The 115153-nt window shown below is 44.7% G+C and overlaps 2 protein-coding genes across 2 annotated transcripts; one reads left to right on the forward strand and one right to left on the reverse strand.

Annotated features, from left to right (window-relative positions):
* Nucleotides 1-8145: 8145 nt before the first annotated feature.
* LOC146648892 (phospholipid phosphatase-related protein type 4-like) lies at nucleotides 8146-80378 on the reverse strand. Its single transcript, XM_085388498.1, has 11 exons — nucleotides 79870-80378; nucleotides 63378-63563; nucleotides 43897-44026; nucleotides 39704-39899; nucleotides 38911-38968; nucleotides 35227-35400; nucleotides 28305-28440; nucleotides 23971-24199; nucleotides 16205-16820; nucleotides 12893-13046; nucleotides 8146-11608 (listed from the first exon to the last, which is right to left on the reverse strand). Exons 1-11 carry the CDS (start codon nucleotides 79951-79953, stop codon nucleotides 10692-10694), a joined length of 2880 nt encoding a protein of 959 aa, XP_085244624.1. The 5' UTR covers nucleotides 79954-80378; the 3' UTR covers nucleotides 8146-10691.
* Nucleotides 80379-98602: 18224 nt separating this feature from the next.
* Nucleotides 98603-104221, forward strand: tyw3 (tRNA-yW synthesizing protein 3 homolog (S. cerevisiae)). The gene is made up of 6 exons (XM_085389774.1): nucleotides 98603-98913; nucleotides 99439-99519; nucleotides 99604-99702; nucleotides 101300-101371; nucleotides 102850-102983; nucleotides 103085-104221. Exons 1-6 carry the CDS (start codon nucleotides 98746-98748, stop codon nucleotides 103326-103328), a joined length of 798 nt encoding a protein of 265 aa, XP_085245900.1. The 5' UTR covers nucleotides 98603-98745; the 3' UTR covers nucleotides 103329-104221.
* Nucleotides 104222-115153: the final 10932 nt, after the last annotated feature.

Consider the following 115153-nt stretch of genomic DNA (forward strand, 5'->3'; position numbering starts at 1 on the left):
AACACTAGTTTGTTCTTCCAGTATTTAAATGATCAATGCTCATTTTATAGAATGGTATACATTATATTATTACTAAACAACACAATGATGCATGCATATATATATATTTACGTGTTTTCTTTTGCAGTCATAGTAAAGCTGTTCAGTTTTAAAGAGCCTCGCAGCAAAGGACACTAGGTTACTGTGAGGTGCAGAAGATCAAGAGGATGAGGATGGATAACAGACGCGTCCTTTTTTGGAAAACCATGCAGATGAAGGTTTTCCTTGAGATTGGTTTAATGGAGTCGAAGGTAGTACTCCAAGATTCCTCTCAGTGTTACTGGAGCCCAGTTCTCTGCTGTGGTATCTGAACCCCTGGTAAGGTCATCCTGTTGAATATGTTGTTACACATTGTGTTTGTGAAAAGTGTACCTGTATATTGTTCACATGTTGAAATAAATGACCAATCAATCAATCAAAGTGGGCAGAAACAGTTGTGTCCTATAGATGCAGCATCAACAGGCCAGTACAATAAAAGAAAGCCAAGCAGCGTGATATCAAAGCTTTATTTAGTTACAGAGACACCACTGCAGAACATCATTATCAGCAAACTGCCAATGTTCCACTTCTTTACAAATTCAGTTCATATCTGTTCATTCTGATACACTCAGACCCTTAACATTGACCTGCTTTGCACACAGAGACAGTCCTATAGTCCAGATCAGAGCTTGTTTTCATTAGAAGTGTTGTTACAGTCACAGATACGACAAGTCCAGTAATTCTCTTCACATGGAGCTCACATTTAGTCTCAGAGGCAGGTTATGGGAATGATTTGGTAATAAAACACACATGAACTGGCACTTAGCATTAACTAATGTGACACAACAAAGCAAATAACACATGAAAAATAATACTAAAATTATAAATGATGCTGATTATTCTCAGTAGCAGTGTTAATGTTGTGATTCTGCAGCCTGAGCTTTTGTACCTTCTCTACATACTATGACCTCATTATGTTTAATGTGAGCATCCAGAATCAAACAGGACACAACAAAAACACCAGCTTACCAACAACACCTTTACAAAGATTGAACTTCCCAGAAGAACACCGCACATTTATATTCAAGTTGGTCGTCTTTACAGTGACGATGTCGTGTCATCTCAAGAATAGCAACTTATTCCCATAAAAATCTGGATAGTTTAATTATGATATAATAAATGTGTTGCTGTTGTTTTTGTTTGTTTGTTTTGGCAACGCTGTAACAATAAAAGAAACAGAGCATGAAACATACCACCCAGCAAACATGCACACAGTATACATACAGTACAATACCATGTACACGTGAGCATGTCCACTGAATGTAGAACATGACACCGTTTCTCTCTATGATATTAAATTCTATGTCTGCCTTTTCCATCAGTCATCTAGAAATGATGGTGCTAGCTGCAGAAAGATTTGTAGACATGTGGATTATCTGGTTGGTGCAGATGTCAGTGTGCCCTACGTGTGCCCTACAGCTGCAGGAGTCACTCGAGTTTCAGGCTTTAACTTTCTTGCCTCTTATTGACTTTAAGTGGGGTGACATAGCGCACTGCCAAATTGTGAGTTGTGAACTGTGCTGATTCGCATTGCTGATGCTGAAAGGCTGAGCACTGGCCAATCAATTCACAGTTTTTTAGCTGCTAGCCAACCTAACTATATTATAAAAATAACTGAAAAAGAGGAAGTGGGTAGTGATAGTGTGCTCGCTTGGCTCATCCTAGCTGCTCATTGAAGCTTGGTTAGCTTGGCTTCCGAGGATATTAGAATGACACGAGGAGACTGGAATGATGAGCACTACAAAGTTCAGGCAGGCCCGCGTCTCCAGGCCGAGCTCAAAATATTTTGCAGTCTATGCTAAACTTTAGCATTTTCACAGAGCTAAAACCCCAAACCTAACACTGCGGTTTGGCATAGAAGATTTACTGATGAGCAAAAAGATACAAATGTCTATGTACAGCATAGAAACAGGAAATGAATGCTGCTGCCAGTCATTACAAAGAGCTAGTATCTTTTATCTTCCAGTTATTATAAATCTGATAGAAAAAACCCTAAAAGTATAACAAGATTAAGATAACTTTACAGCTTCAGTTTTGTTTTGGTATTGCTTATTTGGATCCTGCTGGGCTCGTGTAATGAACGAACAGTAAAATAGCACTAAGTGGTCTAAACCTCAATAAGAAGGAAACTCTGGAAACAGGACATTATTTCCTCCCTGTCCAAAAGAACTAACTAACAAAGTCCTTCCACATTTCTGTGAACACAGACTTTGATCGTCCACTTTATATAAGTTACAGGATTTATGAGCCCTGGAAAGGCCAGCTATTTTCCTCTACTTTATAAGAAGCTTGGCTAACCACCACTTCACCCCAGCTTGGAGTCTTGTGAAAAACACATATTTTTCCAAATATGGACTGATCCCCGCCTACCGGCTGGCAACTGGGACGCGTATTCACCTTTCTGTTTGGGAAGGAGCCTGAGTGTGTGACACTAGTGGTGACTCTGGAACCAGTCTCTTGGAGAGGGGCTGGACTCTGTCCTAGTCTGGAATTGCCTTCGGTGAGAGGCAGTGGGCTGGGGTGGGGATTTTGGTATTAACTGTGGGTGAGAGGGTTCAGGTTTGGAAACAGATCTTGACTGTCATCTGTGCTGAACGACAGTTCAGAGTACCCCGCCTTCTTGGAGTCTCGGGGTGGGGTCTTCAAAGTGCTCCACCTGTTGTCCCCTTTATTGTATTTTATATTTGTATTTTATTGTACAGCACTTTGGTCAGCCTCGGTTGTTTTTAAATGTGCTTTATAAATAAACTTGACTTGACTTGTCCTACAGGGAGACTTTAATGTTCATGTAGGCAACAACAGTGAGATCTGGAGCGGCGTGATTCGAACCCAAACGGTGTCCTGTTACTGGACTTCTGTGCAAACCACAGCATGTCCACAACAAACACCATGTTCGAATAAGGGTTTCCATAAGTGTACGTGGCACCAGGACGCTCTATTATGCAGGTCGATGATCACTTTTTGTAATCGTATAATCAGACCTGTGGTCATATGTTCTGGACACATGGGTGAAGAGAGGGACTGAGCTGTCAACTGATCATCACCTAGTGGTGACTTGCATCAGATGGTGGGGGAGGAGCTGGGCAGACCTGCTGCACCTAAACATACGGTGAGGGTGTGGGTGGGAACACCCAGCAGAGACCCCGGTCCACAAAATCCTCAGCTCCCATCGCTGGTAGAGCTTCAACAGCATTCCAGGGCACACTGGGGATTTTACTTCCTCCAAACCTTCAACGTGTCTTTTAGACCCCATTCCCACAAAACTGCTCAAAGAAGTCCTGCCATTAATTAATTCTTCGATCTTAAATATGATCAACCTATCTCTAATGATCGGCTATGTACCACAGGCCTTCAAGCTGGCTGTAGTTAAACCTTTACTCAAAAAGCATCTCTAGACCCAGCAGTCTTAGCTAATTATAGGCCAATCTCCAACCTTCCTTTATATCAAACATCCTTGAAAGAGTAGTTGTCAAACAGCTAACAGATCATCTGCAGAGGCTTATTTGAAGAGTTTCAGTCAGGTTTCAGAGCTCATCACAGCACAGAAACAGCTTTAGTGAAGGTTACAAATGATCTTCTTATGGCCTCTGACAGTGGACTCATCTCTGTGCTTGTCCTGCTAGACCTCAGTGCAGCGTTCGATACTGTCGACCATAATATCCTATTAGAGCGATTAGAACATGCTGTAGGTATTACAGGTACTGCACTGCAGTGGTTTGTATCATATCTATCTAATAGACTCCAGTTTGTGCATGTAAATGGAGAGTCCTCTTCACACACTGAGGTTAATTATGGAGTTCCACAGGGTTCAGTGCTAGGACCAATTCTGTTTACATTATACATGCTTCCATTAGGCAGCATCATTAGAAGACATAGCATACATTTACACTGCTATGCAGATGACACCCAGCTCTATCTGTCCATGAAGCCAGATAACACACACCAATGAGTTAAACTGCAGGAATGTCTTAAAGACATAAAGACCTGGATGGCCGCTAACTTTCTGCTTCTTAATTCAGATCAAACTGAGGTTATTGTACTCGGCCCTGAAAAGCCTAGAAATATGGTATCTAACCAGATTCTTACTCTGGATGGCATTACCTTGGCCTCCAGTAACGCTGTGAGGAACCTTGGAGTCATGTTTGACCAGGACATGTCCTTCAATGCACATATTAAACAAATATGTAAGACTGCGTTCTTCCATTTGTGCAACATCTCTAAAGTTAGAAATATCCTGTCTCAGAGTGACGCTGAAAAACTAGTTCATGCATTTATTACTTCCAGGCTGGACGACTGTAATTCATTATTATCAGGATGTCCAAAAAACTCACTGAAAAGCCTTCAGCTGATCCAAAATGCTGCAGCAAGAGTCCTGACAGGGACTAGAAAGAGAGAGCAGATTTCTCCTGTTTTGGCTTCCTGTTAAATCCAGAATTCAAAATCCTGCTCCTCACATACAAGGTCTTAAATAATCAGGCCCCATCTTATCTTAATGACCTTGTAGTACCATATCACCCTATTAGAGCACTTCGCTCTCGCTCTGCAGGCCTACTTGTTGTTCCTAGAGTATTTAAAAGTAGAATGGGAGGCAGAGCCTTCAGTTTTCAGGCCCTCTTCTGTTGAAACCTACAACTAACCCTAAACAAGTTGCCTGGAGCAACCTGTGGTTAAAACTCTGTCTTTATTGACATTTTGCAAGCAAATATTTGTAGCAACCATGAAACAATTTAGTAATAAGTCAGATATGCACAACAAACTGTTACCAGTTGTATCAGGATTTGATAAAACAGGCTCTTCATTCAGCCAGAGACAATTTTGTTATATTTTTCTTAGGCAGGTCATAAGATGGCCTGTTACCACAGTGTCAACATTTTTTTTTAACCGTTAGACGTCAGTGGGGATTGAAGCATCACAAGATGAATTTAACTGCAGCAACTGGTTTTTTGACTGACTTGTAACTCATGTTTTTAGTATCCTGAAAAAAAAATCTGATTTCCAACATGTGATAGTGTGAGACTCCTGTTTGTAGGTCATACTGACTCACAGGAGTGCACATGGTAGCAATCTGCCTCTGAAGTCTGACATCATTAGCTGTTTCCGGGTCCAAACTCAAACACTGCAGCATCACTGAGAGTTACAAACTGTGTGGCTGCTCTACCAGGTGTCACAATAAAGTTTAACATCCAGGAATCCATGAAAAAGGATTTATGAAGTTAGTTAGCAGGCAGTTAGCAGGCAGTTAGCAGGCAGTTAGCTCACTAGCGTCCAAGTAAAGATGATACACCACGTTTTGGCTGAGGGATTTCTGAAATCCCTAACCCCTAACCCTATTACTTACAACATAAATGAAGACAGAAGACTAAACAACAGTTTGTAGGGTTACTGAAGTTGGGCTAGCTGCTATATAATGCTGGTGGCTATGGTTATGATAACATAAGTGCATTAGCACAGTGAAGCTGGAGGATGAACACTAACTTTTTTCTCCTCAGTAAAAGTTACGGCGAGAGCCTCTGATGGGCAGAGACAAATGTAATCACATGACAGGAAAAAGATGCTGAAAACAGACCAAACTTCAGCCAGGAGACCATCTGAGATGATCCATCCCAGCACTACTGCTGCATGGTTTGTATTACTTGTAGTGAAAACATCCTGGTCCCCAGCTTCATGCACACATTCTAATCTTTCTCAGCCTACGAGTGATTCTTTTCTGTCCTGTTCAAATATGTGGCGTCTGGTAAACCGTGAGCCGACGAGCTGTAGTTGAGCTAATAAAAACCCAGCGAGGCCGGCAGTGATCACTGACTGTTTTTAGGGGCTTGTTCAGATTAAACAGAACAAGATCCAAAGCATTACAACACGTTAAAACGACAAAAGCCTTAATGAACACAGTGTAGTTTGCACCTGGAAGCAGGGTTTACACGTCATCACTTAACAACCGGATGATAATTAGCCACAAATTTTACAAGCAGATATAAAAAATTCACACACAACAATATAAAATATCTATACATTGTATCTATCAAGAGAGATTGAACAAAAAAAAGACAAAAATAACCCTACAATTATAAATAAGACAATTATTAAATAGTTTCAGTTATGGGTAATTTACATTGTATCAAACATTTTTAGGACATAATTTCACCAGATGGTTAAATGAACACAGTGGATGTGTTGTAAACAGCAGGCCATACATCGTGTAACAACAGGCAGGATAGCGTAAGAAGGTTACCCGTGTAGCTGTTAGCTGAAAAAACCTGCAACCCTGGTGTCCTTAGCTAATAACTGTTACTACTCCCAAACCAAAGATCGCTGTGCACTGAAGACTCTAGTCTGATAACACACTCCACACCATGGTGACACACAGAGGTAAGCTCAAATTAACACTGTAAGGTTGCAACTTTGACATAAGTTGTGAGAAGCGCTTCAAATATTACTTTCAGTGAACACGATTAGTAACAGGTCATGTGAAACCATGCCTACTGATTCATAGTACTGAGCCATGTACCAACACTGTAGTGTATGCTGTAATTTGCACTGTGCACCTACCCACAACATAACTACACACTAAAGCAACACAGACCTGAAAAACTGGCTTTGGTCTGCTTGGCTGTAATATTCAGTGCAAACACAGCATATTTGAACAGCACATACCATGGCCCACTATGGCTCTACAGAGATTTTATACTGTACTATAAATTAAGGCTGATGGTGCAAAAAAAGAAAAAACCCTTGTTGTTATATGAAGTTATTATTAGAACCAGAAATCCGCGCAGAGCATAAAGAGGAGCCTGGCAGCTGCTTCGGTGACAGTAATGATCAGGTGCAGGGACACTTGGCTTGTACAGTTCTAGTTCTTGGGCTCACCATGACACCATGTGCACGATTGGCAGGGGGATTATCCACATCATTACTGTATTATTCCATGTTATTTGAAACAATTCCACGTTGTTCCAAATTACACTCCAACTACATCTGAGCATAGGTGCAGGTCGTTGTGTGCTTCAGACTTTAAATCGAATCCCCAGACTCTCAAAGTCCTTCACCTTCATCAACTGACAACATGTGCTTTTCAGTATCATCATCCAAACTCCTCCAGTATCAAACTGTACATCGTAACAATGATAAAATGAAGTAGAAGTGTTTAGAAATATTCATATTAGAAATATACAAATGCTTAAAAAACCAGATGAGAATCATTTATGACCTCCAGTCACAAGTTATGAATGTTAAGATGCAGAATGACGTCCCTGCCAGAGCTTAATAAAACTCCAAATTGTCCTTCAAGCACAAATCATAAACCAATTTTTCTGTTCCACAACTATCACAGCCTGTTTCACTCCATCCAAGCGACACACAAGTATAAAATGTTTAGAATGCAAACGTTCACTTTGAAATATTTGGGCTTTTGGGTTTTTGGCGAGTCAAAGTGACTCTTCACCTGCTCTCACTTTAAACTGTTCTCTTTCCAGGCCTGTACACAGAGATCAACATTGTCTCATGCCGCTCACAGCATTCGTGTCAAACGCAGCTGAACTGGAATCACATGCAGAGCACGAACCACAAACATGTCGGAACAATTCTACACGTGTTCTGGCTGCAGTTTCATACGTGTACGTCCACTCTGCATTCTCCCATTAACAGGACAAAGTTACCTGTAAACTTGTAAAGCAGTAGAAAAAAATGAATTTTTTTAAGCCTTACAAACTTCACCAAACCTTCTGAGCTAAAAACACATGCATACACTGCTCACCAACTGCTGCTTACCTAGAAACTTAGTTAACTTCCACTGCTGAAATGAACTGCAGGGCTCAGTTAGTGGGAAATACCTACCAGATTAAATCTTTCATAGCAAAGAGACAAAACGATTACCAGAAGATCAAAGAACTGATAGTAACTGCAGTCGAAGGCATTCTCAGGGACAACTCTAACCCTACCTCCAGGGAATCAGAATATATTTGTGTTTTTATTGGCGATCCAGAGACGAGGACAGTGATGCGTCCGTCAGTCAGCACGCTGTCTTTTATAGCTGCATCATTCACTGTGTTCAGAAATATCTTTCACTTCTGATATTTCAATTGGCCCAAATAAACATGCATTTGTTAACCAGTGTCTCTTTAATGTGATGATGCTAGAACCCTCCACAACTTACACACCATTTCAAATTTACACAACATCTTTAGCTGGTCTCGAAAAAACAAAAACAACAAAAAACCAGCTGAAAAGAATTCGAACAAACAACCGAAACACAAAAATGACTTCAGCGGCCGGGAAATCATCAAACTGGTGCTTCTTGATCAGGGTACATTCAAGTTGTCTGTTGGTTGGGTAACAACTAAAAGTATCTTTCATATTAGTCCTCTGCCATAATCTTCTGAGGTTCCCTCGTGATTCCTATCAAGCTCCTCTACTTCCTCCTTAGTTCGCCTTGCACTGATTTCCATTGTGCTTATGTGGTTAGCATGTCACAGATCTTTGACTGAAAGCGATTTATGTCAACTTTTGTTTTGAAATTTACTATATTACTAAAGCTCGCTTGACCATTTAAAAACAGCTCGACAGGCCCAGTCTTTCCAGTAGCATCAAACGTTATCATTCACTGCACTGACAGCTGCAATAAGCAAAGAAATACTGGAGCACAAGCAAACACGTACAGAAAGTATATAGATATCTACACAGCACAGCAGCTGGAAATCACCCACCGCACATGTTGGTGCTTTCTGAATGTTTTCACAATCCCAACGTCACTTTGCTGTTTCTAGGCAGATTCTCATCAAGATAAACAAAGTAGAGTCCTGCACAAACACGTGGTATCTATGTGACTCGCCTACAGCTACAGGACTTTTCTTTGATGGCACTTGGGCACAAAGTTTATTGAACAATGTAAACACTGGGTTAAGAAAATGTCTATTAAATATTCTTCTAACTGGCAATCTATACATTTAAAAAGAAAACAACAACAACAAAAACACTTTTTTTCCACTGACATCAATGACTGAGTGAAAAAAGTAATAATAATAATAATAATACTGTCTATACTCTATGAATTCACCCACACATGCAAGTATTAAAGTATTTGAGTGTATGAGATAAAAACAAAGTTTTCATTTCATATTTCCACAACTGCGAAACATTATAAAAAATAAATAATAAATATGTGAACAGAGAGCAGGGAAGTGTTAAAAAAAGAATTTTTAAAACCTTTCTCTGGTTTATTCCCAACGTTTTTTTAAAATCTTCGATAATGGGTGATTTATTTGTAAAATAATAAAGTATTATTAATGGAAATATTTTATCTTTTATCATTTATATGTTTTGAAAATAACATATATAATAAAATTACATTTGATTATTTTAAGAGTTTGACCTTTTCCTGAAAATGTTATTTAAATTATGATAATTACATTTTAATTATACTGTACACTTTTTACTTTTTAGTCTTTTTCTCTTAAAATATTCTGATTTCCTTTGAAAACGGAACAAAGTGGCATTTCACTTATATTTACTCGTTCTTCACTTTAAAGTACAAATCCTCACTGTTACTTCAGCGTGCTCGTATAATTATTATCTTTTTAATCATAAAACATTTTCGTATAAAACTTTATCTCATAACCGTTCCAACTTTATTCTGTAATGACTCCATGTTTCGTCCTTAGAGTGGCTGTAATACCAAGTCATAAAGCTGGGAAATCAAACTAAAGAACAGGAAACGAATGAACTTCCTTTGTGCAGGCGATGCTGCGTGTGTCAGTACAACTACCACACAGTAAGAATCATTTATACACTGCGCACCAATAAAACACAGCATGAGAAAAAGTGCTTGTTTTAGTATCTAAACACCATATATGCCCCTTGATATTGTTCTTATTCAACACAAACACAATACCACCATCAAATAAGATATATTGTTATTACCCAGAAGGGACTCTTTGCAGTCCAGACATAATTAAGACCGTGGATTTAATTTCCCCTGTGGCTGCCCACACTCTTATGTACAAACACAATCACAGTTATAGGCTTTGAATACAAATTTCCATCTAAGGGCATGTGGTTACGATGTTCGATGTTACCTGTGTGTGACAAAAACGTGGATGTGTAGAAATGTCACCCCTATTTTAGCTGAGCTTTGTAGCCAGAGAAAAGCGAGTCATTAGTGTGAATCTGTCCTCACTGGCAGGGTAATAATACCAGCGTAGACCAGCAGTTTATTTAAGCCTCTTATCTTTGTGCCTACGAAGCAAGTGTAGCGATACGTGATAAAAATATGTAAATATGTAGTAAAATAAGAAGAAATGTTGACTCAAACTCAGTCCAACCGACTCCTTGTATGTTGACCAGGAGCAAACTGGGAGCAGTCATGACTCGACGTCTATGGCCTGTGAACCCAAGTCGATCTCTAACCTACTGCTAACAGAATTTAATAAGCTGGACAAAAGTGGCCATCTACTGTAGCCTGATTGGTCATTTGAGAACGTGTGAATGTCTTTTACCATGTCCTATTGGCTGCAGGTGGTAAGCAGATTGTTCACATCATCTCCAGAAACGTCCCATTGGTCTAGAATGGTTTACTTGTTTTTATAATTGTAGTTATAGATGGATAACTCACACTGAACATGCTATTCTTTATAGGCCAGCCCAAAAGTAGGCGGGGGAGTGTGAGTCAGGATTGGGCGGGGTAAAGTAGGGGGAGGGGTGGGGCTTGGACGCCCAAACACTCCCTGCAGCTGCCTGTTGGGGTGGTTGGGGTGAATGGGGTTCTCTTGAAAGCTTCGCAGGTTTTCGTGAAAGCGGTTGCTGCTTTCGTTGTCAAGGCGGTTGCCGTCATCACAAAGGCGGTGGTTGTTGTGGAATTCAGGGGTAGGCCCTCGATCCTGGACGTGGACCATGTTGCTGCTGCTCTTCCTTCTCAAGGTGGATTCACGGCTGGATGAGGCAACCGACTGGCAGTCCGAGCCGCCGTCACTGCTGGCAGCTGTCGCCTCCACTGGTGTAACCCTGATAGTGGTGACTGCTTGAGGGTGGGGGTGGAAGGGAGGAGCAAAGGTGGCAGTGGGTGTGAACGGCATGTTCGAGTTGTTAGAAGGAGGATTAAAGTTAGCGTGAGCGTTGTTAAAACTGGGATTATTGGAATTGTTAGGATTAAAACTGAGGTGCTGGTAGTTGTTGGGATTATTTGGATGTAAGGGATGTAACGGGTGCACAACATGTGGATGGCTGGTGTAGACACCTCCTCCTCCTCCCATTCCACTGCCCCCTGCGTCCCCACCCCCATCGCTCTCTGTTTCTGTCCCCATGACACTCCTCCTCCCATCCACCGATCCACCGTCCTTCAGCGAATCGCAGCTGTCCGTGTGTCTGTTCAGGTCATTGAGGTTGAAAGCCGACTGCCGAAGGGAAGCTCTTTGTTCTGGTGGTCTCCATCGCCAGGAGCCGCTTCCATCAGTGCTCGGAGGTTTCACTATTGGTTTGTTTGATCTGGACTCTGGGTGGGCTTCAACACGAACGATACTCCCAGTTCTCTCCAAACCTCCCCCTAGAAGAGCAAGCAAGTATTCAGCGAACTGAATCATCAACAAGCATGTAAGTACGAGCCAGAAAAGTATGAACAGCAAAATGTGTTACTGTAGGTGCTCACAGGGATGCACCAGCCCAATGATGGGATGTGTCAAAGTTTCCTTTTGTTAGACGGAGAAATAAGAAACAATTCTGAGAACTACACATTTGTTCCAGCTCCAGTTACTAACAACAGGGCTGGCTATGGTCACTGATTTCCAGGAGTGGGTTTAAAAACAAAACAATTTCCCGATTCAAATTGATTTGAGTTTGAATAATGCAATATCGATTTTTAAATCATGTAAAAATCCAATATAAATATATGCTACAATATAAATGTATTTTGCCAGAAACAGCAGAATTTCAGTGTAAAGCTCACAAAACTATGTGAACAACCACCAAAGAGCTCAAACACCAAACGATTAACGAGCAGGTAAACGGAGTCTGCAGAAAGACGTGAACACAAAGAGCGACGGCACGAACACGGACACGCCGTCGGGGCTGGAAGCCGACAGCTCACAGACTCTGATGCTGCAGGTTTCGTCACTCTGACCAAAATTCACTGAATCAGCAACAAAAGAAGATCCAAACTATGCTTCACGTTTGATTAAATTAATTTTTAAACCCACCCCAACTAACAAAGTGTGTCTCAAACCAGCCAACCGAAGAAGTCTTGTCGTATTCATGGATTCAGATCCTAAAGTCACGCCATTACACAGTTAGGGTCAGAGCCAGCACTACACACAGTTTTAGTCTGCTTATCATTATTATACTGTACTTAATTCTGTGTTATTCTTTTTGTAGCTTGTTTATTTTATTTTTTATAAATATCACCTTCTCTTCCTTTGCTCTTTAACCCATCTAGCTTGAGGATTTGGTTCATCAGCACTCTAAACATGTCCTGTTTCTTTTAAATTTGGTTGGACCCAAATGGAAACTCTTTTAGCAAAAAAACTCAAATCCCAAAATGCATTGTGGGATTTCATTTAGAGGCTTTTAAGAGCACAAACACTTTAAATATCAAATCAAAAACGGTCCAAACTGCACACAGCGTCTCCAAACTAGGACCTGGGGAGGTTAAAGGAAGCAGGGAAAGGTTTTTTAAAGCTGCTGCTGGGATCAAAATCCAAATGAGTTTACATTTAAAATGTTTCAGTGTCACATGTTGTCTTGTACTGTTTTCAATTAAAAGTAGAATTTGGATGATTTCATTGTGTTTCACTGATGAGCAGTCGGCTGAATCTGCGCTATTAGAAGTACAGACCTCCTCCCACGGCTCCAGTGGTGGAAGCGGGTGGAGATGGATCCTGGTCTGTCAGGGCTCGGTACCGAATGGATCCGGTGCAACTGACAGTGCTGCCACCGTCCTCTGACCGAGGAGAGTGAAGCAGACCCTGTTGTTTAGATAAGGCTATGACCTGGAAAATAAGAGACAGGCAGTGTAACGTGAACTTCTCCACACTTGGAAAACAGGTCTAAGAAGCACGACCGTGTCAGCTTCTCAGCAGCCGCGGCTCTCATGATGCAACGCACCAGCACTGTAATAAAGCACTGTTACTTTTTTATTTTTAAACCAACGAGGAATCCATGTGACAGCTTTACAAACTGAAGCTTTTTGTTTCCCTTATGAGACAACTCAGGATTGTGTCAAACTGAAGGTTTAAAGATTATTGGAAAACAAGAAACTACATTAACTGTGTGTTTGGTCAAAGATGACGACCAGTGTTTTTGATGGAACTCTCTTTATATCTTCTCATGTTGTCGTAGTTATCATTCATTCGAATGTAGCACAAATGTTATTCAAACACACAAGCACAAAGAAACCAATAAATGCAGAGTACTGCATGCTGACTGTGAACATGTGGAGTGTGATACTTTTTGTTTAATTTTGTATTTGTTGTTTGAGTGTGTAAGACAGATAAACAGGGTTATAGTGGAAAAAGAAGCCAGTTTGTCTTTGTTTCCCTCATTATTGGGTTTTTTATTTCAATCAAATGATTTTGTTTTTTCTGAACGCAGGCTGCTGCCGTTCTTTCAATCACTGCATTTAGACGCAGTCTGAGGAGGGCGCCGTTAAAACAGCGCTATTATATTTTCTGTTGACTGCTTCTCTTGGCTTCAACCAACATTATTAGCAAACTTACTCATGGACAAATAAATAAATAAATCGCTCGTGTAAAACCAATGAAAGGCTCAGCCTGTTGTCGATATATTCGCCCAACCTTGGTGAAGACCTTACAGTGTACAGAAAGTTCCCCTTGGAGCAAGCACACGGTGAAAAGGTGACAGACTCTCTGTGCTCTCCACAGAGAAGCTCTGTGTGCCTCCAGACAATAAGTGTGCCATTAATACAGGATGGGGGCTGGTTCAGGGCACCCCAGGCATCATCTGCAGAAGATTCAATCTCACAACACAAGTCGCCTCAAGGCGCTTTATAGTGTACAGTAGATACAGAGAAAAGCCAACAATCATATGACCCCCTATGAGCAGCACTTTGGCGACAGTGGGAAGGAAAAACTCCCTTTTAACAGGAAGAAACCTCCAACAGAACCAGGCTCAGGGAGGGGCGGGGCCATCTGCTGTGACCGGTTGGGGTGAGAGAAGGGAGACAGGATAAAGACATGCTGTGGAAGAGAGACAGAGGTTAATAACAGATATGATTCAATGCAGAGAGGTCTGTTAATACATAGTGAGTGAAGAAGAAACACCCAGTGCATCATGGGAATCCCCAGCAGCCTACGTCTAATGCAGCATAACTAAGGGAGGATTCAGGGTCACCTGGTCCAGCCCTAACTATATGCTTTAGCAAAAAGGAAAGTTTGAAGCCTAATCTTGAAAGTAGAGATAGTGTCTGTCTCCTGAATCCAAACTGGAAGCTGGTTCCACAGAAGAGGGGCCTGAAAACTGAAGGCTCTGCCTCCCATTCTACTTTTAAATACTCTAGGAACAACAAGTAGGCCTGCAGAGCGAGAGCGAAGTGCTCTAATAGGGTGATATGGTACTATAAGGTCATTAAGATAAGATGGGGCCTGATTATTTAAGACCTTGTATGTGAGGAGCAGGATTTTGAATTCTGGATTTAACAGGAAGTCAAAACAGGAGAAATCTGCTCTCTCTTTCTAGTCCCTGTCAGGACTCTTGCTGCAGCATTTTGGATTAGCTGAAGGCTTTTCAGGGAGTTTTTAGGACATCCTGATAATAATGAATTACAGTCGTCCAGCCTGGAAGTAATAAATGCATGAACTAGTTTTTCAGCGTCACACTGAGACAGGATATTTCTAACTTTAGAGATGTTGCACAAATGGAAGAAAGCAGTCTTACATATTTGTTTAATATGTGCGTTGAAGGACATGTCCTGGTCAAACATGACTCCAAGGTTCCTCACAGCATTACTGGAGGCCAAGGTAATGCCATCCAGAGGAAGAATCTGGTTAGATACCATATTTCTAAGATTTTCAGGGCCGAGTACAATAACCTCAGTTTGATCTGAATTAAGAAGCAGAAAGTTAGCGGCCATCCAGGTCTTTATGTCTTTAAGACATTCCTGCAGTTTAACTCGTTGGTGTGTGTTATCTGGCTTCATGGACAGATAGAGCTGGGTGTCATCTGCATAGCAGTGTAAATGTATGCTATGTCTTCTAATGATGCTGCCTAAGGGAAGCATGTATAATGTAAACAGAATTGGTCCTAGCACTGAACCCTGTGGAACTCCATAATTAACCTCAGTGTGTGAAGAGGACTCTCCATTTACATGCACAAACTGGAGTCTATTAGATAGATATGATACAAACCACTGCAGCGCAGTACCTGTAATACCTACAGCATGTTCTAATCGCTCTAATAGGATATTATGGTCGACAGTATCGAACGCTGCACTGAGGTCTAGCAGGACAAGCACAGAGATGAGTCCACTGTCAGAGGCCATAAGAAGATCATTTGTAACCTTCACTAAAGCTGTTTCTGTGCTGTGATGAGCTCTGAAACCTGACTGAAACTCTTCAAATAAACCTCTGCAGATGATCTGTTAGCTGTTTGACAACTACTCTTTCAAGGATGTTTGATATAAAGGAAGGTTGGAGATTGGCCTATAATTAGCTAAGACTGCTGGGTCTAGAGATGCTTTTTGAGTAAAGGTTTAACTACAGCCAGCTTGAAGGCCTGTGGTACATAGCCGATCATTAGAGATAGGTTGATCATATTTAAGATCGAAGCATTAATTAATGGCAGGACTTCTTTGAGCAGTTTTGTGGGAATGGGGTCTAAAAGACACGTTGATGGTTTGGAAGACTGTAACAGACAAACGTTCCCCTTGTGGTCTGAGGAGGAAGCACACACTGTATCCTGCCAGGTAACATCAACTGAAGCCTGGACAAACGTATATTACAAGTAAAGGATGGCATTAAGAGCTGTCAGTCAACAGCAACCATACTGCTGTTCAAATGAGTCCCTGTAGATTCCTGTAGGAAGGCGTCTGTGGTGCTTGTGATCTCCTGCCTGGACTAATGCAGCTCTACCCTGCTACACGTCACTGTCCTGGTTCTGACGTTTAAAGAAAGAAGTCAAAGAAGTTACAAACCTGCATGAGACGTGGCTGTCCTCCAGCACTGAGAGGCCTGCAAGGGATGGTGGTCTTCTCCGTCACTCTCAGCCACTTTTCTCTCACTGACCCACCCCCGTCCATGATGCTGTCCTCGGATTCACTCTCCTGATCCTTGCTGGTGGGATTTTCCTCCTCTGGGATATGAACTAGTTGAGAGGATCCAGGTCGGGACTGGATAGATACTCTGGCCCCACCAGTCACTGCAGTGCTCCCATTATGGGACAGATGATTATGATTGGCCAGAGGAACAGAGCTAGCTGCTAGTTTCATGTACTGAACTGGGATGTGCGCCCCAGCACGCAGCTCAGCTTCCTGGCCTGTGGCTATAGGCAGGTGGGTCCCACCGCGGAGCTCCACCTCCAGACCCATGGCAGACGGCTCAGAGGAGCAGCGCAGCTCCATGTTCCTCTGAGGAGATGAAGAGGAGGCGGGCCTGATACCGTCTATCACCTGCAGAGACAGCTTCCTGTTGTCGTTCTTGTTCTTCCATTGGCTGAGCAGCTGTTTGGACCGGGTTGAGTCCATCGAGGCGTGGATGGAAGCGTGACGCCGTGGAATACGACCTTCCTCCAGCGAGGAACCTCCGTGGGATCTGAAAAGAAAGATAAAGGCACTATGAGAAGAAAGAAAAGAGTGACAGCACTGAGCTCATGATCTTCTTTGCTTGATCTTCACAAATGACTAATTGATTTTGGTAAATATAATTGTTCTGTCAAATTCATAAACTGAAAGCACAAATGCCCAGTTAGCGTTCTGGTAGAGCAGCCTTCTGTTATCTTTGTGCCCATGAACATTTCCAAACATGTTATGGTGTTGTTTAAAGTCTGGACATTTCTAATATAACACAGCATCACAATTTAATTTGAAACAACCCCCACCAAAAAAATAATAATTCAGCACTGTATGGATACTCAGAGGACAGAAACCTGGGCACTGGCATTCATGTCGCTGTCCAGCGGCAGCCCCAGTCTCCCCAGTAGGATGATGTACTGGATGCTGAGGTTACTGGTTCCACTGTATCTGACAGAACATCCAGAGAGGAGAACAGCAGCGTGAGCCACATAACAGGGAGCATGCAGAGGTCCATGGCCTGCATGCAGCTGTTCTTCATGTTGCACATGTGGCTCTTGTGTTTCTGTGGCGCTCTGTGACTCTTACCAGCTCTGTTTCTAGGGCTCAGTGCTTCTGCTGCGTTTTGACTGCCTTTTTGCTGTTCTGAGGTCAGTAGGAAAAAATGGCAGTCATAAAGAATCAAATGATTTTTTGTTGTGCAGCAAGCAAGTGTTGCCGTCAAAAAAGGAGCAGGGCATCAAATTGTTCTGTGACTGCTTTCAGCGAAGGCATTTTAAATGAAGTTAGCTCAGGAAGTAGATAACACACTCGTCTGAAGTGCGAGGCCACAGCTTCTCCTTCTGCACCACCTTAACCCCGAAGATCAACCCTGCAAGCGATACTGTCGTGGTATTCTTAGTCTTCGTGTGTTTTGTATTTTGTTCTTTATTCATGCCTTGGTTCCTAGGTTCTGTTAAGATGTTCCTTATTTGGTTCCCCTCTGTGTGCCCCTCTGTGTATCTGTGAACCCTTGTTTCCCCTCGTGTTTTATTCCCCAGCCCGTTATGTCCGTGCTCTCTCCTCCTGTCTGAACCTCTGTGCACTTCCTGTTTTACTTTGACAGTCTCTCGTCAGTGTGCGTCATGTTGTGTTCACTCCTGCCCTGTCTCGTTACGATTATCTGTGTCAGCTGTGTTCCAGATGTGCTCCCACTTCCCTCGTTTACTCTCTGTGCATTTATGTCCACGTCTCCCTCGGTTCAGTGTCGCGTTCTCCCTCATGCTGTGTGTGACTCTCCCTGTGTTTCCTGGTGAGCTTTATATTTAGTTTTTCCCAGTTTAGTTTTGTATTACTCGTGATCCGTCTTTCCAGCAGTAAAGCTGTGCTTTCTGAGTTTATTCCCCGCGTCCCCGTGAGTTTTGCGTTTGGGTCCTCTCCTGCCTGCCACACAGCCTAATCATGACAGACTGCACAACAAGCCTGTGTAGAAATGTAAGGAAAGTACAGATTTTTGCCTAAATATAGGGAGTAAAAGTAACGTTTGCAGAAAAATATATACTCCAGTACATGTACCTGACAATTCTACTTAAGTACAGCAACAAAGTATTTGTACTTTGTTATCTCCCACCTCTACTCAGGCGCTGCTTTGGACTGTTCTGCTAACACTGTTGGCTTTGAGTCTGTCTCCCTGTCCATCTACACCGTCTCTGTCCAATAAAGGCTAAAAATGGCCTTTTTGTGTTTTTTCCTGTAAGATGCTTCACATTGAGCCATCTGTCTTTAAACATCCTGTGCCTCAGGGGATCTTTGTTTTTACAGACACAAACATTAGATCCAGGTTTTGTTTGTTCTTGTTACCTTGGGGACGTCATCTATTAGTACGTTACTCAAATACTTGTTTGTACATGTATAAACCTATAAAGTGAAACAGCTACACCGCCCCATCAGAGAGCCGTTTTGCATCATCGTCCCTGCTCCACAGTGGTTCTGTCCAAGTCGTTTCCAAACCAGTTGTTCTCAGTGTCACCACACAAACTGTGAGGCTCCTTCCTCACATCAACAGACAATTTTGTCACCTCTGAAATCCCTTTGCTGTCTCTGTCATTGCACACTGCCCGTGGGAACAAAGGCACTCAAGGCCGACTGTGGAAATTAAAGAAAAAATAATATACAAATGTATTTCCAAACTTCCAATAATATTCCAACTACATGCATTCACACAATAACAAACAAAAAGTGTACACACACACACACACGTATGTATGTACTGGTATTTCACGTCTCAATGTGTACTCAGTGGCGGCGGACTCTGTGAGCTAAGACTGCTTAATAAAGACGACGGCTGAACGAACTGTTCACTCATCTGCACATAAAACACACTTTGTCTTCTCTTATAAACACAACAAGAACTTACTGTTTTACTCCTACAGCATAATCTAGTCTGTTCATATGCTCAGCGAATGCCAATGACTGCACGCTGCAGTTCTGTTATTCTACGGCCAACGGCATCCCTGCAGAGGTCCCGCTCCATCACAGTTAACCTGTTAACAGCCACCGCCAACGCTACATCCAGAAAAGGCAAAGAGTAATGGCAGCATTAAACTGGCATTCAGTTTTTTACTTACATTTTCCATTCTGTTCACCTACTTCTAGATTCAGTGTTACCCGGATGAACGACTTGATATTTGGGTTTCTCACATCTACAGATCAGACAGATCTCTCTGAACACATCTCTCTAGCTGCAGTGTGTGAATGGAAAAACAGGCTATTATTACTGATGTACGAGGGCTGAATACAAAGAACTGGTGTTGCAGTGCTTCCATGTTTGTTCTTCCCCAAACCTCCCACTGTTTGCTTGGGAAAAACGATGATCTTCCAGGTAGCCTACCGAGACCATTAAACAGTATATGATACTCTATCTTCAAATTGTAAAGCAGCATTAAACATGTGTTCAGAATACTTGTTTATTAGTTTATTAGAAAGTTAATATAAATCCTGTTGCCAGAATAAATGACCTACATTAAGTCAAATTCAAATTCAAATTTTATTCAAATTTTATTTGTCACGTACACAGTCATACACAGTACGATATGTCGTGAAATGCTTGGACAACTGCTCGTGACCTAAAGAAAACAAAAAAGGAAAAGGCTATGAATAAGATAGGAAATAAATATGAAAAATTAAAAAGTGTAAATTTAACTAGGAAGGAATAGAATATAAATTAAGGTTAAAATGAAATAACTGTACAACACAAATTAGAATGAAGGGTAAATTTAACTGGGAAGAATAAGATAAAGATAAATATATAAATTAAAGTTGAAAATAAAATAACTGTACAACAAAATACACAATACACAATATAGAACTATATAAGAATGTATGAAGAAATCTAAATATAAATAAATATATACACAATAACAGCAGCTGTACAAGTATTAACCGGAAATGAAGAATATAGTGACCAGTGTTGTGCAATCCACATTATGACTTGTGCAGTGCAAATATGCTTAAAGTGATTTAAGTGATGAAGTGAAAACAATGTCCAGAATGTCCAGTGTGTGTGTAAGAACCATATGTGTGGGTCAGTACTGTGTGGTGTGTGATTGAGAGACCGTATCGCCTGCGGGAAGAAGCTCCTCCTCAGTCTCTCTGTGTTGGTCTTCAGGGAGCGGAATCGCTTTCCTGACCTCAACAGAGAGAACAGTCTGTTGTTGGGATGGCTGAGGTCCTTCACCATCTTCCTGGCCTTGGTCCAGCACCGCCTGCTGTAGATTGAGTGCAGGTCAGGGAGCTCGGAGCGGATGGTGCGCTCAGCTGACCGCACAACCCTCTGTAGAGCTCGTCTGTCCTGCATGGTGCTGTTCCCGAACCAGGTTAAGATGTTTCCCGTCAGGATGCTCTCTATGGTGCACGAGTAAAAGTTCCTGAGCACCTTGGAGGGCAGTTGGAAGTCTCTCAAGCGTCTGAGGTGGTAGAGACGCTGACGGGCCTTTTTCACCACGGTGTTGATGTGACAGGACCATGACAGGTCCTGCGTGATGTGAACTCCGAGGTATTTGAAGCTGTCCACTCTCTCCACTGGGCACTCGTTGATGACGGGGGTCTGGTAGTTCCTCTCCTGCTTAGTGCTGAAGTCCACTATCAGCTCCTTTGTCTTACTGACGTTTAGAAGGAGGTTGTTCCTCTGGCACCAGTTCTCCAGATTCCTAATCTCCTTCAGGTAGGCCGTCTCGTTGTTATCAGAGATCAGGCCCACCACGACGGTGTCGTCAGCAAACTTGATGATGGTGGTGGAGCTGGTAGTGGCCACACAGTCATATGTGTACAAAGAGTACAGCAGGGGGCTCAGAACACACCCCTGGGGGGCTCCAGTGCTGAGAGTGGTGGAGGCTGAGACATGTCCGCCCATCCTTACTGCCTGTGGTCTGCCAGTTAGGAAGTTGGAGATCCACTGACACATAGATGAGCTGAGTCCCAGATGCTCCAGCTTGGTGGTGAGTGTGGAGGGAATTATGGTATTAAATGCAGAGCTGTAGTCTATGAAGAGCATTTTAACATAATTCCCCCTTCTAGTGTCCAAGTGAGTGAGTGATGTGTGGAGGAGATGAGAGATGGCATCGTCTGTGGAACGATTTGGACGGTAAGCGAACTGTAGTGGGTCCAGTGTGTCTGGTAGTGAAGAAATGATGAAGTCTCTGACCAGGCGCTCAAAGCACTTCATCACTACTGAGGTGAGGGCTACAGGGCGATAGTCATTGAGAGAAGCAGGGTGGGGTTTCTTCGGGACAGGAACAATGATGGACTCTTTGAAGCATGTGGGGATCACCGACTGAGATAAAGAGATGTTGAATATCTCAGTGAACACAGGAGCTAGCTGGTATGCGCAGTCTCTGAGGATACGACCTGGGATGCCGTCTGGTCCTGCTGCTTTCCTGGTGTTCACTCTCTTGAAGGCTCTCCTTACTTCATGCTCGGAGATGACGAGCACGTTTCCGGTGCTGGCAGTATCTTCCTGTCTGCAGCCGTTAGCGCCGCTAGCACTAGCATTGTTGGAGACCTTAGCTGCAGCCTCGAAGCGAGCATAGAAAGTGTTCAGCTCGTCTGCCAGAGTCACGGCCGCGTTCGTCATACCGGTTGTTGGTGCTTTATAGTCCGTTATTGTCCTTAGTCCCCGCCACAGGCTCCTAGAGTCACTCTGTTGGAGTTGTGACTCTAGTTTCCTCCCGTAGCGCTGCTTCGCCTCTTTCACCGCCCTCCGCACGTTATATGACGCGGCTTTGTACGGGTCCATGTCCCCCGTCGTGAGTCCCGTGTTGTAGGCAGCGGTGCGGGATCTCAGAGCGTCGCGGATGGTTTTATCCACCCACGGCTTCTGGTTGGGAAACGTTGTGATAGTCTTTGTCTCCACGGTATCATCCGCTAGTTTCCCGATGAATCCCACAACCGCTTCCGTAAACACGTTGACGTCATCGTCGGAGCTGTTTCTGAACATGCCCCAGTCTGCGTCATCGAGTGCGTCCTGTAACGCGGCCACCGATTGATCCGTCCAGCGCACGACCTTCCTCTGAACCGGAACTTCCTGTTTCAGCCTTTGTTTGTATTTTGGCATGAGGAAGATGGCGGCGTGATCAGATTTGCCAAACGGAGGGCGGGGTTGTGCCTTGTAACCGTCCTTGACCGTAGTGTAGCAGTGGTCCAGTGTCCTTTCACCCCTGGTGGGGCAGGTGATGTGTTGATAAAAGTTCGGCGCTGCGCGTTTGAGGTTGGCGCTATTAAAGTCCCCCGTCACAATAAGCGCAGCGTCCCGGTGTTGTGTCTGGTGCTGTGTGAGTGCCTCATGCAGCTCGCATAAGGCGGTGACCGTGTCCGCTTGTGGTGGAATATAAACGGCACTTACAATGACCGATGTAAATTCCCGAGGTAGATAAAAAGGACGACACATGATGGACAGTAGTTCCAGATTTGGTGTGCAGGAGCGTGTGAGAGGAACAACGTTCGCACTGTTGCACCAGTTGTTGTTCACCATTAAACACACGCCGCCTCCCCTTGACTTCCCCGAGTCCCGTGTCCTGTCCATGCGGTGAACCGAGAAGAACTCGGCCGGCTGGATGGCGTGGTCCGGCACCGCTGGGTTCAGCCATGTCTCGGTGAAGCAGAGGAGATTGCAGTCCCGAATGTCTCTCTGGAACTTTGCATGAGAGCTTTCCACTCTGCATTTTTCCTCTGAACATTCAGGACCTGGAAACGATACTCAGCCGTTTTCTGAGTATCAGAGTCGTTGAACTTCAAATGGACCCAAACACAAATATTTTTGTAGCTCCAACGTACATCAGTGATCTTCTTGGTTCTTATCACCCCAGCAGGTCCCTGAGGTCTTGTGACCAGGGGTTGCTGGTTGTCCAGCATACAAGGTTAAAAACAAAAGGTGACAGAGCGTCAGCGGCTCCCAGACTCTGGAACTCGCTCCCTTTGAGTTTGAGATCTGTGGACTCAGTCGTGTCTTTTAAAAAGCAGTTAAAAACGTATCTGTTTAAACTCGCTTTTGGTTGATTTTGTTTTGTTTTAGATTTTGATGTCTGTTTTCTGCCTCTGTAAAGCACTTTGTGATTTTATCTTGAAAGGTGCTATATAAATAACATTTTACTTTACTTATTAAAAACCTCCACCTGGCACATGATTGTATAAAGTGGAATTCAAAAATACTGGCGACCACCAGTGCTTCCCTCAGCCTTCTAGACAACATGGTATCAATTTGCTACGTGTTCTTGTTTTCAAGTTATCACATTGACAAGAATTCGTGACCTGTGACGTTGAAGTCATGGACACCTACGCTCACAAACGTAGGTGTCCATGACACCCACCCCCCCGAACGTTGTCGAGGTGGTGACAATGACCCATCAGCCTCATATTGCCCATCAACACTCCCTCAACATGAAACTACATCAGGTTTCCTAATCATTGCCATTATTCCACGGTTTATAACGATCCAAAGATCATGGACCCTGCAGACAGCTCGTCTTGGTCTGCAACTCCTTACTTTCCAGAATCTCTAAAACAGACAATTTTACTTGCTGGAAAAAATTACTGAAAAAAATGGATAAAATAAACATGATATCTTTTCAACTAAAACAATAAAAAACTAGATATTCCAAAGTGCAACTATGACTATGGACTCATTAAAAAACAGCTACCTTGGCAGTGTGCTGCTGCTGAAGGTCATCATGTTGTCACGGTTGCCTAACGGACTGGACGGACTTATCACCTCCACTTCAGCACTGGCTCTCTTCATATTGGTCATAGACGGCTCTCGACAGGAGGCGCTACGCGTTAGCATGGGTCCTGTTTGCTCTGGGACTAAGGGGTGGGAAGAAGTCCTTGTAATAATAGGTTCTGGTTGGCTGGGACCCAGTGTGTGGTGGCCTATCAGAAGACAACAAAGCCAAGGCAAACATTAATAACAGGTTAGAAAGGGTGAAGCCACAGAAGTGTCAGTGTGTCATAGCCAGCAGCTCCTCTGTTTCAGCTCTATGGGAAACAAACACCGGCTCTCAGGGTTTGTGACCACACTAAACACTTTCATGTCGAGGTTATGGTCTCATTCGCCAGTTTCAGGTCATGCTGAAAACGAAGTGATGTTCAGTGTGTAAGTTATGATTCCCTTTAGAGCAGGTGAAACCAGTCTATGCTTATTGGTTCTTGACTTTTCATTCACAAATCACGAGCCGATGATTTTCAAAGTTTGATACGACATCTGGTTTAAAAATAGCTAAGATCATGAAAATGTTCATAGCTTCATAAGCGCACATAACCAACCAACAGGTGACATCACGGTGTTCAGGTAAGTATTTCATAGACATCTTGATGCACGCTCAGTCATCCAGGTAAGAAAATCTCCAAAAGCTGATTCTGTTCATCTGGACGTTTTCAGTGGGAAACGTTTCGTCATCATCAGGTGACGTCTTCAGTCTCAGCTGACTGCAGGTTTCAATCTTATAATCAGCACATTTACATAATGACTGAAACCAGCCCACTGAAGGAACAATGGGCTGGGAGGTCAGTTCATTGATCTTAATTATGCAAATTCTCATGACCATTGATCAACAACCACTGATCAATAACCATGAGTCCCATTCACAGAGAGTTGGGGAATGGCTGCAATCACAGCATTGGAAGATGGTGACAGATGTACCCTTAGGCCCCTCCTCCATTCAGAGATGGTCTTTCCCTTTTCACGTAAACGGCCTCCTTGACTCCGCCTTCAAACCAGCGTTCCTCCCTGTCCAGGATGTTACATCCTCATCATTGAAAGAGTGTCCACTGGCCTGTAGGTGTAGATAGACTGCAGAGTCCTGGCCTGACGAGGTGGCTCTGCTGTGTTGTAGCCAGAGGTTGTTTGGTTTCCCCGATGTATAAATCCTGGCATAAGTCCCTCATCTGGGACTCTCCTCAGCTCTTTCTGGGACAGTGGCGCGGCTGCCCCTCTGTTGGTCTTCCTTGGTCTCTTGTGTTCTGGGGGCCTCTGGATGTCTGGAGTTTTGATCTCCTCCACACCTGCTTCATGCCCTGGAGGACGGGGCTGTGGCCCCCCCACACCCTCTAACAGATCATTACATGAACCTTTTAAAAACAAGCGCGTCCATGCTCACAGGTGTACACACGGGTGATCACACCCACAAACTACACCCTTTTTGGCTCCTACCTCAAAGCACACTGTGTTCTGTTGATCTTATGTGCTGCACAATAATGTTTAATGTTTAGTATTTACTGTCATATTCCCATATATCATTGTGATGTTGTTTATTCTATTACTCTTGTTTTCTTCTGCTTGTTTTCTTTTTTCTTTCTCAACAGGTGATCCAGGTGATTGATAGATGCATTTTTTGTCTGCTTATTTTGTTGGTTTTTGTTTTTTTGCCATTTATCCCCGTCCCTCTTCTCCACTGTTTTTCCCCTCTTCCTTTCTCCCTTTTCTTTTCCTCATTCAAGTCTGTCCCGTATCTAGCAAGTGAAAATAAAAAAATAAATAAAATAAACAATAAAAGGTGAATCAAATAGACCATTACGGCAAGGCTGGGATGGTCCATTTGGTAAAGTAAATCCGTTGAGCATCTTTCTTTGCCTTTAGACAACAATTCTGATGCAAAAGAACCAAACGGGACAGGCGAAAGAAAAGAAAAAAATCCTGGCACTCCTCCTACACTTAACAGCGTACACTATGTTACTCTGTTTGTGTCCGGGGACCCGATCCTTGGGGTGGACCCGTTTTTGGCACAGAGTGTTTTGGGGTTTAAAAGCCACAGAGACGCGGTGTTTAGAGAAAATGCGTCTCTGCTGTTCCAATATTCCTAACATGTACGGGATCACTACAGGTTTTCTCTTAGGCAGCGGTTGTCCTTCTCTCCTGGATCAGCTGAAGCTTTCTTTTGGAGCCTTCCCAGCTTTGACAAAAGTCCAGCTGGGGTAACCACATTTACTCAGGGCCTTCTTGATGTTCTTCTGCCTCCCTGGCTGCTGTGTCAGTGGGGATGGTGTTTGCTCTGTGTTGTAGCGTCCTGATGACACCCAGTTTGTGCTCCAGTGGATGATGAGAGTCAAATGTTGAATACTGATCTGTTTGTGTAAGTTTACGGTACACTTTTAGATGTCCCCCATTACTGATGGAAATCTCACAGTCTAAGAGTGGCAGGTTAGCCTTCTTAGACTGTGGCTTTTAAACCCCAAAACACGCTGCGCCAAAAACTGGTCCACCCCAAGGATCGGGTCCCTCGACACAAACAGAGTAACAGAGTGTACGCTGTTAAGTGCAGGAGGATTGGCAGGATTTATACATCGGGGAAACCAAACAACCTCTGGCGAAGAGGATGGCACAACACAGAAGAGCCACCTCGTCAGGCCAGGACTCTGTTTACACCTACAGGCCAGTGGACACTCTTTCAACGATAAGGATGTAACATCCTGGACAGGGAAGGTTAAGGAACTGACCTCCCAGCCTATTGTTCCTTCACTGAGCTGGTTTCAGTCATTATGCAGATGTCCTGTTTATAAGATTGAAACCTGCAGTCAGCTGAGACTGAAGACGTCACTTGGACGAGTGACAAAACGTTTCTCCCACTGAAAACACTGCGTCCAGATGAACAGAATCAACTTTTGGAGATATTTCATAGACAGTTTATGACGTTGAGCTCAAGTGCAAACAGATCAGCTGATCTCAGTGCCAGCCCACATCAGCTGATAATGGGCTGGGCGCCACAGTTGCTGCACATCTTCCAATCCACCGTGCTTTATTTCATATTTGTAATAGCCCATATGGAAAAGAAATAGTAAAAACTTATAAAAGACTTGCATCAGATGTGACCTACTTCATATAGTGAATCATATCAGGCTTATATGATTTACTCATGAAAGTGGCCACTTTCTCATTACTTTCATATATTGTTTTAGGAAGTATCCAAAACATACAAGTTTCATTTATATAGATCTGTTTTCACTCTTGTATGCTTTTCATACAAGTTTCACACAAGACAGATACAAACTTTATAAGATTTATATAAATCTTTTCCATATGGGAGACCAAGGCTGCAGGGGGCTTCCCATGAAGTATTTCTTCTTCACTATCTGCTTTTACATAACTCTGCATGTAATCCTTACTTATTATTCATCTCTGGCTTTCTTCCAAAGTGTGTATTTAATGCTGTCTTCCTCCCATCACCCCAACCAGGCCGCCCCCCCCTGAGCCTGCTTCTGCTGGAGGTTTCTTCCTGTTAAAAGGGAGTTTTTCCTGCCCACTGTCTCCAAGTGCTTGCTCAAAAGTGGTAATTTAAATGTCTTGTTGTCGGGCCTGCCTTACAATATAAAGCATCCTGAGGCGACTGTTGTTGTGACTTGAACTGAACTGAATTGAAATCATACCACTAAATATGAATTAGTGCAGTCGGTAACCACAGCAGTCCTTTCTGATTAGGAGCTCACTTACATTAGCCAGTCTTCATTATAAATGGCAGCACTCGAGATTCACATTTCAACACATGAATTATTAAAAAAAGATGAATATTTAAATTCAGAGGAGTCGACTGACTACAGTGGTCTTGAGAATACTACTTGACAACAACAGCTGTATCAAGAGACCTTTCAGCTGATCAACTTTAGGAATCGTGTGACATTTAAACATCACATTACCCACTTAATAAAATCTGACATTTAGTATTTTCATGCTCACTGGATATACACAACTCTTTTGCCTATAGTTATCAATCACAGCAAAATAATGAAGAAAATTAATCTCAATCAAGCAAAAATGCCAAAGATTTTCAAGTTCTAGCTTCTTGAAAGTCATACTGTGAGCTTTTCCATGAGTTATAAGTATTTTCACACTGGCCCAGGATCACACTTGTTAGGACTGGGCTGAACCCCGAGAGCCCCTCAGATCAAAAACAGTTGTTAAGAACATTCTTTCTGGAAACAATGTTACTAATCGACATGTCAGGATGATGTAACCTGTAATCTAAAGTAGCAGGCGTAGCTTTACCTTGGTGGCTGTTGCCAATTGCTGACTGGCTGACATTGGGCAAGGAGGAGAGGGGTGGCTCTCTCAGTATGGGGGCAGGTTGTGTACTCCCGGAGCAATCTTCACTAGGCTGGAAATTCCCCACGGCATACACACCCTGCATCCAAACACACTGACAGTAATGAGAAGCATGTAGCTAACACAGAACCTTTTGAATATTGAACCAACGAGATTTTCAGTCTGTATGTTTTAAATTAAAAAAATAGCAACATCAAAAAAAACAAAGATTAAGGTAAAAGTGATGTTTCTGTAACTAAATCGCTGGAAGATAATGTGTATTTTTACTATTTTGGGGACTGCACTGACATATGATTATCACCTGTTACTGACATGTATTTATCTTTTGTGTCACATCAATTTTGTAGCAAAACTCTTTAGACTGAGTTAGACTGAGGAAAAGATTGTTCTACCTGATGCCATAGGTTTAAATACCAAGAGCTCTGTGATCATCTCAAGTTCAAAGACACCTCAAGGCCATTACACACTTGTGAAAAATATTCTTCTGCTTCACTTAATCTTAATGCAGCTGTTCAGACCAACAAATCTGTGGGACGGATTTGCAGCATTTGATTTTTCAAACACTGGTTGTGATAAAGGCTGACCAGAGTTTGTTTTTGACTTTCCTCAGTCTCTTTAGTAATACGTGGATGGACAGGCATCCAAGGTTTCTCTGGCTCATCTGGTGATTGTTTGGCATGTTTATGGGGCAGCTGTTTTTTTTCCAGAGGCAACAAGTCTATTCCAAGACTCTCTCTCTCCTGCAGAGAAACCTCTGTCAAGGTTGCATGGCTGTTTCTGCCAAGAGCTGCCAGAAGAACCGCGCTGGATTCCTGCCACTTTCACCGCTCCAACGTGCCAGCGTTCCCCTTACCTGGATGTCTCAGTGTCACCAGCCTGCCTCAGTTTGCCTACTTACCAGCCTACTAACCTGTTCACCTGCTCAGCCAGCTGTCTGCTGTAAAAAGTGTGACAGGTAGGATTTATTGATTCACTCGATAACTCCACTTGTTAACTTGGCAATTTAAAATGTCAAGTTTTCCCTCTCCCCTCCGATCCCTCATGTGCTACCAGCCTATAAGTACTTTCCTGTGTCGTCAAATTGCACGGTAAATAACCTTCATCACTGCATTGTGAGTTTGGGTTGTTTTGAGTTTGTCTGCCCTTTTGGGTCTGCTTGACATAATCGCATATGTGCAGATGAGATTTCCCTGATTGGATTAAACAGATCGAGCTAATTAGACCACTCCGTTTGGCAACAACTGCACTAGTAGCTCAAAACACCAATACTGAATATACAAATAGTAAAATAACACCATTTTACATCAGACACACTGGACTCTGGTCAGGATCAATTGGCTCTCTGAAAGGATTTCTCTTGCTCTTCAGATGTGGTCACAACTCTGCTAACAACAGCTCAAAATTCCCCAAATGCTCACAGAGAAGGTCAAAGCGTATGACTCTTACTCTAGCAAAACACCAAATGTATCAGATCAGTGTGTACATTTTAGACAGCTGACAGCAGAACTATACATAGGTCAAAGCCAAAAAATCCCTGCTGGTGATGTGAACTGCACCACCAGGCTGACTGGTGCCAGTTAAAAGTCTTGTGTAAAATGGGCTTGGTGTAGCCAAACACTTTTAAACTGTGTAGGCACTTCAGTGCACTTATAGGCACCTCCAGACTTTCCCCTTGAAACCATTTATGAATGCTCACCCACTCCTGATAGGCTGATATGTCCCGACAACAGCTATCGGACTACCATCTCAGCCAACCTGGGGGGCCAGCAGCACTGAAAACCATGCTAGACATTGCGAGTCAAGTCATGTTAACAGTGCAGCCACAAACAGCAGTGACCACCATCTCCTCAGCAGCAGTACTTTGGTAATTAAACTGGCCATGGATCAAGATGTCATTAACCTGCTGGAGGCAAACAGCTAGAGTGGAAGTAGCATCAGTATGCAGATTTGCCACTCAACTACTACATGCAAGTAACACGCCCACTCTCATTTCAGCGCCTGAAGCAGTCCTTCCCAGCTTGTGCGGTATAGAGCCTCAGCGGAGATCTAGTTAGATCTAGCCCTGCCCCCCAGTTACAATGAGGGGCGGGGCTTTTAGTTGCTCTGCCCCTCGACTGTGGCGTTCCTTACCCCCTGACCTCAGAAATATTACTTCATTCCCTCATTTTAAGTCCACCCTCAAAACTCACCTGTTTAAAATTGCTTATGTTTAAACCTCTGCATGCTCTTAACTTTTATCTGTTACTCTTATTATTGTGTATATTCCCAGCTTTTCTGTTTTTATATATATATCTGTTTTATTTGCTGTACAGTGTCTTTGGGTGTTCTGAAAGGCACTATTTTTAAATAAAATGTATTATTATTATTATTATTATCCATCCATCCATCCATCCATTCGCTTCCGCTTATCCTTTTCAGGGTCGCGGGGGGCGCTGGAGCCTATCCCAGCTGTCATAGGGCGAGAGGCGGGGTACACCCTGGACAGGTCGCCAGTCTGTCACAGGGCCAACACACAGGGACAGACAACCATTCACACTCACATTCACACCTAGTGGCAATTTGGATTATCCAATTAACCTATCCCCACAAGCTGCATGTCTTTGGACGGTGGGAGGAAGCCGGATTAATTATTATAATTATTATTATTATTATCTAGAAAAGACTGAGGCTTACCAAGCTGAGACTGAGAAGCTAGAGAAGGCAGGTGATTACAGTGAGGGAAGGTTAGACCCTCCAGTCTTGATTCATTCTTCATCATATGGTGATTCATAATGAGACAAATCAAGATGTGTTCAGCTGTTCATTGACATACAAAGGCCAAAACCTGGATGAACTGCTACTGCCAGACCCAACCTCAGTGCATCTCTCCTGGGTTCCTCCTGACGTTCAGGCGGGATTTTGTTGCTATGAGGAATATTGGGAATATCCCACCAGGTGAGATTGCTACCTGAAGACCAGCCACTATTATACTTTCTCTGGTGTGATATGAGAAGAATTCCTAACCTAAGGTGTAGGAGTGGGTGTTTGTCATTAAGTGTTCCCCATGTTATGCCCAGATGCTCTTTGGAGGAATGGGCTAGGAATGAGCCATCAGGGAGATGGTGATTGTGAGTCCTTCAAGAAGTACTGTGAATGTGTATATAGAGGCCAATGACGTCATCAACAAAATGAGGGAACTATTAATGGAGGAAGACTCGGAGCTATGTCAGCAGGACCTCAACGATTGGTTGACATAATCAAAGACGTCAACTAGAAAAATTGGCAAATGTGGAATTTTGATGTGTCATATTCTAAAACCACATAGTTATGTTTTGCATTTTCATGTGTTTGCATTTCCTTTTGTGCAATACTTTTGTAAATAGTCAACAGTGCAATAGACCTCAATACTTGAAATGTGCAATTCACTTGTATTTTTATTTTTTATTCCTATTTATTCTATTTATCCCCTTCGTATATTTTATTTATATTGTCTCTGTATTTATATATATATGTGTGTGTGTGTGTATATATATATATATAATATTCTGTAACTCTGTAACTTCTGTCGGTGCTGTGCTTTTTTGGAAGTCGAATTTCCCAGAGGAACCCACCCGAGGGATTAATAAAGTTCTATCTTATCTTATCTTATTTCTGCAATACACTACTGGAAAATATGGGCGTTTTATGTTCTCAGTCATCCAGGTGATGATGGTCTTAAGAGCTTTAAAAAGGGGCAAATGGACTTCTTTACATTTGTGAAGATGTTTCACCTCTCATCCAAAAGACTTCTTCAGTTCACAAAGGAGCCCTCTCAAGTCAGGCTTTTTGGAGGCTCCTTTTATCAAGCTGGTAAAACTGCTGACAGTCTTTGGTTCCATACCCAATCTGTAGCTGCCACCGAGCCATTGGACGGTTTACTCTATTATAAATACTGTTATACACATTATACAATGAAGGCATCACGGACGAGCAAAGAAGGTCCACGTCCTGGCTAGTTGCAGCAGTAAATACCCCTTGATATACTCTACCTGATGCTCAGCAGATTAGCACCTTCAATGAACTAGTGAAGGCAACCACGTGGCACCTTCACGGGGTGGCTTTAAACACTGAAGAGACCTCGATAGTGGACGAATTCTGGGAATCAGAGGCCAGCATCTTGCAGTCTGCTTAATGAGACAGCTTTCCTGAAGAAATTGAGTGCAGGTGGGAGAACAGGTGGGAATCGGGTCCCTTAATCAAACTGCTTGATGACCTTGGACCAACAATATGATGAATCACTTCAGCTGATACGGGTGGGTGGTTGTCTATGGCACTGTCAAAGTCTGGAGGATGATTTCCCCTGTAGTCCTTGACTTGAGATGTGGTGGCAAAGCTGTTAATCAGACACGTGGAGTTTAATGTGAAACACCCTGGTGCAGAGGGCCTCTTTGCTGAACTGAGGACAAAGCTTTGGATCCTTTGTGGCTGTGAGGCTGCTAGAAGAGAACAGCACTCTTGTTCTGTTTGCCAAAGATGGAGAGCCCAACCAATCAGCCCAAAGACCCTGTATCCTGCTTGGCTCTGACTTCATATCTCAACAGAAATGTACTGTTTTGGACCACTGCAGGTTAAAGTTGGCCGTTGGCGTGAAAAACATTGAGGTCTGCTTTTCACATTTAGAAGGTGGTGACAGGAAGTTACAAGAAACTTTCAAAGCCCTCAATCCTTCCCCACAGACTTAGCTGTCGGAGCACCAAATACAATTGCACTGCAACCCACCAGAGCTCCTGAATTTGGAGGCCCCTTGGAGAGCAAAATCAGTACTTTGAGCACTGCCCTGACTGCAACCCTGGGCTCAGAAGTCATCAGCCACGAAGTGTTAATATTCCTGGTTGAGATTGAGGGCATTCCTAACATTAAGCTTGACAGACCCAGATCCAGCCAGTTTGTGGCTGATGGGGCAGTCCGCGCCTTCAGCACCGTAGGCAGTACATCATGATTCAGGGCGGTTTAGACGTAAACACTGAAGGGCCTGTCAAGTGCTGTCTGACTGCTTCTGGACAGGGTTTCTGCACCACTATCTGGCGGCCCTGCAAACTTGGTTTAAGTGGCAGTGAGATACAGCCTCTCTTCAGCTGGATAATGTCATAATTGTCGATCCCCAATTAACCAGAGCTTCATGGCCTGATGGAAAGATTAGCGAGGTGTTTCCTGAAGCCTTTTTCACACTGCAGTGGTTGAAGTGGGGGACTGTACCTATGTTGGACAAGTGTCACCCAGACTTGGTACTGTAGCAGGTTTTTTGGCAGCTGCTCTGAAGATGTAGCAGGACATGCTATTTGCAGGCCAGGCCACAATAGACAGCGGCAGACTGCACCCAATGCAATTAAATCAGTTATAAGCAATAAAGCAACATGCTGCCAGTCTATTCTGTCTTGTGTTTGATCAGATTCCCAGTTGATTTACTCACTGTGTCCATGTATTATATCATTAATCCTGGTTTTTCCATAAAGACAATACTCGCTCTTGCTCCACACTGGCCAACTGACCGCCAGTGGTCACAGACCTGGTTCTTGTCGTTGAAGCAACCATTTCAAAGGCAATGATATCGCAGGTTCACTGTGCATGGTTGTAATCATTTTGGCCATGCCACAGTCCCCACCCACTGTTTTCCCTAGTGAGAGAATAGCAGATTAACAAAAGCTAAAGATGCTAGTTGTGGACATGTGAACAGTAGAAGTTCACAACTGTTTCAGAAGCTGTCCTTTGCACATATATGGTACAGGAAGAACTTGTATGGGAGGGGGTTTCACAATAAAAGCTACCAGGTTGTGATTTTGGCACTTTGGTCATGTGTCTACTTGATCAGTTATTTCTACTCATCCCATTAACTGTTGAAGTATGTAGCTATGCAATGCATTCTGGAAACTTCTCCGTCCCTGTGCTTCTGTTACTGTTTTATAATTTGGTGGTGTGAATGATTTATACCTGTAACTGCCACAGGAGTCTGCTGACAAGAGAAAAAAATAAATAAAAACTGCCAGTCAGGTCTACTTTTATTTAAGAGCAGAATATGAATTTGCGTTATAATTTCCTTTCTCAGTACATCTATCATCTCTCCACACCGATCTCTTATCACAGCAACGAAAGAGCGCAGCCAACACTGTGACAGACAGCTTCACATGTTGTTGAAAACATTCTGCTAGAGTGGAACACCTGGAATACAAAAAGTATTTATTTGTGTGCTATCAACTCATCCTCACCCTGTCCTGCTAACCAGAACCAGTGCAGCAGCCAAACAACAGGATGCTTCAGCCTCAATGAGTTTTTTCTTTTTATTCTGATCTAAATATTTCTAAAACAGCCCAGAGGAGTCCGGACTGCAGCGAGCCTACAAGGAGAAGATCCAAGTGACAAGTAAAAAATAAAAACTTAATCGCAGAGATGCTATTCCAGTGAAACACTTTAAATGGAGAATCATCTGATGGTGGACAGTTGTTCTGCAGCAAAACCTCAAAGATTCTTCTTGCACAAAAGTGTAGGCAGTGTGTGTGTTTGTGTGTGTGTGTCTGGGTGTTTGTGGGCTGCAGGGTGATGGTGTGTGGGTGCAAGTATCCAACAGTTTCTGCACTACAGTTTAGCAGAAAGATTTCTTTCCAGTCCCTGAAGCTGTTTGGAGCCACATGTCCTAAAGCAGCTATATTACCTCGAAACGATCTTCATCAAACACAAAACTAAAAATCTAGAAAGAAGAACAATCTGACTCTGTGTGCTTTTATCGCTGTAACTGCTGGCCCTCTGAAGCTGGTGTGAGATGACTACAGTAGCATATAGTGTAATGTGCTATGTTATTCTTTCAAATATTGCTTTCGTGTTTCATCGTGATGTATGTAACTGTAACTTTTACCAGGTAAACAGCAATGGCAGCTCCCAGCACCCACCCACAGTATACATCAACAGGGTGGTTTCTAAACTGGATGATCCTGGTTAACCCAGACAGGATGGCCAGCATGACGAAGGAGAACACTAGGAGAGGCTTCAGCAGCTTGGCTGAGTCAGTCAACACCGTGTTGAAGTACATCTGAAACACACAAACTCACGTTAACAAATGTTTGTTTAACAGGCCTCATTCAAACCTGCTATTAATGTGTATTAAGTAACATGTGTGACTGCAAGAAATTCAAGATGGCGCCGAGTATGGCAGCCTCGTCGCGAGCTCCCCCAAGCAACGGCTTTCTTCTGTGTTTAATTTTACTTTTCCTTTATTTTTTCACGAGCAGCACTTGTCTCCTTGTGTACGACCGACAAACCTTACTGGACATAAAAGACGGTCTTTCTTATAACTTTCCGGAGTTCAAGTTTTGCAACACGGACGCTCCGTTTGCAGACCCCCCATTCATCTCACCTGAGACGCCTTTGTTCTCTGGCCCTGGAGGCCGCAAACGCCGACGCAGAGGGAGAAGATCTGGCGTTCTGGTTCGACTGAGACGGCGCACTAACAGACCACCGTTACCCAGTTTATTACTGGCTAATGTGCAGTCTCTGGAGAACAAGCTGTGCGAGCTTCGGGCACGGATCTCATTCCAGCGAGAGATGCGGGACTGCTGCGTGATCTGCCTCACAGAAACCTGGCTATCGGACAAAGTACCGGACTCCGCAATACAACTGCCGGGGTTCTCCGTGCACCGCGCGGACAGGTCACAGGATCTTACTGGGAAAAGCAGAGGCGGTGGTGTGTGTTTCATGATCAACAACAGCTGGTGTGATTATGCGAACGTGCACCCGGTCAAATCCTTCTGCTCACCGGACCTGGAGTACCTGATGATTAAGTGCCGGCCATTCTGGCTACCGAGGGAATTTACAGCAGTGATTATTACGGCTGTTTACATTCCCCCACAAGCCGACACTGACCGTGCACTCAGGGAACTGTACAGCGCGATCAGCAGCGAGGAAACCGCACACCCAGAGGCAGCGTTTATCACAGCCGGAGACTTTAATAAGGGAAACCTGAAGAAAGTCTCACCAAAACTCCATCAACACATCCTTTTCAACACACGTGGAAACCGGCTACTCGACCACTGCTACACCTCTTTCCGGGATGCGTACAAAGCCCTCCCCCGCGCCCCATTCGGCCAATCAGATCACTGCTCCATCCTGCTCCTGCCCGCCTACAGGCAGAAGCTGAAACAGGAAGCTCCAACCCGGAGGGCGGTGCACTGTTGGACGGACCAATCGGAGTCTGCGCTGCGGGACTGTTTTGATCACGCGGACTGGGAAATGTTTCACGTGGCCGCCAGAGACATCGATGAATACACAGACTCAGTCTGTGGATTTATCAGGAAATGCGTGGAAGATGTCGTCCCATCCAGAACAGTCAAATCCTTCCCAAATCAAAAACCCTGGATTAACGGAGATGTTCGCGCGGCACTGGCGGCACGGAACACCGCCTTTGCCTCCGCGAACACATCGGACTACAAACACGCACATTACCAACTCCAGAAGACGATCAAAGCAGCCAAACGTGAGTACAGGGACAGGGTGGAACAACAGTTTGACAACCCTCGGAGTATGTGGCAGGGACTAAACACGATCGCAGACTTTAGAGGGAAAACCAGCACACCGCAGACCACGGCCTCTCTGTGTGAGGATCTAAACGTATTCTACGCTAGATTCGACACAGCGAACACCATGAGACCGGACAGTGTGCGCACCGCGGATGACGTCAGTGCGCACACTGTGTCTGAGGAGGATGTGCGGAAGTGCTTCAGGAAGGTGAACGCACGCAAAGCTACTGGTCCGGACGGGATTCCCGGCCGCGTCCTCAGGTCATGCGCGGCTCAGCTGGCTGGAGTGTTCACGCACATCTTCAACCTTTCCCTCTCTCTGTCTGTAGTCCCAGCCTGCTTCAAAATGGCCACCATCGTCCCTGTACCCAAATCCTCCACCATCTCCTCATTGAACGACTGGCGACCTGTAGCCCTGACCCCCATCGTAAGCAAATGCTTCGAGAAGCTGGTCAGGGACTTCATCTGCTCTGCACTACCCGACTCACTGGACCCTCTACAGTCCGCATACCGCCACAACAGGTCCACTGATGATGCCATAGCCCTGACACTACACACTGCCCTGTCACACCTGGAGAAGAGAGACACGTATGTGAGGATGCTGTTTGTAGATTACAGCTCAGCATTCAATACCATCGTTCCCTCGAAGCTGGACAGGAAACTGCAGGATCTAGGACTGAGCAGCTCCCTCTGCAGCTGGATCCTTAGCTTCCTGTCTGACAGACGCCAGGTGGTCAGACTGGGCAGCATCACCTCATCCCCCATCACACTGAACACTGGTGCTCCACAGGGGTGTGTACTGAGCCCTCTCCTGTACTCACTCTACACCTACGACTGCACAGCCACTAACAACTCCAACATCATTGTGAAGTTTGTGGACGACACTACAGTGGTGGGTCTTATCACCAACGGTGATGAGACGGCTTACAGGGAGGAGGTCAGCGCCCTGACCCACTGGTGTCAAGACAACCATCTCACCCTCAACGTCGCAAAGACAAAGGAGTTGATAGTGGACTTCCGGAGGTGCAGAGAAGTACACACCCCCATCACCATCAACGGCGCTGCTGTGGAGAGAGTGAGCAGCTTCCGGTTCCTTGGTGTACATCTGGCTGAGGATCTTACGTGGTCAGTACACACAAACAAAACAGTGAAGAAGGCGCAGCAGCGCCTCTTCTTTCTCAGGAGACTGAAAAGATTCGGCATGAGCCCCCGCATCCTCAGGACCTTCTATCACTGTGCCATTGAGAGCATCCTCACTGGATGCATCACCACCTGGTATGGCAACAGCACCGCTTACAACCACAAAGCTCTCCAGAGAGTAGTGCGGTGCTCTGAACGGATAATTGGAGGTGAGCTTCCCTCCCTCCAAGACATCTACAGGAAGCGGTGCCTGAGGAAAGCGGGGAGGATCATCAAGGACTCCAGTCACCCCAGCCATAAACTGTTCAGACTGCTTCCATCAGGAAGGAGGTTCTGCAGCATCCGGTCCCGAACCAGCAGACTGAGAGACAGCTTTTTCCACCAGGCCATCAGACTGCTGAACACGTCATAGACACCTCAGCTTCACTACTGGAACTTTAACATTATGCACTCCATACTGTACAGTAACGCCACTGTTTTGCACATGTCTCACTCTGTATATTTTATTTATTGTTTACTCTATTTAATTTGTAAAATATGTGTACACACACACACACACACACACACGTAGAAAAATATTTAGTATACACATCCAGAAATGCATATACTATTATATATTGTACATATATTTATTAGTTTCAGATGTAGCCATTCTTGTATTTTGCTTGTTTACATTATTGTATTTTGCACAACTCTGTTGCTTGTGAAGCTCGCACACAAGAATTTCACTCACATGTGCTGTACCAATGTACCTGCACATGTGATGTGACAATAAAAGTGATTTGATTTGATTTGATTTGATTTGCAACAAGCCATAACGGTTAGAACAGGACTGTGGTCACACTGAAGTGTTGTTCTTCATATGTGTAAATGCAGTAACCACTTACTGAGATGTAGACAGCAGCAAAGGCAGCCAGCGTAGCATGCTGGGAGGGGAAAGATTTCCTATAAAGCAGAGCGGCAGAGTGTTCTTGATGTTAATTATCATGTTCAGACAGCTGAGAACAACGCTGAATATTCATGTGCAACAGAAAAATGACTTTCAAAGAAACTTGGACGCGTGACGTGTGCGTGCTGACAAATCTGCCCGAGCAGGTGTTCAATAAGGAGGAAGGATAACCAGAAGGGCAACGGCTCAACCTGGTTTTTAATATCTGCTCTAGGTAAATGCAGCTTCTTAGCTAAAGCTTGATCTGTTGTCCTTAATATACCAAGTATGACGCAGTATAGTTCAGTAAAATGATTAAATGGGTCACTGAGTAGGTCTGTTTAATCTGTTTACAGATTTGCATAAAGGTTGCCTTTAATAATTATATTTTCATAACAGAAAGAACATTTTAATAATCTGAAGGAAATGGTGTTTGGAAAAAGATGCTCGAGATGACTGACAATGCCTTCTACATATAAATTTCAGTGACGTTGGTCAGCAGTTTGGCGTGTGCAGGCACAGTCTGTTACGCTCAACGTAAAACATACAGCTGAAACGCCCACAGTTTGGATTGTGGCTCTTGTTCAGTGCTTTATTATTAATGAAATGACAACATTTCTTTCATTCTATAGCTTCTGCTGTCCAATGTGTGTGCACTTTACAACTTGAGGCAGTACTAGTGTTTTGTGCAAAAACACACCCACATGCATCCACTCTCACACTCTCCCACACACAGTAAATCAAAGCCTCACCTGCCAGCATTGATGAGCCCTATGTCCTGTCCAGAGCAGATATCCTCTAGGATAAACGCTTCATCGCAGGTGGACATGTTAAGGTGGGTCAGGTTAGGTTTGCATACATCCAGCCAATAGGGAGTATGCTGGCCAGTGGATAGCTGAAGAATGTCTGTTATCAGTGCTGTCACACACAGGCCAAAGATATGGACACCTGTAAAAAAAGAAAGCTTTTACAATAGAGAACACTATACGCATTCATATAATACACCAACATATAATAGTCATATTACATAACATCGTTATTCAGTGGCTCCTATTAAGTGCTTGTTTATCTGCTCCAGACATGACAAGAGAAATTCTGTCCTCGTTCACAAACTTTATTTACGTGTTGGAGAATCAAAAATGTGCACGTACATGGATCAGAAAACCGCAGTCTGCAAGCACTTATCTGTAGGGATGGGTTCCGGTATCCGGGGCACCGGTTCTGACATAAACGGTAGTAACCAGACCGAAAAGCAGCGCACATTTCGGTGCTTTATTTCGGTGCCTTTTGTTTTTTCTTGAGATGTCATACACTTTGGATTCTAGCCAATCATTTTACCTTTCCAAGGATAGTAGGCGGGCCCAGGTACGTTCGTTCTTTTGAGCAGAGCTACAGATTAAAGGCAAAGGCGAAGTGGTCAAAGTCTGGCTGTACTTCACAGTAAAAGATGCAAACTCAGCAGCCTGCAACAAGTGCTTTAAGCTGATACTGTGCAAAGGAGGTACAGTGGTTTTCAAAAGTATTCGGCCACTTGAACTTTCCCACATTTTGTCATATTACAGCCACAAACATGAATCAATGTTATTGGAATTCCAGGTGAAAGACCAACACAAAGTGGTGCACACGTGAGAAGTGGAACCAAAATCATACATGATTCCAAACATTTTTTACAAATAAATAACTGCAAAGTGGGGTGTGCGTAATTATTCAGCCCCCTGAGTCAATACTTTGTAGAACCAGCTTTTGCTGCAGTTCCAGCTGCCAGTCTTTTAGGGTCTGTCTCTACCAGCTTTGCACATCTACAGACTGAAATCTTTGCCCATTCTTCTTTGAAACAGCTCCAGCTCAGTCAGCTTAGATGGACAGCGTTTGTGAACAGCAGTTTTCAGATCTTGCCACAGACTCTTGATTGGATTTAGATCTGGACTTTGACTGGGCCATTCTAACACATGGATATGTTTTGTTTTAAACCATCCCATTGTTGCCCTGGCTTTATGTTTAGGGTCGTTGTCCTGCTGAAAGGTGAACCTCCACCCCAGTCTCAAGTCTTTTGCAGACTCCAAGAGGTTTCCTTCCAAGATTGCCCTGTATTTGGCTCCATCCATCTTCCCATCAACTCTGACCAGCTTCCCTGTCCCTGCTGAAGAGAAGCCCCCCAAGAGCATGATGCTGCCGCCACCATATCTGACAGTGGGGATGGTGTGTTCAGAGTGATGTGCAGTGTTAGTTTTCCACACATAGCGTTTTGCATTTTGGTCTCATCTGACCAGAGCAGCTTCTTCCACATGTTTGCTGTGTCCCCCACATGGCTTGTGGCAAACTGCAAACGGGACTTCTTATGGTTTCCTGTTAACAATGGCTTTCTTCTTGCCACTCTTCCATAAAGGCCAACTTTGTTCAGTACACGACTAATAGTTGTCCTATGGACAGATTCCCCCACCTGAGCTGTAGATGGGCCTCTTGGCTGCATTTCTGATCAGCGCTCTCCTTGTTCGGCCTGCGCGTTTAGGTGGACGGCCTTGTCTTGGTAGGTTTACAGTTGTGCCATACTCCTTCCATTTCTGAATGATGGCTTGAACAGTGCTCCGTGGGATGTTCAAGGCTTGGGAAATCTTTGTGTAGCCTAAGCCTGCTTTAAATGTCTCAATAACTTTATGCCTGACCTGTCTGGTGTGTTCTTTGGACTTCATGGTGTTGTTGCTCCCAATATTCTCTTAGACAACCTCTGAGGCCGTCACAGAGCAGCTGTATTTGTACTGACATTAGATTACACACGTGCACTTTATTTAGTCATTAGCACTCATCAGGCAACGTCTATGTGCAACTGACTGCACTCAGACCAAAGGGGCTGAATAATTACGCACACCCCACTTTGCAGTTATTTATTTGTAAAAATGTTTGGAATCATGTCTGATTTTCCTTCCACTTCTCACGTGTGCACCACTTTGTGTTGGTCTTTCATGTGGAATTCCAATAACATTGATTCATGTTTGTGGCTGTAATGTGACAAAATGTGGGAAAGTTCAAGGGGCCAAATACTTTTGCAAGTCACTGTAAAACCTCGAATCTGATGAAACACCTGGTGACGCATAGCGTTTTTTAAAAGCCGAGAAATGCACCGTATTTGATAGCTTGCTGCGAGACCTCACACCGAGCACATCTACATCGGGTGTGGTGCCTGTTATCGGACCCGGAGATAGCAACCTCTCCCAAAAACCCGAAGAGGAGAGTTCTGGCCCCTAGCCCTGCCAGTGTAGCAGAAATGATGAGGATGATGATGCAGCAGCAGCCGTTCTTCTCTGCGTGAGTAGTTTAATGTTGTTCGTGTGTAATTTACGTTGAGTAGGCTAACCACGTTATTACATTAATGCATGTAAGGTGAACTAGCAAACATCATCATAGCTACATGCTGCTGTCTTCTTGTTTGATAGAGTGATACCATATACAGTGGAACCCTGACTTACGAAATTAATTTGTTCCAGAGGGTCTTTCGTAAGTCAAAATTTTCATAAGTCGAAGCACCCAGCTCCTTACCATGCATGGAGGGTTTCACCCCGAGTCCAGCATCCTGAGGCTGTACGCTAAGCAGAAGGAAGGGGGCCGGGGATGTCCAGGATGAGATAACGAACATCCACGAATACATCAGGAAGATGGCCCCAACTGACAGTGAATACCTCAGGCACCAGAAACCCAAGAAAGAGGAGGAACCATCATGGAAGGACAGGCCCCTGCACAGTATGTACCACCGGCAGATAGAGGAGGTGGCTGATATCCATAAATCCTACCAGTGGCTGGACAAAGCTGGACTGAAAGACAGCACAGAGGCACTAATCATGGCAGCACAAGAACAAGCTCTGAGCACAAGATCCATAGAGGCTGGGGTCTATCACACCAGGCAAGACCCCAGGTGCAGGCTGTGTAAAGATGCCCCAGAGACAATCCAGCACATAACAGCAGGGTGCAAGATGCTAGCAGGCAGGGCATACATGGAACGCCATAACCAAGTGGCCGGCATAGTGTACAGGAACATCTGTGCCGAGTATAACCTGGAAGTCCCGAGGTCAAAATGGGAGATGCCCCCAAGGGTGGTGGAGAATGACCGAGCTAAGATCCTGTGGGACTTCCAGATACAGACGGACAAAATGGTGGTGGCTAACCAACCGGACATAGTGGTGGTAGACAAACAGAAGCAGACGGCCGTAGTGATCGATGTAGCGGTTCCCAATGACAGCAATATCAGGAAGAAGGAACACAAGAAGCTGGAGAAATACCAAGGGCTCAGAGAAGAGCTCGAGAGGATGTGGAGGGTGAAGGTAACGGTGGTCCCCGTGGTAATCGGAGCACTAGGTGCGGTGACTCCCAAGCTAGGCGAGTGGCTCCAGCAGATCCCGGGAATAACATCGGAGATCTCTGTCCAGAAGAGCGCAGTCCTGGGAACAGCTAAGATACTGCGCAGGACCCTCAAGCTCCCAGGCCTCTGGTAGAGGACCCGAGCCTGAAGGATTAACCGGGGGCAAGCGGGGAATTTTTTGTGTATATTACACACAGGTGTATATAGATTAGAGAAGCGTCCTTGGCCTTGGCTGTGATAACATAATGTTCTATATATATGCCCCTGAAGTTAATACATCTTTTGGCAACAACACACTGTGGAATGCATACCAACGTCAAATATCTCAATGGCTGATTTCAAGTAACCATGCAGTATAAAAATATAAACTTTTTGGTTAAGGAAGTGTATCTTGCATAAAATTAAGCTAAACAAAAAACTGTGGAGTGCTCCGCTGTGATGACTCATTATTAAGGAGCAGCTGAGAGAACCTCCTTTCTGTTCCACATAGCAAAGTTAGTGGTTCTTTTTGCAGTTGCTTTTCAATCTATTAGTGTTTCTGTTCTTGTTGGAGCAAGTAAATGATACATATAATCAGTGAATATGTCCTCCTACCTATGAAGCGTACAGCCCTGCGAATGTAGGAGTTGAAATTGCAGCCTGCAGCATTGATGTTGGCCTCAGTCTGACTGGCTGATGACTTCCTGGACAGATAGCAGTACAGGATCGCTTCTCCTATCAGAATCTATACACAAAGAAATCAAAGAGTGTTGGCAAAGCAGATTTTTTTGTGATCTGAAAGTTTCTCTGATGTGCTGAGGGCATTTATATATTATTTACTTACAAGTGAAAAATCTGGAGAATAAATGAAGAAGAACATAAAATTTGGTTAAACCTTAGCCAAACTTGAAAGTGGACTTAGACTTTAAGTGAAACTAAGTTGCACACGCAATAACACATTGCTTCTTTGATAAATGAGAACTACATATTAGTAATAACGACTCAGTAGTTTTGCTGACGCCGTCACGTTGGCTGTGTTGGTCCACAAATGCAGGACTCCAAAGGCAAAAAGTAAAACTCAAAACAGCTTTATTGCTGAGCAATCCAAAACAAACAAACACATAATCGAAAATAATCCTGACAAGACATGTTGCATCTTCAAAAACAAAAATAAAATAACTGAGCCTTACACCGGAGTATCGTTGCAACTTGTTTACTGAACCTTCTTTTCAGTACATGTACAGAACATCAGTGTCCATTTTAGTGCCTCCTACAGAACACTCTCTTCTTCCTCTTTCTTACAACATAAATGTAACACAGAACCAATACTGCCTCTCCTGGCATTACCATTGTAACGACACACTCATTCTGTTTCTTTCAGATGAATAACAGGAACATAGGATGTAGGTATCTATGAATAATAACTATTATGCATACTCATATATAACCAACTAATTTCCTGCGATACCACATCTCCTCCCCCCTTAAGTCAACAACTCCCTGGACTTACAAAATAACTGCTTATGTAAAGAATGCTTAACAAGCAATCAACACGTAATTAAGGTAACCATACAACTGTACATATGTTTCAATGTTTCTTTTTCCTTTTTCTTTTTTTTTAATAACTAGGAAGGTACGTCCTTCCTGTGAGATCAGAGCGCATTGTTGCTCTATTCCTGGAAGATCTCACTCTACTTAACAAAGTCCTTTAAAGTCTCTCTCTCTCTGGGAACGTCACAACACTGGTGTCATTAAGGAGTCTCCGGGAGCCGGAGTCTCCGGAGCATAAGGCAACTCCGTTGCCGGAGGTTGTGGCGATGTGTCCAACTCTGATGGCAAGCAGCACTCAGGCACTGCTTCTTTGTCATGCAATGGCTCCACCTCCCTGTCTGGTGTACTGGGAACAGTGTCAGCCACTCTTGCTCTCACCTAATTGATGTGCCGCTTCACAGTTTGACCTGATCCAATGGTAACAATGTAAGACACTGGACCCGATGCTCTCACAATGACTGCGGGAATCCACTTCGGGCCATAGGAGTAGTTTCTGATGAAGACCTTGTCTCCTGGTGTGAAACTTCTCAGTCTTTTCTTGGTGTCATGATTTTCTTTCTGTTTCAATTGTTTGTGCTGCACTTTTGTTTTCACATCAGACATGAGAAAGTCCAAAACTGATCTGAGTCTCCGTGACATCATCAGAAATCGGGACAGTCTGGTTTGCAAGGTATCACCTTTGACTTTCTTCATCCCCTCCTTAAAGGTCTGGACCGCCCTCTCAGCCAGCCCATTTGAAGAAGGGTGGAAAGGTGCTGATCTCACATGGTCAATTCCATTCTGCTTCATGAATGACTCAAATTCAGCACTTGTGAAACATGTTCCATTGTCTGAAACTAACATTTTAGGTAGTCCAAACACACTGAAACTCTGGCGCAGTTTCTCTATAGTTACCTGTGATGTAGAGGATTTCACAGGGTAAATGTCCATCCACTTGGAATGAGCATCCACAATGATTAGAAACATCTCCCCGAGGAAAGGCCCTGCATAGTCCACATGGATTCTGGACCATGGGGACTCCAGCCACATCATGCGGGGAACCAGAGATTTTGAGATGATCAATTGTATCTTTTAAAGCAGAATAAGACACTGGCTCAAACTGTTGGAAGACAGTCAAGCATTCAGAGGCTGGAACTGGGTCTAAAACTGATGATGAATGAGATGGATGAGAAGCCGTTAGAGCTGAGATTTTATCAGAGAAATACTTTAAAAATTTATCACAAAGAGCAGGGGAGGTGTCCCTATAAGTGATAGTGCAAGGGTTTATCACAGAGTTAAAAGTATTAAAAAGGGCTCGGGGTTGTGGCTATTAGTCATAATAATGCTAGACAAAAAGGCAGATTTTAACAGACTTTTGATACTTAGATAAACAATTATGGAGGATGTCCAAAGAGACGTGGAGTTTGCCTTTCCTCCATTTTCTTTCAGCACGACAACCTTCACGCCTGAGGGCGCGAGTAGTATAATTTAGCCAGGGTTGTTTAATCCTCAGAGGTGCCACAGAGTTAAGAATGTCAGTGCATGTAGTATAAAAGAGGTTAGCAAGCTCATCCGCTGATAAAACCCCATTACAGTTAGCAGCAGAGAGGGGAGAGTCAAGGAAAGCATTAATGAAGTAGGCGATTGACTGGGAGTTAATCGTGCGCGTTTGCCGCACAGGACCATCACTGTTCAAATCCACATCGCTCGCTACAGTATTAAACAAAACCGGAAAGTGATCTGAAAGCCCAAAGTCCTCTATGTCCGTGATGCAAATATCCAGACCATAAGACCAAATCAAGTATATGACCTTTAGTGTGAGTTGGTTCACTTACCCACTGGGTGAGATTGAGGGTGCTAATAAGAGCGAGGAAATCCTTAGCTAGCGAACTGTCCTCACAGCAAACATGAATGTTGAAGTCACCGACAATTAGTATACAGTCATAACGTAGCACAAGGCTCCCCAGCAGATCAGCAAATTCTGGAAGAAAATCCTTGATAAGTTTCGGGGGGCGATACACCACAGCGCAGAGGATGGAGGGGACGCAGTTCACTTCCAATAACTGCACCTCAAAACTGGGGTACAGAACAGGTGGCAGCTGCCGACATCGAAGTTTGTTTTTAAAAACTGAAGCTAGCCCTCCACCTCTTCCAGTGGTCCGGGGTGAGCTAATAAAAGCATAGTCAGGTAGGAGCAGCTCCGAGAAGGGAAAAAGTTCGCCGGGGCGAAGCCAAGTTTCCGTCAGGAATAAGAAATCCAGTCCCGACGATAGAATATCATTTAAAATAAAAAACAATAAAAAAAATAAAAAAATATTCGTCAATGACCTTGTATTTAGTAAGACCATACGGAGAGTGGTCACACTGTTACTGGTAGGAAAACGCCGCAGCAGGCGAAGGTTGCCAAGATTCGCACCTCCTCTGGAGGACTGCACCCAGCACCAAGCGGGCGGAGGATCAGCTGGGAGATCCAGGTAACCATAAGGGCCAACAGGGCGAATCCAGCGATGACAGAACAGTCTGAAGTTAGCATGGTCCCGGAGGGCAGGAATAATAATAATAATAATAATGGATTGGATTTATATAGCGCTTTTCAATGCACCCAAAGCGCTTTACAATACCACTATTCATTTAGATGAATAGATGACAAGATGTTTATAGAATAGCAATCATTTGTTGCAACATAGGACTTTAAAAAGGCCTTGATACGAACACGGATGCCGCCACGTTTACCCCATCTCCGTGAACGTTTCCTTTGAGAGAAGGTAGATGGTAAGTGGCGGAGGTAATCAGGAAAGTCCTTCGAAAGCGGAGGAGGATTCTCAGGTCTCCATTTAAAATCTTGTGTCTGGTAGTCCAAAGGCCAGAGATTCAAAAGAGTTTGGCGATCATAGGTAACTCACGTGGAGCGTGAGATATGTGAAGACTTATCAAAGTGTCTGAAATGTAACATTCCAGCCTCCCCTTTAGTATGCTTGCTGGGCAACTTGGATGAGGTCACTGCAGAAATAAACACAGCCCACGTTGTCTTTACGGCCCTATGCATTACCAAGAAAATGGTCCTCATTAACTGGAAAAATAAAAATAATCTTAATTCTAACCAATATAGAAACCATCTAATAGATCACATTAGTCTTGATACAACATCTGCCATCACATTTGATCAATCCCTTTGGGCTCCTTTGATCGGCTTCATCACCTAGTGGGGGTGGGGGATCATGGTTTGGTACTGCCTTCGCTATTGTGGTTGATATGGGGGTAGGGATAAGATAAGATAAGATAAGATAAGATAGAACTTTATTAATCCCTCGGGTGGGTTCCTCTGGGAAATTCGACTTCCAAAAAGCACAGCAACGACCGAAGTTACAGTTACAGAATTGTTATATATATATATATATATATATATATATATATATATATATATATATATATATATATATACACATACACACACACACACACACATATATAAATACAGAGACAAATATAACGGATGGCCTTAGGGCATCTGGGGAGTCCCTAGGGATGTTTCCCTAGAGGGCCTAACCTGGGGGATGTGGCCATGGCCTGGTTAGGAGCTCTGGGGGCTCTTAGATGGTGCTTTCCTTGTGGCTGCCTACAGCTGAGATGGGGGAGGGTCTGTGCTGGAGGACGTTGGTTACTGGCCTGGTAGCCTGGCTGCCCCTGGGAGGGTCCGGGACGGGCGTGGAGGCTTGGGGGTCTGGGAGTGCTCCGCCCCCCGGTCTGGGGTGCTGGCCGGGCCTTGGGAGCTTGGGTCCTGGCTGTTGTGTCGCCAGAGCAGTGGGCGGGTGGGTGCAGGGGGGCTCAGCCCCAGTGCAGGGGACTTCTGGTGCATCGGCCCTACTAGGGGGCTCTCTAACTGGTGGGGAGGTTGTTATATCTTTGCAGGTGGTCTCCTCACTACAAGAGCTCATTCTGCAGGTGGGGGGAGAGATATAGAAGAGGTGGAGAATGAACTCAACCTGTGTGTCTATTGTCTTGTGTAGTTTGGGAGATGATTGGATGATAGGGTGGGTGCAGTTTTCTCTGGGGTGGAGTCGAGTGGCCTGCCCCGGACTCTGTGGGGCTGGGCGGTGCTGCTGCTGCGGGCCCCGGTCCGGATGGGCCTGGGCCCCCTTGCCCTGGTGGGTTCCAGAGTGTGGGGGTGCCTACTGGGGTCAGCGGGGGAGCTGGCCCCAGGGAGGGGCCGCTTGCCCCTCCCTTTCTTCCCTCCCCATCCTCAGCTGCCTCCCTATTCCCGCTCTACCACACCCACTCACACACGCAGGGCTTGGGGTGCAGGTATGTCACCAGGGTGCAGGGGAGGCACTCCCCCTCTGTCCCCTTCTGGCCGCCTGTGCCTCAATTTTATTCTGCAACCTAGACATCTACATCACTCTCACATAACACATACATATAGGGCCTTGGGGATGGGCACGTTTTACAGCATCCAGAGGATGGTCGGTGTACTCCAACCCTACCCTCAATTTTAATTGCATTTAGACACTGAGGGTTTTCGGGAGGAGCCGGGCTGCTCTCTGAGAGGAAGCTAGTACCATGCTCTCCTGAGTTTTAAATGCACTTTAGAACAGCACACAGCAACACTACATATGAGCGGGCGTAGGGAGGTTTGAGGTCTTCACTCACACTGGTTCTGTTAGCCGTCAGGGCTGGGGGGCTGGGAGGAGGTGCTGGCCGTCAGACTGGGGTCTGGGATGCGGGGCCTCCCTGCTACTGCAGATAAGGAGGTGGTCCGCTTGCCTCCACCCCAGAGAGAAGGGTTACATCTCCTGGGTCTAGGTGCGGCTTGCCCCTCTGAGGGCGGGGTTACCTGGACCTGGGATATAGAGTATGTTTGGGGAGTGTGACTGTCTGTGCAGTGTCTATTTGTGTCTGTCTACACATTGGGTGAGTGCCGAGTACTTGGTTGTGCATATGGGGTGGGAATGCACATTTGTGTCTGCGTGCGCCTGTTCGTCTGTGTCTATATGTCAGGTTGGGTCTTAGACTCAACCTCTCTGGGTACATCTCAGGCCCTCTAAAGTACGGAGGCCTATCTCCCCTCACCACACTCCCTGCCGGTGGCTAATGCCCTCAGACGTTGGTGCATTGGTGGTCCTTGTCGCCTGGGGCTGGGCGCTCTTGTATGTACCGGCTCACTCCTGGTGGCCGATTGGCGGGGCCGGGCGCCTGTGGCCTGGCTGGGCTCCTTCCGGGGGGTGGGATGCCCTCTGGCCTCTGGGCCTGAAGCTCGGTCCTCTCTGGCACAGCTGGCTACCGGCCGAGCCTGCGGGCACGCCACTGCAACCCCCTCTGGCCTCTGCTCCGTAGCTGCGGGGTGACCTCTCATTTGGGGCTCTACTCAGCTCTTCCCAGGAGGGTGGCATGGTTCCCCCCCCCTTTGGTGGTCCTCCTCAGGTCCTTGTACTCTGGGGCCTGGATCTCCTCCATACCTGCTTCATACCCTGGTGGACGGGGCTATGGCTCCCCACACTCCCTAGCAGATCGTTACATGGAGAAACCTTTGGAATACAAGCATGCTGATCCACACAGGTATGCACACAGGTGTACACACGGGTGTTCACAGACGCGGACTACACCTTTCTTGGCTGCTGCCTCAAAGCACATTGTGCGCTGTCTATCTTGCGTGCTGCACAATATTGTTTAATATTTAGTATCTACTGTTATCTACTGCTAGCTAGTTTATTGTGATGGTGCTGTTTTTATTATGTTGCTCTTTGCTGTTTGCTTTCTCTTCTGTTTTTTTTTCTCCATACAGGTGATCCAGGTGTTTTGTTTGTTTTTCTTTCTTTCTTCCCCCCTTCTCACCGTCTCTTCTCCCCTTTGGTTTTCTCTCTCTCCCTCTCTTTCTTTCATTCTCTCTCCCTGTCCTATCCCCCAGTCATGTCTGTCCCGTTTGTAGCAACCGAAAATAAAATAAATTCATAATTATAATAAAGGTCAATCAAATGGACCAATATGGCAAGGCCATGATGATCCACTTGGTAAAATAAATCCGCTTGGCATCTTTCTGGGCCTTAAGACAACAATTCTGATGCAAAAGATCCAAACGGGAAACAAAAAAAAAAGTAACGTGCAGACATCAGGGCAGCACATAGAGAGAAGACGATAAACAACAAATAACAGCGCAGGAGACGGCTTGCCGTGAACACTGGCGCCATCTTGCCACACTGACTGACTTAACACTTGCTGAAGTGTTTTTTCTGTTGTTTTGACTCGGTGCAGCTTTCTGTTGTTACGACTGTTTTTCACTTCACTTCAGTCCAATTTCATTTCCTCAAGCCAAACTCGACCTAGCAAGCTGGGGCCGTCGCCTTCGACCACCACCGGGGGCAGATATTTTTTCTGCTGCTTGTATTTGACGCTGACTCGTGTTGCACCAATCACCTTAACAGGATCCCCTGTATAAGTTTCCAGCTTGATTTTGATGGGCTGCAGGCTGGGGGACTTGCTGTCTTTCCCTGTTTCTCTGAATGTTGCTTCGTTCATGACTGTTAGGCAACATCCAGTGTCAATTTCAAAGTTCACCTTTGTTCCATCAATTTGCATATCCACAGTGTAGGGGTCTACTCTTCTCAAGTGTACCACACTGCCACGCCCTAACTTGAACAGTTTTCTTTTGTGCCCTTGACTGCACTTGACACAGTTCAACATGAAAGAGTCATCTTCAGAGCTATCAGTTTTGTTGTTATCTGCTTTCTCACCCACATTGTGAGTACTGTAGTGTGAACTCTGCTTTTTTTCTTTCTTTACATATGTCGATCCATACTTTTTCTGGTTCAGTTTAGTCTTGCTTCTACAAGCTCTAGCTATGTGTCCCACTTTACCACAAGCATGACATTTTTCTTGTTTGTACTTACAGTCTGCTGCTGTGTGCTTGGTTTCTTTGCAACGATAACACTCTTTACTTTCTCCTTTAAAGGTACGACTCTCCTGTTGTCCTCTGGTGAGACTGAAACATTTTGCTGACGCCCCTGAGGTCTGCAGATCCTGTGCATTTTTATTTGCAGTCTCCATGGCTACTGCAATTGACAGAGCCTTGTCAAAAGTGAGATCTATTTCTGACAAGAGACATCTCTGAATTCGGTCATCCTTAATTCCGCAGATGATCCTATCTCTCAACATCTGTTGTAACGTGTTGCCATAGTTACAATCCTGCGCCAGGCGACGCAGCTCCGCTACATATTCCATGACGGTTTCATTCGGCTTGCGGGAGCAAGAGTCGAACTTATACCTTTGCACAATTTCACTGGGCTTCGGATCGAAGTGATTTTTCATCAGAAGCACCAGCTCTTGGAAGGTTTTGTCTTTGGGCTTGGCCAGGCTGAGAAGCTGTACGTCGCTGCTCCGACGACACTTGTTAATATCGCTCTTTGTTTCTCTGCATCGTCGATCTCGTTAGCTGCGAAAAACTGATCGAGTATTTCCGCATACTCATCCCACGTCTGATTCTTTGGATCGAACTCTACTAGCGTGCCAATTGTAGCCATTTCCGCTTCGAGGTTACTGCCTTCTATTTCCAGCCGAAAACTTTTGCATTCTTTGAAAAGCTAGCCAAACCTGTAGCCGACTCCATCACTTTTTTTCTTCTTCTCTTTTCTTTCAGTCCGGTTGCCCCAAACTCCTTCCCCCTAAACGTCCTCGTCGCCAAAAGGATGTTGCAAAACAAAAATAAAATAACTGAGCCTTACACCGGAGAATCGTTGCAACTTGTTTACTGAACCTTCTTTTCAGTACATGTACAGAACATCAGTGTCCATTTTACTGCGTCCCACAGGGCACTCTCTTCTTCCACTTTCTTACAACATAAATGTAACACAGAACCAATACTGCCTCTCCTGGCATTACCATTGTAACGACACACTCATTCTGTTTCTTTCAGATGAATAACAGGAACTTAGGATGCAGGTATCTATGAATAATAACTATTATGCATACTCATATATTTATATAACCAACTAATTTCCCGCGATACCACAAAACAGAAACTAGGAAGCCTGACCTCAAATGAGGCAACATGGATCCCGCGTGGATCACAGCGGGGATCGCAACAGGGATCCCGCGTGGATCGCAACGGGGATCGCAACAGGGATCCCGCGTGGATCGCAGCGGGGATCGCAACAGGGATCCCGCGGGGATCGCAACAGGGATCCCGCGTGGATCGCAGCGGGGATCGCAACAGGGATCCCGCGTGGATCGCAACGGGGATCGCAACATGGATCCCGTGTCGATCGCAACGGGGATCCCGCGTGGATCGCAACGGGGATCGCAACTGGGATCCCGCGGGGATCGCAACTGGGATCCCGCGTGGATCGCAACAGGGATCCCGCGTGGATCGCAACGGGGATCGCAACATGGATCCCGTGTCGATTGCAACGGGGATCCCGCGTGGATCGCAACGGGGATCGCAACGGGGATCCCGCGTGGATCGCAACAGGGATCGCAACGGGGATCCCACGTGGATCGCAACAGGGATCGCAACGTGGATCCCGTGTCGATCGCAACGGGGATCACGCAGGAATCACATGCACATGGGAAGAGGGACACAGCGTGGAGTGAGAACCCAACAAAGGGAACCCTGAGACAACATAAACACACAGAGGATAACAAGAGAACAGCTCACAGTTGACACTAACAATGGACTAATGAGAAAAAGGAAGCAAAAAAAAAAAAAAAGAACACAATGCAAACAGGATAAGAGACTATCAAAGTAAAACAGGAAATGACAAAAACTGAGACCTCGACTGAGAAGTGAACTTAACACGGAGAAACGAAAACAGGAAGACTGGATTACAACTGGAGACGCTGATGACAAGACACAGAGACAAGACTAGGAACAAATTGGAAAGGGAACTGCACAAAAGGGAACTAATGTAACAAAACAAGAACCAAAGATTTAGAAATTACAAACTCCGATTCACTAGAGAAATACAAAACACAAGATTAACAAATACAAAAAAAAGAAAAAAGAATGGAAAGCTCTTCAATCCAAAAGAACAAATCACAAATCCATAACAGCCTTTAACTTCTTTTACTTGACATTTTGAACTTTTATTTTCAAGCTTTTAAAGCTTGAAGCTTTTAAAGAACCGAGAACGAATTCTCTATAAAAACTGGTTCGAAGTAGGGCTGCCATGATTAGCCGACTAGTCACGATTACGTCGACTATCAAAATCAATAGCGTCGACTAATTTAATAGTCGACGCGTCATTTGAAGCTTTGTAAGATCTGAAAGACGCAGGAATAAGTAGTAGAATTTAAGAGTGTAGTAACGGACTGAAACGGCTGCATCCTCCTGAGGCCGCATTTGTAGGCCGATTACATTACAGCGACGCGACGAAGCCTGTCCAAATTCGAAGAATCCTCGAAATGCGGTTGACAAATGCGTCCTCCTTCTCCCCAGATTTGAAGGATGGGTGTATCCTTCGTGGCCCACCATATCCCAGAATTCTTAGCACGACCCAGCCATTTCCAGTTTCCAACAATGGCGGAAGCTACTTAGTTTTAATATTACTCTTATTACTCTTTCCGGGTCACAAAATAAACTTTTAACATATTTTCAGGCGAGAATGTAGCTGTGTAAACCTCAAATATCTGTTCGGTTTTTCAAGACATCACATATTTGTAAAAGTGCTCAGACGTTTTCAGAGAGGTCTGTTACCCACCAACTCGATAGCTGACCGGGAGCTCGAGGGGCACTAGAGCCGGGGAGAACAGCGAACTCCTGGCACATCGTTTTCAAACCCTCGCTACTCAGGTTAAACATGATATAGAAGTCATTTAGATAACTTATTGTTTGGCTTTTTTGCTGCATTTCGTTGACTTGTACTTGTGACATGTGCAATGACAATAAAGTTGAATTCTATTCTATTCTATTTTTTCAGTGTTTTATTTGCTATAGTTTTCACAAACGTCAGAAAACTGATTAAACAGATGGTCGAGAATTTACTCCAGTGTCCTGTTATTTTGCTTAGGCTGCTGCCCCCGCGACCCAGCCTCGGATAAAGCGGATGAAGATGGATGGATGGATGGATGGTCCTGTTATATTTTAGATAGCAAGGAGCAGACGGCTGAGTTTATTAAACTCCACCGAGACAATCTGCAAATTTCATTAAATTGCCATAACGGCAATGCTCAGTGGCTAGTGGATCTGAGGGCAGACCACAGCGACCTCCCTGAACAGGGTCCAGTAACCATCACAGTGGCAGATATCCAAGAAAGGGTCTCCAGTATGAAGAGTTGGACAGCACCAGGGCCCGACATGGTTCACGCCTACTGGCTAAAGAAGCTGACTGCACTCCACGAGCGTCTGGCAGCACAAATGAACCAGCTGCTAGTTAACGAGAGACACCCGGAATGGCTAACCGAAGGTCGGACGGTCCTGATCCCCAAGGACCCCAAGAAGGGACCGGTCCCCTCCAACTACCGACCAATAACCTGCCTCAGTACTACATGGAAGCTCCTGTCAGGCATCATATCGGCTAAGATGAACAGGCACATGGGTCAATACATGAGCGGGACACAGAAAGGGATTGGCAAGAATACCAGAGGCGCAAAACACCAGCTACTGGTAGACAGAACAGTCAGCCGAGACTGCAAGACCAGACTGACCAACCTGTGCACTGCCTGGATTGATTACAAGAAGGCCTATGACTCAATGCCCCACAGCTGGATACTGGAATGCCTAGAATTGTACAAGATCAATGGGACCCTAAGAGCCTTCATCAGGAACTCAATGGGGATGTGGCGTACAACACTAGAGGCCAACTCCAAGCCCATAGCACAAGTCACCATCAAGTGCGGGATCTACCAAGGAGATGCTCTGTCCCCACTGCTGTTCTGCATAGGCCTGAACCCCCTCAGTGAGATCATGAACAAGACTGGCTACGGATACCGACTACGGAACGGAGCAGTTGTCAGCCACCTCCTGTACATGGATGACATCAAGCTGTATGCCAAGAGTGAACGAGACATCGATTCACTGATCCACACTACCAGGCTATACAGCAATGACATTGGAATGTCATTCGGACTGGAGAAGTGTAGTCGGATGGTAACAAAGAGAGGGAAGGTAGTCAGAACTGAGGGGATTGAACTACCAGAAGGCAACATTGCAGACATAGAGGACAGTTACAAGTACCTGGGGATCCCGCAGGCGAATGGGAACCATGAAGAGGCCGCTAGAAAAGCTGCAACCACCAAGTACCTGCAGAGGGTCAGGCAAGTCCTGAGGAGTCAGCTGAATGGTAAGAACAAGATCCGGGCCATCAACACGTACGCCCTGCCCGTGATCAGGTACCCTGCTGGGGTAATAGGCTGGCCAAAGGAGGAGATAGAAGCCACTGACATAAAGACAAGAAAGCTCCTTACCATGCATGGAGGGTTTCACCCCAAGTCCAGCACCCTGAGGCTGTACGCTAAGCGGAAGGAAGGGGGCCGGGGACTGGTGAGTGTCAGCACCACAGTCCAGGATGAGACAACGAACATCCAAGAATACATTGGGAAGATGGCCCCAACTGACCGAGTGCTCAGTGAATACCTCAGGCAGCAGAAACCCAAGAAAGAGGAGGGAGACGAGGAACCATCATGGAAGGACAGGCCCCTGCACGGTATGTACCACCGGCAGATAGAGGAGGTGGCTGATATCCAGAAATCCTACCAGTGGCTGGACAAAGCTGGACTGAAAGACAGCACAGAGGCACTAATCATGGCAGCACAAGAACAAGCTCTGAGTACAAGATCCATAGAGGCTGGGGTCTATCACACCAGGCAAGACCCCAGGTGCAGGCTGTGTAAAGATGCCCCAGAGACAATCCAGCACATAACAGCAGGGTGCAAGATGCTAGCAGGCAAGGCATACATGGAACGCCATAACCAAGTGGCCGGCATAGTGTACAGGAACATCTGTGCCGAGTATAACCTGGAAGTCCCGAGGTCAAAATGGGAGACGCCCCCAAGGGTGGTGGAGAATGACCGAGCTAAGATCCTGTGGGACTTCCAGATACAGACGGACAAAATGGTGGTGGCTAACCAACCGGACATAGTGGTAGACAAACAGAAGAAGACGGCCGTAGTGATCGATGTAGCGGTTCCGAATGACAGCAATATCAGGAAGAAGGAACACGAGAAGCTGGAGAAATACCAAGGGCTCAGAGAAGAGCTCGAGAGGATGTGGAGGGTGAAGGTAACGGTGGTCCCCGTGGTAATCGGAGCACTAGGTGCGGTGACTCCCAAGCTAGGCGAGTGGCTCCAGCAGATCCCGGGAATAACATCGGAGATCTCTGTCCAGAAGAGCGCAGTCCTGGGAACAGCTAAGATACTGCGCAGGACCCTCAAGCTCCCAGGCCTCTGGTAGAGGACCCGAGCTTGAAGGATAAACCGCCCGCAGGGGCGTGCTGGGTGTTTTTTTTTTTTTTAATATATAAACGCGATTTCAATATGTCACATATTGACAGTGGCTCACCGATGCCAATAACATAATTGCCCAGCTGCATTTCAGAAAGAATGCAAAAGCATTGACATATATTTTTCCTTCCTACGATAGGCTGACGGGCAGGGCAGAGATAGATTTTGGTAGCCCGACTGGAAAAATCGCTAGCCCCGGGACGTCGGGCTAGCGATTTTGCAAGCCCTGTATCTGATTGAGGAATCACTCATCTTTGGAAAAGAGAGTTTATTACAGAGAAATGTCTCTTTCCAAAATAAAAGCTATACTATACGCTTCTTCTGGGCTATATTCTCAGCAGCATATTAAACATATCAGGTCCCCATAAGGAGACTCATGTGCTAACGGCTGTCTAAATGACTCGGGTAAAGTTTGTAGCATGCTGCTTGTTGTTTTTGTCTGCTTCCACTTGTCTTTGCACTAGGATGATGCCGGAGTAAATGTGCAGTCATATTCGTTGTGTTCCCACTAGTGCTGTCAGCGTTAATTTGAAATGACGTTAACGCCACAACACAGGAAATCTCCGTTAACAAGCTACTGCGGATCGCCCCGTGCGTGGGGCTGGACGGCCAACAAGCTAACAAGCTAACTGCGCTAACACACTAGTTCCCACCCATGTAATTGAGCATTGCGTGGCACATCCAACATACTGTTTTACTTTAGTCCATGACGCGCTTACCTTCAGGGTCATACGTCACATGAAAACCAAAATAGTTCCAAAGGCCAGATCTGAATGAGGGTGGGGGAGGTTCAATTTGTCATATTGCAACGAGCTTAGCTTCTGTCTCAGTAGCTTACGCTGCGCTCAGTGGATCTGCGCTCGACAGTGCAGCCTAGGCGGAGTAGTCGAACGCAGATCCACTGAGCGCTCAACACAGACAGCATCGTCAGAAGAAAAGTTGATAAAATAAATTACAAATTTTGTATTGTTCGATACATATGCGTACCGAACCGAAAGCACTGTATCGAACGGTTCAATATCGATACGAGTATCGTTGCACCCCTAATATATATATATATAAAACTAAACACCCAGCACGCCCCTGCGGGCGGTTTATCCTTCAAGCTCGGGTCCTCTACCAGAGGCCTGGGAGCTTGAGGGTCCTGCGCAGTATCTTAGCTGTTCCCAGGACTGCGCTCTTCTGGACAGAGATCTCCGATGTTGTTCCCGGGATCTGCTGGAGCCACTCGCCTAGCTTGGGAGTCACCGCACCTAGTGCTCCGATTACCACGGGGACCACCGTTACCTTCACCCTCCACATCCTCTCGAGCTCTTCTCTGAGCCCTTGGTATTTCTCCAGCTTCTCGTGTTCCTTCTTCCTGATATTGCTGTCATTCGGAACCGCTACATCGATCACTACGGCCGTCTTCTTCTGTTTGTCTACCACTATGTCCGGTTGGTTAGCCACCACCATTTTGTCCGTCTGTATCTGGAAGTCCCACAGGATCTTAGCTCGGTCATTCTCCACCACCCTTGGGGGCATCTCCCATTTTGACCTCGGGACTTCCAGGTTATACTCGGCACAGATGTTCCTGTACACTATGCCGGCCACTTGGTTATGGCGTTCCATGTATGCCTTGCCTGCTAGCATCTTGCACCCTGCTGTTATGTGCTGGATTGTCTCTGGGGCATCTTTACACAGCCTGCACCTGGGGTCTTGCCTGGTGTGATAGACCCCAGCCTCTATAGATCTTGTGCTCAGAGCTTGTTCTTGTGCTGCCATGATTAGTGCCTCTGTGCTGTCTTTCAGTCCAGCTTTGTCCAGCCACTGGTAGGATTTCTGGATATCAGCCACCTCCTCTATCTGCCGGTGGTACATACCGTGCAGGGCCTGTCCTTTCATGATGGTTCCTCGTCTCCCTCCTCTTTCTTGGGTTTCTGCTGCCTGAGGTATTCACTGAGCACTCGGTCAGTTGGGGCCATCTTCCCAATGTATTCTTGGATGTTCGTTGTCTCATCCTGGACTGTGGTGCTGACACTCACCAGTCCCCGGCCCCCTTCCTTCCGCTTAGCGTACAGCCTCAGGGTGCTGGACTTGGGGTGAAACCCTCCATGCATGGTAAGGAGCTTTCTTGTCTTTATGTCAGTGGCTTCTATCTCCTCCTTTGGCCAGCCTATTACCCCAGCAGGGTACCTGATCACGGGCAGGGCGTACGTGTTGATGGCCCGGATCTTGTTCTTACCATTCAGCTGACTCCTCAGGACTTGCCTGACCCTCTGCAGGTACTTGGTGGTTGCAGCCTTTCTAGCAGCCTCTTCATGGTTCCCATTCGCCTGCGGGATCCCCAAGTACTTGTAACTGTCCTCTATGTCTGCAATGTTGCCTTCTGGTAGTTCAATCCCCTCAGTTCTGACTACCTTCCCTCTCTTTGTTACCATCCGACTACACTTCTCCAGTCCGAACGACATTCCAGTGTCATTGCTGTATAGCCTGGTAGTGTGGATCAGTGAATCGATGTCTCGTTCACTCTTGGCATACAGCTTGATGTCATCCATGTACAGGAGGTGGCTGACAACTGCTCCGTTCCGTAGTTGGTATCCGTAGCCAGTCTTGTTAATGATCTCACTGAGGGGGTTCAGGCCTATGCAGAACAGCAGTGGGGACAGAGCATCTCCTTGGTAGATCCCGCACTTGATGGTGACTTGTGCTATGGGCTTGGAGTTGGCCTCTAGTGTTGTACGCCACATCCCCATTGAGTTCCTGATGAAGGCTCTTAGGGTCCCATTGATCTTGTACAATTCTAGGCATTCCAGTATCCAGCTGTGGGGCATTGAGTCATAGGCCTTCTTGTAATCAATCCAGGCAGTGCACAGGTTGGTCAGTCTGGTCTTGCAGTCTCGGCTGACTGTTCTGTCTACCAGTAGCTGGTGTTTTGCGCCTCTGGTATTCTTGCCAATCCCTTTCTGTGTCCCGCTCATGTATTGACCCATGTGCCTGTTCATCTTAGCTGATATGATGCCTGACAGGAGCTTCCATGTAGTACTGAGGCAGGTTATTGGTCGGTAGTTGGAAAGGACCGGTCCCTTCTTGGGGTCCTTGGGGATCAGGACCGTCCGGCCTTCAGTTAGCCATTCCGGGTGTCTCTCGTTAACTAGCAGCTGGTTCATTTGTGCTGCCAGACGCTCGTGGAGTGCAGTCAGCTTCTTCAGCCAGTAGGTGTGAACCATGTCGGGCCCTGGTGCTGTCCAACTCTTCATACTGGAGACCCTTTCTTGGATATCTGCCACTGTGATGGTTACTGGACCCTGTTCAGGGAGGTCGCTGTGGTCTGCCCTCAGATCCTCTAGCCACTGAGCATTGCCGTTATGGGTTGCATCCTTCTCCCATATGCTCTTCCAGTATTGCTCCGTCTCCAGCCTTGGTGGTGCTGTTCTCTTATTGTTCGCTTGCGACTGAGAGTACACCTTTGCTGGTTCTGTGGAGAACAGCTGGTTTATTCTCCTGCCTTCTATCTCTCTGGTGTACCTCCTCAAGCGGCTGGCCAAGGCTGTGAGTCTTTGCTTGGCAGTTTCCAAGGCCTCAGGTATGGACAGCTTGCTGTATTTCTTAGGCACCTTATTTGTTGCACCTTTCTGCAACTCCGTTAGTTGGCTAACCTCCCTCCGTGCTACTTTGATCTTGCCCTCTAGCCTCCTTCTCCATGGAGGGTACTGCCCCTTGTCGCTGTTCAACTTGTAGCCAAGCATCTCAATGTACGGCTATCATTTGTTAACATGACGCTTGTTCTTATACATGTAATACATTTATTACCAACCTGAAAGCTTATCCGCTGGTCATTCGACATGACGAATGACTTCTGAAATCTTAATCTAGCTCATGATGCTGTAGATTTCCGTTTCGGTCCACTAGTAAAACCTAGTTCTATTAATCTGCACTCATTACTCTTGAACCGGAAGTAAGTCCCCAAAAACTGAATTTTGGAACCGAAACTGAATGGTGAGAAGTGAATCTGAAATTATTTGAGAGCTAAATTTTTAAAGGATAATATACAGTTTCAAAGCAAATGAATTCATTACCAAAATATAAAATTCAATTTCAATTTAGTGATGATCATTTTCAAACCAATAAACTGAACTTCAAATTAGGCTAATTCATATTCAGTTTCTAAAAGCATTTATTCAAGTTACAATTCAGATTCAATCCGAGCAATTCAAATGTAACTTATTCAAATTCAGTTTCTTTATTTTAAAGTGGATGGTAAAGCGGATGCTGCATCCAGGAGCGAAACAACCGCATTATACTGCTAACTTAACTTCTGCTCCTTGCAAGCATATGTGTGGACAGCATGCTAACACTAAGCTAGCAAGAAGTCAGCATGACTATAAAGACTGTAGCCTATAGGTTTATAATGATACCATATATAATGATAAATGGTAAGTATGAGACAATGGATTTCATGTCATTTTATGGAGAAATGTAAGAGTAATGTAATGAGTAGTATAACAAATTACTTTCTCCTGGGAGTAGTTTAGCAATGCACTGCATTGATTTTAATAAAAGTGTTCTGTGTGTGTGTAATACATTACTTTTTATGAGTGATGACCCCAACAGTGGTTACAACAAAGAGGGGAAAAACTTCCAACACGCACAAACATTTAACCACACGGCATGATATTAATTTGTACAAATGTATTAATGTTATTATGACACAAATGACATGCTGCTTAGCCTGTGAGAGCCATATAAGAACTCATAAGACATATAGATAATTTTCATGTTACCTATAAAAAAGACCAACATTAAGTTCAATGAGGAGAGATGATTAGAAAGAATGAACGTGATTTATTGATGAAAAGAATATAGATAGCGGATAGACTCTGGTGGCCCGTCTCAGCGGAGTGGGTGAAAGGGATTAGAGCAGGACGGAGATGCTGGTGGTGGAGATGAAGGTGGCTTGAATGGAGCCTGAGTGATGAGAGGTAGAGATGGGGAGGAGGTGGGTTGCACAAAGCCGTCTGCAAGGAGAATGATAGATGCCAATGAGATTTAAAGTATACAGCATGAATGCTGATTGGCCTGGAGAAGGTCAGGAGAATGTGATTGGACTAGACCAGTGATGATGAGTGATGATGGGAGTGCTTAGATTTAGCTGGCAGCACCTGGATGTGGACAGATGTGAGGCCATACATCTTCTTTATTGAACTTGTGCATAAGCTTCATTTGTATTAAAAAAGTCAGTTCAAAATAATTCATGTCAACAGAGAAATGGCTGGATTATTTCTGTTAGTACAACATAGAAACAGTGTAGAGCTTTCACTGCTCTCAGGTTGGTCAGACTCCCACAGCATTGGGAACAGATCTACAAAATGAGTAGGAGTGCAGATCTGCTGTGGGAAGATTGCTTTCCCAGTCAAACACAATTTACTACATTTGTCTCCATAAAGAAAAGAAGGAGACTTAACAGCTCTATTAGTCAGACAAGGAATACATTTACCTAGTTTAGTTATGTTTTATTTGTGGAAACTACAACCCTCTTTTCAAAGATGTGTAGACACTATATTAAACGTAAATAAAAAGACAACATAATAACCTACAATTTGCTGAAAGCGTATACTGGGGACGATCCACCCAAAGTGGCCAGGGAATGATATAGATGAAAACAAAAGAGGGAGCATAAGGAACAAAAAGAGATGAAGAGAGGGTAAACAGCAGGCCTAACGCTTGCCACTGGTACAACTGTTGATGGTGCAGAAGCAGCAGCCCCGACAGCAAACGTGGGGAAATTTGAAAAACATTTCACCCCTAAACTTTGTTCTACGAGTTGCGTGAGCCCACAGCGACGGTAGAGGAAGTGCCCGGCTTCATTAAGGGATTTGACTGGGCGGAGTCGGTAATGAAAATGAATGAACAGGCTGCGGTCAGTGCGTGAAAGTCCAGTGCACAGTGATCAGCCAAAAAGTGTGTCGGCCCACCGGGCAAATGCCTGATATGCCCATTCCAGCCCTGCAGTATTAGTGTCAAGTTTGAAAGTCTAGTATTATGACTAGCCTAATTCCCACCTACACCTGTAATCACAGTCCCTGAAAGCAAGTGGTGTTTTAGACACTATGTTACTGTGCTAGCCAATGTGAAAGCTGCACATGTGGAGATGTACTTACAGTGACAGTAGGTGCAGCGAAGGCCAGGCTGAAGAGCAAAGGCAATGGACAGACTTCCTGTCTTGGGAGGATGTATGGCAGAGATAGACTGCGATCATTACAACTGTACCCAGAATGCACCGGCTGGAAAATATCCGTCAGCTCCAGGAAGTAAAGACTGACAATAGAGGAGGCCAGAATAGGGAGCTGCAGAACAGAACACAGACCGATGCAAAACAAATGAACACAGTGTGTGGAGATGAAGTTAGGAGAAATACATCAATACAAAAAAATCACACACTTGTTTAAAAACAATAAACTGCATGGATATAAGAAATTGACCTGTCTCATTGTGTCTGTTGAAGACTTGTCCTCATTTTTATAGATTCAGGCCAGAGTAACTCAACTAACTTAAAGTACTCATTCAGGTATTTGTCACAGATAAATGGTAAATGGCCTGTATTTGTATAGTGCTTTTACTAGTCCCTAAGGACCCCAAAGCACTTCATACATCCAGTCATCCACCCATTCACACACACATTCACACACTGATACTCCATATGAAGCAATGCCCAAACATTACTCCGTTTACTGCCCTCCCCCCGGCTCAGAGATTTAGTGGGGTGTTGTATATGAGTGTGGACTTGTATACAGTTAAACATGTGTGGGTTATAAAATGGCAAATTCTGAATATTGATTTGAAAATAATGGAATTTGAACAAAGGGGGTTGAAACAGAAAACGTGTAAATGTCATGCTACTCCTTTTTGAGCATAAACACTGTGTAGATATTAGATATTCATGGAAACTTGATGTTTTTACGTTTTTCTCTTGTTATTTTAGTTATATTTACATGTTCAAAATAAACTGTTCTGCCTATCCACATTTTATATGTACATTCACAGGTTAGGTGCTCCTGTTTAAGTGCTTGTTGATGCAAATATCTAGTCAGCCAGTCACAATGTCACAACACAATGCATTTAAGGCATGTAGCCATGATCAAGGCTACCTGATGAAGTCCAAACCAAGTGTCACAGTGGGGAAGAAAGGTGATTTAAATGAAGATGAAAGTAGCGTGGTCGTTGGTGCTGCTCTGAGTATTTCAGAAACTGCTGAACTACCAGGATAACACAACCTGCTTCCAGCAGGATAACACACCTTGTCACAAAGGTGAAATAATCTTAAACTGGTTTCTTTGAACACGGCAATTAGCTCACTGCACTCAAATATACTCTATAGCAGGGGTCCCCAACCCCTGGACTCCGGTCCAAATGTGGAGATCAAGGGGGTTTCCCATTTTCTATGTCGTTAGATATTTTATTCCTGCTGGCTGCAGTGGCTGACTTTTGAACAGGCGCGATGGGCAGCTATGTGGGTCAGCGACGTTCTAGTCCACACTCTAAGCCAGCTGGTGGCGGTATTGCACCAAAAAAACGACAAAGAAGAACAATGCAGGCCATTCAATGCGGGTTGCTAAGTGACTATCTTGGAAGCTCGCACTTGCTGACAGCACAATGACGACTTGGTGGTGCACAGAAGACTGGGTAAAAGAAGATGGCTCTGTCAAAAATATGTAAAGTGGACTATGAAAGATGAATGGCCATTCCCCATCTGTGAATGCTACTCATGACCACTGATCAGTGGTTGTTGATCAATGGTCATGACAATTTGCATATTATTGATCAAGGAGCTGATCTCACAGCCCATTGTTCCTTCAGTGGGCTGGTTTCAGTCATTGTGCAAATGTCCTGTTTATAAGACTGAAACCTGCAGTCAGCTGAGACTGAAGACGTCACCTGATGATGACGAAACGTTTCTCCCACTGAAAACATCCTGACGAACAGAATCAAACTTTTGGGATTTACTTACCTGGTTGATTGAGCATCGAGACACATTAATGTTGGTTTGTGTGCAATAGATTATTGCATAATTTCTTTGTTAAATAGTTTTAATATCAGTACTTGAACTGGATTGCACTTTTCTGTTCAGCAGATGATGTAATGAGCACATGAATAATTGATCAGTAGTTACAAGACAAAAATCTATATTGTTAATTAAATGTTTAATAAACATGAAAGAAAATATTTTTGTTGGTTCATTTAAAATGTTCTGACCCCAGATTGACTGGATGATGGAGTGGACCTCCTGCTATTGTAGCTGGATACCGCTGCTCTGTAGTCACCAGATCTCAGTCCCACAGAGCATCTTTGGGATGTGTTGGAATGACCGAACAGGAAGGTTTCTATGGAGCACGTCTGATTTTGGTTGGCACTGAATGATTTAAAGAAGCCGAAAAAGAAAATATAATTGAAAAATATTTTTGGATTTACATATAATTTGCATCCTACTTGTCTTTCTAAACCAGCCAGAACAACTGAAAGTCCATTTTAAGTTGGATTAACTCCTTCCTATGTTTGTGGTGTATTACATTCAACTGTTTCATAAAATGTAAATAGAACCTAAGTACATGTAAAATTTATTGTATTATCCTTTTCTAACACTTTTATGTTTTAACTGATTTAAAGAAGAAACACAAAAGACAAAGTGCTACATTTTAGATCTCTCTTTAACCTGTCAGTCAAATGTTCAACAGAAAGAAGCATCATATTGCATATTTTTGGCTTATTTAATGATACAATTATCTGCACTGCACATATGTGAAACCCAGGGGTTAAAGTGGGCCAGAGTGATCTGCGTAATTTCAAATGGCTGAATCAAAATCCCCAAACACACAAACTGTTCCCACGCAGTTTGTCAGAAAACATATCTGTGAGCTAAATGTGCAGAAAACATGTGCAGCACTGATAGCTGCAGGAAAATGTAAGAGGAAGAGGAGAGATTATTTTCAAAGGTGAGGACTGCTCAGCAAGCTCACATGTAACGTCCTAAATCGCTGTAGGTATTTAAAATCAGATCATTTATCAAGTTTTTGGCTTGTTTTTCTGAAACATCTTGCAAAACGAGCTGACGTATGCAAATGTTGGGTTATTCACAGGTTGCATGAAAATACCAGGCAGCTTAGCGCAGCATAAAGTGGTGTGTTAGCAGGACTGTGATAATGTTTACAGTGATGCATTATGTTGGACTGGCTAAATCTCGATTACATCAAAGGTAACAGACATTAGTTTATAACACTGGTCAGATTCACTCACTGAATTCCACCTGTTATACCAGCTATCAGCCGTAGAACTCACATAACATTTGTTTATATCTTTTTGAAATTTGGCTGGCTAAATCCACACAGAGAAGCTATTACTGAAGCAGCACAGCTGATCACAGCCTGCACACAAAGAATGTACTGCTCCTACGGGGTAAGAGCATCACAGGAGCACAAGCTAGCTAATGTGGCTTAGCTGCTCAAAAGTGTATGCAACTAAAAAGTTGTGTTGGTTCTCAGTCACCTAGGTCATGGCAGTCTAAGGAGAAAGGAACGTTTCTTGAAGACATTTCACCTCTCATCTGAGAAGCTTCTTCAGTTCTAAAAGCCAAAGGTGGAGACTCCCAGGTATTTAACCTGGGTTGGAGCTGACCCACTCACCATCACATAGCAAGGTCTCACACCCATGACCTCTGCTTATCTCAGAGGCGTCCTCCTTCGTTGTTTACTGCTGAGAAACCAAATAATGTTCATTTGTCTATTTAGGGTCCTGAGCTCCAGCATCATGACAGGTATGGCTTAACAGCTTGGACATATCAAACATATGACTCCAGCAGACAATCTATACTGCATTTAAAACATGTTTCTCTCCATGTTTGCTCTGATGACTGTCAGGCAGTATTGGGAATACATGTTGTGTTTCAGTGTCAGCAACAAACAAAGTTTCTTGTTTCTAAGCTGGCAAACCCTAATGTCTCTGCTCCTGAGCATCTGTGACTGTTTCTGTGTTCACCAGCCCAAGAAATTAGATAATGAATGTTGTTTTTCTCAGCCTGTGAAGACACAGCCTGAATTTTGTGTTGCCAAGCTGCCATGGCAGAGTCTTTCTGTGGTGCTTCACTTGAGACTATGCTAGTAGCACAGCTAAAGCCTTCAAGGACTGTCGCTCCATCTGGAGCCCAGGTAAGCACTGTTTCTGTTGTTGCTACTCCTAAAGACTGTTGTGCTCTCTTGTCTGTGCCAATAATGATTATAGCTCCACCAGTGATTGCCCCTGAGCCTTCACCTCCACCTGTGTCTGCTCCTAGGCCGGCACGGACCCAGCACTCTCCTGCACCCGTTCCAGTTCTTAGTCTGCTGATTAAATTGTGTCCACAATGAAGATTCAAATTTTAAGGATCAACTCCTGGATTTGTGAGTGAACAACCTGTGAGTAGCAAACTTATCAGGGAGGGAAAACAGACCAAACTCATGTCATACACGAACAAACAAATTAGGTTCCTTTGCTGGCTGCAGGACGTCCTGCAAACAGCAGCAGGGTTTGCTTGAGGTGTTAAGGAAGACTGTAAAAACATCTGGTAGCTCAGCAGACTAATTAAAAATTTAACAGCTTGAACTTTCAGGTGGAACCACATAATTTCATGGAAAAGATCAAGAACGAACAAGGAGACACAGAAACCCATCATGGTGTTAAACTGACACAAGCTCACAGCAGGGTTCACATAGATTGAACTAAGTGGTGATATTTTATCTATTTTAAGAAATTGTTTTAATAATGACAGCAATTATAAGAAAGAATAAAGATTTCTAAAACTGTTGTTTTTTTACTATTATTATTATTTTTCTGTATCGTTCCAATCAGCCTTTATCTGTCTGTCTTTCCACATAAACAGGTAGCGATTTTAGCATTAGCATCTTGGCTAATCCAATCAGATGGCGACAGACAACATGTCATGCCACACCTGCAGAAGAAAATACTGCTAATGATGACTTGTGACAATATGTCTCTTGTGTAAATAAACACATACATCCAAATGTATTGTTGTTTTTAATAATGGTAAATGGCCTGTATTTGTATAGCACTTTACTTAGTCCCTAAGGACCCCAAAGCGCTTTACACTACAATAATGGTAAGCAACAATGCGTGCTCCACGGCTAGTCTGCCAGAAAATATAACAAGATATCAAATTTAAAATAATCCAAAGAACATGTGTAGCTGCTACTGTACAAAGAGATGAAACATGCCAAAGATGATTGGTTCAGGTAAAACAAGCAAGTCAAAGGTCAAGCAGAACTGGGTACAAGAGGCTGATTAATAGTACTTTTGCTTGAAGAGCCCACCCCAGTTGAAAGTAGGAGTGTGCCACATATGTTATATACTGATTTCATTGCTATAGCAATGCCATTTTCTTGTTCCTTAGTGTAATGAACGAGCCCAGGCATGTCTGAGAGCAAGAGCTGCTTGATCATAAGTATCTGCATCAGCAACCTACAAAGCACAGTACCTTGAAGATATGCAAGAAAACTGATATGCAAGAAACAAACTTGTTTCACTACTTGGGGCAAAAGCACAGCACTGAGTACAACCAGGCTACAGACGAGGGAACACCAGCAGCTGGTCATGTTTAACCCAGATGACTACACTAAACATCAATGGAGCGCTCGTAACTGTACCAGGAGCAGCAAACAATGGATGGAAATTATAAAATATTTTATTATGTCAAAATATTGTGTAGGGTTCTGATGAGTTACACGGTTACTTTAATGACTGATAAACTAAAGCGTAAAGCAGTTATTTTGCAGTTATTTACAGTAAAGACCCTACATATTAATCAGTAATTTTCATTTTATTATTTCATTGGAAAAAGTCATTGGTTACACTGGATCCAACAACTGAAAGCAGTTAAGTAGCTGACACACTGTAACAGGTAGGGCTGCCACGATTAGCGGACTAGTTACGATTACGTCGACTATCAAAATCGTCGACAACTAATTTAATAGTCGACTTGTCGTGTGAAGCTTTGTAAGATCCTGAAAGACGCCGGAATAAGTTGTAGGATTCATCCATCCAACCATTATCTTCCGCTTATCCAGGGCGGGATCGCGGGGGCAGCAGCCCAAGCGGAGAAGCCCAGACCTACCTCTCCTCCAGCTTATCCGGAGGAACACCAAGGCGTTCCCAGGCCAGCTGAGAGATATAATCTCTCCAGCGTGTCCTGGGTCTGCCCCGGGGCCTCCTCCTGGTGGGACATGCCCGGAAAACCTCGCCCAGGAGGCGCCCAGGGGGCATCCTTGTCAGATGCCCGAACCACCTCAGCTGGCTCCTTTCGATGTGGAGCAGCGGCTCTACTCTGAGCCCCTCCCGGATGGCCAAACTTCTCACCCCATCTCTAAGGGAGAGGCCAGCCACCCTTCGGAGGAAGCTCATTTCCGCTGCTTGTACTCGCGATCTTGTTCTTTCAGCCACTACCCACAGCTAGTGACCATAGGTGAGGGTAGGGGCGTAGATCGACCGGTAGTTGTAGGATTTAAAAGTGTAATAACGGACTGAAACAGAAGATGGCAGCACTGCATCTACAAGGATGCCAGCTGCCCTTAAACGCCAAAGAAGAAGAAGCAGTCTCCGTCAGGGGCTGCATCCTCCTGAGGCCCCATTTCTAGGCCGATTACGTCACAGCGATGCGACGAAAGCTGTCTAAATTCAAAGAGTCCTCCAAATGCATCCGCCTTTTCCCCAGATTTGAAGGATGGGTCGCGTGTATCCTTTGTGGCCCAGCCTATCCCAGAATTCATAGCGCGATCCAGCTAATTCCAGTTTCCAACAATGGCGGCCGCTACTTTTTACTACTACTCTTATTACTCTTTCTGGGTCACAAAATAAACTTTTAACATTTTCAGGTGAGAATGTAGCTGTGTACACTTCATATATCTGCTCGGTTTATCAAGACCACATATTTGTAAAGCGCTCCGACGTTTTCGGAGACGTCTGCTACCCACCAGCTCGATAACTGACCGGGAGGTCACTAGAGCCGGCAATAACACCAAACTCCCGGCACATCGTTTTCAGACCCCCACGGTCTTTCGCTACTCAGGTTAAACATGATATATAAGTTGATCGTGGCTCAAGAGTTGGGAGTTCGTCTTGTAATCGGAAGGTTGCCGGTTCGAGCCCCGGCTCCGACAGTCTCGGTCGTTGTGTCCTTGGGCGAGACACTTCACCCGTTGCCTACTGGTGGTGGTCAGAGGGCCCAGTGGCGCCAGTGTTCGGCAGCCTCGCCTCTGTCAGTGCGCCCCAGGGCGGCTGTGGCTACGCTGTAGCTTGCCATCACCAGTGTGTGAATGTGTGTGTGAATGGGTGGATGATTGTGTATAGTGTAAAGTGCTTTGGGGTCCTTAGGACCAAGTAAAGCGCTATACAAATACAGACCATTTACCACTTAGATAACTTAAAAATGTGATTGTTTAGCTTTTTTCAGTGTTTTATTTGTTCCTCAGTAAATCGGTTTGGCTGAGATTAAAGTTATAGTTTTCACACAGCTGAATAAACGTCAAACAGAAAACTGGTTAAACAGAAATGTGAGATGCTTGAAAATTTACTCCAGCGTCCTGTTATATTTGAGATATGAAGGATCAGATGGCTGAGTTTATTAAACTCCACTGAGACAATCTGCAAATCTCATTAAAAGTTTAATAAACTATCGAGGACTTTCGGTGAGGCATGTAGAGACATGGTCACGCCACATTGAGCTCCGTCTGTACTCTCCCTTTCTAGCAGCCGAAGCCAAAAGAGAAACATTGCAGAGCGTGATGAAAAACATGCGGGCAGAGGCCTTGGACCAAGCTCTATCGCCTGTCGGTGCAAGTATTTCTCAAAATGTAACCTTGCTGCGGTCGGTCCAAGACAACTTAAACATGCAGGTAGCTAAAGTGGATATGCCACTGGTCAAGGTCGATAACCTACAGGGCTCAGTCCGCCAAGTCAAAAAAGATGCTAACAACTGTATAACTGAAATGGGCAAGCTCACACTCAAGATTAATCAGTTGGAAGATCGAGAACGGAGAAACAACATCAGAATCACTAACCTACCAGTGGGAATCGAAAGGGATCCTTGCGAGATGGCATAACTCAGCTCATAACCTCAGGACGTCGGAGCAGTATGCATCACGTGATAGAGCGGCTGTGGCGTGCGAGACCTGTCGGCAGTCTGGTTGAGCATTTGGAGCCTCACTACCAAACCAGCATTTAATCTCAGAGAAAGGTATCCCAGAGAAGTAAAGCAAGTGTGTAAGTTCATCTCTGAATGTTTGTAAAACATTCCCACATTAAGCTTAACAACTGATATAAGGAGCTACAGCCTCTTCTCTCTCCCTCCCTCTCTTGGTGCTGCTTCAATCATGAAACTGATCAATGATCAGCTGATCGGCTTTTCTCTCTTGTTTGTTTATCGCCCACTTTGCGCCAGAAAGAGGAAACCAGCGGCTGAACAACAGCAGCACGTTTAAGCTTGATAAGCTGCTGTTAGAATTTATTTAATATTACTTTCTACACCAGGATCTTTTTCTACAGCTGACGGCTGTAACTGTGCAGGGGCGGATCTAGCAAAGTTTAGCCAGGGGGGCCGATAGGGCATGAACAGGGAAAAGGGGGCACAAAGACATACTTTTCTTTCTTACTCTCATGTCGAGCTTTTAATAAATAATTATCTGAATCTTACAACCAAAGTTTTAATCTGATATAAAATGTATAGTCCATTATTATATATCAGAACTATTAAGTCAAATTTTTAACTTAGTAAGCTATAGTACTTTTTCCTTTGGGTACCATCTGTGCAGTCTGCAATCCTGTTGAACGAAGATATTGAATCTATTTAATTACTGTAGAAGAATAATTGATTTCTGTGCATTTTTTTGCACATACATTAAATTAAAGTTGATTACGTCGATTAAACATCATGAGGTGGAGGGTGGGGCGTGGTTCCCTATTTTTCTTTTTGCTGGGAGTTTGCAACCCTATTAGTTAGGTTGCTTAATATTTCCTTCTTTTTTTTTTGCCTGTCCCATTTGGTTCTTTAGCCATCAGAATTGTTGAAGACCAACAAGGATACCCAATGGATTTATTTTGCCAAATGGATCATCATGGCCTTGCCGTATTGGTCCATTTGATCGACCTTTGTTTTTATTATTTATTTTATTTTATTTTCAGTTGTTACAGACGGGACAGATATGAGTGAGGGACAGGAAAGGGAGAAAGAAAGAGGAAGGAAAAGAAAAACAGAAGGGGAGAGGGACAGTGAGAAAGGGAAAAAAAAATCTCCTGGATCACCTGTTGAGAGAAAAAGAATAGAAAACAAGCAAAAAAAAAACCAAAGCAACATACTAAACACAACACCATCGCATTAATCTAGCTAAGTGTAAACAGCAGTAAACACTAAATATTCAATGTTGTTGTGCAGCAAGCAGGACCAACAGCACACAATGTGCTTTGAAGTAGCAGCCAAGAAAGGTGTAGTTTATGTCTATGGACAGTGAACACCTGTGTGGATCAGCACGCTTGTATTCAAATGGTTTCCACATGTAACGGTCTGCAAGAGGATGGAGAGAGCCATAGCCCCGCCCCCCAGGGCATGAAGCAGGCATGGAGGAGATCCAGGCCCCAGACATCCAGAGGCCCCAGAGTGCGAGAGCCCAAGGAGGACCACCGGCGGGGCATCCGTGCCACCCTCATGGGAAGGGCTGAGGATCCCCAGACGAGGCGTCACCCAGTAGCCACCGAGCAGAAGCTAGAGGGGGCTGCACCGGCGTGCCCGCCGGCTCTGCCGGCAGCCAGCTGTGCCAGAGTGAACCAAGCCGCAGGCCCGAAGGCTGGAGGCCCGAGGGCCCCCCGCACCCCGGAGGAGGCCTGACCGAGCAACAGGCACCAGGCCCCACTTAGGTTGCTTAATATTTCCACTAAGTACTCTTTAAAATGCCAGAATATGAAGGATGGAGCAGGTTTAAATTTATTAGATTGATCAGTTTTGTTGAACTATGAAATATTTTGGGTGCAGTGTATTTTTTGCATACAGGTCTAACAGAATAGCTTTTGTGTTGTTGTTTATTTAAACTTGAGTATGAACTTATACAAAATGCAGCAAGATATTTAAAAAACTATTTTATTGATCAAAAAATACACTATATCGGATTTATATCGGTATCGGACATAAAAAAGTGGTATCGTGCCATCTGTAGTATAAAGTGGGATATATTACAAAAATCTAGACCAGAAGGAGGATGGGCAGTCCCAAATTTCAAACTATACCATTTGGCATTCACATTGAAATATATCAGGCAATGGTTGGATCCAGATGCAATGGCCCCATGGTTGGACATTGGAAAACACCTTGTAACCTCGATTACACTACAAGACTTTCTTTTCTCTGGGATTTCACTTAAACAGTGCTCATTGCGACAGGGGCCTATAATTTCGTATTTATTGAAATCATTTAGACTTTCAGAAAAAGGTCTTAGGTGGACTAACAAAGTGGCACAAGCACACCCCTGTATGGCAAAATATCACTTGCTAACTGGGTCCAAAACCTTCACTAAAAGCCCATGGGCTCAAAGCCCTATCCAGGTGTTAGAGGAGTTACAGTAAATGGTACAAATTCAAATGCTTAGTTTCCAGGAGCTGGTTACTCGCTATACAGTCCCAGAGCAGTCATTATTTCACTATTTTAGATTACGCTCAGCCCTCAAATCGCATAATATCCAGTGGGGAGACAATTTAAAGTTACACTTAATTGTAGAGGTGGTGCAAAACTCACCTAAAAGAATAGCTTCATCTATCTATTTGAATCAATTAAAGTGGTTAAAATCCCAAGATTTTCTATTAAAGAATGGCAAAAAGACCTGGCAGGCCAACAGGAGAAGATGGCCTGGACCACAACCTGGGCCAATGTTGCCAGTTGATCAAAGAATCCCAGCCACCAATTTATCTATTATAAGATTAACCCTTGAGCCCACTGGTGCCATATAAATACAACTGAATTGAATGCAGCATTCTCAGGACTAGTGTAATATTTAGTAATAATATTAACTTACTGTGTTTCATAGTTATTAGCTTATTGAGTTGATTTAGTTGCCTACAGACACCTGCTTCAGTGACAGAAAAGGATATTTTACACAGAGACAACGATCTATCATTTACTCAGCTGTCGTGAATGACTTCCCTTTAATCCTCATGGATGTTTTATTAAGTACATACAGGAAGAGAAATTTGAAGATGTGCCAAACAAAGCAAAGCCTTTGTGGATACTGTGCACAGAGGGAAGCAGGCTACAGTAAGGATGTTTTCCTCCTCTTAATGTCTGTAGCTCTGAATGCAGAGATATAAAAATACACCCCATTCAGTGGGCCATGTTGCCTAGCAGCCAGTTAGTGGGTAGGATGGTGTGACAGTGTGTGAGATAGGCAATGTACCAGACACAGAGCAACTCTGTCACGGAAAGAAAGAGAAACTGTGATTGACAGAGAATGTTTTCCACCTAAACTCTGTGCCAGGGGCAAACAATGAGCTGAAACGTAATCGTGCACGCTCCTCACAGTTAGCATCGCACGGCAATATTTTATGTATAGCACAGAATCAGCAAACCCTACATGCAAGCAGGCTTCCTCTTCATTACACATTCATATGAAATTCACACATTTTAGCTGAAAATACAACATTTTGGAAAGACTGGCTCGGGAATCTGCCGCGGGTCGGTAGATGGCATGGATCACCTGTGTTACTGTGCATCATAGAGCAGAAAAATATCAACAGGCCTAAAAGCTGGGTGTGTGAGTGAATATAGAGAATTGTGTAGAGGTTGTTTTGTGCGATGCACTGTCAGAATTGTCCTGGCATGCCTTCTCACTAATGCCTTTATTAGAGCTGGGCGATATAAGATTTTTTCATATCACGATATGTTTTTTTCATTTCAGGCGATAACGATATCTATCACGATATAAGCCAAATAACTATATTTGTACAATTTAAATGTGCCGTTGCTCACAAGTAAAATGTGAAATAATCAGCAGCTTGTTTTTATTTAAATATTTATTTCCCATAATAAGTTCAACAGGGTAGATGTACTTATGGAACATGAGACTTTTTCAGATAAATAAAGGCAAATATTGCAAACTACACAAAAGGCAGCCGCTAAAGCGTTTAAGTTTCAAAATAGAACAAACGAAACAGACTAAATTGTCAATTCCACTTAGAAACAAAATATTAATTCTAAAAATAAATCTTAGTTTGTTTTACAGAAGAACAGACAAAACTGACTAACTTTTGTCAATATCAAATAAACTGAGAACTAAAAGGAAATTCTCAATCTCTCCTTGTTGTATAGCTGAGCTTTTCAAACAGTTTTAACAGTTACTTTAGTCTGACAAAAGCCGAATGACGAATTAGCGCTTCCAGTCAGAGACTGAGGCTACGTCCACACGTACACGGGTATTTTTGAAAACGGAGATTTTCCGTTTTCGTTTTAAAAAATAATCCCGTCCACACATAAAGGCAGAAATGAAGGAAAACGCTGCTATGAACATGCCAAAGCAGCAGGTGGAGCTAGATTCCTAACCGTGCCGAAATGTTGGCCAATCAGAAGTCTAGAAGCCTCGGTGGGAAAAAGTAAACAAAGCTGGGGCATAGAAGCAGAACCGAGTCGTATGTGTGGACGGACAGTAACTGTGTGTATATGTAAGCATTTAAACACTGCAGAGAGTACAATTAACAGTATTGTAGAAATTCATTTCACCGAAACAATAACGTGGCGCACAGTGTGACGTCAAAAAATGCGCACACCTTTGACGCTGCGTTTTCTCCGTTTTTCTAGTCCACACGTAAATGCAAAAACGGAGTTTTCAAAAATATCCACCCTGGTCGGAGTTTTTAAAAATCTTCGTTTTCAGTGACCAAAAACACGTTTATGTGTGGACGAAAGGTGCAAACGCATAGAAAAATCTGTGTTTTCAAAAATACCCGGGTACGTGTGGACGTAGCCTGAGCATGCACCAGTTTATTGTATTTCCAGACTTGCTTTCGGCACATTTACAGTGCACGCTACTCTGTTTTTTGTCAGACTTGAAATAGCCGAAATACCTTCACACTACGGAACTTCTTTGGCTCTTCCGTTCGACAATCTCTCCGGCATTGGAACCATCATCTGTTTTCTCTTCGGTCACGCTCGGTTGATTTTTCTAGTCGGCACACTCATTTCCTCCATTACCCGGGCGGTACGGTGGCTGGCTGCTTCCCAAACATGTACGGCTTGACACTTGTGCTGTACGTAACAAGTCACGTGACGTGACGCTGCAGCTGTGATTGGTTCGGCTCTGTGCTACTTAATTTGGATTGGCTGTTCTTTTTTTTTTTTTTTTTTAAAGAGGACAAGAGCGGCGAGGTCTATCGCGATAGCTTAATTTTTCTATCGAGAAAAAGTTACATACATATCGTTATCGTTCTATCGCCCAGCTCTACTTTAGATTTAGCTGGGCCTGACCACTGGAACGATTATGTCTCAGGGCCAGAAATATCCACGTATCCAACGTCCAACTTCAAACATGACAGTAAGTGAAGGGACCATGAAGAGAAAATTAGAGCGTTCAAAGACTCGCTGTGCTGTCAGGCACTTGACCAAGCAGCCAGGCGTGGTTTTACCTCCCATCCTTTCTCTGGACTCCTGTTTCTGCCACACACTCTAAGGAACATGCCCCACTGGTTTGGACGACACATTGGTGCCTGCCATGTGGTTGTTTTGGTGTGTTCGGAGCCAGACGTTAACATTTAAGGAGGAAATAGGGTTGTCTGCTAATGCTTGCACACATACGTGCACATGCATATACTCCACATGCTGCTGGTACTGCCAAAAGGTCTTACTCTGTGCCACGTCATGTTACAACCTGTGGTACAAGAACAAGTGGCCTACAGGAGGTGATGGCAGAGTCAGAGGTTTTCTGAACAGCATCATTAATCAAACTCACAGAAATGCTTTTACAGACTCACACATGTTCTTTTCTTGGCTCTTTGTCTACTTGTCATTAATTAATCAGTCAGTAATTAGAAAAAACAAACTGAGATTTTACTTCCAGTGGCAAACGCCTGTGCACAGTACACAACAGGACAGCGTGTACACTCCTGGGTTGTCCTGAAGACTGATTTTTTGACCTTTGGGGGTTTCGGAGTAATCAGCAACAAATAATCAAAGCTTCCCCCAGCAAGTGGAGGGTTGGGGTGGCGAACAATGACACGTCTAATTTGATAAACACAGCAAAATCACCATTAACGTGAGTTCAAGACAACGTTGACATTTCAGCTAGTTAAAAGTAGATCACTCAGATAGAAATTCACAAGCAGCAGAAAAGCTCTTACTGTCTCCTTTCACACTGCTGCTCTCTGTCACTGTCTGAAACCTTGTTTTTCACATTCATCATCGTTGTGAAGCAGTAGGATCCTGTCACCAGATTTCTGCTAAAGGGAACTTGAAAAATGTCTAAATCTAGCAACAAATTGGCGAAATTAGCAGCAGTGAGAAGAAATGTGAAAACAGGAAATCAGCTGACACGATGAAGTATGTTTGGCCTTTTCTGTGCTTTTATTTATTTCAGGTTCTTTATGTTTGGCTACTGCAGATTTTAAGAAATAATTCTACTCATATATGACGCTGTGTGGTCAAATACATCAGCGATCTTCAGCAGCAGTTTGCAGAAGGTTTGTCAAAAATTCTCTTGGGACATTTGTCACTTTGTCGTTCATTTTCAGTCCAGTCCTTGTACCTGAACATTTTCAGAGCAATGATTTTTGTTTGTTAAGTCATGTAACTGACATAACTATTATTCATGCATAAACACCATGCACCAAATTCACAGGATGAACCAGTGTTGTGCCTGCAAATAACAAAGATCATTTATATTTGGTTGTCTGTTATTTGCAGGCATGTCTCAAAAACACACGAGAAAACACAATTTGACCGACATTGCTGGTGGAATATTTCTGCACCAACAGCATGCTGGTTCTGCTCGGTGTTTAACCTTCCCTGATGTCTGAAAACTTGACATATGGTGTGCACAGTGTCCTTAAAAAGGTGAAGGAAAAAAGCACAAGTGGCAATCTGTCGACAGGAGATGAACGGTATCCAAAATTCACAACATTAAGAAATGAGGGAAAAATCCAGCAAAGACCTACATCTTGACCTGAGAGATGCACCTGGAACAAGCCAGCCTTTACAAAGAGAAACGGAGAGAAAAGACACGAGAACTGGCCTGACAATCAGCAGGGAGGGATCTTACAGAGAGAGGAATGCTAAACGTTGGGTCAAACCATCAGTATGTGCAGAGGACGTCAGGAGCAAGGCACAACAGTCAGTGTCAACAGCATCCTTAGAACACAGTACAGGCTCTGTCAGGGTTTGGACTGCACCTCAGCCCATCAGATGCTGATTCATCATGGAAAGCATCTTATTGTGTACAGTCAGATGGTTTCTTAGGTGTTTACAGTCTCAGTAGGTTGCATGTCTAAGTAAAGTAAAATCTTTACTTCCTACTAAACTCCATTGCTGGTGTGTACGTAGAGTCTGAGCAGCAACACAGCCCAGTCTACGCCCAACATGTTCACATTGTCGTCCAAATCTTGAGGAAAATGTCATTTTCCTGGTGCAGCACAATTGTGACTGGGGAACAAAAGCACTGCTGGCGCAGATTTAAGACGTAAACACCTTAGATATGGTGACAAGCAGGCAGAAGTTAGGCTGATGTTTAATTCAGTGTAAAGTTAGACTAACAAATCATCTTTGCACGCACTAACCTGACAGTATAAAGCAACAGATGAAATATTATTATCATGTTCTGCAGTCAGTACTAGAAATACAGATCAAAACAAAGGCAGCCTTAATGGGCTAAAACCAATATTACTGCTATTATTATTAAAAACAGAGATGTCTTCTTTTTAATGCTGCTAGAAGAACGCTGCAGATTGTGGAGCCTACGGGAAGAAGGCTGCTTCACAGTCTGTGGGCGTATAAACGAAATGCAGCATGATGGCAGTAGGATTTAGCCCAGAAGAGGAGAGAAATGACTGTGCAAGTCCAAGCCTCGCACTGATCTGTCGGGAACAGACTAAAGCCCGAACCTGTGGCTGCTAATGTGCTAATCCTGATTATTCAAAACACAATGAAAGTAAGCTGCAGTAGTGCAGCGTTAAATCTGGACTCTCCTCACTCCTTTCTGTCTGCTGGCTCTGATCGACTGTGAGCCATGAACGATATCTGCACACTGACGATGTTTGATCTCAAATCTTTGTCCCCAACAAATCTGCTGTATGCAAAGGGAATCGTAACAGGATGCAGAGTCACTGGCCTCTGAAACATCAGGTAAACATCACTGCTATACCATTACAGCCTGCCTGGCCAACCTAGAGCAAAAAGCATCCTCAGTGTGTATCCACAACAATTTAACAGGTGATTTCTCTGTGAGTGTGTTTGGCTCCCAGGACAGTGACGAGCATCGGCGAGGAGCACCTGCACCAGCTGCCCCCTCCCTCCCTCCCTCCACCGTCCCCACCAGAGCAGCACAGACCCATCACTGAGAGCGTTTACATCGTAATAGACGGACAGATGTTCACCTCTACGAAATAGAAGCAGGGCAGCAGGGTGACGCTGTCCTTGGTCTCCTTCCCGCCTTTCAGTCGCTCCTTGGCACGAGACATCACGAGCGCCCGCTGGTCTCTCCCGTTGCCGGGAGACAGGGAGCTGTACCTGATTCCCGTCGTAATTTTGCCGAAACTGCGGCCGACCCCCCCCTCCCCCTCGACCCTCCCTAGCTCCCAAGCCTCTAACGGCGGACCTCCATCGCCGGGCAAGGTGAGCTGGAAGTGTCGGTGCTTCCTGATGGGGTCCGTCGCCCCTGAAAATATGGTGGCTGGTAGGCTTTAAAAAGCCGTGCTAGCGCACGACTCCAGACACCGTCTCCTCCAGAAGTGTTGGACCGCTGTGGCGACACTCAGACCATTCATCGTGGAAACGTGTGTGATACTGAGAGATGAGCCCTTCGGTCACGCTGGTCCTCCGCAGGTACCTCAGAGACGCTCACCCACTCGCTGTCCTCCAGCTCTGCTGCAGCAGGTGAGCCTGGTTGTATTCGCCGGAATAAGCGTCGATGGTTCCTGTCGGGCTTTTCAAAATAATCTCAAAGTACTGCTTTTTGTTTGTTTCGGCTTTTTTTTATTCAGTAAATGCAGCACAGTTGCTATATATATATATATATATATATATATATATATATATATATATATATATATATATATATAGAGAGAGAGCACAGGAAAATGAAGAAGAAAAAGATGTCCCACTATGCACCCATTTAGCCAGGAAAATGTACTGTACTTTCCATGTTATGTGACTGTTTTAGAGTCACAGACCCACTTGTGAATAGTTTTTCGTGGAGTACATGTCGATTATTGACCTATGAAACATAACAGCAAACTTGAGCTGCCACTTTGTTTCTGTTTTTGCCTGACAGAACTGACGACATTCCATAAATTTCTAAGTTATCAGCTAAACAGCAAAAATGTTTCCAAAGACTATGTATGTATCACAAATACACACTTATCTTCTAATTACTATACTTTCACTCACCAACACTGAAGCACAAACATCTTGCAGTTAAACAGTTCGATGCTCTAAAACGGGGGTGTCAAACTCCAGTCCTCGAGGGCCAGCATCCTCCTTGTTTTTGAGTTATCCCTGCCATACCTTCTGCTGATTACCTGGATCAGGTGTGCTTTGCCAAAAAGCTACAAAGGCAGGTTAGTTAGAAAACAAGCGAGACAGCGGCCCCTGAGGCCTGGATTTCGATACCTGTGCTCTAAAGGGTGACAACAGTGCAAAAACGGTCATGCCATACTGTAAACATGCTTTTTTAAATGTACTGCTTGTGTTACATGGACGTTTTGGGGGGGACAGACTCACTTTTTGAGCCAGTCACGAGTGTTAGAGGAGGGATGTGAAATTTATTTTACATCGTAGGCCACATACAGCTGACTTTGATCCTATGTGGGACAATTCATTGGCCAGACTATCCTGTAATCATAAATATAATGTTTTCATTAATTCACAGAAAATGTCATTTTTAAAATGTTTTTCTTATAACTGGGGACTCGCTGTACAAGAAAAATAAAAAAAGTAGTAGCTAAAAACAGAAAAACAGGAATTTTTCTGTCATTTATCTCTTAGTTAATTATTTTTGTGTGATATAAACTGGAATGGGAGAGGTGTTTATCAATGGGAAAAGCTGTAAAACAGTTAAAAGCTCACATTTTCTGAAGCTGTCCAGTGGGCCAGACTGGGGTCTTTGACGGGCTGATTCTGGCCACCAGGCCTGCAGTGTTTCTGACTTCAGCTCTACAGGTTAATTGACACTTCTTCTGTAATAACTACACATATTTTGACATATTAAGAAAAAATACTATAACAAAATCAGGTAGTGCCACTTTGCTCAGCAACTGATCTTTTTTTTACTTCCAAAATATGTTTTTTGTTGTTGTTTTTGTTTGTTTGTTTTTTTAAATATAGCGGTGTGCATCTTCTCCTCCGGTATGTGCACTGCAGACAGGCAGGTTGGAAAGAGTCTGATTTCGGGACATTTTTATTTCCCAGAAAGTCTGACAAACTGTTTATATTCCAAATGTAGAAGTTGTTGATATAATGGCTGAAATTAGCCTAAAAAATGTTACATTTCCTTCAAATTTTCCGCTTTAGATCTCAGTTAAGATGAATACAGTAGCCTATTATTAAAAATAAAATAGCTGAAAACACAGATGTGTTGCATTTTGAAACTGCAGAATGTTTAAAACATGTGGAGGAAACTCGCTAAGCACATGCCTAACATGATCTACGCCTTTGCTTCTGCTGTATCAACACTAACCTTTGAATCACACGTGAAAATCCATCTTCTCAACACACGATCTTCGGAAAAAAATCAAACCTGATCGACGCACATGACGTCACATGTTCTAAAAACCTATTTTCTGCAGCGCGCTTGAATGAATATGAAGGATCCTTTCTCTCAGCACTGGGCCGTAATGTTGTGTAATATGTGGGACACGCAGCCCTCGGGCCATGCTATGGCCGTGGGACACAGCCTGCTGTCAGTGCTGTAACAGGTGATCAATCCCATCACCCACGCTTAGCTTTTCATGAGGAGAGAGAGCTGGAGTGCAGAGAAGTCACTGATCAGGAAAATAAATCATTTACAAATATGATAAATAAACTAATCTAAATACATTTCTGCACTGCATTTTAAGCACATGGTGAAATCGAAAGTGGAAACGGACTGGCATTTTATAGCACCTTTTATCCAAGTATTCATACAGTGCGTTACAACCCGGCATCCACAGGCAGCTCAGAATCACCACTTAACCTACAGGCGAGTCTTTGGACAATTGGACAATGATGCTTATGTATGAGTGTTAATCCTCTAAGGCAGGAATGGCCCAGCGGTCAGTTCTGCAAAGTGTGGAAATTACTGAGACGTCATAAATACAGGGAGTGCAGAATTATTAGGCAAATGAGTATTTTGTCCACATCATCCTCTTCATGCATGTTGTCTTACTCCAAGCTGTGTAGGCTCTAAAGCCTACTACCAATTAAGCATATTAGGTGATGTGCATCTCTGTAATGAGAAGGGGTGTGGTCTAATGACATCAACACCCTATATCAGGTGTGCATAATTATTAGGCAACGTCCTTTCCTTTGGCAAAATGGGTCAAAAGAAGGACTTGACAGGCTCAGAAAAGTCAAAAATAGTGAGATATCTTGCAGAGGGATGCAGCAGTCTCAAAATTGCAAAGCTTCTGAAGCGTGATCATCGAACAATCAAGCGTTTCATTCAAAATAGTCAACAGGGTCGCAAGAAGCGTGTGGAAAAACCAAGGCGCAAAATAACTGCCCATGAACTGAGAAAAGTCAAGCGTGCAGCTGCCAAGATGCCACTTGCCACCAGTTTGGCCATATTTCAGAGCTGCAACATCACTGGAGTGCCCAAAAGCACAAGGTGTGCAATACTCAGAGACATGGCCAAGGTAAGAAAGGCTGAAAGACGACCACCACTGAACAAGACACACAAGCTGAAACGTCAAGACTGGGCCAAGAAATATCTCAAGACTGGTTTTTCTAAGGTTTTATGGACTGATGAAATGAGAGTGAGTCTTGATGGGCCAGATGGATGGGCCCGTGGCTGGATTGGTAAAGGGCAGAGAGCTCCAGTCCGACTCAGACGCCAGCAAGGTGGAGGTGGAGTACTGGTTTGGGCTGGTATCATCAAAGATGAGCTTGTGGGGCCTTTTCGGGTTAAGGATGGAGTCAAGCTCAACTCCCAGTCCTACTGCCAGTTTCTGGAAGACACCTTCTTCAAGCAGTGGTACAGGAAGAAGTCTGCATCCTTCAAGAAAAACATGATTTTCATGCAGGACAATGCTCCATCACACGCGTCCAAGTACTCCACAGCGTGGCTGCAAGAAAGGGTATAAAAGAAGGAAAACTAATGACATGGCCTCCTTGTTCACCTGATCTGAACCCCATTGAGAACCTGTGGTCCATCATCAAATGTGAGATTTACAAGGAGGGAAAACAGTACACCTCTCTGAACAGTGTCTGGGAGGCTGTGGTTGCTGCTGCACGCAATGTTGATGGTGAACAGATCAAAACACTGACAGAATCCATGGATGGCAGGCTTTTGAGTGTCCTTGCAAAGAAAGGTGCTATATTGGTCACTGATTTGTTTTTGTTTTGTTTTTGAATGTCAGAAATGTATATTTGTGAATGTGGAGATGTTATATTGGTGTCACTGGTAAAAATAAATAATTGAAATGGGTATATATTTGTTTTTTGTTAAGTTGCCTAATAATTATGCACAGTAATAGTCACCTGCACACACAGATATCCCCCTAAAATAGCTAAAACTAAAGACAAACTAAAAACTACTTCCAAAAACATTCAGCTTTGATATTAATGAGTTTTTTGGGTTCATTGAGAACATGGTTGTTGTTCAATAATAAAACTATTCCTCAAAAATACAACTTGCCTAATAATTCTGCACTCCCTGTAATTCCTGTTCCTTTTCCTGGCATGAGAAACAGCTGGAGCAAAGATGATTACCAGTAACTTCTATAGACGGTATTGCTGGCTCCATAGTTATTGATTAAAAAAAGTGTGGGGGTCAGGTAAGGGTAGCAGGAGGCACATTTCCAATTATGTTTAATTACTCATTAAAGATGGATAAGTACACCAGCTGGAAGATATGAACCAGGGCAAGTCTCCCACCCCAACCTGCAGAAATAACAGTTCACCACATTTGCTGTAAACCTTGATTTGGATTATATATTTTCTTTTTTCTTTATTGTGATAGTTTCATAATAAGCAGATTAAACACACTGAGACAGAAACTCAGAATACAGATTCATCTGCTGGTTCCCAAACTTCACAGTTTTAACTTCTTAAAAATAAGTTAACTGTAAATATTGGTTTAATTTTAAGCAATGATTGAAAAGTTATCAGCCATTAAAACATCTTATTTATATTTTCATTCACCTGAACAAGGATAAGCACTAAAATCAAAATGTACAAGTTATGTAATGACTACAGTGTTAAAGTTATGCATATACAATGACTGTGCAGTGACAGTACACCAGAATATGTTATGTATCAGCCATATTTATAGTGCTGGGGGTTACATGTGGGTGGCTTTGTAATAACTACAGCAGTATCTCTCCTGGTGGCTGAACAGTATAGGAAGAACAACTCTTTGCAGTCTTTTCCTGCTGCCCTATAGTAATTAGCATCCCAAGGCTCTGATACTTTTGCAACATCCCGTGATAGAGCATATCTGCTATATGTCATGCCTGAGCATTACTAGTGCTAAAGCTCACTAAAACATGTAAAAGAGGCTTAAAGAAAGAAAGAAACTGACCTGTGGTCTGATCCTCATCATGTCCTCATGGCAAGCATGCTTGGTTGTATACTACACTCTGATGGGCTCGCACTGTTTTCCTCATTCTGCTATTCTCAGCTCTGTTGGCACCTAAAGATTCTAGGCCAGCTAAACCATGCCAGTCCAATGGGGGATAACTCCCCCCTCCCTCTCTCTCTCTCTCTCTCTCAGTGCAGTGCAATCCGGTTGTTCAGTCTGACGTCACCAGCCGTGTCTGGGTCTAAACTCCGCTGCAGGTCCATATATCAAACGATCACTATGGCATTACTGAGAGTTGAAAAACTGTCTAAAGTCTTTCATCTTTAATAAAATGATCAGCGTTCTGCTCTACCAGGTGTAACAATTGAGTTTAACATCCAGGCATCCATGAAAACGGAATTTATGACATTTAACGGAGTTAGAAGTTAGCAGGGAGTTAGCTCGCTAGCTTCTACCTAAATACAATATAGCATGTCCTGACTGCGGGGTTTTGGAAACAAATTAAAACATTCAGCTTTCTTATCACTTCCAGCATAAATGAAGACAGAAAACTAAACAGCAGTGACGTTTGTAGGGTTACTGAAGTTTGGCTAGCTGGTATATAATGATGTGCTACGTGACTGCTAGCGACACAGCTATGTTAGCATAATATAAACAAGCTAACTTTTTTTCCACTCGATAAAAGTTAACGTGAGTGTTCTCGGTGGTCAGGAACAAATGTAATCGCATGGCAGGATGCTGTAAACGGACCAAACTTCAGCCAGGAGAACAACTGAGATAATCCATCCACAATACGAGGTTAGTCATTCATATACTGCTGCATGGGCTGGGCTGTAGTTACATCCTAAGGTTTTAAAAACTGAGCTTAAATAAATGATTAGTGGTAATAAAAGCCGAGGGAGGTCAACAGGGATCACTGACTGTTTTAGGAGCTTTTTGAGATCAAATAGAAGAAAATACAAAACATTAAACATGTTAACAACACAAAAGCCATATTAAACGCAGACTACTTTAGGCCCGGAAGTAGGATTCGTCGCGTCATCACTGAACAACCGGATTCAGTGGGGATTTTTTTTTTTATGTTTTGCCCTCCTCCCAAATCCTTCCATCCCCATCACACATGCAGGGGCTTAAGGTACAGGTGTGTCACTGAGGTGCGAGGTCAAGGTCAAATTTATTTCTACAGCACATTTCAAACAGCCGATGCTGCACAAAGTGCTTAACAATATAAAAATGGTATTAAAAAGCAACAATGTAATACAATAATAACAGTAAAAAACAATAATAGGACAGTAAAAGAATTAAAACAATAACTAAACTAATTCAAATAAGACCAGAATGCCTGGGTCATAGTGTGTTAAAAGCCAGGGCATAGAAATGTGTCTTTAGTAAAGATTTAAATTGCTCAAGTGTTTGTGCAGATCTAATATTTAAGGGGAGACTATTCCAAAGTCTGGGACCTGCCACAGAGAAGGATCTATCACCACAGGATTTGAGATTAGTCCGTGGGATGGACAGCATTAGTTTTGAGGTAGACCTCGTGGTTTTTCCTGGAGCACAAACAGAGAGGAGCTCAGACAGGTAAGGAGGGGCTCGGGCATTAAGTGACTTAAAAACAAAAAGTAAAAGTTTAAATTGGATCCTGTAGGAGACAGGAAGCCAGTGTAATGAAGCTAAAACTGGGGTTATATGCTCTCTCCGTTTGGTACCATGGCTGTGGCCCCCCCACACTCCCTAGCAGATCGTTACATGGAGAAACCTTTGGAATACAAGCAGGCTGATCCACACAGGTATGCACACAGGTGTACACACGGGTGTTCACAGACGCGGACTACAGCTTTCTTGGCTGCTGCCTCAAAGCACATTCTGCGCTGTCTATCTTGTGTGCTGCACAATATCGTTTATTATTTAGTATCTACTGATATCTACTGCTAGCTAGTTTATTGTGATGGTGCCGTTTTTTTTATTATGTTGCTCTTTGTTGTTTGCTTTCTCTTCTGTTTTTGTTCTCCATACGGGTGACCCAGGTGTTTGTTTTTTTTTCTTTTCTTTTTTTTTTTCTTTCTTCCCCCCCTTCTCACCGTCTCTTCTCCCCTCTGGTTTTCTTTCTCTCCCTCTCTTTCTTTCATTCTTTCTCCCTGTCCTATCCCCCAGTCATGTCTGTCCCGTTTGTAGCAACTGAAAATAAAATAAATTCATAATTATAATAAAGGTCAATCAATCAATCAGTCTTTATTTATAAAGCACTTTTCATACAAAAAATGTAGCACAAAGTGCTTTACATAGTTAAAAGCAGCCCACCCCACCCTCCAACTCACTCCCCACACTCTCATTAACATAAATGACACATATCCCCCCCCCCCCCCCACACACACACACACACACATGCGCACACTTAAAGAGTAAAATTGGGCTGGGTTCGCATGAGCCAAGTGAGGAAACACTACAGGGAGCCGTCTGCACCGGGAGCCGGTCACAGACCGCAGCCTCCAGGCTGGGCACACAGCAGGAGGGAGGCAAAGGAGCCCCCCAGCCAGGCTGAGAGGACCCCCAGAGACCCAGCAGCCACGGTCAATCACAGCCCCGGTGCAGAGAGCCCCCTCCGAGGAAACACTGGAGATATGACACAATAGGATATATACAGGGTAAAACGATAAAATAAATAAGAACAGGATACAATATAAATATAAATATAAATAGAGTAAGAAGATTAAAAAATGAATAAGAATAAAATCAATAAATATTAGGTAAAACCTAAATTAATAATATAAATAGAATAACAGGATAGAATAAATAAGCATAAAATAAATAAACGCTAAGTAAAAGCTAAATTAAAAAGGTGGTCTTGAGCCTGTTCTTAAAAACATGTACGTTCTCTGCGGCCCTGAGCTCCTCCGGCAGGCTGTTCCACAGACGAGGACCATACCACTGAAAAGCTGCCTCTCCGTGAGTATGTGTCCTGACTTTAGGGACAATCAAAAGGCCAGTACCAGAGGACCTCAGGGTCCGCGAGGGTTCGTATGGTAAAAGCAGATCTGAGAGATAAGAAGGCCCAAGACCATTAAGACATTTAAAAACCAATAAAAGAACTTTAAAATCGATCCTGAAACACACGGGGAGCCAGTGCAGCGATTCTAAAACCGGTGTAATGTGGGCCCGCCCTCTGGTCTCCGTCAGCACACGAGCTGCCGAGTTTTGCAAGAGTTGTAAAGGTGAAATATTCTTCTTAGGAAGACCAGAGAGCAGGGCATTACAGTAATCAATGCGACTGGTAATAAAAGCATGCATCAGCATCTCCGTGTTGGCCCGAGAGAGAATAGGGCGACTCTGGCTATATTTTTTAGATGATAAAATCCAATTTTGGTTACATGTTTAATATGTGGGATAAAACCAAGCTCAGAGTCAAAAATAACACCCAGGTTTTTCACTTGTAGCGAAGGACATAGTGAAAATGCCTGTAATTTAGACAAGAGTTTCTCTCTCTGAGCCTCAGGACCAACAATTAAAACTTCAGTTTTGTCCTGGTTAAGCTGTAAAAAGTTTTCTGCCATCCAAGATCTTATATCCAAGACACAGTTAAAAAGGGCATCCTTTGGTCTGGTGTCATCAGGAGACACGGAGATGTACAGCTGCGTGTCATCAGCGTAACTGTGGACGTTCACTCCATGCCTCCTGATGACACTGCCGAGAGGGAGCATATACAAATTAAAAAGTACAGGGCCTAGAACCGACCCTTGAGGCACACCACATGTCATTCTATGGATCTTAGAGGAGCATGTATCCATACTCACCATAAAAGTTCTGTCAGAGAGATAGGAAGTGAACCAGTTGTGTACAGCACCAGAGAGGCCCACCATGTGTTTCAGTCTGTTTAAAAGAATAGCGTGGTCTACTGTATCAAAGGCTGCGCTTAGATCCAGCAGCACCAGGACTGAGAGCTTTTGGGCGTCCCAGTTACATCTAAGATCATTTAAAACCTTTAGGAGAGCCGTCTCTGTGCTGTGGTTCACCCTAAATCCAGACTGGAATATCTCCAGGATCTGTCTATCATTGAGAAAATCAGTAATCTGAGTAAAAACAAGTTTTTCTAAGACTTTACTTAAAAATGGTAAGTTGGATACAGGTCTGTAGTTATTAAAATCATTACAATCCAAATTGCTCTTCTTCAGAAGGGGCCTCACCACCGCCGTTTTAAAGGCAGCAGGGAAGACACCCAACTGAAGAGAGCAATTCATCATGTATAAAAGCTCAGCCTCAAAAATCCATAAAGTGTTTTAAAGAGTGAAGAAGGGATTGGATCTAAAAGACATGTGGTGGGTCTCACTGTGGAGAAAACCTTCTGAAAGTTCTCAGCATTAACCAGGACAAAGCTGTCCAGTGTCTCCTCAGGTACAATCGAGCCCTCAGATGTGTTTACAATCATATTGCGATTAGATAAAATATCAGATGTGATGGCGCTGATCTTTCCCCTGAAGTGGTCTGCAAACTGCCCACAGAGCGAGTCTGTGGGTTTCTTTGGGAGCTGTTAAAATCAGGGTTAAATAAATGATCTATGGTGGAAAAGAGGACCTTGGGATTATTTTTGTTATTACTGATTATTTTGGTGAAGTATGAATTTCTTGAGTTCCTTAATGTATTATTGTACATTTTAAGTTGCTCGCAAAGTATTTGATGGTTGATAGTATTTTTATTTTTCCTCCATCTCCTTTCTGCTGCCCTGCAATTTCTTTTGAGTGTTTTGACTTCTTCGTTTCTCCAGGGTGATGCATGTTTTACGTTAATCTTTTTGGTGGTGAGTGGAGCAACGGAGTCAAGGCTTTTCTTCAGTTTGCTGTTGAAATGATTAAAAATCAGATCGCAGGGTGCAGGTAGAATCACAGGGGGGCATTCGTCTAAAACCCTGGTAAGATTTGCAGCCACTTCAGAGGTTAGAGAGCGCCTCCTCACAGTTCGCACCGAGGTCTCCCGCTGAATAAAACCGGTGATGTTAAAAAACACACAGTAGTGGTCAAAGACAGCCAAGTCAACAACAGAGGACACGCTGGTGGACAGCCCATGGGTGATGAATCAAATGGACCAATATGGCAAGGCCATGATGATCCACTTGGTAAAATAAATCCGCTTGGCATCTTTCTTGGCCTTAAGACAACAATTCTGATGGCTAAAGATCCAAACAGGACAAAAAAAAAAGAGAAAAAAAGTAGATAAATCTGCAAATCATCAGCAAAACAGTGAAATGAAATGCTGTACCGCGAGAAGATGGAGCCCAATGGCAACAAATAAAGTGCGAACAGAGCAGGACCCAAAATAGAGCCTTGAGGTAACCCGTATTTAAGAGGGGCTATTTTGGAGTTGTGGGGGCCCATACTGACATAAAAAAACCTTTCTGACAAATAGGACCGAAACCACTGTAGGGCAGATCCTTTTAGGCCAGCATGAAATTCTAGCCATGATAACAGGATGTCACGGTCGACCGTGTCAAAAGCTGCTGACAAGTCCAACAATAAAAGGGCAGCAGGGCTGCCAGAGTCCAGAGTTAAAAGAATATCGTTAAAAACCCTTAAAAGTGCCGTCTCAGTGCTATGTAGTGATTTAAAACCAGATTGAAGTTTTTCAGAGATCATATTAAAATCAAGGTGGGCCTGCAACTGTAGGTAGACCACTTTCTCCAAGACCTTAGATAGAAAAGGAAGCTTTGAGATAGGCCTGTAGTTGGACAGAACAGTTGGGTCCAGGTTTTGTTTTTTAAGAAGAGGCTGAACTACAGCTTGTAGCATGATGGGACACAGCCTGTAGCAAGGGACGTATTAATTAATCTCAGGATAAAAGGCCCAACAGTATTAAAAGTGCTTTTAAGCAAGCTCGGGGGGAGACAATCAGAGGGGCAGTGTGATGATCTTAGGTTACTAACTACCGCGGTCAAGTCCTTAAGGGTGACGGGATCAAACTGCTCTAAGACAGCTGAGCACACAGGAGAAGGACTCTGATCTGAGGCAGCAGACGACGAGACGAGGGCCCTAATCGATAGGATCTTGACATTAAAAAATGCTAAAACATCATCGCACATACTTGGTGAAGAAATGACTCCAGCATTATCACATGAACTAAGAAAGCGGTTAAGGACATTAAAAAGTACCTGAGGCCTGTGACTGTTTACTGACACTAAGTTTGAGACAAACGTTGTCTTTGCAGTTTTTACAGCTTCTTGGTGAGCAGAAAGACGAGTCCTTAAAGTCTGTAGGTAAACGTGCAATCTGTCCTTTTCCCATCTCCTTTTGGCGCGTCTGCAGTCACGTCTCAGGGAGCGCGTAGGTGCAGGAGGCAGTCCTCCTCTGTCTCCTTCTGGCCACCTGTGCCTCAGTTTTGTCCACAACTTAGACGCTCACATTACTCACACTCTCATAACACATACATATAGGGCCTTGGGGGTGGGCACATTAAACGGCATTCAGAGGACAGTCTGTTCATTCACCGTCACCTCTGGCGCCGGTGCCCGACTCTCGATTTTAAACACATGTAGACATTGAGGGTTCTTGGGAGGGGCCGTGCTGACACCAGCTGCTGTCTGGCAGAGGTAGCTGGCACTGTGCCCCTGCCATGTTTTAAATGCACTTTAGAGCAGCACGCAGCAACACCACATATGAGCGGGCGGCGTGAGGTATGGGGTCTTCACACCCTCGTCACCATTGCGGATGGGGGCCGGGAGGAGGAGCTGGCCATCTGGTCTGGGTCCGAGCTGGTGGGCTTCCCCTCTGGGGGTGCTGGTGCCTGGACCCATTTGGGGAGTGTGAGTGCGTGTACTGCGTTCAGTTCTGTGTGTCTCCGTGTTGTGCGAGTGCTGAGTATTTGTATATGTGTGCACGAGGGTGGGAATGCATGTTTGTGTCTGTGTGTGCCTGTTTGTCCATGTGCCAGGTCGGGTCATAGACCCCACCTCTCTGGGAACATCTGAAGCCCCTCCAGGTGTGGGGGCCTGGAGGGGCTAGGTGCCCAGGTATGTAGTGGCTCACTCCTGGCGGCTCCTTGGCAGGGCCTGGAGCCCGTGGCTTGGTCGGGCCCCTTCTGGGGTGTGGAGGGCCCCTGGCTCTCAGATCTCTGGGCCCGGTGATCGTTCCACCCTGACTTTGCCAGTTCTCAGCAAAGCCTGCGGGGTTGTCACCATGGCCCCCTGTGGCTTCTGCACTGTGGCTGCTGCTGGTGACCCTCCCCCCCCTCTGGGGCTCTCCTCAGCTCTTTTCTAGGTGGGTGGTGCGACTGCCCCTCTGGTGGTCCTCCATGGGCTCTCGTGCTCTGGGGGGCCTCTAGATTTCTGGGGCCTGGATTTCCTCGATGCCTGCTTCATGTCCTGGGAGGCAGAGCTACGTCACGGGCGGCACAGGAATGAACCTAAAAGCAGACACTGAACTCGGAGTGGTTCGATGCAAAAGTGAATTTATTTACAAGTGAAAAGTGAAAGTGCACAGGAAAAGTCTCGCAGAGAGGTGGGTCTGAAATCAGAGAGAGAGGAGTTAGCGATATGCGCCGCCAGGGACGGGACATGACTGTACTGTGGAATGTGTGGGTGGCTTACTTGAGACAAGGGTGAGCGGCACTGCGGGGGAAGCCAGAGAAGGTCCGGGGTGTCGATGAGCCGAGAGGGAAGCGTCCTTCCAAGCGGAGCAGGCGAGGATAGTGAACAGGTGGGCAGGCAGGTGAGAGTGATCTTCTGATTACGCAGATTGACAGCAGCTGATGTCCTTACTGGCAGAGATGCAACTGACGTGACTAATGTTGCTGTGAGCATCCCTAATGCTCTTAGAATTTGTTTTACTACAATGAAAACATTTAGAAAAACTGAACCATACTACTGTCATAGTCCCTCTATGTATTGGCACTGTAACGTTGGGTTGTGTTGTGTGGTTGAGAAGAGGCGGCAAAACACCTAGCAGGCTAGGCGGAAGAATACACACCCACACTGGTGTTGGGAATTCCACAGTGTGTTCTTTAATATACCTTCTCTTCATCAACCATATAAGCCCGGTTGAACGGCTGCAGCTTAACAAACATAGCGCACAGTGTTCGTACAACCCATAACGTTGCAAACAAAGGTGTCTGGAGGGGTAAAACATAAAATCCGTCCCTCCTCATGCACTAGCGTGCAAGCACATGTCCACACAATCACAGAGAGAGAGAGCAGAGCAGTGGCACAAACTGATGACACCATCAACCCTCGACTTGGGTGTCTTAGAGGGACACCACACCATAGTGGCTGTTACAGCACCTTGTCATGGTGGAGGGGTTTGTGTGTCCCAGTGATCCAAGGGACTATGTTGTCCAGGGACTTTTACTGCCCCCTGGTAGTCTCCAAAAGCAAACAGGTCCTGTGTGAGGGGACCAGACGAAGAGCTCTTTATCGTGTTTTTTGTTGTTTTATTTTTGCTGCTTGCTGTCTTGTTTTCTGTGCTCTTTGCCAAAACTTGGATGTGGTGCCTTGCTTAGGATTACCATAATGACCCTAATATCAGTAAAAAGCACAGAATTGCTGCTTTCAGGAACTGCTGGAATTTTGCAATTGCACCAGTGGTTCAAGAGTCACGGTAGTTTGACACCGTATTCACACATAAGGATGTTCATAAGTGCACAACGCACCAGGACATCCTAAGTAGCACTCAGGTGAAGAGAAGGGCAGAGCTGTTAACTGATCAACACCTGGTGGCGAGTTGGATCAGGTGGTGGGAAAAGACGTCGGACAGACCTGGCACACCCAAATTTGCCAGGTGCACTGGGAATGCCTGGCAGAGGCCCCAGTCTAAGAGATCTTCAACTCCCACCCCCAGCAGAGCTACAAAAGATTTGATGGGAAGCTGGGGACACTGAGTCTGAATGGAACGTTCTACACCTCCATCGCTGAGGCTCCTGCAAGGAGCTGCAACTGCAAGGTGTTGCTTTTCAGGCTTGTTTAGCCTGTAGGATTTCTGACACAGCTGATGGGTACTGGCAGTCCAAATGGTTTGTGGCTCGGATCGTAGCTGAAGCAAAAACGCTGGTGTGGGAGATGTTTGGTGAGGCCATGGATCGAGACTTTCAGTCTGCCTTGAAGCAATTCTGGCAAATTTTCATGCAACTGAGGAGGGAAGCAGTGCTCTGCTCACACAGTGTATAGTGGGGGTGGGGTGCTGATGTGCTCAGGTAGTTGGGAGTTGGAAGGAATACTCCGAGGGCCTCCTTAATCCCACTGACACACATTCTGTAGAAGAAGCTGAGTTTGGGGACAAGGGGGACGACGAGCCCTCTCCTGAGGCCAGGTCACTGAGGTAGTTAGACAACTTCTTTGTGGCCCCTGGGGTGCACAGAGTTCTTGAATGCTCTGGATGTTGTAGGGCTGTTTTGGTTGACACACCTCTATACCATATCACATGGACATCTGGATGGTATCTCTGAAATGACAGACTGGGGTGGTGGATCCCATCTTTGATAAGGTGGTGGGTGTTCTCAAACTTCAGGGGGATGACACTACTCAGCTCCACTGGAAAGGTCTATACCAGGGTACTGGAAATGTGAGTCTGTCCATCAGTTCAACCTCGGATAGAGGAGGAACAATGCAATTTTTAACCTGGTCGCGGAACACTAGACCAGTTATTTATCCTTTCAAAAATATTTGAGGGTCCATGGGAGTTTTCCAAACCAGTCTACATGTGTTTTGTGGACCGAGAGAAGGCATTTCCTGGGTACACTGTGACGATAAAGGGATTGACATGGTCAGCAACAATGAGCAGTTCGCCTGTAACATTTAAACAATCCTCAGTGGGGGCCAAGGAGAGCAAAGTGTGCCAAGCAAATAAAGTCACTGTCATATTATCATCTGTCTTTGTTGGTTTTAATTTATTTGAAAACAAAAAACAACAACAACAAGAAAATATTCCCCACGCCATTATACCCCCGGCAGCCTGAACTGTTGATACAAGGCTGGATGGATCCTGCATGGATACTTTCAAGTTGTTTATGGCAAATTCTGACCCTACCATCTTAATGTCGCAACAGGAAACAAGACTTATCATACCTGGCAATCAATGTTCCCTCTAATGTTTCACGTGTCTGAGCGAACACACAAACTCCCTGAGCGTCCCTTGGACCACTGTGAGCGACAGCAGACGTGAGCACTGTGGTCACGCTGGCATCGAATCCATCCAAGTTACATGTTTTATTAAAGTAATCAAATTACAGCATTTATGTTAGACTACTTTTAATTAACTGTCCATGACCTGTGCAGCATGTTAACACTATTAGAAGTAAAAAATAATTTGAACTTCAATTTTGAAAACACAACTTTCTTTAAATAAAGCTCTGACTTGTATTCTGAGTCTGTGGTCTGGGAGAGAGTCTGTAACTCTGTCTGCAAAATACAGGATATAATGACCAATGTTGGGCAATTAATTATATAGTTACTTCTTCAAAAAAGTAACTGAGTTATGCAAACAACAAAGTTTTTTGCAGCTGTTTACCTAAAAATGCAGCCAAGGCGTTTTTAAACAAACATTTCAAACTATTTACAGAACAATCAGCTGTTCTGCATCAAATCTGATGCCACACAAATTATTTGTGCCGCTCCAAAAATAATTTCTGTCCACTATGAGATGAAGGAGAACAGCAGCCTGATACCTGCAGGCCTGACAGCAGCAGATGTATCACTATCGTCTTTACCGTTTCTTCCCGCAGTAAACATAAACAACGACAGTATTCAGGAAGAAAACCAAACATTGCAGATATTTTATCATAACTCTGGTTTTACGTGGCCGATCAACACAATTTAAAAACTGGTATAAAGTCCACACTTTGTCCGTCAGTTGTTCCGTCTGTCCTGCTCACGTCTCCAATGGTTGTACACGTTGTCATTAATAGGGATGGGTATCGAAACCCGGTTCTTGTTGAGAACCGGTTCCCACTGTTTCAATTCCTTGGAATTGTTTGCCATTTTTGCAAATGATTCCCTTATCGATTCCAGTCGCCCCGAATGACGTCACCACGTTGCGGTGCGTCATTTACCTGGCAGGAAACACGGCGCCTAAACGGCTCAAACGCTCAAAAGTTTGGTTATACTTTACAGAACGAATGACAACAGGGCAACTTGCAATACTTGCAAAGTAGATATTTCATTTAAGGGAGGAAACACTGCGAATATGCAAAAAACACGTGATGACCTTAAATGAATGTCGTGTTTTTAATTCCGCTCCGGACTCGTGAATCTCAACCCAGCAGCAGCGGTAACGTTTGCACGTCCTCTCCCGTTAATGCAGCAGGTAAATAATCAACTAACAGTGCATATTATGTTAGCGCGATCTGCCTTATTACAAACCTGCCATTACTGTGCATTTAGTGACCATGATGAGACAGACAGAGTCTGGCTCAGATGCTGGCAGTTCTCGCTGCAGTCTACTGGTAGCGTCTCCTTTCAGGCCAGGATAGACGAATGTCACCGAGCAGTGACTCAGTTTGTGGTCAAAGGCTTGCACCCGTTTGCCACAGCAGATGATTTTCAGTAAGTGAATGTGTTTAATTGTAGGCAGGGACATTACTGGATATTCTTGTGTAATTGCTACAGAATAATTTATGTTATACTTTGTTGTTGCTACAGAAGAATATTTATTTTATTATTTTACATTTACATTTTTTTCCTGGGGACCCTGTGACACCCCATTGAAGAGCCACAGGCTGGATCTCTTAAGATCTCACTGTTGGGTTTGTAAGGCCATGTTACTCCTAAATTTCTATCTTGTTCAAAGAGAAGATATAAAGTTCTAAGCTAATCGACCTTAGTGTTCTCCTTTTTTAAAAGAATCGATAAAGAATCAAATCGTTAAACAGAATCAAAAATGGAATCGGAATCGTGGAAATCTTATCAGTACCCATCCCTAGTCATTAATTGTATTGTATTGTATTGTATCTTTATTTGTTTCAGACATATAAAACAAAAAACAATATATACACACTACATATATTTTCATTTACAGATACGAATATATATGTAGATATACACACACACACGTATGTGTTCAGATAAACAAAAAATATATAATGAAATAAAACAAAATCGTCTGACATAATGTAACAATGTTTGGTCTGAAAAGGAGTAGGAAGAAGTATGAACATACTTATTAATTCCTACCCCTGCTCAACATCTTATTGATCCCACATAATTCACCTAATTCCCATCATCACATACTCCACACGATACACGAGGAGAACCTATATAAACTTGGCTACCGTGACTGATATAATTTGGATATAATTTGATATTTTTATACATACAATGGGTGATCATCTTTATCGGTATCATATTCTTCCAAAATCAGTTTTCGAAGTTTTTTCATGAACTTACTAATTCCTGAGCATTGCTGTAGATCTATAGTAAAACTATTCCACAGTTTTACCCCATAAATAGTGACATAAATAGCGGCTGATGTGGCTTCACTCCACATCAGCCGCTTTGCCAGCTAAAACACCGGCACATAAGGACGCTGTCATAGCCTGTCGACCACGTGGATTAGCTGCGTATGTATGTAAATCGCATTATTGGCTGGACTATGGGATAAGGTGGCATCGTTCTAATCCCATACGGGAGCAGCCAGTCACTGACTGACACTGCAGAACAGAATTGTTAAAGTTTTAATTTTAATTTCAATTCAGGTTAGATTTTTTTCTTGTGCGCAACGCAGATTTTCTGTGCAGAGACCGTGCCAGCAGTGCGCAATTGCGCACGCGCGCAGCTTAGAGGGAACATTGCTGGCAATGTTTTTTCCAGTCCTCTATTGTCCAGTTTCAGTGAGTCTTTGTGACCTGTAGCCTCAGTATACTGGTCTTAGTTGACAGGAGTGGCAATTTCTGTGGCAACTTTAGTCCATCTGTTTCATTTCAGCGTTGAACCTGCTGCACTGAGAGATGCTTTTCTGCATACCTTGGTTTTAACAAGTGCCCTTTTTAAGTTACTATTGCCCTCCTACAGGCTTGGGGCAGTCTAGCCTTTCTCCTCTGCCCTTTGGCATTTTCACCCAGAGAACTGCAGCTCGATGGATATTTCCTCTTTTTCATCCTATTCTCTGTAAACTGTAGAAATGACTGTGAAAATCCCAGTAAATCAGCAGTTTCTGACATACTCAAACCAGCCCGTTGGTCACCAAGAACCATACCTTAGTAGCGTATGCTTCAACTTCAGCAGTAACACTAATGACCCCAAGGACACTGTTATTATAAAAGAGACACACAAAGAACTTCATATTGTTGCATGGAGGCCTTTTTGGCTACCGAGACGAGAGACTTGCTTCTAAAAGGGCCATCACCCAAAAAACGGTCTTCCCAGCTACACTTCCACTTAACTACAGCAGATGGCAGTGTCGCTGCTGACTGCCCTTCATCGGTTCCAGTCCCACCGAAGAAGAAGAACCAGCCCTCCGTGAAGCTAACAGCTGACATCCGTGAAGTAAAAAGGGATGAAAGCTTATGAAGGCCGGCTCATGCGACAGGCAAACCAGGTTAAAGTAGCGGCTCGGCGTGCGGAGCTATGGAGAAAAGCTTCGCTCAGTGGAAAAAGCAGTGCCTGAACAAAGCGGACCTGAGTAAGAAGGGCGCCGTGGACGAGGCCATCGAGCACGTCGTGTCTCTGCTCAACAGCCGGGAGGAGTACTTCACCACCAGCTCCTGCTCTGGGAGAGTCATCCTCATCGACGGGGTGAGTCTCACACACTTTTATTATAGAGGGATGTTTATGACAAGTAGCTGGGAGAAAACGATTGCCTTCACATTTTATTTCTGTAATACCTCTGAACTGAAATCAGCTGAAACATGAAGCTGCAGAGGAGAGCATTGTGCTGTCAGCGATCGGAGAAGAGGAGCAGTTCTTGGAATCATTTGAAGGCTCCGGTTGATCTGACCTGGTTGCCGTAGTTTGCAGACTGTGTGACTTGAGACTGATTGTCAGCACATCGTCAGCTGTAGAGGTGAAAGTGTCTGACCTGATCGCTGTTGCAGTGCTGCAGACTGGTTCAAGATGCAACACTCTGGGAGGCGTTCGTCATTATCGTTGTTGGACGTATTCAACATCCCTTTTGTTTTGCTGTCTTGGTTTCATGTTCTCTGGTGTTTTCTTAAGTTGCAGTTTGTTTGACAGCAAACCACATCCTGACTGCTGTCGGAGCAAACAAACAAAAACCATGGAAATCTGTACTGAAACATGACAGTTGTCCCCCCTCTCTAGGCTCCAGAGAGCAGTGCTGTCCAGAAACAGAACTGTGCCTGGCTGTTTGTCTCACATCACAAGTGTACCTCAGAGGACCTGGTGAGACTCGTGGTGTCCTGATGATTAATACCCGTCGTGGCTGAATGTGCTGTTTTATCACATGCCTGTGTGTGTGTTTTCTAGCTGTCTGCTCTGGCCGGGTGCTCCGGTGATGCTGTGTTGAAGTTTGAGCCCTTTGTACTCCATGTTCAGTGCCGACGGCTGGAAGACGCACAGCTGATGGTGAGTCTTTCTTAGGAGAAACAAATAATTTGTCACATTTTCTGGTTAGTTATCTCTCAAAGGCAGCTCTACTAATCTTTTAGGCTTGAACGTGACCCTTGCTTATGCTTAGTGACTTGTTTCTGCCGTTCATATATGTCAGTGACTCTGCAAACATTTAAGAAGCACAACACCGACAGGAGTCAAGATCTTTACTGACATGAAGAACACACGTTTCATCCCCTAAATCTTTCCTCACTGTGGTGAGTCCTCCAGTGTTTCTGTGTAATCTGTGTATATGCTGATGCCTGCACGTGTGTAAATGGGGCTTTTGCCAGCGTAACTACACGCTGTGCAGTCTTGGACCACATGCTGTAGCTCCTTCAGCTCTGCAGCGGTTGGGCTTTGGGCTTTGACCAGGCTTCAGGTGCTGAAGGTCCATCTCAGGTTGTTGGACATGGTGAGACCAAGGACGTTTTAGTTGTTCATAGTAAGAAATATGAGAATACAGGAGAGTGAAACAATAAGACCAAACTGTGTGTGGGTAACACTGTGACTCAAGTTTCATATATGAACCATCCAGTTGCCTTTGGTCATGTAGTTGACAACATCCAGCTTCAGGTGCTCTCGCACTGCTCTGTTTACGTGAGGAGCTGTGAAAGGTACAGGGTGAAGCCTAACATGCTAGCACACAAGTGAAGGTTTTTTAAACCCACGATGCTGCAGTACATCTCTGTAGTTCGTGAGCAGGTCAGTGCTGCTATGGCCATAGCTCCTACTGAAGGAGAAACACTAACTGTGGGTCAGAAACTCACTCAGCCTCGCTTCAAAGGAGCTAAAATACATTTCGCTCAGTGAAACCAATTTATGTGGTGATGAGCTGATTAAGATGAAACCTTACTGAGATGACCTCAGACATTTGTAATGTTTTATAGTTTTCTTTCTTTGGCTACGACGTGACGATTGTTCCCACTTATGGCCATTCGACACACATGTAGCGCAGATCACTGCCCACTGTAGAGGCCCTGCTCACAGAGATGCTCTCACACTGTGTTCAGTTAGCTTTGCAGGGAAAACTGTGACTCCTATAAATTCCTTTTTACACCTTTACAAAGAAAGACCCTTTTTGACACACTTTAATTTGAATGCTTAAAGCTTTTATGCAGTGCTGCTGTCACTGCTGAACGTGGCACATGCTGCTGACAAATCCTCTGTCAGCTGTTATGTAAAGCAGCTAGCTCATGCCTTAGTGCAGGGGTGTCGAACTCCAGGCTTCGGTGTCCTGCAGGTTTAGATCCCACCCTGGGTCAACACACCTGAATCACATGATTGGTTCATTAACAGGCTTCTGGAGAACTTCAAGACATGTTGAGGAGCTAATTTATCCATTTAAATCTGCTGTGTTGGATCAAGGACACATCTAAAACCTGCAGGACACCGGCCCTCCAGGCCTGGAGTCCGACACCTGTGCCTTAGTGTCACTATTCTCTAACATTGTCAACACACTACAAAGTATTAGGATCACCTCTAACACCAAAGAGAGGATTGTTTAGGATCGAGTCTCAATAATTTATCCAGGTAAACTGTGTGTGTGTCTAACATGTCGTCTCACCTGCAGCATTCAGTGGCCATCGACTCCGGCTTCAGGAACTCAGGCCTCACTGTCGGCAAGAAGGGAAAAATCATCACGGTATGCTTAAAAATGAATCTGAATCCTTTTGGCCGGGCTCGTTACACTGATGCATTTATCAGTGTGTGTGTGTGTGTGTGGGGGGGGGGGGGTCGTATTTTCAACGATTGCCATGTTTATATTTGTATGTATGTTAGGGCTGCTCGATTATGGCAAAAATGATAATCACGATTATTTTCACTGAAATTGAGATCTCGATTATTTGTTTTTTACCTCTCTTTTCAACCAACAGCAGTCACTCTCCAAATAACTTCTGCTTAGCTTTCCGAGCTTCCCTCGGGTCCTCTTAATTGCTGTGACGCGTGTTCGAAATGCAGAGAGGTGCGCTCGATTTTCCACACGGAGCAGCGCGAGAGTAAAGCATGAGGGAGGGGCTAATAATCGGCTCAGTCATTTTTAATGATCGTTGAAAGCCCAGATCGTAATCGTGATTAAAGTTCGATTAATTGAGCAGCCCTGATGTATGTAACCTGCTGTGCATGTCTGTTGTAAGAGGGCTTGCACAGGAGGATGAGTGGGAGTGAGGTCGCTGTGATGTTTGGGGGAGGTTGAAGGCCATCAAAGTGAATTCCAGTGTCAGTGATTATCAGACTAACAGTTTACAGTGTTCTTATTGATCAAAGCTAGATGCTGAGTAACAAGTAGAAATGTAACTATAAGAGTTTGACAGTAGTGATGAAAGCACAGAAACAGTGAACATTAAAGTCAGCTGACTCCTGCACGATGACACGCCGTCGTGATGCAGCTGTTGAGCCGAATGGATCAGAAGTAGACTTCATGCAAGTGGCAGCCTGCCCTGTGCTCGCTGCTAACACGGCGTGGTCTATAGAGCAGCAGCCCCACTGCCATTAGGTGTTGGATGAAATCATGTATAAGAGCAGTACTGAGACGTTATGATTGATGCCACCAGGCTACATCTCCGTGAGAGGTTCCCAGGACATGTTGTCTCATTAGAACAATGCTGTGATGACAGCAGGGCTCCAGCCGCTGCAACGCTCCGTTGGATAAGTGACGGAGAACTGACGGTTCTTTTGGGGGGCTTTTCTACACTAACTGACACTCAGAGGTTACCACAAATTTTCACTCAGTCCCACACATGTTCATGCAGTTGCTTTGTTCAGGTTTCATTTTAGTTCAATTCAGTTTCTTCTATATAAGGCCAACTCACAGCAGCATTCAGCTGAACGCATTTTCCATCCCCAGCTGCTCTTTGCTGAAGTACCTTGTCTGGCACACACACACACACACACAGGGTTCAGTATCTGTGGCCTAGGATACTTGAATACATGAAGGCTGGAGTAGCTAACGATTGAACCTCTGGTAGTCGACACTCTGCATCCACAGCTGCCCACATGTATATGCCCTCTTTGTATAATACAGTTACAATGATTCAGTAAAATTAGACCTTCGTTGTCGGCATTTCTTCCATAAACTGTAGCATAGTAATAAAAATGTCTTTACTGCATTTGTCCCTGTAGGCAGTCCGTAGCACCCATGGCCTGGAGGTTCCTCTGAGCCATGATGGAACGCTCCTACTTCCACAGGAATACATCACCTATCTAACACAGGTAGCCAATCAGAAGATGGAGGAGAACCATAGAAGGATATCCAGGTCAGTGTGTTGGTTGGCTGTAAAGTCAGAGGCATACTGGAGTCTCACTGGATTTCCTGTCAAACATGTGATTTTTCTCTCTCTCTCTCTGCTGCCAGCAGGTTCTACCAGAACCTCCACTCAGCCCTGCTAACAGAGAAACTCCAAAGAGTCCAGATCCAAGATCCTCATGATGCTCCGGAGACAGAAAAGGGGACAGACGAAGAGGAGGAAAAGGAGGAGAGGAAAAAAACTAGTGTATATAAACGGAGGCAAAAGAGGGAGCAGCATGAGACAGACGGTTGCCATGGTGATGGGGACTGTAGTGTGCCAGGGCTAGAAGACTGTCTGGATCTGTTCACGTGAACTAATGGCTCAGTTTCACAGACTGGTTTCACTGGATTCTAGAGTTTTCAGTTTTAGAGATTGCTAGTGTTGCAGTGATGATGGGCTTTCATCACTGTGATCACCATGGTAACAACGACATTAAAGCAAATACCAAAACAGAAAAGACTGAAGGGATCAGTTATTTGAGTTCTTATTTGTGTATAGAACGAAAAAATAATTCAAAGCATAATATGTGAACTTAGAGTTTATTTACATGCTGTGACCACTAGAGTGCAGCAGTGCTCAGAAAAATGATTGACTTGAGTTACATTAGAATGGAGGGCGAACACCGTGACCTGAAATACAGAACCTGACAGTATGAAGCAATCCTGGCACATAAAACTAAGACATTGTATTTACTGAAACATATTTTGATGCTAGCAACACACATTCAGAAACATCTTTCCTTTGATTATCTCTGAGTCTTAGGCTGTATCCCAATTCAGGGTCTGCAGCCTTAAAGGCTGCATTTTAAGGCCGATTACGTCACAGCGACGCGACGAAGGCTGTCCCAATTGAAAGGCCGTTCAATAGTTGACCTTAGAAAATGTGATCATTTTATGGATAATTAAAGTCAGTCATATATCCACAAACACAACAAGCTGAAAGTCAGTGATGCTGCTCGGTTTGCAGTCCTGAACATCACGGCACAAGCAGGATTCACTGCCCTGTTAATGTGAGCTATGTTATATTGCTGCCTCTGTTCGGTGGTGTCGAGCCAAACGGACTTTAACGTGTGTTTGAACGAGCTGACGGTTCACTCGTTAAGCTGAAAGAAAGATGCTTTAATCACAGCAGTCACACATGTGTCCACTGCACCATCTGGAACTCTTCTTGTTTACACTCGTAATAACACAAACACTAAATCCTGCTTCTCTGGTGCTGTTTTGTAGCAGTGTATACACCTGAGACTGTCACCTGTCTGTCTGTCCTGCACTCTCTCTCTGTTTCTTTCTCTCTGATTGTGGAATAAAAGTATGAACATGTGTTTATAAGTTACACTTGTGTTTGAATCCTGCAGCTTATCACACATTTGATGTCCATGTGTGACGACTGCAAGTGTCCAGAGCAGGGGTGGGCAACTCCAGGTATATATACAGATATATATACATATATACATGTATATGTTCTGTATATATTCTAATCGCTCTAATAGGATATTATGGTCGACAGTATCGAACGCTGCACTGAGGTCTAGCAGGACAAGCACAGAGATGAGTCCACTGTCAGAGGCCATAAGAAGATCATTTGTAACCTTCACTAAAGCTGTTTCTGTGCTGTGATGAGCTCTGAAACCTGACTGAAACTCTTCAAATAAGCCTCTGCAGATGATCTGTTAGCTGTTTGACAACTACTCTTTCAAGGATGTTTGATATAAAGGAAGGTTGGAGATTGGCCTATAATTAGCTAAGACTGCTGGGTCTAGAGATGCTTTTTGAGTAAAGGTTTAACTACAGCCAGCTTGAAGGCCTGTGGTACATAGCCGATCATTAGAGATAGGTTGATCATATTTAAGATCGAAGCATTAATTAATGGCAGGACTTCTTTGAGCAGTTTTGTAGGAATGGGGTCTAAAAGACACGTTGATGGTTTGGAGGAAGTAATTATTGAAGTTAACTCAGAAAGATCAATTAGAGAAAAAGAGTCTAACTTAACATCAATGGTACTAAGAGTAGCTGTAGATAATATTACATCTGTGGGATGATTATTGGTCATTTTTTCTCTAATGATAAAAATTTTATTTGTGAAGAAGTTCATGAAGTCATTACTAGTTAACGTTAAAGGGATGGTTGGCTCAACAGAGCTCTGACTGTTTGTCAGCCTGGCTACAGAGCTGAAGAGAAACCTGGGGTTGTTCTTATTTTCTTCAATCAGTGATGAATAGTAAGATGTTCTGGCTTTGCGGAGGGCTTTCTTATAAAGCAGCAAACTATTTCTCCAGGCTAAATGATGATCCTCTAAATCTGTGACACGCCATTTCCTCTCCAGATTACGAGTCATCTGCTTTAGTCAGGTACTTCTGATTTAAGGCCTTAGTTGTCATGGTCCTGGGTCGATGACCCAGCGTTTTGAGTGCATTGTTATTATTTTCTAGTTTATTCTGATTTTGTATTAATTCTTTGGGTTTAGTTCTCGTGTCTTATTATCCCTACCTGTGTCTTCTCTCTGTGCTCTGTTCGTGTCTCCGAGTTTTGTGTTGTAAAACAGTCTGTGAGGTTCCTGTTTTACTTTGTAGGTCTGTGCCTCGTTATGCCCATTAGTTCCAGCTGTGTCCACCCCTGCGTGTCATTTCCTCATTACCTGGTTTGTATTTATAGTGTGTGTTTGCCTCTGTTTGTCGTTGTGCCGTCTGTGTATTTTGGTATTCCTTGCATCTCTCTGTGCTCCTTTCCCTGCGTGTCCTCACGTTTTCAGGTTTGTTTATTAGTTTTCCCAGTCTAGGCTTTAGTTGCTCCTTGTTCCTTATATCCTGTTTTGTACTTTCATTACAAATAAACACTTACTCACACCCCAGCCAGTACCTGCACTTTGGATCCTTTTCTCACTACACCACACGACTGCTGCCCCAGCCGTGACAGTACGGAGCAACCACAAAATGGATCCAGCGGACTTACCTGGAGAGAGCAATCTCGCACGCGTCTTACGCCTGGTGGACTGGATAACCCACACATCTAATGCCAGGGCAAAACTTGTGGGAATGAACGTGACAGAAACAATCCTTGAAGGAAATCCCTATCTCCGCCAGGCTAGAGGATTTACGGACTTAATCGCCGATCTGCATGAAGCCCGGGAGGCGGTGCAGGGTCGGGAATCAGCTGACTTTGTCTGGCAGCAGCGAGCAATGGCCTTCCCAGAGCCGCCGCGTCAGTTTCACCTGCTGGAGATTTTGCCTGGCCCGCTGGATGTGGTTTTGCCCGGTGTTCCAGATCTACTGGCGTTTAGATCAACTGGCGTTGGTCGAACAGATGTGTGGCAGTCTTGCGTTTCAGGAGCTGCTACCGACAAACCAGCAAAAAAACGCCAAATGTGTCACCTGTGACACTTGTGAGGTTGTCTCAAACACACTCCGTCAGTCTTGATGCTGTTGAACAACAAAATGTTTAAAAATGTGGCGAGTTTACCTGGTGATATCCTCATGCGTGACGCGATCGCGAAAACAGCAAACAAGTAACACCACGCCGTTGTTGTTCACAGGACAGCAAGAGTAAACGATCGGGAGACTGTTGTCGTCGTTATCGTTCCCCTCGCACGGTTTATTTCTCCGAATTCAGCGTTTTTGCTTCACAACTACAGCGAGCTGTTTACTTTGTGCACTAACATGGAGTCGAGTCAACCAGCGCCACCTCTGGCCAAGTGCCACAGCCTACAGCCAGATCAACCTGTGACACACATCTGCACCACGTTTGAATTCGTGTCATGCACATTTGTACCTTTCAATTGTGTCTGTTTGTGCGTCATGCAAATAAACCTTTGAAAAGAATGAAATGATATCATATATTCCTTATTGGCCCACATTTGTACAAAATTCCAAATTATATACACAAAGTCATAGACATCACCACTCCAATTGGTCATCATGATTTTAATATTCTCTTTTTCCATAACAATGAAATACACCTTGGACAAATATGACACATCAATATTTCATTAGTGTTGTCACATCACATCCTGTAAGCATCGTCTGTCTGTGTCTTTTCCCTGAAAATGAATATTTCCAGCCAATATAGGCAATTCATCAACATGGCTGGAGTTATATACAGTCTGTATAAGTGTGGTTAATCCAATGAAGATTTGTAAGGAGACGGCAGTTACTGTGAATTCACAGCAGTTACACAGTGATTAGTAATAAACAGCCAGTGAGAGTGAGTGGATATGACTGTTCCCACCACTAACACATGACCATAGCCCACTACTAGATTAACTTGTGACACATCTGCACCTGCTGCTATGATCACATTGAGTAGAGGCTGAGTGGCTGCACTTACCCCTGGTACATCCAAATCTACCCACAAACATGTTGAAAGATGCAATGGCAGCAATGTGGATTGTCAACACTAAAAACAATCAGTAAGCAAAGACAACAGGGATCAATTGTTTCTGTTTATTTAGCACCCACAACATTTGTAGTCGCCTTCTGCACAGGGGAAGTCCACACACACCGTGTGGTACCACTTTCCACAGAAGGTGCAATCTGCAAGATTGAATGAGATTGTCAGGGTCATTGTCTGACTGTTTATTACTAATCACTGTGTAACTGCTGTACATTCACAGTAACTGCCATCTCCTTATAAATGTTTATTAGATTGACCACACTTATGCAGACTGTATATCACAACCAACTCTAACATGTTTGTTTGCAGAGGGCAGACACAGACAGACTACGCTAACGACATGTGATGTTACAACACTAGTGAAATATTAGTGTGTTCACGACATTTTTCGTATGGGCAAAAGTATTGATATCAGGATGGTGATTCTTATGTGTATGTCATTTGGCATTTTGTACAAATGTAGGCTGATAATAAATACATGATATCATTTCATTCATTTCAAAGGTTTATTTGCATGACGCACAAACAGACACAATTGAAAGGTACAAATGTGCATGACACGAATTCAAACGTGCTGCAGATGTGTGTCACAGGTTGATCTGGCTGTAGGCTGTGGCACTTGGCCAGAGGTGGCGCTGGTTGACTCGAGTCCATGTTAGTGCACAAAGTAAACAGCACGCTGTAGTTGTGAAGCAAAAACGCTGAATTCGGAGAAATAAACCGTGCGAGGGGAACGATAACGACGACAAGAGTCTCCCGATCGTTTACTCTTTGTGTCCTGTGAACAACAACGGCGTGGTGTTACTTGTTTGCTGTTTTCGCGATCGCGTCACGCATGAGGATATCACCAGGTAAACTCGCCACATTTTTAAACATTTTGTTGTTCAACAGCATCAAGACTGACGGAGTGTGTTTGAGACAACCTCACAAGTGTCACAGGTGACACATTTGGCGTTTTTTTGCTGGTTTGTCGGTAGCAGCTCCTGAAACGCAAGACTGCCACACATCTGTTCGACCAACGCCAGTTGATCTAAACGCCAGTAGATCTGGAACACCGGCCCGTTGGAGCCGGCAGCCGCCAGTGTGTCAGCCCACAGCCGGATTTTGGGACTTCACTGCGGCTGGCTGTGGTGAATGAGAAGGACACTAGTATTGTTTCTGAGACTATTTTTTGGGGGGGGCTGTGTGTTGTATGATGAAGGATAGCAGTCGTAGTTTACCTACCTCCATCATAACTGACCTCACCCAAGTGGGCATTTTTTAAAACTTCCATGAAAGTTACAGGCTGTGTTTCTTCCGCTCCTTCTGAGCCTGGATTTGGTAACTCTGAGACAATTAACCCCACTCAGAGGATGTTAGGGACAGTTTTTCACCTGCTCCACTTCTGCTACAATCGGCAGTACAGTCAGCCACTCTGAGTGAGTCAGTCACTCACTCAGCCTGTAGTTTTGCCGTTAGACCAATTATCAGTTCTGTCATTAGCTCACTTATCAGCTCAGCCATCAGCTCTGCCATCTGTGCAGCCTTTAGTGCAGCCTGTAGCACTGTCTGCAGTTCAGTTACCTGCCTCCTCATCCACTCATTCCTCTATTTTGTCACCTGTAGAGCCTTTGCTTTTACCTGCCTCTGTAAAGGAAGCTATGGCAATACATCCTCGCCTGGTCCAGCCTCATCCTCATCCACGCCTGGTCCAGCCTCATCCTCATCCACGCCTGGTCCAGCCTCATCCTCGCCTGGTCCAGCCTCATCCTCGCCTGGTCCAGCCTCATCCTCGCCTGGTCCAGCCTCATCCTCAGCCTCATCCTCGCCTGGTCCAGCCTCATCCTCATCCTCATCCATGCCTGGTCCAGCCTCATCCTCGCCTGGTCCAGCCTCATCCTCGCCTGGTCCAGCCTCATCCTCATCCTCATCCTCGCCTGGTCCAGCCTCATCCTCGCCTGGTCCAGCCTCATCCTCATCCACGCCTGGTCCAGCCTCATCCTCATCCTCATCCCCGCCTGGTCCAGCCTCATCCTCGCCTGGTCCAGCCTCATCCTCGCCTGGTCCAGCCTCATCCACGCCTGGTCCAGCCTCATCCACGCCTGGTGGTCGTCGGGCATCAGCCTCCCTCTCCAGAACTATTTCATGGTGAGTTGGATAAGTGTGCAGGATTTCTCACACAACTCACTTATTTTTTTCGTCAGCAAATTCACTTGTACCCTGGTGATGGAGATAAGATTTCATTCTTTGTGCAACTGTTACGTGATCGCGCACTACAGTGGGCCCAGGCAGTGCTGCGATCCCACCCCGAAATCTCCTACCCCGATTTTTTGTCTAAGTTTAAGAGCGTTTTTGACAAAGGATCCGAGGCTGCCGCCGCCGCTCAACGCCTGTTAAATCTCAAACAAGGTAGACGTAGGATGTCGGATTATTCTGTCGATTTCTGGGTTTTGGCTGAGCAAACGGGGTGGGGGCAGGAAGCGCTGAAGAGTGCCTTGCTAAATAACATCTGTGATGAATTGAAAGGCGAACTGATAATGCATGACCTGCCTGCCTCTCTTGACTCTCTAATGGCTCTGTGCATTAAATTAGATGATCACCTTCGGGCTCGCAGAGACCTCCGGGGGCGGGCCTTTCAGGAGCCACGGGTGCTCATGGACCCACCAGCGGGGGAGTGGAGGGCTAAACCCAGTGCTGCCCACAGTGGCGAGCTAAGCAAGGAAGGCGAGCAGCCCATGCAGCTGGGTCGCTCACGGCTAACACCCGCGGAACGTCAGCGACGCATGGTGTCTGGTGAGTGCCTGTATTGCGGCCGTAAAGGCCACTTCATTGCCACCTGTCCATCTCGACCAAAAGGGGGCGCCCGCCCGTAGTTAAGGGAGTACTGGTGGGCGACCTGTCTAGTAAAAGCTCCCTTCCGCGCTTAATGTTACTGGCCAAGTTAACAGTCTGCACAAAGACCCATTCTGTGATGGCGTTAATTGACTCTGGCGCGGAACAGAACTTTATCGATTCAGCCCTCGCGGAAGAATTAGGAGTTGGTTCTGACCCTCTACCTCATCGTTTACATGTCACCGCCTTATCTGGATAGCAGCTGCCTGATATAACCCATGTCTCAGAGCCCGTGTCACTCACACTCTCCGGCAACCACACCGAGGTGCTAAGCCTATTCGTGTTTAAAGCTCCTCAAACACCGCTTGTCTTAGGTCATCCCTGGTTGCGACAGCATAACCCTCATATTGACTGGAAATCCGAATGCGTGGTGGGCTGGGGAGTGGATTGTCACATGAATTGCCTCCGGGCTGCTACTCCGCCCTCCGCGTCTCCTCCAAATAACCTGTCTGAGCCTCCGGATCTCACCTCTGTTCCACCTGTGTATCACAACTTGGCTGAGGTTTTTCGTAAAGATCGTGCACAATCGTTACCACCTCATCGGCCGTATGACTGCGCCATTGATCTTCTCCCAGGCGCCACACTTCCCACCTGTTGCCTTTATAGTCTCTCCCAACCTGAGAGAGCATCTATGGAGAAATACATCACGGACTCACTGGCAGCAGGCATAATCCGGCCGTCCTCTTCCCCTGTGGCAGCTGGCTTCTTCTTTGTAGAAAAGAAGGACAAGTCCCTCCGCTTTCAACACCCATCTGGGGCATTTTGAGTACCTGGTGATGCCCTTTGGGCTGACTAACGCCCCAGCAGTTTTCCAGGCCCTCGTAAATGACGTCCTCCGGGACTTTATCAATCGGTGCGCGTTTGTCTACTTATCTTCTCTAAAACAGTGGCGGAGCACGAGACACACGTCAGACAGATTCTGCAGCGTTTGCTAGAAAACAGACTGTTTGTGAAAAGCGAAAAATGTGACTTTCATGTGGACTCCGTGGCCTTTCTCGGATACATAATAGAGCGGGGTGATCTAAAACCAGACCCAGCGAAAGTCCAAACAGTGCTTACCTGGCCCGAACCCCCAAACCGTCGACAGCTCCAGCGCTTTTTAGGCTTTGCCAACTTCTACCGCCGCTTCATTCGAGATATCAGTAAACTCGCTCTGCCTTTAACCAGAATCACTTCTCCTAAAGTGTCTTTTCAGTGGGACCAGTCTGCGCAGGAGGCCTTCCTACATCTCAAAGAACGGTTCGCTAGAGCGCCTATCCTCTGCCAACCCGACCTCAAACAACAGTTCGTCGTTGAGGTGGACGCGTCAGATTCCGGGGTCGGAGCGGTGTTGTCCCAACGGACGGAGGGTAAGCTCCACCCGTGCGCCTTTTTCTCTCACCGTCTCTCCCCAGCAGAGCGTAATTATGATGTTGGAGACCGGGAACTTCTGGCTATCAAGTTAGCACTGGAGGAATGGAGACATTGGCTAGAGGGAGCCACTCAACCATTCATCGTGTGGACAGACCACAGAAACCTGGAGTATCTCCGAGCTGCAAAGCGACTCAATCCCCGGCAAGCGAGGTGGGCTCTCTTTTTCACGAGTTTCAACTTTTCAAATACTCACAGACCCGGGAGCCGCAATGTGAAGCCAGACGCCCTCTCCCGACTGTATGACTCCTCTGAAGCGGAACCCGAGCCAGGTCCGATTCTTCCAGCCTCCTGCTCCATCGGCACGGTGACCTGGGAAATCGAATCTCAGATTAAGGAAGCTCAAAAAACAGAACCAGATCCCGGGACCGGGCCCCCAGGTCAGTTGTTTGTGCCCTCCTCTGTTCGTTCTCAGGTACTGCAATGGGCACACGCCGCCCGGTTCACCTGTCACCCGGGGGTACACCGAACCATACAATTCCTCCAGCATTACTTCTGGTGGCCCACTTTGGCTCGGGATGCACGGGAATACGTTGCCGCCTGCACGACCTGCGCCCATAACAAGTTGTCTAACCAACCCCCCTCCGGATTGCTACGATCACTACCCACTCCGGGACGGCCTTGGTCCCACATAGCCTTGGATTTTCTAACCATTGTGGACAGGTTTTCTAAAGCTGTCCATTTCGTTGCCTTGTTCAAGCTGCCTACGGCCCTGGAGACCGCTCACCTCCTCACCACGCATGTGTTCCGCCTCCATGGAATTCCAGAGGACATTGTGTCAGACCGTGGCCCCCAGTTCACGTCGCGGGTCTGGAGGGAGTTTTGCTCCGCCCTCGGCGCTAAGGTTAGTCTGTCCTCTGGATTCCATCCCCAGACTAACGGGCAAGCTGAGCGGGCGAGCCACGAACTGGAGGCTGCTCTGCGGTGTGTGCTGTCCACAAATCAAACGACCTGGAGTGAACATCTGCCATGGATTGAGTACGCCCACAATTGCCTGACTTCCTCAGCCACTGGAGTTTCACCTTTTGAGGCGTCATTAGGATTCCAGCCTCCGCTCTTTCCAGCCGTTGAGGGTGACCTCTCTATGCCGTCCGTCCAACACCACCTGCGTAGATGTCGCCGGGTGTGGAGAACCACCCGAGCTGCCCTCCTCCGGACGAAGGCACGTAACAAACAGCTCGCGGACCGCCATCGGACACATGCGGTCCGACAAAAGGTATGGCTGTCCACCCGCTATGTGCCCCTCCGGGCGGAGTCCAAGAAACTGTCTCCAGCTTTTATTGGGCCATTCGAAATCGGTGCGCTTGTGAACCCTGTGTCTGTTCAGTTGAACCTTCCACGCAACATGCGTGTCCACGACGTTTTCCATGTCTCCCAGATTAAGCCCGTGCTCTCCAGTCCTTTGTGCCCTCCTTCCGGGCCCCCGCCTCCCGCCCGGTTCGTTGATGGGCTGCCGGCGTATGGCGTCTCCCGCATTATGGACTCCCGGCGCTGGGGGCGGGGGGTCCAGTATTTGGTCGATTGGGAGGGCTACGGGCCGGAGGAGCGCTCCTGGGTGCCTCGCTCGGCTGTCTTGTGTCGGCGCCTGCTCCGTGACTTCCACTGCCGGCACCCTCGTAAGCCCGGTGGGTCGCCGGGAGGCTCCCGTTGAGGGGGGGTGCTGTCAGGGTCCCTGTGCCTACCCGGTCGGCTCAGTATGGCTACATATGTTTTTGTATTCTTTTTTTTGTTCCTGCTCTCTCCCTTCCCCCCTTTCCCTCCTCCCTCTGCCTGGGCGGAGCTCACCTGTGGGCTCCTGCTCTTGGCCCACGCACCTGTGGCTCATCACGAGTGATCCAGCTCCTTTATAAGATGGCAGCTCTGTGTTTCTCGTCGCTGGACCGTTGCCGACCCTCGTCAGTGTAACCCCAGCTCAATTACTTCTAGAGTGCTTTCACAGCGATTTGCCTTACTATCCCTTCGTGTCTCTGTGTACAGATTCCCTGGACCAACCCCTGTGTTACCCGAGTGAGTGGAGTGTGAAGAGGAGTGGACGGAGTGTGTGTGTGACTATCGGCGTCTTTCCCGTTCGTGGTGTGGACCCCCGGAGCCCGGCTTTCCCCTCACTTTTGTAAATAATCACCTGGTGTATCATAATAAAGACTCTTTTGCTTTCAAGACCTAGAGCCTGCGCGTGAGTCCGTTCAGTCGCAGTGTGACAATTTTTAAACATGTTTCTAAACAGGCTCCACCACTCTGCAGTCTGCCCCCCCAACCCACTACTAGCAACCATCATGATCCCCCGGCCAGCTCCTTTCGCCAACCTACACAGCTATGCGGCCTCCCCAGCAAATAGTCTGCGTTCAGTACCTTTTCTAACGACTGTATGCTTTGAAACAATAAGCTGCATCACAATTACATTGTAATCTTAACTTCAAAACACTAATTTATGCTGCTGAATATCATCTTATTTTGCTTTTTTAGATTCCAGAGAGTCTCAGGCCAGTTCTAAAATTTTGTACTATGACATTTTATGAACAGGCTAAATTGTAAATAGTTCTAACAGATTGAACTACTTGAACATGAATGCAAAATGTGAAGCCATCACTTATGAATATCGTTGTTTTTCTCATCACAATGCTTGTCCAGTTTATCACAAGCCAGTATTCTTTGTGTTATTGTTTTTTTTTAACAGATGCAGCCTTCTAAAAACGTATAACCATGGGGAGAGAGCTGATCAGAGAAGTCGGGGACCTCCGTGAGGAGTTCAGAGCCTCCGTTAATCTTGCAGCACTGAACCTGTTGATGCCGGTGTATTGCCTCTGGATTAGCCTTTTAACAACATAGATGAGATGAACAATGCAGAGGCAACTCTGCAATGACTAGAGGCAAATGAAGCACTGGTAAGTTCTTAAAGGTTAGGGGACTTTTGTAACCCAGAACTTTAAAAATTGTCCAAGTTGGTTAAACTGCTTAAAAATGGCCTTCTGCTGTATGTTCTGCTTGAATATACAACAGCAGGCTATCGTTGGAAGATCCAACAAATCGGAATAGAAATATATTTCACTGCAAATGGTTTGGCTTATTTATTTTATCTCTAGAAAATTAGGCTTTGAGCTATTCAACTAATGGCTCTTTGGGAATCGGTGAAGCAGCAGTTTGCTGATTTCTGCCTTGTGACTTTCATATTAATCAACCTAGTAGTTTAGATGCTTTCTCCCTGCTGAAGACAATTGACAAGAGGTTATTCATATTTAAGATCTAATTTGGTCTTTTTTTCTTCTTCGTTTTGTTTGTTTTTGTCCTAGTTGGCCTAACTCGACAGGTAAACGCTGTTTCTGAGTTTGCCTTTCCCCGAGCAGTGCAGAAATGTCTCTGCTACGCTCCAAATCGGATAGCTGGTGCAGGATGCCCGATACCGGAGTAAACATTTAAAAAAACAAAACAAAAAAACTGACTTGGACCTAATACATGTAACAAAGAACCTTTTTC

Source organism: Rhamphochromis longiceps, linkage group LG18 (assembly GCF_057381845.1).
Source record: "Rhamphochromis longiceps isolate RC_006_pf linkage group LG18, R_longiceps_female_GT1.1, whole genome shotgun sequence".
NCBI classification, from domain to species: Eukaryota; Metazoa; Chordata; class Actinopteri; order Cichliformes; family Cichlidae; genus Rhamphochromis; species Rhamphochromis longiceps.

Coding starts and splice junctions, on each gene's coding strand:
- LOC146648892 (XM_085388498.1), bottom strand. CDS start 79,953: ATGTCTCGTGCCAAGGAGCGACTGAAAGGCGGGAAGGAGACCAAGGAC. Junction 44,027..63,377: donor TCGCTGCACCTACTGTCACT/GTAAGTACATCT, acceptor CTTTGTGTATAG/ATTCTGATAGGAGAAGCGAT. Junction 35,401..38,910: donor TTGCTGCTGTCTACATCTCA/GTAAGTGGTTAC, acceptor TGTGTGTTTCAG/ATGTACTTCAACACGGTGTT.
- tyw3 (XM_085389774.1), top strand. CDS start 98,746: ATGGAGAAAAGCTTCGCTCAGTGGAAAAAGCAGTGCCTGAACAAAGCG. Junction 99,520..99,603: donor AGTGTACCTCAGAGGACCTG/GTGAGACTCGTG, acceptor TGTGTTTTCTAG/CTGTCTGCTCTGGCCGGGTG. Junction 99,703..101,299: donor TGGAAGACGCACAGCTGATG/GTGAGTCTTTCT, acceptor TCTCACCTGCAG/CATTCAGTGGCCATCGACTC.